This window comes from Mugil cephalus, chromosome 2 (assembly GCF_022458985.1).
Source record: "Mugil cephalus isolate CIBA_MC_2020 chromosome 2, CIBA_Mcephalus_1.1, whole genome shotgun sequence".
NCBI lineage: Eukaryota > Metazoa > Chordata > Actinopteri > Mugiliformes > Mugilidae > Mugil > Mugil cephalus.
In genome coordinates this window covers 34,001,935-34,146,113 of record NC_061771.1, presented here as the reverse complement: position 1 = coordinate 34,146,113, position 144,179 = coordinate 34,001,935, and the positions used below count along the sequence as shown (strand labels likewise).

At 41.5% G+C, this 144,179-nt stretch overlaps 6 protein-coding genes and 3 long non-coding RNA genes across 15 annotated transcripts in view; 2 read left to right on the top strand and 7 right to left on the bottom strand.

Annotated features, from left to right (window-relative positions):
- The window catches only part of LOC125003593, a 2,177-nt gene extending 1,375 nt beyond the window's left edge, over positions 1-802 (bottom strand). The window contains exon 1 of the long non-coding RNA XR_007112239.1: positions 757-802. This is a non-coding gene — a long non-coding RNA (uncharacterized LOC125003593). The remainder of the gene's footprint in view (positions 1-756) is intronic.
- Positions 803-38,346: 37,544 nt separating this feature from the next.
- On the bottom strand, positions 38,347-41,901 carry LOC125003583. The gene is made up of 3 exons (XR_007112232.1): positions 41,834-41,901; positions 38,793-39,304; positions 38,347-38,624 (listed from the first exon to the last, which is right to left on the bottom strand). It is a non-coding gene; the product is annotated as an uncharacterized LOC125003583 (long non-coding RNA).
- Positions 41,902-43,889: 1,988 nt separating this feature from the next.
- tomm20b (translocase of outer mitochondrial membrane 20b) lies at positions 43,890-47,421 on the top strand. Its single transcript, XM_047577587.1, has 5 exons — positions 43,890-44,136; positions 45,620-45,666; positions 45,799-45,880; positions 46,178-46,320; positions 47,004-47,421. The coding sequence occupies exons 1-5, from the start codon at positions 44,013-44,015 to the stop codon at positions 47,046-47,048; spliced, it is 441 nt and encodes a 146-aa protein (XP_047433543.1). The 5' UTR covers positions 43,890-44,012; the 3' UTR covers positions 47,049-47,421.
- Positions 47,422-48,213: 792 nt separating this feature from the next.
- rbm34 (RNA binding motif protein 34) lies at positions 48,214-55,737 on the bottom strand. The gene is made up of 12 exons (XM_047577561.1): positions 55,542-55,737; positions 54,698-54,866; positions 53,807-53,931; positions 53,499-53,718; positions 51,513-51,572; positions 51,387-51,430; positions 51,152-51,235; positions 50,968-51,031; positions 50,835-50,877; positions 50,587-50,705; positions 48,601-48,944; positions 48,214-48,536 (listed from the first exon to the last, which is right to left on the bottom strand). The coding sequence occupies exons 1-11, from the start codon at positions 55,562-55,564 to the stop codon at positions 48,615-48,617; spliced, it is 1,281 nt and encodes a 426-aa protein (XP_047433517.1). The 5' UTR covers positions 55,565-55,737; the 3' UTR covers positions 48,214-48,536; positions 48,601-48,614.
- Positions 55,738-56,599: 862 nt separating this feature from the next.
- Positions 56,600-64,076, top strand: tbce (tubulin folding cofactor E). 2 transcript variants are annotated; one of them, XM_047577547.1, is made up of 16 exons: positions 56,600-56,872; positions 57,924-58,008; positions 58,771-58,935; positions 59,833-59,918; positions 60,104-60,203; positions 60,289-60,391; positions 60,703-60,779; positions 60,928-61,020; positions 61,343-61,407; positions 61,655-61,719; positions 61,891-62,043; positions 62,384-62,522; positions 62,766-62,834; positions 62,918-62,977; positions 63,311-63,402; positions 63,469-64,076. In XM_047577547.1, the coding sequence occupies exons 1-16, from the start codon at positions 56,758-56,760 to the stop codon at positions 63,562-63,564; spliced, it is 1,563 nt and encodes a 520-aa protein (XP_047433503.1). In that variant the 5' UTR covers positions 56,600-56,757; the 3' UTR covers positions 63,565-64,076. The 2 variants fall into 2 exon arrangements, with proteins under 2 accessions (XP_047433503.1, XP_047433504.1); XM_047577548.1 differs by having other exon boundaries at positions 56,742-56,872; positions 57,899-58,008.
- Positions 64,077-67,967: 3,891 nt separating this feature from the next.
- Positions 67,968-96,543, bottom strand: LOC125003529 (nidogen-1-like). The gene is made up of 20 exons (XM_047577511.1): positions 96,266-96,543; positions 85,923-86,225; positions 85,192-85,421; positions 84,313-84,965; positions 84,081-84,221; positions 83,731-83,982; positions 82,780-82,980; positions 82,451-82,690; positions 79,518-79,655; positions 79,065-79,193; positions 78,372-78,515; positions 77,569-77,691; positions 75,229-75,480; positions 74,751-74,926; positions 73,322-73,448; positions 72,815-72,986; positions 71,576-71,733; positions 71,363-71,486; positions 70,248-70,360; positions 67,968-69,773 (listed from the first exon to the last, which is right to left on the bottom strand). Exons 1-20 carry the CDS (start codon positions 96,470-96,472, stop codon positions 69,643-69,645), a joined length of 4,014 nt encoding a protein of 1,337 aa, XP_047433467.1. The 5' UTR covers positions 96,473-96,543; the 3' UTR covers positions 67,968-69,642.
- Positions 96,544-100,111: 3,568 nt separating this feature from the next.
- On the bottom strand, positions 100,112-101,661 carry LOC125003599. The gene is made up of 2 exons (XR_007112247.1): positions 101,601-101,661; positions 100,112-101,438 (listed from the first exon to the last, which is right to left on the bottom strand). It is a non-coding gene; the product is annotated as an uncharacterized LOC125003599 (long non-coding RNA).
- A 3,488-nt stretch (positions 101,662-105,149) lies between these two features.
- LOC125003948 (protein NLRC3-like) lies at positions 105,150-106,930 on the bottom strand. Its single transcript, XM_047578214.1, has 2 exons — positions 105,920-106,930; positions 105,150-105,315 (listed from the first exon to the last, which is right to left on the bottom strand). The coding sequence occupies exons 1-2, from the start codon at positions 106,888-106,890 to the stop codon at positions 105,150-105,152; spliced, it is 1,137 nt and encodes a 378-aa protein (XP_047434170.1). The 5' UTR covers positions 106,891-106,930.
- An 8,451-nt stretch (positions 106,931-115,381) lies between these two features.
- Positions 115,382-141,757, bottom strand: LOC125003536 (protein NLRC3-like). 6 transcript variants are annotated; one of them, XM_047577525.1, is made up of 10 exons: positions 141,639-141,757; positions 129,305-129,442; positions 127,649-127,747; positions 126,717-126,910; positions 124,822-126,616; positions 124,123-124,296; positions 122,763-122,936; positions 116,521-116,694; positions 116,085-116,258; positions 115,382-115,923 (listed from the first exon to the last, which is right to left on the bottom strand). In XM_047577525.1, the coding sequence occupies exons 1-10, from the start codon at positions 141,755-141,757 to the stop codon at positions 115,917-115,919; spliced, it is 3,048 nt and encodes a 1,015-aa protein (XP_047433481.1). In that variant the 3' UTR covers positions 115,382-115,916. The 6 variants fall into 6 exon arrangements, 2 of the variants coding, with proteins under 2 accessions (XP_047433481.1, XP_047433480.1); XR_007112221.1 differs by lacking the exons at positions 115,382-115,923; positions 116,085-116,258; positions 141,639-141,757 and adding exons at positions 119,648-120,145; positions 121,445-122,639; positions 130,510-130,816 and having other exon boundaries at positions 116,633-116,694; XR_007112222.1 differs by lacking the exons at positions 115,382-115,923; positions 116,085-116,258; positions 141,639-141,757 and adding exons at positions 119,648-120,054; positions 121,445-122,639; positions 130,510-130,816 and having other exon boundaries at positions 116,633-116,694.
- Between the last annotated feature and the right edge of the window lie 2,422 nt (positions 141,758-144,179).

Here is a 144,179-nt window from a genome sequence, read left to right as displayed (position 1 = left end):
TTGAGCTTGTATCATTATTAATATATCATTATGATGAACTTGTTGCTGGTTAAAGATCAGAGTGAACCTGGACTCTGATCTGAACATCTGCTGCTCAATTATTCTGCTCTGATTCAGTTGGAATAAAATAAGAAGAATGACCTTTGATTCAGATCAAAATAACATTTAACAGATGTCACTAATAATGACTTCTCTCTTTTAAATCAACAGGAACTAATTAAAGAGGAAACTGGAAAATGTTGTTTTTGTTTCCAGAAGAATTTCCTTAAAAATGTCATTTAAAGAGCAGAAGACATATTAATTATTGATCATTTTCTAACTGGAAACGTTTCTAACCTGATCCCTGAGCTGAGAAGGGTTAAAGTTTCTACTTTCACTTCTTTAACGGACATTAATGTCGTCATGTAATGAAGGGATTAAAGTGACTCAAAGACAGTGACCCCATGTCACTGAACTGTAGAAAGAAGCTGACCTGACAGTACTGGAGTAAAAGTACTTAGTTACTTCTAGAGACAGTTTCAAAAGAAAATAAAATCAGCTGAAATCATTTCTATGAACCAAGACCTCAAACAGACAGGTGATCACAGGTGATCTCTAGAAAATGTGGGATCAGTTTCACACTAGGCCTCATCCAGACTCTAACCTTTCAGCTCTGACTCAGTTTAACGTCAAGTTCAGCAGATTCTGCTGCTTCTGTGGAGCTGAGCTGCTGACAGCTGATGTTCACCAAGAAAACATTCAAAACTGCTTCATTACCTTCAGACGGAGGTTGACACGGAGAGAAAAACATCTGCGCCACGATCCAGGTGAATGTTTAACTAAACTGGAACCAGGAAACTACCTGTCAGGCCAGGGCAGTAGCTAGGAATTCATTTATAGCTACTTTCTTTCCTTTTTTTTTTTTTTTGTTACTTTTATAGTTACATTTTTTTTAAAAAAGGGTTTTTTAAATAGTTTGTAGTTTGTATTTAGCAATAATGGGTCTAGTTTTTGTTGTTTCCACAGTAATGTCAATGACGGGCATTCATTCATTAATTCATTCATTCATTTATTTATTTGTAGGAGAGCATTTCCTCGATCACATGTCTCTATTTTCTGTGTCGTGGTGATTTCCATAAATATAGCATTTGCTCAACATTTATTAGCTTCAGTGTGTAATGTCTGAAACTCAGTGAGAAACTCTATATAGGTGGTCAGTTCCAGACCAACGTATTACATGTAATGAAGGGATTAAAGTGACTGCACAATGTTCTAGAGTCAAATGTGAAATGTGGAGCAGTCTTCAGATCCTGGAGATGTTGAAACTGGATCAGTGGACTAGTGTGAGGCTCAGATTTACAATTATGAACCCAGTGAACATGCTTCAATTCATTCATTCAACTGGCTGCTTCCACACTAACTGGTTAGTTTCACATCTCTAATGAGCTTCTGTCCACACTATTTAGGTCTAAGGTTCATATCTGGACAATTGAATCAATGTCACATCTATAGCAGTTATAGAGCAGAATATGAGACAGAAAGATTTCATTCATTACTCATTCAACATGAGGAAGTAATCCAGAGAGAAAAAACAACAACTCAAATGGAATCAAATCTATATAATATCCAGTTAATATTGTGATGATTTTGATCCATTTAAATTCAGGACTATAAACTAAAATATTCTTCTATCTTCACCACTTCATGTTTAGAACTGAAGTTTAACTGTTAGAATGGTTTTAAGCTGAGTATTTTATTTACAATCTTCTGTTTTTATCTTTCATGCAGAGAAAAGATCCCAATAAACGGACTGAGGCCGTACAGGTGACTTGGAGAGACATTGGCTCAGTTCCAGGTGAAGCTCAGGTCACTGCTGCTTGGATTTACTCGGGAAATACGTAAAGTCAGTGATTCTGATACAAAAATAACTGAAATGACTGGAATCACACAGATATCACATTTATATCACAGACCACTGGACAAATAGAATTTATTCATCATCTTTACTTTACATGATGACAGGTGAGACACTGCCTCACCTGACTCACCTGACCCCATGTCCCTGAACTGTAGAAAGAAGCTGATCCGACAGTACTGAAGTAAAAGTACTTAGTTACTTCTAGAGACAGTTTCAAAAGAAAAGAAAATCAGCTGAAATCATTTCTATGAACCAAGGCCTCAAACAGACAGGTTGATCACAGGTGATACTCATGAAAATGTGGATCAGTTTTCATACTAAGCCTCATCCAGAATCTTAAACCTCTAACCAGCTCTGACTCAGTTTTAACGTCAGTTCAGCAGATTTCTGCTGCTTCTGTTGGAGCTGAGCTGCTGACAGCTGATGTTCACCAAGAAAACATTCAAAACTGCTTCATTACCTTCAGCAGGAGGTTGATCACGGACAGAAAAACATCTGCGACACGATCCTGGGGAAAGTGAAACTAAATTAAAACAGGAAAACTACCTAGGCCAGGCCTCGTAGCTGGGAATTCTGGGGCCTGTGAGAGAAATTGTGGGCGTGGGCCCCCCCAGCGCAGGGATTTTCACATCTATTTTTTTTTTTATTATTATTTTCACAAAATGTGTATTTAAATGTTTATCTAGAGTGGTATTATGTAAATGATAGTAAGTTAGTTTTTTATTCATGTTTCTCTAGTTTTATGTGGGACATTCCACCGAATGGCTGCTAATTTGTTTTATTTTTTTCAACACATGATTATTAAATAACACACATATTTAACTGTTCAGAATGTGTATTGGTCAACCTCAGGCTACGTTATTATTATTATTATTTTTACAAGGTTAGGAAGCCAAAGATGGCTGAATTTTTTATCAGTCCTGTTACCAAAAACTCAAGTGACATCCCGCAAAGCATGTTTAAAAGCACATCAACTAATTCTTTGTCTTTCCTCACAAAACTGTTCATTTTGAAGAAATGATGTTATATGTTAAAATAATTATATTTTGATGGAAAAAATCACTGTGTATGCTCTCAGTTCATTTTTCTAAAAGATGAAAAAGGTATTTTTTACTTTTTCCAAAACCTCAAGTTTATCAAATTTCCTATGATGCAACTTATTAAACAACTGAATTAATGATGGAAAACACATAATTGGAAAACAAATGAATTAACTTATTAAGTTAGTTGTGTGTGTGTGTGTGTGTGTGTGTGTGTGTGTGTGTGTATGTATGTGAAAACAACCCATTTTGGTCATTTAAGAGGCTCTATCTAATGTGAATGGCCATATAGCGACATGTGACTGGCTTTGGGGGTGAGTCACAAATTGTCCTACAGAGGTACCAAAGCACATCTTCCTGTGCTGGTCCACAAAAATCTGTTGAGTCCAGTTTGTGCATGCAGCTAACTCAAAATGTGTTTTCACATATATTTTGTGATGCCCCTGTAGAGGTCCATCCTGTACTTCCACACACACCATTTGCATACGACTTAGGACTTTGCACTGAACTTCTTGGTTGTGGGATGTCGTCTTGTGGATGACGTAACGTCGAATTGCTTTGCATTGAGCACTGATTATTGCTGTATATTCAACAAATTAAAGTAATTTCAAATGTAAAACATGAAAACAATGTGAATAGTATGATATTAATAATATTAACACTAATAAATCATATTAAACTAGGCACTTTACTCAGTCCTGTTACTCTTTGTAAAGTAACAGGACTGAGTTTTTAGCTTATGCTATTACATGGATTTAAAGCCACATGGCGTCATTGCTAATAGCATGACCACACACATGACCACACATTTAAATGATTTACAAATATCTGTATTTTTAAAATAAACAAATATCATCTAAGAAGTAATTTAGGTAACAGGACAGTATGTTGACATTGATCTTATCATTCAAAGTTTAAAAAAATAATCATCAAAAATATAGAAAAGTAAATGAGAGAATAACTTTTGGTCTTCCCATGGCCTTCAGAAGTCACAACTGATGTAACTTCCTGCTGAGCATGTGATTTCTAGCATGTTCCAAATTTGTCAGATGGGGTCATATGTTTGGGTAACAGGACTGAGTCAAAACCCAGGGACACAACTAAAATGTGTATTTTAACTGATATTGTGGATTTCTTATGAAAACATATATTTAAAACATGGATAGGATATGGAGTCATTCAACAGTGCAAAAGAAATACTGTTTCTGAAGGATTTTAATCATAATATTTCATAGTTAAGAATAAAGTTAGAGTACAGGTAATACATGCTATTTTTTAGTGTTTTAGGTAGTTTTTATTAATCCTTACAATTATATATCTTAAATTTGAAATCAGATCAATGTGCAGGACATTCTGTGTAAAAAGGAAATGTATTTTAAAGTACATTTTATGTGCATTTATACATATAATTTTCTAGGGACGGAAATGGCACCGATTCGGTGGAATGGCTCATGTAGTATCCAGTGTTGGGCACGTTACTTTTAAAAAGTAATTAGTTATAGTTACTAGTTACTTCTCTCAAAAAGTAACTGAGTTAGTCACTGTAAAAGTAACTAGTTATCAGGGAAAGTAACTATTGCATTACTCTTTGTCTTTTTTAAGTTTAAATATGTCTAATAATTTGGATTTTTTTTTAGCAGTTTTCAGCCTGTTGCATATAGAATTGTATAGACACGTACTTACACAGAACTTTTAATATTTATTGCACCTCAGACTCCAACTGGTCGACATATAAGGCTTTCACATCGAAAATCCCAGATCCTCCCACTGTGAGGGGTGTGTTTCTGTTTTTTCCTCCCTCATACGTTGTTGTGAGATAACTTAGTTCTTATTAGGCTAACGTAGCCAGCGGGGGACTGGATACGTGATGACGTAATGACGTGTGAACGTGACGGGAAGCCTGACGTCGGACTAACGCTTACTGTTAGCGTAGTGTTGTGTTGTGCTCATGAAGTTACGAGGAACTCGTGTTGGCTTCTTTTCGTGACAGACGTCATCTGCTGGTTGGGTGTGGGTGCGATTTGTGGAGAAACTGCTTCAAGTTAAACTGAAAATATGTAGAAAAGAATCTTTGAATGTCCTGTATCATCAGGTTTTGTTGACTGAGCTGTAAAATGCAAATGGTACCTGTGCAGTTTCCTGATGCCTGTTTCTAAAAGGAGAGAGAGAAAAACCAGAGGACTCAGAAGATACAGCAAGAAAGACTTTATTCATACTTTATTTACAACTTTATAACCCAGTTACACCTGGTCCATCTGAGCAACTCAATACTTTTAGTACATATGTTAGTATTTCTTATTCTACTTTATTTTTGTTACTTGTCTTTTATACCCGACACCCTTTATTCTTGTTAGTTTTCTGTCCTTTTGTTGCTGTTGTCAACTGAAATTTCCCCAGTGTGGGATAAATTGTCAGGACGTTAAGTTTTAACAGAAGGTGATGAGGCCGGGGTTCAAACTAAAAGACAATTTAATGAAAACAAAAGTTAAGAAAAAACACAAGGACACAAGAAACATGGCAGGAGGGCAGAAACATGGACATGGACGTGGAACATGAAGACACAAAGCACAGCATGGAGACAAGGGGACAAAAACAACACAACCAGGAACAAAGGGAAAGGCAGGGCTATATATATGAAGAGACATGAGTGAAACTAATGAGGGTGGAGCCACAAGGACAAAACAATCAGCATTCAAAGGAAGAACACGGGGAGCAACACAAAACAGGAAAGCAAGAAACTTAACAAAAAAAAAACAGAAACTAAAACATGATCCTGAAGAAAAGAATCATGACACAGATGAAGGTTTTCTAATTCTAATTCTAATTCCACTGACTTGTGCTGTGAAGATGTATTTCTTAGACTTAGAGGGAAATTACTTGGTCACAGTAGTTGCACATAAAAGTAACACTCTTAAAAACCTCAGGTAAAAAGAAAGATGAAATAAAATAAGATTTGTTCCATTGTCCGTCCTTCTAGGTTATTATTGTATTTTCACGTGGTGGTGGTGGTGTTAAAGGTAACAGCAGAATATTCAGTGACTTCTGGCTCCTCCATGTTTCTGTGGGGTTGGTTCATTCTGATGTTGGAGTACAGAGAGTCAGGCTCCTTGATGAAGAAGAGGACGTCGGCATATTGAAGGTCATCCTGCTCTGGTTGAGTCTGTAATGACAGGATAACTTTCAGTCTGAAAACGTGAAGGTTTATTTATATCAGAATGAAGGTTTTCACCTGCTCCCTGTCGTCTACTTTCTCATCAGGTGACTTCTTCTCGGGAGGCAACTTCCTTCTGATTAGGAGAATTCAACATGAAGAAATGACTGAATTTATTCATTAATCACAAAAACTCATCAGCAGGTTTAGAAACAGAACAGCTCACTGAGTCCACAGGAAGACAGAGAGGAATATGAGACTGAGGAGGACGACAGCAGTTACTCCTGCAGCTGCAGATGTTCCTGCTCCTGGATGAAGAACGATGAGAATAAAACACAGATTAGAACCACTGCTCCACAAAGAGACAGAAGAACCAGCATGTGTCTAAACTACAAAGAAATCTAGAGTCCAGGTGTGAACACAGACACTTAAAGATGAACAGGTGAGATCAGATCATCCAGGTCTGAACATGGTTTGCTGTGAACGAGCAGCTCAAACCCATCTGACCTCCTCCATGCCAAAACCCATAAAATCTTCCCAGTACTTTAAAAGAATACCTGCTACAACCGTCAGGTGTACGGTGGAGTTATGGCGCCTCTTGTGTTCTGGGCTTCACAGGAATAATTCCCCTGTGTTCAGGTCTGCTGTCGGTGATGGTGAAGATGTGTCCTGAAGCTTTTGGTGAGTCTTCATTCTCCTTGTACCAGGTGTAGTTAGCCTCTGGGTTAGCATCACTGCTACAGCTCAGAGTCACTGAGCTGCCCTCCATTACCTCACCAGAGGGACTCACTGATACCGAGGGAAGCCTTGGAGGATCTGGAGGAGATGGAGGTTAAAGAATGACAATATAACATGTGTTGTGCTGCCTTTTAAAAAGTTGTGTTAACGCTTTATATGGCACTGATTGAATACTGGTAAAATCTAAATCTCAACCCCAGAGTGTTAACGTAGGACATAAGCAGACTCTTTGATTTTCATGGAGAAAAACCAGATTAATGAACTTCCCATATATGAAATATTTAACTTCATTAGTTGATGTGCAGCCTCCTTCTCTCTGGTACCACAAGACGTTTGGTCATGTTGTTACTGTCTGATGTCCAGAGGATCTGGGGACTCATGTATCAAAGTTGCGTACGCCCAGAAATGTGACGTACGCCCACATCAACGTCAACGTTCAGATGCATCAAAGGTGAAACATCATGGCTGGCGTCAATAATGTGACATCAAGTAGTTCTCGGAGGATGTGCACATCAGACACACATTAATCAATTAACACACACGTGTTTGTAACCATTGGTGGATATGAAAACATGCGCAAAGTGATGAATAAAATGGTATTAACAATGGCAGCATTGGCTTTGTTAGACCTCACAAATGGTGACATTAGGCGTGAGAGAGTGTTTAGAGAACACGGAGATCTACTCGCAAATGACGACAAGTGGCTCATGAGTGGTTTTCGTTTACGAGGCCAGTATTACTGGAGCTGTGGGCAGAGCTGCAACCGGCCCTAGAGCGCAACACAGCGCGGAGTCAGGGGTTGTCCTGCCCACACAGGTGCTGACCACTCTGGGGTTCCTGGCAACAGGTGCTTTCCAGCGGGAACTGGCCGACCGGTCAGGAGGTGAGTCGGTCAACCCTGAGCCGAGCCGAGCCAGCTGTGTGGGACGGGATCATCAGAATCATCCAGGTACATCACATCCCCACACAATGCTGCTGAACAGGTCAACATTAAAGCACAGTTTGCACCAAGAGCCGGTTTCCCTGATGTAATCGGAGCTACTGACTGCACACACATAATATCAAAGCGCCATGACAAGATGAATTTGTTTTTGTCAACAGGAAACATTTTCATCCCATAAATGTTTAAATAATATGTGATGCGCAGATGCAGCTCAGTAACATCGTAGCAAGGTGGCCTAGTTCATTCTGACCAGCAGCATGTTGGGAACAGGCTGGAGGCTGATACAGTTGGCGTGATGGGCGGCTCCTCTGTGAATAAATAATTTATCTATTTCTAAAGTTGTTTTGTCCTAAGTGTTCGTTTCCCACTGAAGCACCTAGAATTAGAAGAAAGGTTAGTGCGCTTCATTCAAATCTGAAGCACATCTGACAGTTTCGTCTTGTGATTCCGGCACAGTCTGGGTGAGGACACGACCAGTCGGGTGGAGCAGCTGGCGTGAAATCGCAGGGCACGCGGTGCCGATGAAGGCAGCGCCAAAACTCTCTAGAACTGTCAGAAATAAAAATAAAGAAACATTGAACATGAGTCAAAGTGTTTAATATTCTGGCAGCTTCACGTACGAGCTCTGTGTATTGTGAACAGCCTATTGTACAACCAGTATAATGACAATATTTCTGAGTTTAACACATTCACCTTGGGGATGATCTGTGTCACTGATGGGCTCCCATAACTCCGGCGAGAGCTGTGTCACCCACTATGACGGCCACTCTCTGGTGGGAGGGGGTCCGTTCATACCCTCCTGACCCCCCGCCCGCTGCGATCACGTTTCACAGTGTTCCGAAATCCTCCGCTTCACTTCCACCTTTATGTCAGACCATTTTTTTATTTCCGTGTGCGCGCAGCTCCATGGCATTAACAGCGTCACACACACTCACTTTTCTTTATTTTTGTGTTTATGCCTGACGACAGGCTAACAAATAGAGTATCACTGCGTGAGGGCAGAGCCACAAAGACAAACCAATAAGCATTCAAGGGTAGAAAAACAGGGAGCAACACAAAACCGGAAACCAAGAACCTTAAGAAAATAAAACAGGAGACTAAATAGAAACCCATCAGCATGCAGCAGGATGCAGCCTGACACCCACAACAAAACATGAAGAAGGTGGAGAAGACCCGGCCTCAAAATTCACCAGTTCCCAAACTGGTCAAGTCAATTGAAGTTTTCAGAAAATGAATAATCTCCCTTCCATGATGCTCCATGATCCAGGGTCAGTTTGTGTGTAGCTCACCTGTTTATCACTGTATCTGTTTGCTTTCGTAGTTTTTATTTCTCTTTTTTTCTTATGTGCATTGTTGTGTTGTTATATTGTCAAGGATGTGAATTAGCATCTCTGCTATGATGCGTCATGTTTTAACTTCTGTTTGTTCATTAATGTGCATTGACCCTTTAAAATAAATAAATAAACTCAAACATATCTCACATATTAAAAACAAGCTGTAATGAATGCCGTTAGTTTGGGAAATGTCTCTTAAAATGAAGACTGGGTTGAACATGTTGAACTTATTGGCTGATGATGGTCTCTAGTCCAGTGACTCTGGCTTCAGCTTCCTTCTCTGGCTCAATAAGACGTGTGTTGAATATTGTGACTCTACCTGGCGGCTGGTAGTGAGGAGGTTCCCAGGTCTAGAGGTTTTTCAGGTTCATGAAAGTCAAGGTCCAGTCAAAGCAGAATAAAAGCAAAGCAAGGACCCCTGTGGTGAGAAGCTGCTCCTGAACCGAGCCGACGTGAGCTTCAGAAACTATGCAGCTGCCATTTAGTTTTCATTTTGTTGAGGAGGGCCCAGTCTGGGCGGGTCATCAGTCAGGATAACAGAGATGAGACGAGACAGATTCATGTTTTCATCTCAGAGTGAATCACTTTGGAACTTCTCCCTCCTTCAGAGACACCAGAAACACAGCTGTTATTCAAGCTGTGGCTCTGTTATCACAGCATGTGTTGACCTATTGTGTCTGCAGGCAGGTGTTTGGGTTTCAGAGTGTTTGTTTCTTTATTGTTGAGGAGTGAGGTTTGATCTCTTTCTGCAGCATATGTGCCGGTATCAGGGAACTCTGACCAGAGACGGCATTCGCTTCCATTTCTATACTGTATTGTCTGGAATAGTTGAGCAGCTTTCAACTCACATGGTTTAAGTATAGACACACCTTTTCAAAATACACTTTTCAAATCAGCAAAAGTTTAAAAGAATGATCACAGCTGAAGAAGAACCAAAATTAGTTTTATCTTTTTTTAAATGTTGAAAGAATTTGTAAACGTTTTAATCCACATGAATTATTATTTCATCGTAGAATGTCAGGTTAACTCATCTCAACTCATCTGGTCTGAATACAAACTAACTAATGTGAATTAAACTAGCCTTGGGGCTATACTGTACTGTTCATTGATGTGCATTGTCCCTTTCTTTCCCATTCACCAGTATTTTGTTGAGTCAGGCCCTCGACAAAAAAGCCTTCTGCAAATTAAAATGTGAGTAAAATATAATAATGATAGTAGTAGTAGTAGTAGTAGTAGTAATGGTAGTAGTAGTAATAATAGAGTAATAAAAAAACTATAGCAGCTATACACAATAAAATACAATATATACAATAAAAGCACAAAAAAATTATGTAACTGGTACAATGAGAGAAAAATAGCAGCATTTAAAACAGTGAACAATTGAGTGTAGCTGGACTGAAGAACAAATAAATATGAATATGGGGGTTAGTGCTCAAAAAAAAATATTCTTCTCTATTTCTACTCTTGAATGCTGTCATGGTTTATCTGTCTTTTATTTTGTGAATCATGTTTTGTGTTTCCTGTTTTATTTTGCCAAGTTTCTTTGTTTCCTGTCGGCCATGTTTCCTTGTGTTCCATGTTCTTCCATGTTTTCCACGCGACCAGTATGGACCCAGCAGACTTTATTTTTGATAAGGCAGAGGAAATGAGGCTAGTAATAGCGCATTACAAAGGACGTATGCTCGGGAGCAAGCCCCTGTTTGAGGGGACTCGCCTGACCAGGATGGCCCCAACTGGGAGGCATGGCCCTCTTAGCCACCAGGCAGGCAGACCTGCAGTCAGGCAGCTCCGGACAGGCCGGTCTATAAGCCACCCAAACGCCTCTCCTACCCCTTTCACCGCTGTGAGGGAGATCGCTGCTCCTGCACCTGCCCCCACAGTTTCAGTGCCTGCGCCCCGGACCCGGCTGCCCACGCCTGCATTCCCGATCCTGCCTTACGCAGCGCCTTTTGTTATTTATTAAATACCTTTTGTTTGAATTCCCTGCCTGCCTCATCTATAGTCCTGCACTTGGGTCCTCACCTCTACAACCTCCCCCAACCTTGACAAATGTGTGTACTACTACTGTATATGCGACACCCACTTAAATGTGATCACAACTGTGGTTATTTATAAGTAAATATTTAATGTTTAAATATATTCTATTGGGTAATTCAACAGTTTCCCCGATACCTACAACATTAGGGTAGTTACTTCTGCTTCACAGGAAAACCATCTTTATGGCAGTAGGCGCCGCCTTGCAGCCTTCCTCTTTCTGGCGAGGGAGGCTGAGGAGCGGACACAAAGCTGCCCTGTCTCATTTATTTCTCCTGTTTACAGGAGTATAAATGACTTGACCACGGACTTGTGGTCAAGTTCATGTCTCTGCAGGTTAAGTTCATGTTTGGGCTCCCTGAACATTTCTTTAAAACAGGGTTTGTGTTTAAAGGTGGAAAATTGCATTTCATGCTGCAAGATGTTTATATAAAAGCTGCAAAGAGGGTTAAATTCGTTGAAACCTGTTATTTCATGTACTTTAGAAAGAGGTTAAAAACTATTAGTTGTGTTCAAGAGTGAATAACTCTCACCAGCTAATGTGGGACTCATTTTATATTTTTAATAGTAGTCCAGAGGATCTAGAGTGAATCCAGGGGCTGTTAAACGTGGCCACTAGGGCTTTTACAAGCTAGTGGACTAGTCTCTGATCACATGTCCAACATGGCCGCCTCCATGAAGACAGGTGAGGAGTCCAGTGGGTCGCTGGTTCATCAAGTGTGTGGAAATCCTCCACTAAAGATGAAGCCCATTCTACTGTGGCATGTCAGTCCTAAAAATCAAACAGTTTCAACGTTAAACATAGACACAAAGGGTACAAATAACAACTGAATCTACAAAATCTGTTAAAAACTCAAACCCTGCCACTCGCGGAGCTTAGATATAACGGATTTATCATGGACTTAAATACATTCACAGGTTCTGGAGTTTGAGCTCTGACTCAAGCTTTTGAGTTTGCCCCTTTCAAACATCTGGCATCGATGTGTTCAGGGTTGTGGTGGTTGTTGAAAAATGACTGTACACACCGTTGATACTTCGCCTCAGTTGTGTTGCTCAGTAATGGACGGGCACATTAAACTGTGGCACCAGCAACGTTTCACTGCATAAGTTAAATGTACAAATGTTCTTGGGAACCATGTTTAATGTACTTCTTCACTGGGGCAATAACTGACTCATAAGACACGTATGCTCATCAGCTGTGAGTACAACATTCATGATAAATTGTATTCTTATAAATTACTCCAGAGACCCGTTTATCAAAGTAGGTTTAGTGAAACTCTGAGTTTATTAGCTCTGAAATGAGGGAAACTCTGAGTTGTCCGTATCACAAAGGGAGGTAACTCAAACCAGAGACAGCGGGGTAACTCTCGCCTGTTTCACAGAGAGAGCTAACTTAAGCTCTCGGTTAGTTACCGTAGTAACAGACTCTATGAACCTAACCTGGTCGGATCTGGTTTATCTCAATGAACCTCGAGTTTCTCTCTGTCTCCGCCCTCTTTCATTTGATTTCCTCTTTCTTTCATTCAGTCACAGGCGAGTTTTGGCGTACACTGTAAAAAAAATATGTAATATAACGCAATTTTACTGTTTACTTTTACAGTTTATTTTTGTATTTTAAAAATGCAGAAACAATCTGGACAATCACCGAAAAACACTGCGATTTTACATGTCAAATGTAAAATAACATAAAATGGTCGTAACTGTGAAAATACGTGTGAAAACTTGATATTTTTGTTCAAATGTATCGTAATTTTACAAATATTTGTCTTTTATTTAATGGAATAAACTGTAGAATTCAACAAAACTTAAAACTTAAAAAAATCATTTAAAATTACTGAGAAATTAATAGTAAAATAACTATTTAACGCTGTCAGCTATTGTGTGTATATATATACAACCCAATGTAAATCACAACGTCTTGAATTATTTTTTTTTTATTTTTCATTTTTATTTTTTTTTTGTTCGTCTTGAACAAAACACGTGTAATCAGGAGACATTTTACTGCTGCAACGTCTCCCTGCACAAACACAAACGTGAATGCGACATGTCATTGGAGTGCGTGCTTTGAAAAGTGCGGGTCCCGTTTGGATTGGTCAACAGAAACGGTTGGAGAAGAAGAAGAAGAAGAAGAAGAAGAAGAAGAAGAAGAAGAAGAAGAAGACATGCCATTTGCTGTTGGGACACTGAACATCCGTCTTTGACGTTACGGTTAACAAGGTCAACAACCACCACGCCGCTGTTCCCGTTTGGTCACAGAAACTTGGAGCAAACAGCAGCTAATGTCGAGGCTGGAGGAAGGACGAAGGCAGAAGGCAAGTATCAAACTGAAGCTGAGTAGTATTAGCTTTATTTACCACATGCCTCTGACTTTACTCAGTCGACAAAACCAATCCGCCAGCATGTCGTCAATTGAAATGTTAGCTAACTACGATGACAAAAGTATGGCCGGAGGCGGCGTCTTCACGTGGCGTCTGTCAGTGTTAGTCATAGATATATTTCTGACTGTTAGTAGTCAGCCAGACCAACCACTTTTTATTTTATTTACGCTAACGTTAGCTTATAACAGTGAGTCATTACGTTTACTTTTGTGAACTGACTGACACAGGCGGAGAGAAAGAGGAACAACATTTGTTTAGAGCTGCAACAATGAACAATAATCGATTATTAACCTTCTTCTACATTTTCACTACTTTTTTGGCCATAACTTTTACTGTGTGACATGAAATGGCATGATTTCTAGCTAGGATAGGAAATTGGATTTTATGGAACGTGTCAAAATGTCAAAGTCAGTTACTCTTTCTCAAAACTAATATTTTCATCTTCCTCTTGCCTCTCACAAATATAGGAGGAGCGACCTACTCTGCCTTTTTCAAGGTTTTTCAAATTTTAATTTTGGTGCAACACTAGTCAGTGGTCAACATGAAATTCAAAACAATACTGAAAAATATGTAAAGGATAAGCTAACGATCATCTTATAGTTTATTGAGGGGAGATCTGCTAACACAGTTTAGGTCGACTTTTTCACAACCAATAGCATTTATTTTGATTTTGCCAAATTTCATGATTCATCTTTTTTTTTCTTTTTCTCTGCAGATAAGTGGTGAGAGTTGATTTTATGGCATAAACTGGTGGTTAAGAACTCCACTCCTTTCCGTGCTGAACTGTACAGTGAAGCAGTGCGCTCCGCAGTAGGAGAAACCTCAGCCAAAGAACCCAATGTTGAGCAGCTACCGAGATGCAGTGGAAAGGCACTCAGTACGAAAAGGTACTCTTTCTGTGTTTAAACCAAGGTGAGGCACTTGAATTCAGACAGATTCAGCTCATGCTTGTGATGCAGGACCAGCATGTTACTTTATTGTTACACCTCATGATGTGTCCTATGTGCCAGCATTTGCATTGTATGAAGTGAAACAAGCAAGAAAGAGCATGAAATGTTGGAAGCCTGAGCAGAAACTAGATTATTACCATTTGCATGTGTACAAGCTTTGTGGGACAAGAGTAATTTCACTTAAGCATAGCACTGTTGACTCAGTCATCTGGGGTTTGAAAGATTAAAATCTGACAGTAACAGTATTTTTCATCCCTTCTAGTCCTCCTAGTCATGGATGCAGAGAGTCCGCTTCTGTCTTTCATCAAATCAGTGCCTAAACTGAGAGACCCTGAGCTTTTGCTGGAGCATCTGCAATGTTTAGGAGTTGAGGACCTGAGCTACCTGCAGGAGAGTGACCTCCTTTCTGTCCTCAGACCAGTTGAAGCCAGGAACGTCTGTCACTGCTCAAAAAAGACAAGTATGTGTTTCAGTTTGTACAGAATAAACTTTCATATTAAAAAATATGCATAGTCAAAATCTACTTATTAGGTCCACCTGTACTAATCAATGCAGTCCAATACAGCAGTTCTACTATGAATTATACTTCAAAGAATCTTCTCTACATTTTTGATGTTTTGGAAAAGGTGATGACTATACACTACACCTTGTTCAACATTGATTTCATAGTGGGTCTTAGTGGTGGTGTACTGTATTATATTGAGAAAGGAACAGTTTAAAATATATTAATGGCTACTGAGGATAGAATTATGTTAGGTAATAATATACCCACATTGAGCTATGTGATGTCTGTGTTTAAATATTACTACCATCTGTCCTTTAATAAGGCCAACAACATGTCTTGGACGGTCCTCCAAGCAGCCAGAGCAACCAACAGTTGAGCAGAGCCAGTACCAGTACAAGTCCAGTAACACAGTCTGACCAGATGCCCCTCTCTGGTGAGTACATGCATCTGTTGAACACAATTACTCTTTTGGGTTAGATGGGGTGAAAAATGACATACTCTACCTGTAACTTAGTGTAATATAGTACAATCAGCAGCAGTGAATTGACAGTGTGCTTATAAATCAGTATCATCAGTTGGGTCTATCTTCTCTAGATTCTGATTCGGTAGCAAATGACACACAACTAATGATGGGATGGGATGGGATTATGGGATGAACACAGGATACCTTATCACAATGTACAGAAAAAAATGACTTTTGTATCCAGCAGTAGCAATAGTTCCCCCAACAACAATATGTTGTTCATTTAGTTCCCATGTATAGTCAGCCTGGTGGGTATTTTCTTTGTAGTGTGTTATGTTGAGATCTGGCAAGCTTGTCTGTCCAAAAGCAACGGTGTCATCTATAGTGGGACTCGTGTGACTGCTGTGGTGTTGGAAAAGGCTGGATCTTCTTGCACCTTTATCCTGGTCCTGCCTCTTAAACTGTTATTAGCTGTTATTAATTAATAACAGCTAATAACAGTTTAATAACAGCTAATGTTTTCTGTGTTCTCTTCAGGTGGTTACAGCTCAGAAACAGCAACTTCACTACGATCAACAAGTAGTTCAAGTATGGATACCACACCTCGTCAAATGTATAGAGCAGGGGTCGGCAACCCGCGGCTCTGGAGCTGCATGCGGCTCTTTCTTTCCTCTGTTGCAGCTCTCTGCAGCGAGCGGTGCGGAGCAAGGATGCTGATCAAAGCCGTTCACTTTTTCACGCTAACTAACTGCCTCAGAATAGAGGCAACTAGTCACTCATCAGTGAACGAGCAAGAGTTACACAACAACTGAATGCCACACCACACTCATGGTTGTAACATCAACCAAAAAACACTGAACTCCCACAGTGCATTGCAGCTCATTTACTAGTTGCTTTCGAGTATTTAATTCAAATGTATTTTTATTTTAGTGCATTAGTTTTTTAAATAAAATTCTAAATTTGAATTGATGGTGATCTTTTAACATTAAAATAAAATGTATTTAATTTTTTTGTTGCACAAAATATACGCCACAACTGCCGACGTACGACACTCGCCGGCAGGTCCAGCGCTATTTATTGAACTTTTCGACCCCAGGTAAGCCAACCATGGATAAATCCCTGTATGTATGCATAATGCAATTTCGTTTTCTCTGTAGCAGTTATTTCATTTCATAAATGCAACACACAGTGGGCCTAGCATAGAGGTAAAAACGATATATACAGTGTTATCTTCATTTTTAGTGGGTTTTGTGGTTCCCAGTGTTTTCTTTCCAAATGGCTCTTTGAGTGTTAAGGGTTGCTGACCCCTGGTATAGAGTATGGATTTATTTCCAGTGACGTTTCACCAAGTTTCTAATCAGTGTTGTGGATGTATGGTGACTTGTATGTAAACTGGTAACTCAACTATTTTTTCTTTCATTACCAGTTCAGTTGAATTTTGTTTTGGTTTTGTTTTTGTTTCAGAACCAGTCATTTTAATTGAATAGATTTTTGAATATTGCTGTAATAATGGCTACCTGCTACAGTTGAATAAAAATACGGAGAATGGGAAATTGTAGCTGTTCTTGTTCAGCTTGGTCTAATTTTTTTCTCATGTTCTCATGTTTTGAAAAGATCAAATTATTGTTGTATACTGTTTATATTACATCTAAATCTAATATAGCCTACAGCCCTTTTAAATAAAATAATGCCATTAAAACAACTAATAAGAGCACATTTCTCTAACTTTAAGCATTATTATTCATATTACAATGTTAATTTGCCGTCTTTATGGGTAATTTCATTATTTTAAAATGTAATTATTGTAATTAAACGTTAAAAACAACGGAAAACAATTAAATATCCATTTGATGTTTTCTAAAATGAACAGTAAATTCTTGCAATCTAACCAAATATCTTGTTTTGCAACAGTTTTTTGACGTATTTTGAAAGATTAAACACATAATTTTTGTGTCATATACTGTTGTATTACATCAAAATTATTAATTATAACAATCTCTTCCCATAAAATAATGTCATTAAAACCGATTAATGACAGCACATTTCTGTAAATTTAAGTATTATTGTTCGTAATACAACATTTATTTACCATATTTCTAGGTGATTTAATTGTTTAAATGTGAAAATGTTTATAATAAAACGTTTAAAAACAACCTGAGAATACGGTAAAATCTCGTTAAAATAACAAGTATAAACTGTATTTTAATTATGGAAAATATCTGTATTTTTACGAGAAAGTGATTTCCCGTTATTTTACGGTATTTTTATGGCGCCCCTGCTGCCAGAAATTTACCGTTTTTTTACCTTTATTTTTTGTTTTTACAGTGTAGCCTTGTTCTGCCGTTTGTCAGAAATCATTAAAAAGAAATCATAGTCAGTAGCTCTATCAGAAGTCCATTAGACACAGTAGGAGGCGATTTTTTTCATGAACATGGCATGTCCTTTCGACAACAATCCCGTGGATGAAGGTGCAGCATTGGAATGAGAGAGAATTAAATGAAACAATATTACCTGAGAGGATGTGCTTTCGGTCCCGACTGCACCCAAGTGCTCAAATGACGTTAAAGCACGCCCTCGAGGATAATATTACGATTATTTTACAATTACCAATTACCAACAAAATACAGCGTATCATTAAATATATAGTCCTGTTGATGGATATCATTAATGATGGATATCATTAAATTAAATATATTTTCATGATGATGGACATTTTGTTCTCAAAATTTTAAGTTTTTTGCAAATGTGCTTACCGTTTTCATTGAAATAAATGGGGTCTGACTAATAACTGGAACACAATCAGTCACGTCAGTAGACTCCTATCTATAATGTTTTAGTCCCAGATGAGTGAACTCATCATTAACGTGAACTAAATCAATAATGCATAAATGAGCAAAAAATGCTTACTTTTATTGCCTAAGTTATAACAAAGATACTGATTTTTTCACAGTTGGAAAATCCACGTCTTGCTTTCTTTCTTCTTCTTTTTTTTTAAATTTTTGGTTATTCTAATCCTCCTCCAACCATTCATCGAAACTGAGACCAAATAAATCGAAATGAACAAACCGATCCATTTTGTGGCTTATTTTTCAGCCGTTTCCTGTTCCAGCTCTGACAGTTACAGTGTTGCCATGGAGACAGATACAATGTTGCCACAGACTTGGTAGGAACATGATGATCACTGCCCTCAAGTGGTCACTGTCAGAACTACAGGCCACATGCCATAATACTGATGATCATTGACTGTAGTATTTTGCTATTGTTATAATGCCAATACTAATGAGAATACATTTTTTTAACAGTAACAGAAAGACTAGTTTTTAAGATATTTAAGTGAGGGCCTTTTACATAATGGCAGACGTAATCACATTTATAGGCCCATTAATGGTGGAAATAATACATTTATTACAGCATAGCACATCCGCCCCATAGGGTTTCACACCATAACGTTTTAAAGCATCTTAAAATAAAACTGCCATAAAACTTTAAACCATTTTTATGAATTAGTAATGGATGGTGTTGGTGTTTCCTGGTAACAATCATAAAGACTCAGTGAAGAATTAGTGAGATTCTGTACAACAACAGCACATATGTTGAACAAGCTGTAAAAACATCTGACAAACATGAGAGGAACAAATAAACCATAAAAACATGGAACCAGAAATTAAACTGTAAAAAAAGAGTCATGAGATATGCTGTAAAGACAATAGCCATGAAATAAACTGTACAATAAATTACAATCAGATACAATGTAAAAATAACTAACATGTGATCTGATGCAGATGCAGATCTGATGGAGTCTCTGGTCTGACTGTGAGCTGTTTCTTTGCTGTCGTCTCTAAACTCACCAGTTCCTACAGTTCACCAGCAGCTATAGAAACAGGAAACACTCAACTCCTCATCTGACAAATCCAACCAATAACCAAAGACACATGAAGCAGTTGCTGCTCTGATCCAATAAACGTGTGGATGAAGGAGGAGGAACGTAACGAGGAAGAGACAATATTTGGTTTGTGTCTGAATCATTGATGAGGGACTGGACTTGATTTGTTGGAGCTCTGTGAAGAGTTGAAGTGCAGCTCTGTTGATGGTCTTAAATGGAGACCATGTGGATGAAGCTCTCCTCTCCACCTCCCAGTAACATGGTCCAGTCAGAGTCTGCTTCAACCTCTGGATCATCAGGACACAGCTCATCCTCCTGTTTATCACCTCCACCTGTAGAGAGGAGGAGAAAGAAGAGAGGAGCTGAAGGAGTGTTTCCCTTCATCATCACATCCAGTAGAAAGAGCAGCAGGGACTTGAGTCCTGTTCAGAGCAGCAGTGGAGCAGCTGTGGAGCTCAGCCAGCTTCCTTTCAGCTTCATGTTAACGTGTTGGAGTGAACCACACAGACCTGCAGAGACTTTTAGCATCAAGTCTGTTTCCTCTGCAGATTTCACTAAGAAACTGCTGAGAGTCCTGATCGCTTCATTACTGCACCAACACTTTAGTGATGGATTTACTGCTTGCTCCATGGAAACAAAGATCAGCTGACTAAGAAACTCATGGTTACTAAATGTAATGCTGCTTCTGTGATGTGCAGGCTTCAGTCAGACTGATCTCAGAGCTGTGATCAGTTGTTGATCAGATGTGATGAATGACCACCGCTGTCTCTATACATCTTGGAAGGCTGTCAGCTGGAATCCAGCTTTATTTCCTGGACACATCAACACAACAACAACAGTCGTCTTCACATCAACTCAAACACATGATCACAACAAGCTTCTGGCTCATCTGATTGGCTGACTGTTGTCTCTCTCTCTCTGTCTTTCTGTCCAACCCTGAAGCCTGTCTCCATTCTCCTCTCACAGCTTCACTGAGAAGCTGCAGGTTTACAGGAAACACTGGATCTTTGATACTAACTGTGTTTAGGACGATGCTGATGAAAGCAGCATGGACTGACTGGAACCCTCTACTCACCACAGAGTCTCCAGTTTATAGTCTGGACTCTTCACAAGATCAAGAAGCTGCTTCACATCTGAATCCTTCAGGTTGTTGTTACTCAGGTCCAGATGTTTCAGATGGGAGGGGTTGGACTTCAGAGCTGAGACCAGAGAGTCACAGCTGATCTTTGACAAACTGCATCTCTCCAACCTGAATAAAGAATAAAAGATGTGAGTTTACAAAGTTTCTGTTGAAATCATCCAGAGTTTCATCATGTGTTCAGAGCTGAAGGTTCAGAATGAACAAGTTTAAAACCTGGAAACTCCAAACAGGTGAATCCAACAGGAAGCAGCTTCAAACAGTCAAATAGAAGAAGAGAAGAAGAAATCTCATTAATATTAATGACAACATGCTGCTGCTTCAATGAAGACGTGGCTCCATCTCTACAAGCACAACTAAAAACCCTCAGACATTTATTTCACTTTCTACTCAAAGTTCAGAGAAATGTTGACTAATGATGGTCCAGACTCTAAGAGAAGTTCAGGTGATGATGGAGACATTTAAATGAGGACTAAACATGACGCTTCATTTCATTATTGATCTTTACTTTTAATTAGTTGTCAAACCTGACTGGAACATTTTCATTACTGTCCATGGACATAGTTCAACAAGCTGCTGCCATATTGACTATTACTGCTGATAAGATATCGCACTGATAATAGACTGAAGTGGATTTTATATATTACATTTATTCTATTTGTTTCTAGTGACTATTTTATATCTATGTTTAAGGTGAGAGAGAAACAGCTTTTTGATTCTACTCTATGACAATATAGAGAAGTGACAATAAAAACCTTTGAAATGTAAAACTCTTGAATCCTGACTAAAATCAAATATAGTAGTAGTAGAGTCACAGTTTTCAGAGGACAAGGTGACGTGTTCAATCCAAAGAGATTCAGTTTAAAATGAGAGAAACCAGAAAAGAAGAAAGTCATTAGAAAGTGGAAGCAGCAGATGTTTGCTACTGCTCCCTGATCAATGACTCCAACAACCAATCAGCTGATTGATCAGCTCCATCTTTCATCAGCAGCAAAATGAAATATTGAATATTTCAGCTTCTAGACCATCACATGGTTCATCCAAGTGTTGGAGCAAACAGAGACTGAATATTAGTTACTGCCTCATAAATGAAAGAAAAACTGATTGAATCAGAGCTGACTGACCTCAGAGTCTCCAGTCTACAGTCTGGACTCTCCAGAAAACCACACAGCTGCTTCACTCCTGAATCCTTCAGGTCGTTGATACTCAGGTACAGGTGTTTCAGATGGGAGGGGTTGGACTTCAGAGCTGAGACCAGAGAATCACAGCTGATCTCTGACAAACTGCAGCTCCTCAACCTGAATAAAGAATAAAAGATGAAATGATTGATGATCAGTCAGATGTGTTGAGGTCTGAAATGTGTCCTGATCAATGAGCTGTTCTCTAAAATGAGTAGAGTGACTTTGTCCTTGTGTTACTGTGGATCTTCATCATGTCAGCCTTCTACAGACATCATCCAAACGTCAGCACAACATTCAGACGACTATTGATGTCAACACAGATCAATAAGATGCTGCTGACCTCATTACAAGATCAATATCAATGATCAACATTATCAGTCAAGTCACTTTGAAATAAACACAAAGCAAAGAAATCTTTGGACTTGATCAAGAAAACTGTCAGTTGAAACAAATGTGAGTTGAGAGGATCTTCTGGATCCAGATGTGACTCTTCAGCTCTAATCACAAACATTCATTGACTTCAACAACTAACAGTGGACGTTTTCTACACGTTCTGCTACAAACACTTTGATACAAGGAAACAGAAAAGATGAACTAAAGGACATTTACAGATTGATGGAGGAACATGAATTAGATTCAGTTGGTGATAAAACATATCAGATCTACAACAGTAACAGACAGTGAACTGACCTCAGATCCTCCAGTCTACAGTCTGGACTCTCCAGAAAACCACACAGCTGCTTCACTCCTGAATCCTTCAGGTTGTTGTGACTCAGGTCCAGATGTTTCAGATGGGAGGGGTTGGACTTCAGAGCTGGTCCCAGAGAATCACAGCTGATCTCTGACAACCTGCAGCTCCACAATCTGAATAAAGAATAAAAGATGTGAGTTTACAAAGTTCCTGTTGAAATCATCCAGAGTTTCATCATGTGTTCAGAGCTGAAGGTTCAGAATGAACAAGTTTAAAACCTGGAAAATCCAAACAGGTGAATCCAGCAGGAAGCAGCTTCAAACAGTCAAATAGAAGAAGAGAAGAAGAACTCTCATTAATATTAATGACAACATGCTGCTGCTTCAATGAAGACGTGGCTCCATCTCTACAAGCACAACTAAAAACCCTCAGACATTTATTTCACTTTCTACTCAAAGTTCAGAGAAATGTTGACTAATGATGGTCCAGACTCTAAGAGAAGTTCAGGTGATGATGGAGACATTTAAATGAGGACTAAACATGACGCTTCATTTCATTATTCATCTACATTTAATTAGGTGTAAACCTGACTGGACCATTTTCATTACTATCCATGGACATAGTTCAACAAGCTGCTGCCATATTGACTATTACTGCTGATAATATATCGCACTGATAATAGACTGAAGTGGATTTTATATATTACATTTATTCTATTTGTTTCTAGTGTCTATTTTATATCTATGTTTAAGGTGAGAGAGAAACAGCTTTTTGATTCTACTCTATGACAATATAGAGAAGTGACAATAAAAACCTTTGAAATCTAAAACTCTTGAATACTGACTAAAATCAAATATAGTTTTAGTAGAGTCACAGTTTTCAGAGGACAAGGTGACGTCTTCAATCCAAAGATTCAGTTTAAAATGAGAGAAACCAGAGAAAAGAAGAAAGTCATTAGAAAGTGGAAGCAGCACATGTTTGCTACTGCTCCCTGATCAATGACTCAACAACCAATCAGCTGATTGATCAGCTCCATCTTTCATCAGCAGCAAAATGAAACATTGAATATTTCAGCTTCTAGACCCATCACATGGTTCATCCAAGTTTTTGGAGCCAAACAGAGACTGAATATTAGTTACTGCCTCATAAATAAAAGAAAACTGATTGAATCAGAGCTGACTGACCTCAGAGTGTCCAGTCTACAGTCTGGACTCTCCAGAAAACCACACAGCTGCTTCACTCCTGAATCCTTCAGGTTGTTCTTACTCAGGTCCAGATGTTTCAGATGGGAGGGGTTGGACTTCAGAGCTGGTCCCAGAGAATCACAGCTGATCTCTGACAAACTGCAGCTCCATAAACTGAATAAAGAATAAAAGATGAAATGATTGATGATCAGTCAGATGTGTTGAGGTCTGAAATGTGTCCTGATCAATGAGCTGTTCTCTAAAATGAGTAGAGTGACTTTGTCCTTGTGGATCTTCATCATGTCAGCCTTCTACAGACATCATCCAAACGTCAGCACAACATTCAGACAACTACTGATGTCAACACAGATCAATAAGATGCTGCTGACCTCATTACAGATCAATATCAATGATCAGACTTATCAGTCAAGTCACTTTGAAATAAACACAAAGCAAAGAAATCTTTGGACTTGATCAAGAAAACTTTGTCAGTTGAAATAAATGTGAGTTGAGAGGATCTTCTGGATCCAGATGTGACTCTTCAGCTCTAATCACAAACATTCATTGACTTCAACAACTAACTGGACGTTTTCTACACGTTCTGCTACAAACACTTGGAGACAAGGAAACAGAAAATATGAACTAGGACAGGACATTTACAGATTGATGGAGGAACATGAATTAGATTCAGTTGGTGATAAAACATATCAGATCTACAACAGTAACAGACAGTGAACTGACCTCAGAGTCTCCAGTCTACAGTCTGGACTCTCCAGAAGATCAAGAAGCTGCTTCACTCCTGAATCCTTCAGGTTGTTGATACTCAGGTCCAGATGTTTCAGATGGGAGGGGTTGGACTTCAGAGCTGGTCCCAGAGAATCACAGCTGATCTCTGACAAACTGCAGCTCCACAATCTGAATAAAGAATAAAAGATGTGAGTTTACAAAGTTCCTGTTGAAATCATCCAGAGTTTCATCATGTGTTCAGAGCTGAAGGTTCAGAATGAACAAGTTTAAAACCTGGAAACTCCAAACAGGTGAATCCAGCAGGATTTTCTCTTCTTGGGACCATTCTCTGTAAACCCTAGAGATGGTTTTGTTAGTTCAAATCCCAATAGGTCATAGTTTCTGAAATACTCAGACCAGCCTGTCTTGCTCCAACAACCAGACCACGTTCAAAGTCTCTTAAAATCCTCTTTCTTCCTCATTCTGATGCTCGTTTGAACTTCAACAAGTTGTCTTGATCAACTCTAACATGAATAAATGCATTGATAAGCAGTCGTGTGATTGGCTGATTAGCTATTTGTTTTAACAAGCCATTGAACAGGTTGTACCTAATAAAGAGGCCAGTGAGTGATATCACACTGATAATAGACTGAAGTGGATTTTATATATTACATTTATTCTATTTGTTTCTAGTGTCTATTTTATATCTATGTTTAAGGTGAGAGAGAAACAGCTTTTTGATTCTACTCTATGACAATATAGAGAAGTGACAATAAAAACCTTTGAAATCTAAAACTCTTGAATCCTGACTAAAATCAAATATAGTAGTATTAGAGTCACAGTTTTCAGAGGACAAGGTGACGTCTTCAATCCAAAGATTCAGTTTAAAATGAGAGAAACCAGAGAAAAGAAGAAAGTCATTAGAAAGTGGAAGCAGCACATGTTTGCTACTGCTCCCTGATCAATGACTCCAACAACCAATCAGCTGATTGATCAGCTCCATCTTTCATCAGCAGCAAAATGAAATTTTGAATATTTCAGCTTCTAGACCATCACATGGTTCATCCAAGTGTTGGAGCAAACAGAGACTGAATATTAGTTACTGCTTCATAAATAAAAGAAAACTGATTGAATCAGAGTTGACTGACCTCAGAGTCTCCAGTCTACAGTCTGGACTCTCCAGAAAAACACACAGCTGCTTCACTCCTGAATCCTTCAGGTTGTTGTTAGTCAGGTCCAGATGTTTCAGATGGGAGGGGTTGGACTTCAGAGCTGAGACCAAGAAAATCACAGCTGATCTCTGACAACCTGCAGCTCATCAACCTGAATAAAGAATAAAAGTATATGAGTTTAATACTGTGTTGCTGCCACACTAGACCAGGTCTCCTCTGTAAAATAGATCTCTGATGTCAATGAGACAAACCTGGTTAAATAAAAAATAAAAACCACGAAGTTCATTGTTCTCTATCAGTGACACTTTAGAGACTAAACTATTTCAATACATGACCACTTCATCGATATCATCAAAGAAAGGCCAGTAACTGATGTGAGTTTTATTTTAAAATTGTCCAAAGTTTAGAGTCACCACAACTTTAACCATCATATTCATCTCAGCACACAAGAAAACATTGAGTCTGACCTCAGAGTCTCCAGTCTACAGTCTGCACTCTCCAGAAACCACACAGCTGCTTCACTCCTGAATCCTTCAGGTTGTTGTTACTCAGTCCAGATGTTTCAGATGGGAGGGGTTGGACTTCAGAGCTGGTCCCAGAGAATCACAGCTGATCTCTGACAAACTGCAGCTCATCAACCTGAATAAAAAATAAAAGATGTGAGTTTACAAAGTTCCTGTTGAAATCATCCAGAGTTTCATCATGTGTTCAGAGCTGAAGGTTCAGAATGAACAAGTTTAAAACCTGGAAAATCCAAACAGGTGAATCCAACAGGAAGCAGCTTCAAACAGTCAAATAGAAGAAGAGAAGAAGAACTCTCATTAATATTAATGACAACATGCTGCTGCTTCAATGAAGACGTGGCTCCATCTCTACAAGCACAACTAAAAACCCTCAGACATTTATTTCACTTTCTACTCAAAGTTCAGAGAAGCTCAGATGAAAACGGGACATTTCAAATTTAAAATCTGATTTTAAATGATTGAAGCCTCTGTTTGGATAAAGTAGATTTTTCATATATAATCAACATGTAAATCCAATCCCTGATCAAGAAAACTTCGTCAGTTGAAACAAATGTGAGTTCAGAGGATCTTCTGGGTCCCACTGATAATCAGATGTTTTCAGGTTTTAAAGTGCAGCAGTAGAGTCATGATACTGAGTTTAGGACTTTTCTGTTATTAGTTTTTCCTGGGGACCCTTCTCTCTTCCACCATAATAAAAATAAAAACCATCATCAGCTAGTACAGAACATCCAGGCCAGTCCTCCTTGAATCTCTGGAGTCTCCTTGTGGAAACCCTCCAGGAGGAGATGCCAGTGTTGAGCCTCACCTCTGCTGTCCTGCCTCCTGTTGATAGCCTCACTGTCAGGCCTTTAAAGAACTAATCCCTCTCCTTACATCATTCTTTAACTGGATTCTTAAAGATGAGGAAGAAGATCAGCCATCCTCATAGAAAGAGAATAATCATTTATCCCCAAAAAGGGAATGTTTTCAGAAAACCGTAGCGATGTCAGGCCCATACCTATTCTCTATGTAGACTACAAGATACACATCTATTATAGCAAAGAGATATGAGACATTTATGACAGACCAGACTGGTTTTATTGTAGGACTCTAAACACAAGACAATATTAAGAGGACTCTGTAAATAATCAGCTCCATCCAAACAACAGACCAGAGCTATTTTGACGAGTCTTGATGTTTTTGATAGAATACATTGGAGCTTCTTGTATCTCAGACTGAATTTTAAATCCATTCAAACTATTTATTCAAAGCCTCCCAACTAGAATAAGAATCAATGGCATTCATGTCTTCTGCCTCCTGATCTGGAGGCTCCTTCTCTTTTCTTTGTTTCTGGTGTTTAATTACAGGAGTGGAGTCAGGTGAGAGGAGTAGTTCACCAGCTGTTAGTGACTCAATCAACTCCACTATTTCTTCCAGGCTTCCCTCCATCTCATCACCACATCAGTAGACATGTTCAGACATCAGTGTTTTGTGAATTTCAGTCCTAATCATTTCTTTATCTTGTAGTAGTTAGAACCTGTTCTTCTCATCCTGCTCTGTAGATACTTTCTGTCTGTTTTACCTCTGCCTGGTTTTAGACCTGAAAGAAGAACTTTGTGTTCAGCATCTTTTAAAAGAACAATCACCAGCTGAATCCTTTGAATAAAGGCAACTGGACTTGTAGAAATTTCTTGAAGACATTTTTCCACTCATCCAAGTAGCTTCTTCAGTTTTGATAGACTAGTGGGAAATTTATGGAGTAAGATAGATATCAAAAAGATGTGTGCATGATTCTAACCATTAGTATTCGTAATGTTAAACATTTGTATGTCAATAAAGTTGTTGTACACAAAAATGATTCTGTCATATGCGTGAGTCTGAGAAAGTGTTGGGATTGTTTTTATGCGAGTATGAATCTAAAAGCTGTGAGTGGGAACTCAATTTCCTGGACTTGAACTCCATATGGTTCCTCATGCACAGCATCAAACATCTCCCAGTCAGTTCCAAAGAGCTCCATGTTCAACATTATGTCTCAAATTAATTATTTTATATTTTGCAAGTCTGTGATAATTAACTAGCACAAGCCAACTTCTAATGCTAATACTAGCACTAACTTAGCGTCACCGGCATGTTGTTCGCTTTCAAGCTAAAGCAGGAAATCTGCAAGTCCATGAACTGTATATTATTTAAAACAGTACAATTAAATAAATATTGTTTATACACGTTATTGACTTTACCTGTGATGCTTCACCTGAGCCGGAAGCTCCACCCGGGTCCACCGCGACAAGCCGTCTTTGGCTTCGCGCATGCGTGTTTTGGAGGAATCGCGGTTCGATTATTTTCCCCTGTGACCTGCCTGTGACCTACGTGACGTCATTTCAACACTTTTCTAATCGTACCCACAAACTTGAATTCTTGTTCACAGTGAAGACTTCGTAGTCGTAGAAATTAGAGTTGTATTCACAAGACTTTTCACTCACAGCTTTTAGATTCATACGCACATAAAAACAATCCTAAGCCAAACAATTTCTCAGACTTACGCATATGACAGCAGAATTTTGTGTACAACAACTTTATAGACATACAAATGTTTAACATTACGAATAGGAATGGTTAGAATCGTGCACACACATCTTTTTGATAGCTGTCTTACTCCATAGAATTGAGGTTTAAATCTATCCTCGTTAGAGCTCCATTCATAGGGTAAGTAGCCCAGGCACACAGTTCCCCCTTACAACGATAGGTAACTACCAGCCATTATGGAAATGATGACCCTAGTTTCTTGTCTAACAAGTTTCTGATGGGTGTACCCACAGAGTTTTTTCCTATTTAAACCTCAATTTCCCACTAGTCTGTCAGAACTGAAGAAGGTACTTGGATGAAGAAATTTCCACAAGTCCAGTCGACCTTTTTCAACACCTTTTGGATGTTTAGCGAATGAGCTGTAACTCTGGTAAAGACTCTTTGGTTATATATCCCATAACTCTCTTAAATTCTCGTCACTTTGAGGAAGTTGGACTTCAAATGAACTGGTTGCATGACCTCCTGCATCATCTCCAGGGAAACAACAAAAAAGTGTTTCCACTGCACTTTCATATCGATACATCTGAAAAAGCACCTCATGAGAGCGTAAAAAGGTTTTAGCTTTAGATAACTGGGAGGATTTTATAAATGAAAGGTGTTTCCCATCACCAGGTTTTATTGTGATATTTGGGTATCACACATTTCTAGGGATAATGGACTCTACTCATCTGTTCATACACATTCACACCAGCACCAACCACTGGGAACAACTCAGGGTTCAGTGTCTTGCTCAAGGACACTTGGGCATGTGGTCCATGTATCAGGGATGAACCACTAACCCTGTCACGGCCGCCCTGAGGCTATATGACAGAATGAGGAAATTAACGGCATTAATAAAACCTGCTAATTTGCTGATGAAATCATATTATTGGAGAGTCCCAATACAAAGCTTTACCCATTTAACACCTTCACCTTAAATGTGAATGAAACACAGATTTAAATTCAATTCTATCAAGAAATCCAGAGAATGTAAAACTGAAATGGGTTTTTCAAACTAACCATTTATTTTAAAAGTTGTGGCAAAAACTATGGAGCAAAGTGGAAACATATTGAGATGACTGTAGCAGACATGCCAGTCCAAAATTGGTAACATTAAACTATTAAATCCATCATAAGATCCAACAGACCCAATAATATCCTACATGCTTAATATTTGTCTTGATCTAATGAACCTGTACTAATTACAGAGGGAATGATGAACTGGTTTGATTATGACCATAAAATTTAACTAGCAAACGTTCAGAAGTTGGAATCTATAGAAATGTTAAAGGACAAGTTGACATGTTCAAGTGTGTCTTCCAACAACAGTCACATGTCATATGGACTGATCCCAGAGTTGTTGAGATTCCTGCTGTCCACACTGACTGTGAAGTGGTCTCTTCCGAACACAACTCCACTGTTGAGCTGACACTAATATGAAGCTTCAGCAGTCTGACTGACACTAATCAAAGTTCCTCTTTGAGTTCCTGTCCCTCCACTGCAGCTCAGCAGGAAACACTGGAAACACAAACTGATACTGACTGGATGTGCTGAAGAACAAGATGAGTTGAAGATCAACACAACACAACAACACTGTGGATGTTGTCCTCCATCTGGTCTGATTGGAGTCAGACTATAAGGGGATTTGTCCACAGACAGTATGGACAGAAAGAATGATTAGTGACACCAAGAACTCTGTTAATGTCAACACATGTGAAGACTGGACTTGATGTGGTTTGTGACCAGACCCACTACTGATGACTGAGGAGATACCTGCTGATGTTCAGGAACATGATGCTCCTTCATTTCAAATCTTTGTGCTCCTTTTCTATCTGACAGTCCTGACAAGAGAACTCATCTAAACTGGATCTCCATTCTTCAGAAGCCTGAGAAGAAAAGAAATGAAAACTGACCTCAGAGTCTCCAGTTCACAGTTTGGACCCTCCAGTCCAGCAGACAGATGCTTCACTCCTGAATTCTTCAGGTTGTTTCTAACTCAGGTCCAGATGTTTCAGATTAGAGGACTGGGAGCTGAGAACTGAAGACAGAGCTTCACAGCTTCTCTCTGAGAGGTTACAGTCACTCAGTCTGAAGAGACAATGACAGAAAACCCTTTAACTTTGTGACCAGTTGACAGGTTGATGTGTATTTATTGATGATGAACTTACAGAGCTTTGTTGGAGGCTTTGACCACTGGCAGCAGCTTCAGAAGAGCCTCCTCTGAAGCAGAGTATTTCTTCAGGGCAAACTCATCCAGATCTTTTCCTGATGACAGTAAGATGAAGACCACAGCTGACCACTGAGCAGAAGACAGTTTATCTGTGGAGAGACGTCCTGATCTCAGGGACTGTTGGACCTCCTCCACTAGAGAACCATCATTTAGTTCATTCAGACAGTGGAACAGATTGATTCTTCTCTCTGCAGACACATTCTCACTGATCTTCTCCTTGATGTACTGGACTGTTCCCAGATTGGTCTGTGATCTACTTCCTGTCTGAGTCAGCAGGCCTCGTAGGAGAGTCTGATTGGTCTGCAGTGAAAGACCCAGGAGGAAGCGGAGGAACAAGTCCAGGTATCCATTTGGACTCTGTAATGCCTTGTCCACAGCACACTGATGGAGATGTGTTAGATTTTTAAGTAGTTTAGACCACAGAGATGTAGTTTGTTGTTCTTCCATCAGGTTGACACCAGAGTTGATGAAGGTCAGATGGACATGAAGAGCAGCCAGAAACTCCTGAACGCTCAGATGGACGAAGCAGAACACCTTGTCCTGGTACAGGCCTCTCTCCTCTTTAAAGATCTGTGTGAACACTCCTGAGTACACTGAGGCTGCTCTGATATCGATGCCACACTCTGTCAGGTCTGATTCATAGAAGATCAGTTTCCTTTCAGCAGCTGATCAAAAGCCAGTTTTCCCAGAGACTCAATCATCTTCCTGCTCTCTGGACTCCAGTGTGGATCTGTCTCAGCTCCTCCATCATACTTGACCTTCTTGACTTTGGCCTGAACCACCAGGAAGTGGATGTACATCTCAGTCAGGGTCTTGGGCAGCTCTCCTCCCTCTCTGGTTTCCAACACATCCTCCAGAACTGTAGCAGTGATCCAGCAGAAGACTGGGATGTGACACATGATGTGGAGGCTTCGTGATGTCTTGATGTGGGAGATGATGCTGCTGGCCTGCTCCTCATCTCTGAACCTCCTCCTGAAGTACTCCTCCTTCTGGGGGTCAGTGAAGCCTCTGACCTCTGTCACCATGTCAACACACACTCAGGAGGGATCTGATTGGCTGCTGCAGGTCGTGTGGTTATCCAGAGGCGAGCAGAGGGAAGCAGTTTCCCCCTGATGAGGTTTGTCAGCAGCACATCCACTGAGGTGGACTCTGTAACATCAGTCAGGATCTCAGTGCTGTGAAAGTCCAGAGGAGGTCGACACTCATCCAGACCGTCAAAGATGAACACAACCTGGAAGTCTTCAAAGCTGCAGATTCCTGCTTCTTTGGTTTCAGTGAAGAAGTGATGAACAAGTTCCACCAAGCTGAACTTTCTCCTTTTCACCACATTCAGCTCTCTGAAAGTCAATGGAAATATGAAGAGGATGTCCTGGTTGGCTTTGTCTTCAGCCCAGTCCAGAGTGAACTTCTGTGTTAAGACTGTTTTCCCCCAAAGCCAGCCACTCCCTTTGTCATCACTCTTCTGATTGGTCCATGTCTTCCAGGTTTAGGCTTTAAAGAGGTTTTTTCTTGTCTGATGCATGTTTCTGGTCTGTGTGGTTTCCTGGATGCTGTTTCAATCTGTCTGACCTCATGTTTCATCATTGACCTCTGCAGCCCCTCCCTCTGTGATGTAGAGCTCTGTGTAGATCTCATTCAGAAGGGTTGAGTTTCCCAGCTTTAGCAATCCCCTCAAACACACACTGGAACTTCTCCTTCAGACCAGATTTAACTTTACGTCCACAAACTGAAGATTCACGAGCTGCAAGTCCTGAATGAACAAACAACAAATAAGATGAAAAAATAAACTCTCCAGTAAATATTCCAACATGTCATTGCTCTAAAGATTGAGTGTGTGAATATATCTTGGTTCATCTCTTGAGACATTAGTAAATGTCTCATTTCTCCAGCAGCTTCAAATTTTAGAGAAATCCTCTTACTGCTCTGCAGACAGTCAGCCAGCTCCTCCTGCTTCATTCTCCTCAGGAAGTTCACTGTTATCTTCACTAATAAATCTCTGCTGCTCCTCCTCTGCTCTTCATCCTCACCCTCCAACACCTCCTCATCCTCCCTCTGACTCTCTGAGCATTCTGGGTAATCTGGACTCACAACCTTCTGGATCTTCTTCAGCTCGTTTCTTATAAAAGTGATGATGTTGTCCCCCCAGCAGCTGGGAAAAGAAGACAATATGAATGACACAAGTAGACTGAAACCATGGAGACAAACATCAGATCCATGTTGGACACACTGACAATCCACTGGTCTACAAAGAGCAGCATGGACATGATGGAAAGTAGTTGTTGTACATGTACAGACCAGAAAGATGGAGTCCAGCTGTGTCTGATGCTGCTGGGTAGACTGACCACTGAGAACCTCTGAGCTCTGCTGGTGGACTCTGTGGACCAATCATCAACAATTAGCTCTCATCATGTCTGTCCACACAGAGACAAACACATTCACACAGTCACAGACACAGTTTGTCTTGCTTTTGGTTTACTGGATTATCCTGCCACACTCTGCAGCTCTTTTTGTTTCCTTCGTCCTTAATAAACTATGACTTAGTTTATCATCAAGTCCTTTGGTTTCTTGTGTGTGTGTCTGGTTTGAGTTCTGTCTTCTGGATACATGTTGTGACACAAAGTTTCTCCCAGTAGCACTGTAGACATAGGTAATGAAGAAAATGTCAAATAGTTCACACCTATCATCACTTGAAATGACTCTGATCAACTCCTATGAAAAACCCTGTTTGTCATCACGTAATCCTATTGGAAAAGATTTGGGGAAAAATATTCTACTGCAACTACATGCCAGAGAAAAGTTGTTTTTCATAGTATTTATTTAAGCACCATTTAAATCATAACTTGATAAACTTTCAACTACTTGTCAAGACTCAACCAACTGGTTCTTTTAAATACAGTCTATGGTTGACGTAAACTTTTAATTCTGATCAATTTGAAATTTCAGTTTAGGATTTATTTTGTAGTTGGGACATTTGGAATAAAAATAGAAATATTTGAAATAGTAATTGGTGTTGTAAGAACTTCAGTAACCTGTTGTCAAAGTGACATAGGATAATATGTTAAATTGTAGCTGTGTGCAGCAATGTGGGTGTCCAAGCACACCGGCCATCAGCCATAAGCCTTGACGAGAAGTTTGGAGTGAATTGGCCACGGACTGGCAGAAATACGAGCTGACTTCCTGGTTGGTGGCTTCACTGGCAATTTTGATTGGCTGTGGTGGCAAACGGATTGGACAATGAAAATGCCACTCAGTAACTTTTTTGCGGCTCGGTCTAAAGATAGTCTGTGCCAATTTTCGTGAGAAATCGGACAAAATTTGTGACCCGTGAAACTTGTTAAAGGTTTTTGACAAAATCCAAAATGGCGGACAAATTCTTGCAAATTTTGCCGGATCCTGAAAGGCGACACTCCACAGTATCAGCAGACATGAAAATTTACTCTGAAATCTTAAAACGTCGAAAGAAAAGAGCAACAACACAATTTGTTAATTACAGCGCCCCTGGTGGCCGAATGACACCAAATTTTTGTTGGGGCCATTTCGGAGGGGGTCCCAAAGAGTCCGACCAAGTTTGGTCTTCAAAAGTCAAAGCGTCGCTGAGATACGAGCAAACTTCCTGTTTGGCGCCGCCACCGATGACAACGATTGGCTAACATGAAAAGTTGGCATGAACTATCAATGGGGCACCCCACAGTACCTGTGGATGTCACCATGTCATTTCAAATATAAACCCATCAAGAGATATGAGCAAATTACAGCGATTACAGCGCCTCCTAGAGGCCAAACGACACCAAATTCATGGTGTCCACTTGGGACCGGGTCAGGACCTATATTGCCAAATGTGATGTCAATATGTCAGACCGTTGCCCAGATATGAGCTCACATCAAAAACGGTGCCTTCGCCGCCACTTTTGATTGGCTGTGGCGGTCGTACAAATGTGAAACTGAGAACGACAATTGGTAATTTCTGTGTGGCTTGCTCTGAAGATAGTCTGTGCCGATTTTCATGGGAATCGGACAAAATTTGCGACCCGTGAAAACTTTTAAAGGTTTTTGTCAAAATCCAAGATGGCGGAAAATCTATCACGACGCATAATGACGTCATAGGGTAGGCTGAACTCAGCACGATCCAAGGATTACAAGGATACCTTGTTTGTAAATTTCGGTTCAAAAGTTACGTACACAAATGTAGGTAAATATAGATTCAAGCAGCAATGAGGGTCCAAGCAGTTATGGACTCCATACAGCAGACCTGGGTATTTTACGGCCCGCGAGCCACATTCGGCCCTTTGGGCATTCCCGTCTGGCCCGCGGTACGTCAGTCATAAGCACAGATGAAGATGAGTATTTATGCTGTGCATGCAATACGACTGTGTTGCTTTTATTTTGAGCCATGATGTATTATTTACGTCATTGCACTGTTAGATCGTTAATTCTTTAAAAAAGTAAGATTGAAACAGCTTCTTGCATCTATTAACCCTCAAAAGCCTGAACAGATCGCTGGCATCCGTCAAAGCGGCCGATTTTGAATTACCGTAAGTCACAGTGGTTTGCGCTATTGATAATATTCATTGTGACTGAACACTGGTTAGTTGTGCTTTTGCCTGGAAGACCTTCGTGACATCTCAAGGGTATAACTAACTTTGTTTTTACAAACAAATTGCAGCAACCTTGCGTCATCATTACCGTAATGGCAGCGTTTTTTCTAGAAGGCGCAACTTGAATATTGTCCATCGGGGAGTTACGGTAATTCAAATACAGCAAGTTTCTCTTTGTGGGCAGACGAACATTCAGGTCTTAAAGAGTTAAACATTTATTGAGCTTTATTGAGATACAGAAAATAATTAATGTAGCTACATGGTCCCTCCTTGATCCACTGAAGTTTTCCAAAGAGAACAAAACATTCCAATGCGTTTTATCCAAAACTACAGATCGATTGTGTTTCATTTTCCTCTTAAACCTACAGCAAAACCCATAAATATAAATAAATATTTACAGAGGATTTTCATGTTTCCGAATAGCGAGTAGCAGCTTATTAACAAATATAATTTACTGCTTTTTGCAATGGGGGAACATTAGTATTGAGCAGAATTACGTTCAAGTTATTGTTTGGTTTGGCCTCCAACACAGTTCAGATTTTTCAAGTGGCCCTCGCAGAAATTAATTGATAATTTCTGCGAGGATAACGCCATGGGGAGATGCAAAAAACCCGGCCGTCAGCGGTTCATATGAAAAGAAATTAGAAAACAGCCGAAATGTGCGGCCTTTGAGTTCCCCCTGTGGGAGAGATGTAAAAAAAATGGGCCAGCAGTGGTTCGTATGAAGAGACAGTTGCAAATATGTGGTCTTTGAGCTCCCCCTAGTGGGGACCCGTTAGTGGCGCTAGTACGTATTGACTGACAACATGTAACTCAGGCAAATTAAATATACAACTGTCTTTGAGCTAGGTGCAAAATTTTACAACTTTTTACCATACGGTTCTATGGGCTGCCATAGACTCCAATGTCCAAAGACGGAAGAATAATAATAACTAGAAAACTCCCTCTGGGAAATTTTGAAGGGGCTACGGGAGCTAATGTCGGGTACCGCCTCTGTCAACATGGGAGTTAGCACACTTTGCCAACATTTCGCACAATTAGCTTATGGTTAGCACAGTTAGCTTACAGTGAGTACAGTTAACCTGCAGTTAGCACAGTTAACTCACATCTAGCACAGTTAGCTTACGGTTAGCATAATTAGCCTACATTTAGCACAGTTAGTGTAGTAGTAGTAGTGTAGTAGTATTTAGTTCAGTCAACCCACATGTCGCACACTTGACCCACAGTGTCACTTAACCCACATTTAGCACGGTTAGCCTTTGGTTAGCACAGTTAGCTTACGGTTAGCACAGTTAGCCTGTGTGTGAGAGAGTAATGCACGCTTTCGTGCGCATTATTGTGCATCCTACTACTCTTCCTGTGTGTATATGTAGCTCTAATAACATAAAGTTACCTGTGTGTTTATGTTCAAGCGCGCTTGCGCGCGCGTGTATGTCACTGTAATCACAAAATTACCAGTGTAGTGAATGTGTGTTGTTGTAAGTTAGCACAGTTAGCCTACATTTAGCACAGTTAGCTTACGGTTAGCACAGTTAGCTGTGTGTGAGAGATTAATGTGTGCTTTCGCGCGCATGTTTGTGTATCCTACTACTCTTCCTGTGTGTATTTGTAACTAATAACATAAAGGTACCTGTGTGTTTGTGTTGGTGTGTGTTGTTGTAACATTAATGTGTGGGACACAGGGATCAGCTGTATTAACAGCAGAGACATCTGATGAATGAACTGGTCTCAGCTGTGGCCCAGAGCTGTGGCTCAGCTGTTGCCGTGGCAACTCACAGTGGTCGTCATGACGACGGAAGGCGCAGAGCCGGGACACAGAAAAGAGATAGATTTCCCTCCTTTTCACTGGTCTCACATATTGGCTTACTGTGATAAAACAGTAGCTCCTATCAGAAAAACAAACAGACCGTGGGCGTCGTAAGACCTTCCTGAAGACTTTGATATGTGTTTTGTCCTTGTAAATATTTTGGACACATTCACGAGTTAAAAACAAACGTCTCTTCTCCTTCTCTCAGAAAATCTTTGCACTGGAGTGAATGGAGAGCAGACAGGTACTTTACCACAAACAGAGGCTCCCAGTTTAAATTGTGGACATCTCACTGCTTTGCTGAGCACATTGTGAGAGACACAACAAGTTTGTCTACGACTGTGGAAAAAATCATGTGTGTAAATTGTGGCCAGGACGAGCGTGGAAAGAGAAAAATTTCAGGCGATTTCACACAAATTCTCTAACTCTAGGTCCCCTATTGTTATCCTGTAATAAAGAACGTAGAATAACACACTTCGCTGCTTGGACCCCAATAATAACACTAACAAAAACAATGGAGTTCCTGCAGCGTTGCTGCTTGGACCCCAATAACCAACAGGCAGTGTCCTCATAGCTACTGCAGCCATGGATTAGGGTTGGGCGGTATCTGAATTTTGATACCTTCATACCGTCTCCACGTTTTACCGCGGTATACGGCATTACCGTGACTAATTAAAAATGACGAAGCACGCGTCAGTTTACACAGACCACCTCGAGTGGGCGTAAGCCAGACACAGTAAAAAGAAAGAGAATCTGGAGGATTTTCAAAATAAATCACCCGTGCAAACTGCCGGTCGTAAAAACAGACAAGAGCGAAACTTATTAACTACGTAGCATATAGCAACACGACACTCACGCAACGCGCCGCGGACGGGCCCAGCAGCATCATCAGGCTGTTGGCTTGTGCCTACACCTTTCAGAAACTGAATACCAAACACTACTGATGAAACAATAACAACATATGTGCACAATATTATCACTTTTATCAGCTTAAGAAGTGCAAATCAACAGTCAAACAGTTAAATTTACCTGACGATCCAGAACAGTTTCTGTGCAGATGTGCGCCCACTACGACAGTGGACATAAAATCATTTTAGGCATTGAATTAATTATATCTTATATTTAATCCTTATCTCCCATATAGTACACTGCAATTTTTTTGATGAGTGTAATGATGATTTGAAACTGATACCGTTGCTTTTGAAGACACCGCGGTATACTTATACCGTATACCGCCCAACCCTACCATGGATATGGCTTCTTCACTCCACCCACACACATGTTCTACCTGTCAGTTACCATTCAAACCAGTGTCCTATGATCCAAAGCCTGCTTCTCAAATCAACCTCCACAGGTTAAAGTGGAAACTGTAGAAAGGAGCTAGTCTCCTCTGACTCATGGATGAAGCTGGACACTGGTTTACCTCTTAGGAGCAGAGGGTTGATGTCCTTTAAATTCAATGATGCGATGATGTGACTGATCACTGTTGAGGGAAACACAGCTGGGGTCTGGACTGATCCTGTTAGAGAAGAAGAATCAGTTCAAGTCTGGTTAGACTGGACAGCTTCCAGATGTAACACATTTACATGAGATTAATGATACTGAAGAGAAATAAACTGGTTAATAAAACTTCTCTGGATCAATAACAGTTTAAACATGAATCAGAAACATGGAGGAAACATTTTACCTCTCAGGAGCAGAGGGTTGATGTCCTTTAAAATCAATGGCACGATCAAGTGAGTGATCACTCTTTAAGGACACAAAGCTGGGGTCAGATTCTGAGTCTGATTCTGAATGACAACTGAAACCAGTCAACCCGTCCTGCAGATGTCTGACTCCCTCCTCTTTGTCCTCCCTCTGGTCCATGCTGCTGAATCCACATCAACTTTCTACCTTCATGTGCAGAGGAAACACAAATCATTCATCTGAACATTCACTGGAATCATTTGTGCTGTAAAAACATCAGCTGATCCTCCACTGATTGGCTCTGATTCTGTCAGTTAAAGCTGCTGTGATCCAAACTCTGTAGTGAACATCTTCTCCAAACATGACAGACAGAAACAGTTAGTGAACCCTGACCCTAAGACAAACCAGACTCAGCGTTTATTCAAAGAGCTGAAGAAGAAGAAGAGTCTCCACTCCACACCTGGACACTAGAGACTCAGGTGAGATACTTCCTGGAACCAGTCAGGGCTGCACCTGTGATGGAGGAGGACAGGAAGGAGGGAGGAGGCAGATTTTCACAATAAGAGCACGTTTTACAGGATCCAGTAGATTTGAGCTTGTATCATTATTAATAGGGATGTGTATCATTATGATTGTATCGATACAGATACCAATATCGATACTCCTTGTCGATACCGATATTTATCGATACTCATACTGATACTACAACGTAATTTAGACAATTAGAGTTGAGTATCCGGTACAAATCGAGCACTTCTGCCGAGTACGAGTATTATAGGAGTAATACTGGTCAAAATCTGTGCTCGGATTGCATGAAAATCCTTATTGGTTATCTGACGTTTAGAGTTTCTTCAGCTTCAGGTTTGTCTTTATTCTGGTTTGTACTTACTTATCAACCAGTGGAGTTCTGGTAAACGTGGGTTCGTTCAGACGTGGTGCAGATTAATGCGACTCGCGTTGCGTCTCTCCCTGTTGGAGATTTTTTTCTTTTTCTTTTTTTACTTGATAAGTGCAACAGCATGTGTTGTATTCATTGTTGCAAAACTTGTTCTGTAACTAGTTCGTTTGCTATCGTGATCAAAACCACAGTTTCTGATCAACCCATATCAATTGCCTGCTTATAATAACGTAACCGGTGAAAGCCCCGCCCTTTTCAACAAAACCCGACCCACTTTCTGGTCAAATCCCGCCCATTTCCTGTTCAGGCCACTCTGAGTGCAGAAAAATCAAATCAAATCAAACTTTATTTATAAAGCAACTTTCATGCATACAGAAATGCAACACAAAGTGCTTTACACACATAAACCAAAAACAATTACCTCCACCCCCACACCGTGCACACACACACGTACAATTTCCTCCCAGCAAAGGTCTAATGTCACTCGAAATAGTTTACCTTAATGTAAATAAAAACAACGTATGCACATTTCTATATCATTTATTGTCAAATTCCAAGTGTTTTCAAAGTAATAGCCTACACTTTAAACATACCAGTATAGAACTACAATCGATTTGATTGTCTTGGCCACTGATGATGCTCCTTAAGCATGGACAAGATTAGCAGCGCATGCACGAATGATTTATCTTTTTATTAACCATTTAAACCGTGAAGGATCCGTCAAAGCGGCCGATTTCGAATTACCGTATCTCACAGTTGTTTGCGTTATAAACAATATTCAAAGTGTGGCTGAACACTGGGAAGCTGTGCTTTTGTCTGGAAGACCTTTATGAATCTCAAGGGTTTAACTAACTTGTTCTAAGTTTTTACCAACAAATTCCTCCAGACAAATCTCTCTTCCTGGAGCTCCGCGATCGTGCGTCGCTCCTCAACCTGGAGCTGACAGCAGCGGTGCGTCATTATTACTCTAATGGCCGCTTTTTTTCAGATCAACCACACTTTTAATTCCATCGGTGAGGTACAGTAATTCATAGAACGCAAGCTTCTTTGCGCACTCCGATTAAAATCGGAGTTCTCATTATCCGATTGAGACACCCAGATAACGCGATTGGAATCGGAGTTTTCATCGGATAATGCGTTTGCATTTGCAAGAGAGAGAGAGAGAGAGAGAGAGAGAGAGAGAGAGAGAGAGAGAGCGCTACTTCGGTTTGACAACAAATGATCATGGTGAGGCAATTAACGCTGACACACCAATGTGCAAACGGTGTTTTAAAACGCGCCTGGCTAAGGGTGGAAACACCTCCAACTTAGCCAAGCACTTAAAGGACAAGCACCCAGACCTGACACTGAGTTCAGGGAACAACAAGTAATAAATATACCCATGAAAAAAAGCCACATTCAATGTTAAAAGCAAGTAACGCCACCGACCTTCAATCTCCACAAAAGTAGCTCTGGAAGAAAGCAAATCAGAGCTGCATTGCAATTACTACTAAACTCTGGTTTAAATAACCTTTTATATTATATTATATTATATTATATTATATTATATTATATTATATTATATTATATTATATTATATTATAACAGTGTTTTGTTTAAAACCGTTTGCCATACATGTAGACATGGCGAAGAATGACCTTTGATTCAATTCAAACTAACATTTAACAGATGTCACTAATAATGACTTCTCTCTTTTAAATCAACAGGAATCAATTTACGAGGAACCTGGAAAATGTTGTTTTGTCTCCAGAAGAATTTCCTTAAAACTTAGCTGAGAAGGGTTAAAGTTTCCACTTTCACTCCTTTAATGGATCTTAATGTAGTCATGTAATGAAGGGATTAAAGTGACGCGCAATGGCGACTCAAAGCTCAGTTTTACCCATTAGTTACTTCCAGAGACAGTTTGAAAAGAAAAGAAAATCCGCTAAAATCATTTCTATGAACCAAGGCCTCAAACAGACAGGTGATCACAGGTGATCTCTAGAAAATGGCGGATCAGTTTCATACTAGTCCTCATGCAGACTCTAACCTTTCAGCTTTGACTCAGTTTAACGTCAAGTTCAGCAGATTTCTGCTGCTTCTGTTGGAGCTGAGCTGCTGACAGCTGATGTTCACCAAGAAAACATTCAAAACGGCTTCATTACCTTCAGACGGAGGTTGACACGGAGAGAAAAATACCTGCGACACGATCCTGGTGGAAGTGAAACTAAACTGAAACCAGGGAACTAGGGATGTGAGTATCGATCAAAGAAATATCGATACTTCCGACCTAGACACGTGTCTTTTAGCATCGATTTTCACATCAAAATATCGATACCAAGTCAAATTTCACTCTGGCCCAGCCATCAGTCATGCTGTTATTTATTTATTTAGTTTTACAAATGGTACTAGCATCAATAATGATTGTATTAAGAAATATTCTGTGTTGCTGTACTGTTTTTCAGGATCCCATCATACATTGTCCATCATTTGTCCAGGAAGTTCCTCTAATTAAATACTGTATAGAATATGTGATGCAACTACTTTCCCACATTTTTCTAGTGTACAGATGCAGAGGAGTCAGGGACTGCACAAGTGTCACTAGCATGGCTAACATATGTAATGTAACATACCGGTTACTAATTCACATTTCATTGATTCAAAGCATAATGAATGGAGATGACTTCCTGGCTGATGTGAAATTCAGGACTTCCAGAGTTCAGGTCATTCAACCAGGAGTAGTTTAAGGAGAAAACAGGGGGCTCATAAAAAGGCGCTAATGAGTCTAATTTATTTTTAATATAAACGGAATTGATAATGTAGTTTAAATAATGTTTGAATTATAATGGAATTTGTGTAACTGGAGATACGTGTGAGGTATCCACCTGTCTGAAATGTTTGCTGAAATGTTTGTCTGTGGTATATTGTGTGTGTTATCGTATCAATAGCGCCACCAAATGGCAGCATTCAAGATCTCACTATATCAAAGTCTCAACATCAAAACAATAATATACAATATACAAAGTAAATATATGTCACTATTATTTTACATTTTCAGGTGAATGATTAATATTAGATCACTTACTAACATGAACTGTGGTTTCCTCTTAGGTAACAAACCATCAGCATCGTTTAGACATGGAAGACTCAAAATGTAACAGCAGATGCCACCGTGGACGTCCAGCGCTACCTTTCAGAGCCAAATATAAGCAGACTGGAAACCCCTCTGGAATACTGGGAGGGCCAAAGATTACTATACTGTAATTTATATAATCTTGCTCTAGCACTTTTATGCACATCAGCATCTTCTGTACCAAAGAATGTTTTCAAAGGCCTGAGAGAAACTGTTATTTCTGAACAAAAATGAATAACATGCTGTTCTGTACATCATTGTCCAAGTTACACAAGCATATTCCCTGTCCTCTGCCTCCCTAAGTCCATGCCATTTCCTAAAGTGACAGAAAACCTTTATCGCACAACCTGCCATATCAAGTGATAATACAATTTTGGGAAACTTTATTTATTTATACTCACACAGAATACATTCAATCTTATTTTATTACACACATATGTGATAATTTATGTAGAGAGATTATTTGGTCATGCATGTTTTGTAATCCATAGTCATTCCGAAGAGTCACAAGAGACACAAAACAAACATGTGGTTAAGATACAGCTGACTGTGATTGTACACCTGGCCAGTAGGGGGTTTCCTGTGCGCACGCGAAGCTTTTATTTATTTATTTTTTTAATGCTCGTTCAATACCAAACAGGCATCAGCCTCATGTCAATCGAAACAATTTCAAACATCCAGAACAAATTAGAGAGAATAAATAAATCTAAAACAAATAAATGAATCAATTTTAAATGTATAACTTAAAAGGGTTAGATTTAAGGCATTGATATTCTCGAATTCATTTAATATATATATATATATATATATATATATATATATATTCTTTTTAAAACAATAATTTTTGTAGCATATTCCAGAAAAAATCATTTATGTATATAAAATTTGCCAATTATCACTACACTGTTACACACAAATTCGTCTCATGAAGTTTCGAGCGATGAACCCTTTCTTGAACTAATTGCGGTTTGTTCATTTGCAGCTGTAATAACTGAGAAAACGCTTTTAATTATTATTATTATTATTATTATTATTTCCAATCAGGCGCCTTCCTACGGCTCCTATCCGCCAGGCGGAAGTGGGGTCCTAAGAGGTCCTTCTTGTCCTGAGTCGCTCCTCCAGCCGTTAGACAGACCCCGACCACCGGGTGAAGGAAAAAAACACGCAGATTAACAGTAAAATCTGCGGAAGAGCCGCGTGAGTCCGGAGCTATGATGAGCGGAAGGAGCAGCGCGTTAGCGGCGGGTCTGTGCGGAGCTCTGCTCCTCGGTTACTGCGTCTACTTCGACAGGAAGAGACGGAGTGACCCCAACTTCAAGAACAGGCTGCGAGAACGTGAGCGCTGACCTCTTCATCATCATCTTCACCTTCATCCTCTTCATCTTCCTCCTCTTTACATTCATCCTCTTCCTCTTTTTCCTCTTCTTCGCCTTCCTCCTCTTCCTTTTTCCTCCTCTACACCTTCCTCCTCTTCATCTTCCTCCTCTTCACATTCATCCCTTTCCTCACCTTCCTCCTCTTCATCTTCCTCCTCTTCACATTCATCCCTTTCCTCACCTTCCTCCTCTTCATCTTCCTCCTCTTCACATTCATCCCTTTCCTCACCTTCCTCCTCTTCATCTTCCTCCTCTTTACATTCATCCTCTTCCTCTTTTTCCTCCTCTTCGCCTTCCTCCTCTTCCTTTTTCCTCCTCTTCATCTTCCTCCTCTTCATCTTCCTCCTCTTCCTCTTTTTCCTCTTCATCCTTTTCCTCCTCTTCATCTTCCTCCTCTTCCTGTCTTGGAGCTCAGATAAAATCTGTTTATAGTTGATCAACCATTTAACACCGAAGCCTGGATTCATTCATTCATTCATTTATTGGTGTGTTTATTTTGCTTATATTGACCATTAAAAGGTCAGAAAATGTGAGTAGGACCTTTATCTCCATTCATCCATTTATGAATAATACACTCACTGGCCACTTTATTAGGTACACCTGTTCAATTGCTTGTTAACACAAATAACTAACTGATCTACCGTGACTTTAATTTGGTTAACGCACAACCATCTCTAGGGTTTAACAGAGAACGGTCTGAAAAAGAGAAAACATCCAGTGAGTTGTTGATGTGAGAGGTCAGAGGAGAATGGGCGACTGGTTGGAGATGATAGAAAGGCAACAGGAACTCAAATAACCACTGGCTCCAACCATGAATGCAGAATACCATCTCTAAACGCACAACACGTCCAACCTTGAAGAAGATGGGCTACAGCAGCAGAAGACCACACCGGTTCAGGCTGGTGGTGGTGTCATGGTGGTGGTGGGGGGGTCATGGTTTAAATGCCACAGCCTACCTGAGTGTTGTTGCTGACCATGTCCATCCCTTTATGACCACAGTGGACCATCTTCTGACGGCTACTTCCAGCAGGATAATGCACCATGTCACAAAGCTCATATCATCTGGAACATGACGATGAGTTCACTGTTCTCCAACAGCCTCCACAGTCACCAGATCTCAGTCCAACAGAGGAACCTTTGGGATGTGGAGGAACGGGAGATTCTCATCATAGATGTGATCAGATATCAACTGTGTGATGTTATCATGTCAATATGGACCAAAATTCTCTGAGGAATGTTTCCAACACCTTGTTGAATGTATACCACGAAGAATTAAGGCAGTTCTGAAGGAAAAAGGAGGTCCAGCCTTTTACTAGCAAGGTGTACCTAATAAAGTGGCCGCTGAGTGTATTTTGTGTCTGGAAGGTTGCGTTGTCGTGGCGTATATTTTCTACGAGGAGAAACTTTAGAGAGATTGTTAAAACCATGTGTTTGTGTGACAGGGAGGAGGAAGCAGCGGGTGGCGAAGGAGAGGGCAGGGATGGCCAAGGTGAGCGTGGTCACTGTGTTCATTGTTTCACTGAAAGTTTTCCGTGCGTTACAACACTGTGAGACTCAAACGTGGAGGCCGTCGCTCTTCACATCAGCTGCTTTCATCTGAGACGTTTTGGTGGTTTTGCAGCTTCCGGACCTGAAGGACGCTGAGGCTGTTCAGAAGTTCTTCCTGGAGGAGATCCAGCTCGGGGAGGAGCTGCTGGCTCAAGGTACATTTCCTCTCAGAAATAACAGTATAAAGACAAACAACCCGTTTATTGCCACTTTTGGAATTGTTCAGATTATACAAAAATATTCAGTTCAATGAATTTATTTGATTTAGTTTTAAGTTTGTTGTTGTTGTTGTTCTCTAGTTCTCTGTGAATCTATACTGCAGTTTAATGGTCGGTTATTTTTGCCAACAAAACTATTTTATAAAAAAATAAGAAACCGTGAGTCCGTTTCCGTGGAGTTTCTTCTTCTATCGATGATGCGTTCATCTGTAACTACGGTGTGTGCGTCTGCAGGAGACTACGAGAAAGGCGTGGACCACCTGACCAACGCCATCGCGGTGTGTGGTCAACCTCAGCAGCTGCTGCAGGTCCTGCAGCAGACCCTGCCCCCCCCCGTCTTCCAGATGTTGCTCACCAAACTACCCAGCATCAGTCAGGTTGGGACCTTCACATTACATTAGTCACATTTAAGGCACCTTTCTGACACTCGAGGTCACCACACAGCAATAAAAACAACAAACATAACAATGTCATCATTTATAGAGAAACTGTTGAAACCAAAACATGTATTATAATTAGTTGTTCAACATCAAACATCCTAGATGTGTAATAATGTGTAGACTTTGATAACTTGTCATTGTTTTCTGTGGGATTCATATCCACTAGAAGGAAGATTATTATCAATAACATGCACCAGTAGAGACGATGTAGATCCATCCGACCCGTGAACTCAACCAGAAATGAAGAAAGTGTCATAAAAGGAAGAAACTGCTCCGTCTGTTGAACCCAGACCAGACGCTATGATCTGGGCTCGAATCCCTTCCTTTATAACACACCAGTGTCAAACTCATCCAGGACAACGTGTCCACTCAGGCTACAGTCCCTAGTCACGTTTTCCTTTTTAACCCCAACTCTCCTTCAGTGGATTGTTGTTGTTCCCACCGTCCACAGACACAGAGACACGTTCGTTAGGGTCATTAATAGATGAATGAATGAGACGAGGACTTTCTGAGGCTGCAGCCCCGTCTGATCTGTGGCAGTTATTCGTTCTTGTATTAAACGTGTTTGTTCATGTTTTATTAATCTGAAGTGACTTGTGTTTGTGTGTTTCATCCTGCAGCGTATCGTGAGCGCACAGAGTCTGAGCGAAGACGATATAGAGTAAAGACGAGGTGAAGACGAAGCAAACCTCCTCCTCCTCCTCCTCCTCCACCAAGGCGTCCTAAATTTATTCTCCTCTTTAATTCCTGGGTTAATTTTGCATCAGTTTGTCTGTTTGTTGTCTTTTTTAACTTGTGTTACCCGTTCTTCACGTGTTGGAATCCGAAGCGTCTTGTTGGTTGAAGCTGCATCAGATTCTGGGTTTACACACTCTCCACGTCTTCATATCAGTAGAAACGCTTCATGGAGTATTTATTGTTTTCTTATCAGTCTAGACTTGGAAAACACTTTTATTGAAAAGTGATTCTCGATTATTTTTTGTTCATTTTAAAGAGGATGAACCCTCTTGAGATAAATAAATAAAAGTGAACCCATCACGCCGTCCCCTGAGTTTGATTTTAAGAATGTGATACTGAGGAAACCCGCCATCATTCCTCTGGGTACGTTGTTGTTTAACCGTGTTCCAGCTTTGATTCCTCCAGAACAATAAAACCACTCGGAGAAATTCTGACTTTTCTGATAGAAACTTCAGAGTCTCGTCTTTAAAAAGAGACTAAGACCATGAATGAGCTCCAACAACATTCAGTTCCTTTGACTACGTCCAAAGTAGAAGAGGCTGGAATGATAATGTTCTTCAATGGCCATGCACTTATTAAAAACATGTGAATGTAAAACCAGCAGCAGGCGAATGAATCTGCAGCAAAAAGCTGAATGAGGTAGAAAAGTGAGCCTTTAATAAAAATGATCCGTGTGTAATTACGTTCGTCCAGGTTCATCTGATCCAGTCAAATAAAGTGTAAAAGTACTTGAATTAATCCATTAATCTTACGCTCTGCTCTACCTCCAGCTACACGGACACGTTGGATTATACGCTGAACCTGCCACTAAGGAAAGTTTTTACATCTCTCACCTCTAGGCGTCGCGGTTGGCATGGCAACTGGCCATGATGTCACACCCTGTGTCTATAGCGTCGAATAACAAACCAAAACTAAACTTATACAAAATAATCAACATTATATTAACTACCGAAGCCCCGCCCACTAACATGGAGGGGGTGAAGCCTCCAGCCACCAGGGGGAGCTCTACCAGCTTTGGCCTTAAACTCATGACGGTTCCAGGGACTCGACAGGTGAAAAGAGACTGTTTGGTGAACGGAATAAAGACACGTCGGGATTTATCTGGGTCTTTATTTAGAGGTGATTCATTTCAAGAAGGAATTATTGTGTAATTACTGCGTTAAAGCCAATGTCCAGTTCGTCTAATGTCAACACAATGAAAGAATGAAATCTAAAACCACCCTTTGAACCTGTTGAGACGCCCTTTAACCTTTAAACCACAGACTCAGAGTCACGTCGTCCACCGAGTCATTCTGCAGATTCTGAAGGTGAATCTGTGTTTTAACAAACGACAAGATCAACCTGAACACAACTCGACAATAAGACAACGTGTTAACGTCCGGGGACTAAACTTCTGGTTTCAGAGTCCCGTCCTCACGACCTCCTGTCCCACCGTCCCCCCGTCCCCCCGTCCTCCCGTCCTCCTGTCCCACTGTCCCCCCGTCCTCCCGTCCTCAGATGTGAATGGATTTACTCGGCTTCGGTTTCTTCTTCTTCTTCTTCAGTCCTTTCTTTTTATCCTTTGTGTTTGGATCGACCATCTCTCCTCGGAACGAGCCGGAGCTTCCTGTGAACTTCTTCTGGGATTTGAACCCCCCCGGGCCGGCCCCCCTCTCCCGGCCCGGACCCCCCTTAGCCGGGCTCCTTCCCGTCCTCCCCGTTGGTCCTTTACCGTTACTTTTCTTCTTCTCCGTCTCCTTCTTCACCGACCTCTTCACCCGGACCGAGCGGCCCTCCAGCTTAGAGCCGTCCAGCTCCAGGGCCAGCTGCACCGAGTCAGCGCTCTGCAGGGGGTTCATGATGGTTAAATTAGAAAAGAGGAAAATAAAAACATATTGTCTTATAATAAGTCAGTAACTAAATCACTAAGTCAGTGAATTAAATCTGATCATTTTCAGAAGAATGAAAATACTCGACAGTCGTTTCACTCGTCTGTTCGTCTGAAACCTTCACGAGTCTCCTGGTTTTTATTTTAAGCATCAACTCAACTAAGAAACAGGAAGAAAATCGAAACAATGAGTTGGAATTAAGATCATTTAAGATCATTTAGGAGCAAAACACTGACAGTGAATCGAATGCTCTAACACAAGAATTATCTTCTAAGTTGAAAACAAATCTGAATTGAAGATGATTCACGTTGGTTCGATTAGTTTCTGCAGCTCACAGCATTTCTTTTGGAAATTATGTTTGATTTCATTATTTATTTATTCATTTTATTTTTCCTTTCTGTTTAGACGTGTGTGTTTCTCTTTTAAATCTAAGAGTTTGTAAATTAAACTACAAATGGTTTGAATATGTATTTTGCATGTTCCTTATTATTTGCTATAACTGTGTTAATAATAGTCTTATTTAAATGTTCTTTAAATGGTATTGCCTTATTTACATATTAGCAATAAACCTCTCATTCATGCATTCAGGTCTTATCATTATTATTATTATTAATATTATTATTATTATTTGAATTCACGTTAAAGAAAAGAAAGAAAATTAACTCTAATATCAACTTTCTCATTTTTGGTTTAGACTAGAGAATAAAAGAAAGGTTTCAATTTTCTTTTAATTCATAAATAACAGGCACTTTTAAAAACTTTTTTTAACAGTTTTTTTGGTTTCAGTCTCTTTAGCCCCAGTGGTGACCCTGGATAACGACCCCTGGTAACGACCCCTGGTAACGACCCTTGGTAACGACCCCTGGTGACCCCTGGTAACGACCCCTGGTAACGACCCCTGGTGACCCCTGGTAACGACCCCTGGTGACCCCTGGTAACGACCCCTGGTAACGACCCCTGGTAACCCTTGGTAACGACCCCTGGTAACCCCTGGTAACGACCCCTGGTGACCCCTGGTAATGACCCCTGGTAACGACCCCTGGTAACCCTTGGTAACGACCCCTGGTGACCCCTGGTAACGACCCCTGGTAACGACCCCTGGTGACCCCTGGTAACGACCCCTGGTGACCCCTGGTAACGACCCCTGGTAACGACCCCTGGTAACGACCCCTGGTAACGACCCCTGGTAACCCCTGGTAACGACCCCTGGTAACCCCTGGTAACGACCCCTGGTGACCCCTGGTGACCCCTGGTAATGACCCCTGGTAACGACCCCTGGTAACCCCTGGTAACCCCTGGTAACAACCCCTGGTAACCCCTGGTGACCCCTGGTAATGACCCCTGGTGACCCCTGGTAATGACCCCTGGTAACCCCTGGTGACGACCCCTGGTGACGACCCCTGGTGACGACCCCTGGTGACACATGGTAACGACCCCTGGTAACCCCTGGTAACGACCCCTGGTAACCTCTGGTAACGACCCCTGGTAACCCCTGGTAACGACCCCTGGTGACGACCCCTGGTGACCCCTGGTGAACCCTGGTGAACCCTGGTAACCCCTGGTAACGACCCCTGGTGACCCCTTGTTGTCCGCATACCTCAAACAGGACGTAGCCGAATCCTTTCCCCAGCCCAGAGTTCTTGTCCCGGATCAGTCGAACCGCCTCCACCTTCCCACACTCCTGGAAGTGATCCCTGAAGACGTGTTCGTTGATCTCTGCAGACACACACACACACAGACACACACACACACACACACACACACACACACACTCAGCTTCAAACCTTCTTACAGCCTCTCGTCTGTTTTGATCTAATTATTGATGGAGCGTCTGTAGAAACTCACCAAACGACAGATTCCCCACGAACACTGAGCGCTTGTGATCGTGCTGGAAAAGCAGAGGATTCCTCATCAGAAACAGGCAGACGACTGGTTTAACAGCTTCATTCATGTGTTTATTAAATGTGGAGAAACTCACAGATGAGCCGTCGGTCACTCTGTCCACGCGGATGTGAAAGTCCTTCTCGATCTCCATCCCGTTCCTGTCGCGACCAACCGAAGAAAAGAAGGTCAAATGAACTGAAGAAGAACAAGAAAATAAAACACGAATGAAAAGAACCACATCGTCCCCGTCCCCGTCCTCGTCCTCGTCCTCGTCCTACCTCTCCAGGGCTCTGTCCACTCCCTCCTCCTCTTTAAAAACCACGTACGCGTTCAAGCTTTGCCTCTTGGGATGAACTGTACGTCTGTGAAGTCAAAACAAAATGTTTTTAATCAGAGGCTTCGATGTAACAGAGAGGAATTAAAATGAAATAAAAAACGTTTAAGTCTCTGTCGACGCCTCAAAATCACTTTATTCATTTACTGTGAAGTAAAATCATTTGTGAGCGGACGCACTTTATAGCTGCGACTTTGCGAGACACCGAGGAATCTTCTCTGACCTGAGGAGATGAAACAGAGCGAATTAAAGAAAATTAAAAGCCGTCGGAGGCCGAGAGCTGCAGCTGTAGTTTGTTTTCTCACCACCGAGCGAAACCGGATCGATTCGATGGATCCTTTGTCCCTGAAGAGGCTGCGAAGGGTCTGAGGAGAACAGAGGAAATACGTCCTATATTTATATATATTTATATTGTTATGTCTTATTTTATCAATGTTCACTGCTTTGTCTCAGCTGTTGTTTAAATAAAGTTGAGTTAATGCAGACACAAATTTAAATCAACATCCTCAATAAAAGCTCAGTGAATCAACAGTTTTCTGGCGCTTTAGACACTTTACACATTCTGAATTAATAATATCTTATATATTTTAAAACTTCACTGTTTAAAGCAGACGAACACATGGGTTCATCCTGGTCTGAATGGGTGAATGAGTCTCTGCTCTCTAACATCTGTCCACACTTTGACTCATTAAACGTCTTCAGGACGAGACAAGAGACAAGAGACAGAGAGTCTGGTTCTCTGTGGACCAGGTCTATCTCAGGACCTCGTGGAACCAGGACCAGGGTTCAGCTCTTTTATGGAGGAACAATATTCCAGAGGTTAAACAAATCTCACGTTAGAATTTATTTCTAATTATTTCATCTCTGTTAAACTGTGAATATTTGTTTTTCACGCATCTTATTTCTTATTCTATTTGTATCTGACTATTTCCTGGAAGGATCAGTGGAGTCGTCTGACTCTGGTGGATCTCTGGTGGATCTCTATTGGATCTCCGGTGGATCTCTGGTGGATCTCTATTGGATCTCTATTGGATCTCTATTGGACCTATGGTGGATCTCTGGTGGATCTCTATTGGATCTCTGGTGGATCTCTATTGGATCTCTGGTGGATCTTTATTGGATCTCTATTGGATCTCTATTGGATCTCTGGTGGATCTCTGGTGGATCTCTGGTGGATCTCTATTGGATCTCTGGTGGATCTCTATTGGATCTCTATTGGATCTCTATTGGATATCTGGTGGATCTCTTTTGGATCTCTATTGGATCTCTATTAGATCTCTGGTGGATCTCTGGTGGATCTCTGGTGGATCTCTGGTGGATCTCTATTGGATCTCTGGTGGATCTCTGGTGGATCTCTGGTGGATCTCTATCGGATCTCTATCAGATCTCTGGTGGATCTCTATTAGATCTCTATTAGATCTCTATTAGATCTCTATTAGATCTCTATCGGATCTCTATCAGATCTCTATCAGATCTCTATCAGATCTCTATCAGATCTCTATCAGATCTCTATCAGATCTCTATCAGATCTCTGGTGGATTTCTATTGGATCTCTGGTGGATCTCCTTTGTGGATCTCTGGTGGATCTCTATTGGATCTCTGGTGGATCTCTATTAGATCTCTGGTGGATCTCCTTTGTGGATCCTTGGTGGATCTCTATTAGATCTCTGGTGGATCTCTAGTGGATCTCTGGTGGATCTCTGGTGGATCTCTGGTGGATCTCTGGTGGATCTCTATTGGATCTCTATTGGATCTCTATTGGATCTCTGGTGGATCTCTGGTGGATCTCGGGTGGATCTCGGGTGGATCTCGGGTGGATCTCGGGTGGATCTCGGGTGGATCTCGGGTGGATCTCGGGTGGATCTCGGGTGGATTTCTATTGGATTTCTATTGGATCTCTGGTGGATCTCTGGTGGATCTCTATTGGATCTCGGGTGGATCTCGGGTGGATCTCTGGTGGATCTCTGGTGGATCTCTATTGGATCTCTATTGGATCTCTATTGGATCTCTATTGGATCTCTGGTGGATCTCTGGTGGATCTCTATTGGATCTCTGGTGGATCTCTGGTGGATCTCTATTGGATCTCTATTGGATCTCTATTGGATCTCTGGTGGATGTGTATTGGATCTCTGGTGGATCTCTGGTGGATCTCTGGTGGATCTCTGGTGGATCTCTGGTGGATCTCTATTGGATCTCTATTGGATCTCTATTGGATCTCTGGTGGATCTCTGGTGGATCTCTGACTGTTTCCTGTGGTGCTGCTGGATGTGAAGATGCGGTTAAATGAAAACCTTCTTGGTGCAGCTGGAGGGCAGGTTGCCCACGAACACGGTCCTCCTCCTCTTCTGGGCCTCCTCCTCTCGGCCGGCCTTCCTCCGCTGCCTCTTCATCACCCAGTGCTCTGTGTCGTGGTCTCGGCCCAGCTCCGACGCCTTCCTCTTCCTCTTCTTGTCCGCGGCGGACGTCTGGTGGCCTCGCTCGTCCTCGTCGGCCTCCTGCAAAGCGCTCTCCCTGATACAGACACAGACACAGAGGAGACCAGGCTGAATAGAATCAGACCAACGCACGTGGAGGAAAATCAAAGTGGCCCCGTCTGAACCTGTTCTCCAGCTTCTGGTCGGCGGCTGATTTATTCTTGGTCGGTTTCTTCTTCTTCTTCTCCTCACCTCCAGCAGCAGGTCGACCTTTGACCTGTGGACTTTCCTTCTGAGCCTCAGGTTTCCTCTGAACAACAACAACAACAACATTTTAGTTAAAGGTGACGGTGACGTTTTCCTTTTCATCGTCCAGTTGATTTGAGCTGAATTAATGAGCGGGAGCTTTAACTTTGAGATTTTCTAAGACACAAACGTTGCAGTGAGAAGAATTATCCCATAAATAGAAACAAACCTGGGTTTAAGAAGAGTTTTACAGTCCACATCATTCCTTTTAAAAGGGGACGTTAATACGCGTCTGACAGTCTTTTGTTTAGTTTGTTTTTGACTTTTATTCTTATTTATTATTTAAAGTCACGTTAAAGAAAAGAAGAACTCTAACATCAGCTTTCTCTTTTTTGTTTTACACAGAATAAAAAAAGAGGTTTCCATTTATTTTTTTGGTTTTAATTCATAAAGTTGTGTTTCACGCCCACTGAGCTGCATCAGGAAAAAAGAAAAGGAACTCTGATATCTTCTCTATTATTATCATTATTTATTTCATCTATGATTGAAACTGTGCAAAACAAATCATAAAAGTTATATATAAAATCTTCTGGAGTTATTCTGGATTTAAAAGCCTCCAACGATGAACAGATTTCAACTAGATTTTGCTTCTGAAAACTAAATTCCTAACATGTTGATATATTAGTCTTGGTATGAATTCTCTGTTAGTATCTGCTGTCATGTGGTGACACTATGGTGAGATCACGGCTCGTTACTAGTGAGGATGAAACTCTGCACCAGCTGCTTTTGACTTAAAATCAGATTAAAAAAGAGCTGAAGGCTGGATTTACCTGGGGCGGAGGCTGGAAGAGGAGCGGTGCTGCCGGGGCCGTGACGCTGAATAAAGCCGACAGAGACCCGGACGAGGACGAGGACGATGCAGATTTCTCCTGGAACAAACTTCCACACACCTGACCCACCACGTAGTCGGCTGAGCGCCCCCCCACAGGTGCTTCTCCACTGGGAACGCACAAATAAAACGTTTACAGCATCAGAAATAAACTAAAGTTAGTTTGAAGACGGAGGAACTCTGTGCAGGGACCAGAAATAACTACAGGCCATTTTATTCTAAGTTTATTTTAAAGGAGACGAAAAAAATGTATTTACACAATATTTACAAGAATAATAAAATGACTGAATATTTAAAAAAAATAACTGGTTGTAACTTAATTTAATTTCATTGCAATTTAAAAAAAAAAATCTTCAATCATTTAATTATCCTTCTAAATATTGTGTAAATAGATTTTTTTGTTTTTTTCATTATTTATTTTAGGTGTTTCTTATACATTACGTATAAGACGCTGTGCATTGCTTATCTATCTGTCTGTCTGTCTGTCTGTCTGTCTATCTATCTATCTATCTATCTATCTATCTGTCTATCTATCTGTCATGTTGATTTTGAGTAAAGAGCTGAAACAACTGATACTGGAGGACTAAAGATGAACCAGCTAAGAAATGTTTCTGTTCACATCATTGATGTTATTTTTAAAGAATGTCTTCGAGTTTATTTAGAGTCTGAAACAGAATCTGGTTCTGGACCAACTTTACTTAAATATAACAGGTTCCAGCTCTGGTCTCATCAAGATAAATCCTTAATTTAAGAAATTTTAGAAATGATAAAGCGTGTAAACAAACCTCTGTTTAACTTTCTTCTTCATGGTTCCTGCTGGATTATCGCGGCCTCTCCCGGAGCGGAGCGGCCTTAAATTAACTAAAACTAATTAATTTGTGAGGAATTACTGCGGCGTGTAGATATATCCCCACGATTTAAACTCCAAATACCATGTTAGTTAGAGGAAAATCCACACGTTTCTCTCCAGCCCTTCAGTCATATAAGTCCGACAGGGAACAAGGCCCCAGCGGCGCAAACGTTCCTACACGTCGCACTTTTTTTTGCGCGTCTGCCTGTGTATTTACGGTATAGAAACAAATTAACATTAAATAAATGATCAAAAATCCGTTTTCATTCATAGGTTTGCTAAACTTTAGTCTTGATTCTTGTTCACGGTGATCCTGACTGCTAATGTACAACTTAATTAATAATTCGTTATTATTAATTATTAATATATTTGGTATTATTTATTATTTATCATCTACCATTTCTGGCTTATTTATTAGTATTCTAATCACGTTACTGATAACACTTGATTTCAAATATTAGCATTGTTATTTTACAATAATGGTATTTGCAATACACACACACATACACACACACACACACACACACACACACACACACACACACACACACACACACACACAAACACAAACTTTTAGTAAACCTACGAATGAAAGGATTTTAGGACGATCTGAATATAAGGATTTCAGGTTGGGTCATTTTTTCACTGGTTTTCTTCAAAATTATACAATAAAATGACTTGAACCACTATAGTGTGGTTTTGTTGTTGTTTGTTTTTTGTTGTTGTTGTTTTTTATCTGTGCCGTAAGCACACAAGTAGACGTGCAATAGTAATCCAACCACATGTTCGCAGTTTCTGGGTTTTTAAGAAAAAGAGATAAACAATAAATAAAATAAAGTAAAATAAAATAAAATAAAATAAAATAAAATAAAATAAAATAAAATAAAATAAAATAGAATATGTAAATTATACTTTATATATCCACTAAACTAATTTGAGTTGTTTTGTTTTACTTAGAACGGAAGTTGTAGGCGAACGGGGTGCGGCGTTTAAATGTGTCACTTCCGGGCACCAGACAGGAAGAGACAACGTAAAGTGGGACATGACTTTACTTTAATTTGTCATTTTATCACATGATGCGCGTTAAAGGAAAATAAATACCCGCTTTTTAATCAGCTTAACGCTCTTTTCTCCGTCGCCTCTTTTCTCCGATGGGGACCGACCAGATGGAGCCGCAGAAGCCGGAGGAGGTGATGGGGAGGCGGGTGTCCTGCAACGGGGACCGGGCCACGGTGCGGTACCTCGGCCCGGTCCCACCGACTGCAGGTAAGACCCGGACAATGCGTCAGAAAACAGAAAGTTCATCCAGAGATGAGTCTAAACCGAGTCGGTAGATTGTGGTTCCACCACTAAACACATTATTATTAACGTGAGGCAGCTGCTGCTTAGGAGCCTTATTTATTTAATGCTCATTTTATTTCCCCGCTGCACAAAAACCAGGACATGTTGATCAACCTGGACGAACTGATCCTCGGTCTGGTCGCACAAAAGCGGGATATGTTCTGACATGAGTTACCATGGAGATTTATCCCGTGGAGTTATCCTGCTCCAGACCAGGAGAAGGTCCAGGATCTGTTTAATCTCAGGCACCACAAATGCCATAGAAATACAAATACACGTCAAACAGTAACGTGATGTTTCTTTATTGAATAAGAATAAATCAAAGCCAGTAAACTGAAGTCCCACAGAGACAGACGGACAGAAAGAACAGAATCACAGCATATTATACAACACACACATAAATACAGGACAGATCAGTATTTAAATGAACAGACACATGTGAGGCCTGTACACAGAATAAAGCACAATAGGCTCAATAATATAAAATAATACATTAATTAATTAATAATAATTAATTTACCATTACAGGCTCCATTCACCTTAAATGTGCAGAACGTTTTTTAACTGAAATAATTCAAGATGGAGACACTGGAAGTGTCCCTTCAGGAGGACAGAGATCGTCTCCATATGATCTGTCTGAATATGGTGTGAGGCTAAAAGGCTGGGGGGCGTCCCCTCTGTCCCCTCTGTCCCCCCAGCAGGACACCAGAGAACTCACCTGTCATCATCACAACCTTTATAAGCAGAGTTCAGCAGAGACATTCTGGACACGGCCGTGACGTTAGAGATCAAACAGCCCAGATCCAACTCCTCTCAGACTGAATCAATTTAAAGCAATAATGGTCGAGTTTGTCCAGCCTGAGTTCAGTGAGTTCATGTTCCCCAGGATGCAGCTTCATTTGAGGTCATTTCTTTCCTCTCCCAGTGAACAGACGATGATATGATGCGTAGAACATGTGTCCGTATGTGTCCTCAGGCCTGTGGCTCGGTGTGGAGTGGGACGACCCAGAGAGAGGAAAACACGACGGCAGCCACGAAGGAGTGAAGTACTTCACCTGCAGGTAATCCTGCCAGATTACCGTAACGCTTTCTGTTGCCCTTTACAGCCGATCATTACGGTAAATTATTAGCATCTTATAACATGCGGTAAATTGTAAATGACGTCTACGCTTACTCACTTTTTCATTTTCTGATCTTTTTTAAAAAAAAATAAAATAAAATAAATACATTTGAGCCATTAAAGAGTTCAGGAAGTAGATTTTTATATTAATCCATTTTTACTTATATTTTATTCTCAGTTTAAACCCATTTTGAGCGGAGTTCAGGAAGAAAGTGAACTAACGCGATTAGAGGAGCATCATAGAGTTGAATGCCCCTGTTATCATGCTCTCCGTTACATTTACCTCTAGAATACTCGTATAATGTCCCAGACTGTCCGTAAATCAAACCATAGACTATGTATCAGTCCAGTCGTCCTTCGTATCGCACTCAAACCACCAGGGACAGAAACAGGAAAACCTGAGATACCAGGTGAGTGGGTACGGCACTAGTTTTAGTATCATGTGCAGAGGAACGCAGATCTGGAATGAGCTTTATGAGAAATTAAAAGTGTTTCGTCATCAAAAGTAAGACTGCATTTTCAACATTTGCACATTTTGTTTATATTTTTTGTTTAGCTGTCGTTTCAGTCCTGCCTGTGTGTTGAATGATGAGTTGACTTTTATAAGCTGTGATATATTGAGTCAGTTAGAGCTGGAGCTCTGAAGCTCCACCTATAAACGCTGGTGTGACTCAGTAGGAATAATAAACGCTGCGTCTCTCAGGCATCCTAAGGGAGGTTCTTTCATCCGTCCAGCGAAGGCGAGCTTCGGGGTCGACTACGTGACGGCCGTGCGACAGGTTTACAGGACGGATGCGGAGGAGGTGCTGAGTGAGGAGGTCTCCATCTTCTCTAAGAAGCTGGAGTGGTGGGCGGTGGAGGAGCGAAGGTACGACGCCCGTCGGCTGTTCGCTCGGTTCAGGGAGCGTGGAGGTCACTTTGTAGGCCGCTGTCCGTGGTCTCCATGGCGACCACTGGTCCAGGAAGTGGTCTCCGTGGCGACCACTGGTCCAAGTTCTGTCTCTAGAGTTGTGCTTATATTTTATTTGTATTTTATTTTACTAGATTTTTACCTATTTTTTATTTAATTTTTGTATTAGTACATTTTTACATTTATTTTATTTTATTTTATTTTATTTTACAATATTTTTTCTAGTATTTGATTTTTTTTTTTTTACACTTTAACCTATATTTGATTTTTATTTTACTTATATTTTAGTTTTCATTTTATATTTATTTTATTTTACTACATTATTACTTACATTTTATTTTATTTTACTATATTTTTACTTATATTTGACTTTTATTTTACTTATATTTTAGTTTTCATTTTATATTTATTTTACTACATTATTACTTACATTTTATTTTATTTTACTATATTTTTACTTATATTTGACTTTTATTTTACTTATATTTTAGTTTTCATTTTATATTTATTTTATTTTACTACATTATTACTTACATTTGATTTTATTTTATTTTACTATATTTTTACTTATATTTGACTTTTATTTTACTTATATTTTAGTTTTCATTTTATATTTATTTTATTTTACTATATTATTACTTACATTTTATTTTATTTCATTTTATTTTATTTTACTATATTTTTTCTTATATTTGATTTTTATTTTACTTATATTTGATTTTTATTTTACTTATATTTTAGTTTTCATTTTATATTTATTTTATTTTACTACATTTTTCTTTATATTTTATCTTCCTGTATTTCTGCTCTGTCCGAGCACTAATCCTGGACCACGTTGTGTCCGTGTCTCTGCAGCTTTGAGACTCTTCCTTCGGTGCTGTTGAACCTGAGTGAGGTGAACGGTCCAGGAGCTGAAGGAGAAATCAGGAAAACAACGCCCAGTATCTTTGTACAGACTTTACACGAGGCCTTAATCAGCCTTTCATTCCTCGGAGGCTCTTGTCAGGGAGGAACTCCGCCTCCAGTTTGCAGCAAAGACGTTTTAACTTGTAGGTTTCTGTATAAAATGCCTGAGACCGTGAGGCTCATTGAAATGAAACGTTGAGACCTGAACAGCTGCGGTCAGACGTTCAGTGGTTGGACCTGAGTGGGACTCTCGTGTCCTCGTGGGAGGATGTAGCCGCCATCACCGAGCAGCTGGACAAACTGGAGGGACTCCAGCTCAGGTGACGCTTCGTCTGCAGCTCCTTTAACCTTTAACCTTTAACCTTTAACCTTTACGTCCAGTAAACCTTTCTTTTTCATTTCTAGCAACAACAGACTGAGTTTAGCTCCGGAGCCGTGGAGACACCGACACGCCTTCACCAGCCTCAAAGTCCTCGTCCTCAACTGCTGCCAGCTCACCTGGACACAGGTACACAGAGCTGCAGCTCTGCAAACACTGTCACATCCGACTCTATTCATCCCAACATCAGCAGTAACTTTATCAGCTTAAAACCAGCATCACAGACACTCAGGCAACCACACAGATCCAGTAAATTCATAGTCTGTGTTTAAAAGCTGAATAGCAGAAGGAACAAAACCTTTACAAATCACGTTACAGCAACGACTGGAGAGAAGCTCTTTATCAGGAGACGTGAGATTAGATATAACATAATTTAAGACATTTTTAATGTTTTTATTTTCCTCTACATCTGTTCACCCTGTTCTCGGTCGTCTGCTCAGGTCCTGGAGAGCGCCCCCATGTGGCCACAGGTGGAAGATCTGCGTCTAGAAGGAAACAACATCTCAGAGCTGCAGAGGTGATGGTGATGTCCTCAGTCTGTCCTCAGTCTGTCCTCAGTCTGTCCTCCTCTTCACCTCTTTTAGTCCATTTCAGTTTAATTCTCTTATGTCTCTGATGTTCCTGTGTTTTTATTTTATTTATTTATCTTATTATTTTGTTTTCAGGCCGGAGGACGTCCTGCAGTCTCTGAGGTGTCTCGACCTGTCCAGTAATCCTTTAGTGCAGGACAGCGTCCTCAGTCTGTCCACTCTGTCCAGGTACAGCTCCTGAATGATTCTAACATTTAATTAACGTTTAATGCACTAATGCTCTCACTTTACAATGACTTCAGCTGTTTAAAAACAGGAAAATGTTATTATAGTAAATTATGATCAGATTAATCTCAGAGTTGCTGTGGATTCATTTAGATTAATCTCGATTAAATAGCATTAATTATTAATCTTATTAATCACATTTCATTTCACATAAAGACGTTTGGATTAATCCAGTTAAATGTTTTCAGATCAGAAGCATTAATTAACTTTTATAGTTAACACATTAATGACATGAAGACTTTAAGTGTTTGTTGTTTTATTTCAGCCTCGAGCAGCTGAACTTGTCCAGGACGGGACTTTCTGAGATCCGGTTCCACGACGCTGCTCCTGGTAAAATCACATCTGCAGTTATAACTCTGGTTTATGACAAACCACCTCACAGTCTAATCATCGTATCATATTATAAATTATACTCCTGCTCCACATGCAGAATGTCTTGATGTCTCTATTTTCCATTTACATTCTTGTTTAAGTCCTTGCTGCTGTCAGAAGGAAACTTTCCGTACGTGGGATAAATAAACAGCGAAATTAAGTCTTATTTTTAAAGCGTTTTAAGTTCAGACACTTTTCTTTGTAGGTTCTCAAACCGTCATGTTTCCAGCTCTGAAGAATCTCAACCTGGATCACAACAACATCACTGAGGTCAGCGTTAAACTATAAACTGCTTTTATCGGATTTTACTCCCATTTATTTCTATTTATTTCTGTCTTACATTAATTGTGAGGACTGTAGAATAATAAAGCTTCCCATACCTGTATGAACTGGCTAGCTGGGGCTAATGCTAATAATAGCACCTCTCCCTCTCTCTCTCAGTGGAGTGTGGTGGACGAACTGGCCAAACTTCCCAGTCTGGTTCAGTTTTCGTGTCGTGGCAACAGACTGGTGAGCAGTGACGGGAATCCCAAAACAGCCAATCAGATGCTGGTGGCTAAACTGGGGCAGCTGGTCGTCCTGAACAACTGTGAGGTGAGACATGAACATGGAACAGCTCCTCTAAAGGGAAGCTAGTAGAGCTCCCCCTGGTGGCTGGAGGCTGCAGTACAGGTCAGAAGCTCTGTCGTTTTATGTCCAAATTACTGATTTTTCTTAAGAAGTGAAAGTTTTTAAAGGATATTTATGTAAACATTGACCTGATGCTGTTGCTCGGTCTGCGTCGGCCTCCAGTTATTGACCAAACTAAACCAGAAACAAATCTGAAGTAGAATCAACTAATTAAAGTGTTGAGCTACGTTTTTACTCCTCAGTTGGTTCCAGGGCTCAGATCTTAGTGCAGGTTTCTCTAAATTAACTCCTTGGTCTCCTTCAGATCCAGCCTGAGGAAAGAAGGGGGGCGGAGCTAGACTACATCAAGATGTTTGGGGAGGAGTGGCTAAAGGCCGGTGGGCGGAGTCAAGCCAGTGACGAGTTCACCTGCCAACACCCTCGTTACCAGAAGCTCATCGACAGTGAGTCACTCAGCTCTGAAGAAAATGTGGCGCCTCCACTTTGTTTCAACTTTCTATGAAGCTCAGCATTTTTCTTCACTCGTTGACTCTGTTATTTAACAGCTGATGTGATTAACTCTGGGTTTAGCTGCTGCACACTGTCATCTCCACCGAGTAGAGGACAGTTTCATTACTGTAGTTCTGTGTAAATGATCATGGGCTTTAAACTGATGATGTCAGTGAAGTGGTATTTGTGTTCTCCAGAGTACGGGGCTCCAGAGGAAGGTGAGCTGAGGAAGCAGGAGCCGTTTGCCCTGAAGAATCAGCTGTTGAGTGAGTCCCACTCCGTCCTCCTGCTCTGACCGAAACTCTGATCTACTGTGAGATTTAACTTGTGACCTTTTTCTCCTCTCCAGAGGTTTCCTTTGTGTTTCCTGATGATTCTTCCCGGAAACTGATTGAGAAAAAACTCCCAGGTAAAAACTCCAGAGCTCCAGGAGTTTGAGTTTGAAAGAGACGATTGTTCCGCCCTCGTAAAAAACTGTGATTCAGTTTTAGTTTAGAGTTTTAATTACAACATTCAGTCAAACTGACACTAAAGACGTTAATGTCGTCTTCAGATGAAATAAAAATCAGAGTTTCTGAGATTTTAAAGAGAAACGAGGAAGGATTCATTCCAGGAAATACATTTATGAAGAACTTAGATGAACGAGTTTGGTTTTTTTGGACCAAACTTCTCACGTGTTTCCAGGGTAGAAGTGAACTGATGATGTGTACCTGGTTTGTTTGTGTCTGTGTCTGTTGTGCAGCCACCATGGAGATCCAGAAGGTGAAGGGGCTCCTCTACAGACTCCTGAAGGTCCCGGCTACAGATCTGAGGCTCAGCTACACCAGCCACAAGGTAACACAACTCACTCCTGGTACAGACAGGCTTTAAGTTCTTATGGGTTCTTTGTTCTCGTCGTAGATGGAGGGGATGGAGTTCACCATCGACAGTGACCTGAAGACGCTGCAGTTTTACTCCATAGAGGACGGAGACCAGGTGCTGGTCCGCTGGTCCTGATCCAGACCAGAACCTGGAGGACTCAGTCTGTGGATCAGCTGCTCTTCTTTAGGATTAGTCTTCTGTCCAACACTAGTGCACATCTTAAACCACCGTCTGAAGGAGATGATTTTACAGTTCCGCAGAAGAAGAAAAAGAAGAAGAAGCAAAATAAATAAAATAAAAAGCTACAGACGAAAGTAAAAAGGAAACCTGAGGATGACGATGAATCATGTCGTTGTCAGATCTGATGCTCTGTGTGCATCATTCTTGGGTTTAACTGATGTATGATATTTAAATGAGGAGAGTTTGACGTCAGAGTCCAGTGAAGGTTGTCTGGACATTCATGTTGTGTTATGTTACATTTCTGTCTCATCACTTTATTATGTGTTTATGTCGACATGTTTTCCTCTGAAACATTTTCCTCCTCCTCTACATTCACAGTTCAGAGCTGATGGTGGAAAGCAGGAATTCACTTTAATGAATTATTTAAAATGTTAAAGGAATAAAATAAAAGTTCTCATGACACTTCACTGGGTTGTGAATTCTGTTTGGTTTTTATTTGCTGGATTATTGGGTCTAGTCTGAGAGCAGCTGCCTTATCCTCATTTTTCTGATGTGAATAAAAGGTCCTTTACTTTAATAGTTTAAATATATGCATATATATATATATATATATATATGCATGCATGCATGCATATAATGTTAACCACTGGATGGCAGCAGGAGATCAGTTTTCAGTCTGTGCTGCATTATGGATCTTTGTATTTTCTATTTTAATTCATCTCTCCACAACCTCACACCTAAAGATGATAGTGACCTGCACCGTATGCAATGACTGGAATTAGGGTTATAAAAATTAAATAATATACGGAAACAGCTTGAAGAAAAATTACCTAAAATGTCAGCAGATTTTCATGTATTTAGTCTCAAACGTTGATAAAGAGAACTATGAATCAGGGATTTGTCTCATGTTTGTGTTGAAGTGTGTGATGACAACGGACAAAGGAGCTTTGTGAGGAGCTCAGAAAAAGAGTTGTTGTTGCTCATCAGGCTGGAAAAAGTTCCACAACCATCTGTAAAGAGTTTGGAAGCCACAAATAATCCACAGAGAGTCAGACAGATTGAAGACGACTGTTCCCCTCCACAGGAGTGGTCCACCAACAAACATCACTCCATCATAGTGGGAGAGGAACCAGAGGAACCCAGGGGAACTTCTAAGCAGCTAAAGGCCTCTCTCACATTGGCTGATGTTCATGTTGATGAATCCACTCAACAACCAAAGACACTGCTCTCTGTCCACAAAGAACATGTGGGACAATGTTTAGTGGACAGATGAGACCAGAGTAGAATAGTTTGGTTTAAATGTTTGGAGATGAACCAACGCTGCATTCCAGCATCAGAACCTCATCCCTCCATGACACATGGGGGCGCTAATGTCCTGGTTTGGGCCTGTTCTGCTGCATCTGCTCATCACTGATGGACCAATGAACTGTGAATTCTACCAGTGAACTCTGAAAGAAAATGTCAGGACATGAGTCCATGAGCTGAATGTGAAGAGAAACTGGGTCATGGAGGAAGACAAGGAGCCCAAGAACACCAGTGGTTCTCCAGAAGAACCAGATCAATGTTTAGGAACAAGTCAAAGTCCTGACCTTCATCCAGTAGAAATGTTGGAGCATCAGCTGATGAGAGGAAACCACCAACATCTCACAACTCAACTGGTTCTGTTCTGATTAATGGGATCAAACTCCTTCAACTGATCAGATGTTACCACAACCATTTAGGACTCACAGACTCACACACTGGACACAAGGACTCAACATGATCAAATGAGTAAATAAACACAAACATTAATGTTTCTGTCTGGGTCCTATCTTTGTCTTCTTTGAGGATTTCTGTTGATGTTTTCAGTCATTTTTAGGCAGAATATATTTTGGCTACCAACTGATATGAGAATAGTTTTGGTTTTAAATGTTTGAGGGTTCATATCAGCATTATGCTTGTGCCTTTGCAAATAAAGGAATGATGTTGTGTGTGTTAATCCAGGTCCAGTCTCCCTCCTGGTTACTAATCACCAAACACATTTAGTTTATTATTAAGCTAATACATGCGTAGCAGGAATGTGTTCCAGGGAGGAAAGAAACGCCGACTACAAGTTAAACGCTTCAGTGTCACTGTAACTTTTATTCTCCTGTTTTATCTGTTTGGTCTTATGAGCTTTTTAATCTGATCTCTAATGTTTTGTTTAAATTGTTGCTTTCTTTCTTTTTATCTTGTTTTTAACGTAAAGCACTTTGAGTTGCGTTGTGTCTGAAATGTGCGTCAGAAATAAACTTGCCTCAGGTACACGCCAAATTTAAAAAGAGAGAAGGGAAGTGAGAATGTGTTAAGAGATGAAGTAGCAGTATTTGGGTTGTTTAAAGATCTAGAATAACATTTCAGAAGCCAAATAATAGCAATGAGTGTATCCACGGTTTCTGGAGAAGTTCCCCCACCTCCATTATTCCAGCTGCTCTGAGCTCTTTCAGACTCGATGGCGACCAGTGGACAAACAACTTTAAAAACTCTTCTTCTCGTCTTTGCACAAAGTTTCTTTGGATTCTTTAACAGAAACATCACACGTTTGATTCCACAGAAATCCTCATTAACCCTAGTTAACATTCCTCTGGCTGGTTTATGGGACAGCAGCATCTTATTGAACCAATCAGAGCTCTGGACACTGAGCTGTGTTTGTTTAAATGCTGCATGATGCAATATGTCATTTTCTTCTAGTTTCATTGCTAAAAGTCATTATTAGATTCAACCAACACATTTTGACAAAACAAAAGAAAAAATCAAGTGGACCCAATAACTTATTTTACAGTGGAGTGTTTGCATTGGGGCCAGCCCCTCAGAAGATGGGGAGGATTATTACTTAGACTAACTTTATTGTCATTTTGTATGCACAGGGTGTATACAGAACGAAATTTCGTTGCATACAGCTCTGGACAATGTAATAAAATTACAAATAAAAATAAGATAAAAACACAATATAAAGTGCAGCAGCGATGTAGATGGATACGGTGACATGTATCGTAGTACAGAAAATGTTAAACAGTGCAAAATATCGATGTAGATAATGACAGTATAAAAAAGTATGTACAGTTATGTACAGAATTACAGCAGTTTGGAGGAGGGTCCAGTTAAGAGTTCAACCATTTAAAAGTGTAGAAAGTCCAGTTAAGACGTATTGAGTTCAACAGTCTGCTGGCTAGGGGGGAAAAGCTTTTGCAGAATCTGGAGGACCTGCACCGGATGCTGCCGAACCTCTTTCCAGAGGGCAGCAGGGAGAACAGTCCATGGCTATACTCTTCCTGTCGAAGTTAATAATAAATTCAAATCTGTCCCCAATGAAATGCAGCAGCCAGGGATTGCACAGGTCTCTCTAGCTCGGCTTAAGTATGTAAGGTAACATACCAGTAACTAATTCATGTTTCATTCATTCATTGCATGATGGATGGAGCTGTCTACCTGGCTAGGTTCAGATTTAGGACCACTGGAGCAGAAGTTGGAGATAAAAGGTCAGTGAGCACATCGACTGTTTCTCAAGAGGGAAAAGACAAAACTAGGTCATTCAACCAGGAGTAGTTTAAGGAGAAAACTTGTTAACAGAGAGCTCATAAAAAGGAGCTGGTGAGTCTAATTTATTTTAATATAAATGGAATTGATAATGTAGTTTAAAGCTGTCCACCTGTCTGTGGTGCTGGAATGGCTGTTTGTCTGTGGTATATTGTTTGTGGTAACTTTGTATATAGATGGCTGTGTACTGGGTGTGCGTCGTTCATGCCATGAGCAATGCATTGTGTTTATTGTTGTCACGTTATTGTTTGATGTTGAGTGTTTGATATAGTGGGATCTTGAAAGCTGCCATTGGGTGGTGCTGTTGATATGATAATGTAGGTCGTCAGCTTGGCATTGTTGGTGTGGTGGTGTTATTCAGCTGCAGTTTTGTTTTCAGGTGCAGTTTTGCACTCCACCCCACTGGGAAGGTCCAAACTCCAAAGACAGAGCTCTGGTGAAGGTCCCATGTAAGAAAGCTTATCATTGCCATTATGCTTAAAGTGTGCAGATTTTTTTTTTCTCTAGCTTCTTTTTGTGGCGGCAGGATGGAAAAGTCCTGAAATGGAAGGTCTGCATTAACTCTGATAAGGATGGAATAATTAAAAAGGAGAGAAGGGAAGTCAGAAAGTGTTCAGAGACGAACTAGCAGTATTTTGGGGGATTTGGATCCAAACATGAGATTTGTTAGAAGACGTAGAATAACTTTTTAGAAGCCAGTAAATAGCAATGAGTGTATCCACAGTGTCTGGTTTGAAGATGCTTAAAGACTGAGAGGGATCAGGTTTAATGCGTTAAATAAAGGACGTGCGGCAGAAGACTGGTACATTAAAAATGTTTTATTTCAGGCTTTAACGTCCCCTCTTTGGCCGATGCAGACACAGACTCATCCTGAGGAACATAAAAACCCGACAACAACAACACTAAACACAGTTTTACTAGTCGGTGCCACTGCAGTCACATCTGACACACAGTTTTCTCTAAATACTTTTATACTGTACCAGTGAAGATTGGATCACTTCAAGGCTTTTATCACAAACTGTTGTTAGAAATGTTAAGTAGTAATTAAACCCCGCTGGATGTTCTTCCCTGACCAGGTTTGAGTTACTACAAAACAAAAATATATATATATATAAAACCTGAGGTGAGTTCCTCAAAGCGACAGTATGTACTCACTGAAATAATTCTGTCCACGAAGAGAATTATGACAAATACCTGCCAATAAATTCACACATATCAAATATTTTTGTGAATATATTCACTTTACTGTTGTCTCACAAGGAAGTGACACAATTTGACTCAACTCAACTCACGGTTTCACTACAGAAGTTAATTCTGCTGCTGCAAGAACATTCAGTCCTGTTTAAGTCTGAAGACACTGATTAGCTTAGCTTAGCTTAGCTGCTCACAATTACTTTAAAATTGTCCATAGGATGCCAAATAATCCCATTTTCTTTCACCTAAAACAAGCTACAGTTTGATTTCTTTGCAGCAGCAAGTTGGAAAAGTCTGAATATTAAAATGATATGAAAATAATCTGGTGTTCAGGTTTAATGCTACAATAAAACCTTCCGTCCACCAGCCTCGGGAACATATTCGTTAATAATCCTTGAGTTGAGTTTTAAAGAGAACCACTTCATTTTTCATACGTAGCTTTGAGGATCGAAGACGTTGCCGTCACAGTTGTTTCTTTACTTTGGTTCATTGAACAAACCTGAGCTTCACAGTAATCATCGTCATCTCAGGCTAACATCAGCACCGTTTAAAAAAAAAAGATGTCTAGACATTAGATATTTACACGTACATACAAAAAATAGACAGTGGGTTTTAGAGCAAACGTTAGAATAAGTTTTAACTGAAGTCTCAAATTGGTGTGTAAATAAAATGAAAAGTTGAGTTTGCTATTGAGTTTTATTAACTGCTCTGACAAATGAAACGCCTCTGATTCTCTAACAGGGTCATAGTTATTATTATTATTAGATGAAGCAGAATCACCTCCTTTTAATTTGACCTGATTCGTCAAATTCATTTAAAACTTCACAGAACTCAAGAACCAAAGACGTTTTCATCTGAAATGATAAAAGCAACAAACCTTTAAGGTATTTCTCAAAATGTCAAACATTTTCCAGACCACTGGGAACTTTGTTCAGGGCACAGATTGTTCCTCGCACAAATCTTTCAGACCTCAACTAGTAGAAAAGCAACAAAACACTATAAATACAACGTGAAGATTACCGTTCAGTACCTTTTCTAATATTTATCAGTGTTTTAGGTTAACTGTTTTTTTTTTTGTTTGTTTTTTTTTTGCACAGGAATCAGATCATGAAGCGAATCTGAGCGAACTCATTTCAGCTGAAGTAAAGTACAGACCGTAAAAAACAACACGAGACTCTAAAATCATGGCGGAAACGTTCAAGTAAGAAAAGTAGAAAACACAAAATATAGTAAAGTGTGTTTGTGTTTTGTTTGGTTGGTCCCAGCGTCGGCCGCTCTGCAGACTCACGGGTTCCTCTCCACGCAGCCGTTGATGGCGTTGGCGTCGTTGGCGTCTGGGCAGCGACAGGTGAATCCTCCGAGCCGAGGGAGACACAGGTGAGAACAGCCGCCGTTGTTTGAGCAGTAGTTAAAGGCTGGACCGGGACAGAGGCACAAGAAGACACAACGTCAGGACATGGACGCCCTTCAGTCCTCTTTGTGTAGCAGAGACGGTTTAATATGAATACATGAATGTTGTTATGTGTAATATGTGTTTAGATATAAACATATGGTCATGTCTCTTTCTCTTTTAATTCTCTTGTCATTGTGACTTCATCCTCCTCCAAACATGGTCCATCAGATATCATGATGCACAGATATCATGGTGCACAGAAATCATGGTGTACAGATATCATGATGCACAGATATCATGGTCCATCAGATATGGAACTCTGTATTAAATTCATGGTGTTTAACATAGTTTGACTGAATGGTCAAGTACGTTTTTTTGCCTCTTATATATTACATAAATGAGGTTAGCTTAGCTTTCCTTTGGTTTTGGTTATTGTTTTTTTTTCTCCTTCTGATTTATGGTTTGTTTGATCGCGTGACTGGTTAATGAGTCGTACCTTGCTGACACTGCGTCGGTGTGGTGGTGATGCCGTACAGCCGAGAGCGTTTCTGAGGCACAAACTCTTCCATCTCTTTCTCCGAATGAAGGTCCAGAGCCAACACGGCCTCCCTGCAGGACAACCACGTAAACATCTCAGAGGGGCCACACACTCAGTTTTGATGGATGCCAAATTAAACAGCCATCAAACACGCTGGAGTGTCAACAACACACTGGACTCTAGACAGCTCCAGCTCAGCCGTGTGATTCTGTTCACGACTCAACTGGAAACAAATTGTTCTGAAAAGCTGCAAATTATTAAGACTGTTTATCGCTGTTTGTGTGAGAAGAGGAATGGGATCCTCATTAAACTGGTGCTGTGAGCAAAGTAAACAACAAGGAACGTCTCACTAGAAATGTTCACTGTAGAAAACATCCATGCAGCAGCTTCTCAGACTCAAGTTCAAGAGAAACTTGATCAAACTTGGTTTGATTTGGACTAAAGACAGTTTGCTCCACTATTAGAGTGGACTCAGTAGATCCAGCATCATTGGATCCGTTAAAACCTGAGGGACATTACACTTGATCCAAAACTATCAGATCTATGTTACTGACCCTGGTCTCTGTTGACTCTGGTCTCTATGGACCCTGGTCTCTGTGGGTCAGACTTCAGTACCACTGTGTCTGATTAATTAGTAATAAACTAAAATATTTCTAGATCAGAGACTAGAAACCACCCTGATAATAATGACATCATTCTGAACTCATCCATCAACCCCTGGGCCAGACCTGTACTAGACTTTGACTAAACCTGGACCCAGAGTTTCTAGAAACACCACAGAGCTCACATGTTCTCCAAAGGTTCTAGTAAAACAGAACCAGGTCCACTCACCATCTGGATATTAGGATCAAACCAACGAACCCAAAGTTCCTCCACGTTGGGTTTTTACCTCTTAAAGTGAATCTGGCTCCAAAATGCTACTGATTCACTACAGGAGGCAACGTACACACAATTCAACCTTTGACATTTTATTTCTCCTGGACATCATGACATTCTACCACTGAGCTCATTATACGATCCAGAAGCAGATGGATGTTTCCTCCATGTGTCTGTAGTGTAGTCACAGTGTGTACCTCCTCCAGTCTGTGTAGTAGAGCCTCCTTCCAGAGGAGACCAGAGCGAAGGGGTACTGGATGCCTTCAGAGATCTGCCTCCTCAGCCTCCGGTGAGGGTCCATACATTCCACCCTGCGAGTGCCTGCTCACCAATGAATGACCAACCATTAGATGAATGAATGAATGAATGAATGAATGAATAAATGACTGGAGCGGGTCTGAAGGTCTCACCTGCGTCGGCCCAACACAGCTGCTGGTTTTCAGAGTCAAAGGTCAAACCATTGGGAAGCCCCAGGTCGTCTTTTACCAGGACGACCCGCTCGGTCCCATCCATGTTGGACATCTCAATCTTGGGTCCGTCTCTGTTCCAGTCTGCCCAGTAAAGACGCCTGGAACCAACACCATGAAACCACTTAGAAGAAGAAGCTGCCGCTTGTTTTCATTTCTCTTCTACATCTTCCAGGAACTAATTCTACTATTGATCTAACTGCTGCTGTGGTCCGATCAGACCGTCCTGGGGAATCTGATCACACGTTTCCATCATAGAGTACCGACAGGAACAAACCCAAGTTTAAAACTTAGACAGACTTTAACTGCTTGGTCACAGTAGCTTAGTTGTTCCTGGTATAGATTAGGGTATAAAAGAAGTTCCTTAGCGTTCCCTAACTTATTACCTGAGGTTTGACTCCAAGATAAAAATAACTAATGTCATGGCAAAGATAAATAAATAATAATGTCAAGTCGTGATGCACACACAGTGTTCATGGTTCTGAAACATGTTGGTGTTTATTTACATACAAACTGATCTGAACTGGACCTGGAGAGTGAGCTTCAGGGAACAGACACCGAGTCATCAAATACAGAACTAATCGACTTAAAACCAAGTTCTATCCTCAAGCTGTCAAATCCCTCTCACCTTCAGCTTCAGATTAATATTTATCCCCAGCCCACCTACTCTCATTAGTAATTGTTCACTGTTTTAAATGCTGCTATCTTTTCTCTCATCACACCGGTTCCAATCATTACTGGTGCCTTAGATTTTTGTCTTTATGCTGCTATAGTTTCTATTTTGGTGTTTTTCACCAGACAATAAAAACTTCTTCTTCTTTCTACCAGCATCGCTGAGAAACTCAAATGAATATTCTAATACTGAGGGATCTTAACACTGTTGTACTTCTATAGCCAAACATCCAAAAGTGTTTTCTGTAAGTTTCCTTAAACAGTTTGAAAGTGGGACAAACTTTGGGAGCTTATCAACACCAGACGCTAGTAGACGTTAAAACCCTTAAATCCTTTGACATCATCATGTTGGCACCTTTATTTATTCCCCCTGTCCCTGTTCTGCACTACGTGCCACTAAGTCTGAACCTTTCACAACAAAACAAAGTCATGTTCAAACTTGGGTTCAACAAACACAGACGTTGGATTAGATTGTGTAGTACTGAAGTACTTAGATTTTCCCAGTCTTACCCGTACGCTGGGTTGGTGACGATGGGTCGGGGGTTGACCAGGTCCGTGTCGAACAGGACTCGGCGTTGGCTCCCGTCCAGCTTGGAGACCTCTATTGTGTCCCGCACCGAGTCGGTCCAGAAGAGGAGGCGAGTGACGTGGTCGATGGCGATGCCTTCAGGGCTCTGCAGCTCTGGGGAGGAATTCATCATTATTTAGTTAAACGCGTTGGATTGACTTCTCTTTGTTGATGTTCTGAGCCATTTTTAGGAAAAATGATGAAAAATTGCAAAAACTGCAGAAATTATAGAAATCTGCTACAATCCGATGTCTAATTCGATGCATATATTAAAACACATCCACCACAAACACACACAGGCCTTTACATCCACCGTTTAGTTAAGTCTGTTTGGAAATAGCTTTTGTGTTCTGTGGCGTAACATGTTGTAGAAGCAGTTCATCTTGAACTGATGGAGGGACTTCCAGGGACAGTGGGTGGAGATGATGGGAATAGGACATCCGTTGTACCTTTGGTGATGACTGGGATGACGTCTCCTCCGCTCAGACTGGCCTTACTGATGGCCGGCCCCGTGATGTCCGTCCAGTACACCATCTTCTCCACACAGTCGTAGGTCAAGCCGATCACCACTCGGTCCTGGGCGAGAAAATAAAGAAAAAACAGAGTTTCATAAAGATAAAATGCGCCGTGCTTTTATTAGCCCCCCCCCTACAGGAACTCAGTTGAAACAGCAGCTGAGAAGAACGTTGACATGAAGAAAGAAAGATGTGAATGAATAAGAAGGGTTTGATCTGGAGATGTTTTCCAGTGACGGAGTCTTTGTGTCCGGCTGCATTCCTTCAAAGCCACTCACAGACTTTATGATGGACAAGAAAAGAGTTCCTATTCTGCATTAAGCTTGAGAACAATAGGAGGAGTGTTAGAGCAGGCAGAGGAATGCACCGAAGTCCACTAATCCTACACATTTATGCATTTATTTGACATCTGCAAACACATGACGATCAAACGTCTTTACCACAAAAATGATCCACTGATTTTTACTGCTGGTCACTTTCACAATGAGGAGGAGATTTTAGCTTTTAAGCCAACAGCATCAGTAAAAAATTAGTTTAGAGACCAAAGGAAACCGCAGCAACTGAGATCATGACCCAACAACAACAATAAAACCTAAACCATCCAGGAAGCAAAGTAGGAGAAGTTTTTCTGACAATCACAGTAGTCGTAGTAGTAGTAGTAGTAGTAGTAGTAGTTTGCTTCCAGCTGCCTGAATGAATCCTTGAGCAGATCTTAAATTATTCCCTAAAGACAAACTGAGACAAGAGCAACTGGACCTGTAGATAATCCAACCAAATGCATCTTGTCCATGATCTAAAAGCCTCTTCAGATTTCTTTCTTTCTTTATTTCTTTTTTTTTTTTATCAGAAATCAAACAAATCAGAAGAGCTGGACTTGTGGAGTTCCTCAAAGACTTTTTTTCACCACCTTATTTCAAGCAGTTTCTTCAACTGAAACATCTTCGAGAAAACTCGGAGCATCTTTATTCATACACCAACACTTCCACCTTCCTGTGGAGAGCTGCAGGGATTTCTTTCAACAAACCAACTCATGAAGTTTGCATTACGTAAAGTCACTTCATGTGTTGCCTCTGTATATACAGGATATACTTTATATTTTATACATACGTCTTTATCCTCCTTCTTTAATCTCAACGTTTGTTTTTTGTGTAGTTGTTTAGTTGTTGCACCGTAGCCTTTGAGGAAGGGAATTTCACTCCTGTGTCAATAGAATTGACAATAAAGTTGACTTTGAAGTCATGCTAGAATATAAATAGGGCTAATTAACATTTGTAAATGATTATTGACAGTAATGAGAAGCTGTTCCACCTCGTTTCTTATGTGCCGTTAATGAAGCAGTAGAAGAAGAAGTGGCTGTTCTTACAGGGATGTGCAGCAGAGGTTTGGCCTCCTCCTTCTTCATGCTGCTCCCGTCCAGCGGCATCTGCTCGATCCTCCCGCTCATGGCGAACAGCAGGTGTGTCCCGGCAGCGACGGGGTGGACGTCGGGCCGCGGGGTCGGACCCACCGGAGGAGGGGGGGTCACCGTGTGGTCGATGCCTGCAGACGACAGTTACAGACACAGACTTAGAGACAGAGGTGTCTTTTTGTTGCAGCAAAGTTCTCTAGTGGAAACATGGAGGAGTTTTAACTTTGTATTAACATTTTCATTCATTTTCATTATGTTTAAAGGTTTTAAAGGTTAAACTCTTCTTTGCATTAAAACAAATGGAAACAAACTTGGAGTTGTTGTTATTTAAGGTTTATTATTCTGTTGCGTTACTGTCCCGGTAAGTTGGACTGATCTGCTTTATAGAAATGACATCTGACTGATGTGACTGTTACTGGGACCTGGTACTCACAGAGAGGGACGCTCCCAGGTCCGGTGCGGGTGTTGGGAATCTCGTTGCCGTTGGCGTTGACACACCAGCACTGTCCGATGCTGCTGTGGCACTGGGTGGGCTTGTAGGCCCCCGCCTCGTCGCACTGGGGGACGTACTGGCCCACGGCCGGCCGGGGTCGGAAGAAGGAGAGGATGCTGGAGCCGGAGGAGGAGGAGGAGGAGGCGTCCTGGGCGCTCTCTCGTTGGCGTTCACACTGGGTCTTCTCACGCTCTGAGAACACAGGAAAAAAAACAGGTTTACAAGGTTTACTGCTGCCAAAACATCATTATGTTCCCACTAAATGAAAGATTCTTCATTCTTGAAAGTGGAGTCGAGCTGAACAGGAAGAAGAATCTAAGGAAGGACGACTATTTAGCGACTCTCTAGACAAATAACCATTGTTTTGTCATGTCAGGCTTTCAGAACAGAATCCCATAACAAGTAAACAACAGCTCCATATGTTAACATTTGGTTCATTAACTCAGTGTTCAACAGAGGAGAACAGGAAGGAGGTCTCTAGTTTGAATTTAAGTTTTTATGCTCTTTGTGTTTTGGACTCATTAAAAGCATGTTTGACTAAACCAGTTAGTTAGTCTCTCCTCAGTCTGGTTCACTCCAACCAAACACTAGGTGGCGCTGTGTCTTTTTTACCAGTCAGGTACAATTCTACATTTTTACTTCCTGCTTCACTTTCAACAGTGAAAAATTCACTGAACTTTAGTTGAACAAATGTGTGTATCCAAACCTCCTCAGTCAACCTGAACCATTCTTTATTTAATTGACAATCAAGCTACCAAGAGGACCAATCACAGCTCTGGTTACATTTATACACTAAAGAGGACCAATCACAGCTCTGGTTGCATTTAAACACTAACGAGGACCAATCACAGCTCTAGTTACATTTAAATATTAAAGAGGACCAATCACAGCTCTGGTTGCATTTAAACACTAACGAGGACCAATCACAGCTCTAGTTACATTTAAATATTAAAGAGGACCAATCACAGCTCTGGTTACATTTAAACACTAACGAGGACCAATCACAGCTCTGGTTAGATTTAAACATTAAAAAAGGACCACATTGTTGTTTTTGGCTTCAATCCTCAAACACATCATCCAAACGAGGCTCACTTCCTGTGATTTAACATCTCTGATGCTAACCCTCATGGGACTCCTGTGATATGTTGATAACACCGGACTATTAACTGGTTATTCAAAAATACAATTACAAACTGTCTGCAGAGGGAAAAGTACACCATTTGTGCACTGTAGAAATGACATGTAAAGTAGTAAAAAGAAACTCATCGTCTGTCTGGAATATCATCAAAATCTGATGGAGAGTTTCTGTTTCTTATTGTCCCATCGTATTCCTGTATTTTTTATTTAATATTATCTGAAGCATTCTTGCAGACTGCTAGAAGAGCAGATTAAAGACAAGCAGGCGTTTGTTCATCTCATCCAGAGAGGTGGGTGAGTCTGAGCTCTGTTCACACTCTTATCCTCAAAGGTATTTATCTACGAGCCACAACAGTCTGCAGATAGCAGGGCGCCCTCAGAGAGCCACGTCTGCTCCCAGCGATCACACGGAAAGAAAGAAACTCTGCGGGAGAGAGAGGCCAGGATCAAAGAACGACTGTCCAGACAAAGGGAAACTTGAGTAAATGAGGGCTTTCAGAGGCACGTTGTAAAAGGAAAGAATGAAAATATGACAAAACTTTGCAGTAGAAGAGTGAAGCTGTGATTAGCTCCAAGCCCCTGACACCTGGAAGCTCCAACAACAAACCAGACGGAGGAAAGAACTGTCAAACAATCAGGTATCTGGACGCTGAATATGTCACATGAACAAAACAAGAGAATTAACATGTTGCAGCTGCAATATAGTTTCTATTAATACCATTATAAAAACCATTATTAACTACAATTGGTACCATTGATCAAAGGTTTATACACGTCTCCTCCATAGACCATATATAAATATGGACTAAACACGTCTCCTCCATAGACCATATATAAATATGGACTAAACACGTCTCCTCCATAGACTGTATATAAATATGGACTAAACACATCTCCTCCATAGACCGTATATAAATATGGACTAAACACGTCTCCTCCATAGACTGTATATAAATATGGACTAAACACGTCTCCTCCATAGACTGTATATAAATATGGACTAAACATGTCTCCTCTTCCTCTCATTACTCGCAACTGACGCTAGTCTAATCAGTAAGGTCCAAGGGTGGACCCTCCTTTGAAGACAACAACATCATAATTTCGTCCAGAGAAGACAGATGGAAGACTCCTACTCTCTCCTACCTGAGGGGCTGCACTGGAAGCCGTCTCCGTGGAAACCGCGATGACACTGACAGGTGTATGAGCCGTGTGTGTTGGAGCAGGAGGCGTCGCGGTGGCATCGCTCCTGTTGACACTCGTCTACGTCTGAACAGGAAGGAAAAGACAAAAAACAGCATTATAGTAACCCTCCTATTATTTATCTTCAGTGTTTAACTGCTCTAAATATATGAGGAACATCATTTCTATCCATCTCGATCATTCTTGTGTATATAACGTAGACTTTTCCATCTCTGTTCCTTGTACATTTATTCATATGGTAATTCTGTACATTTTTTGCTTATTTATCTGTGGTTATTAAGAGTGTTTTTGTGTGTGTGTGTGTGTGTGTTTATTTATTGAATTTGTGCATCATGTCTGCTGATGTGTGCAGCTGAACTCAGATCATGTTGCAATAAAAAGAAAAAGATGAAAGTTTTTCTCGGTGTTTGTTTTGCAGGTGTCATCGAACCCCCATCGAACATTTTGTTCAATGTCACACAATCTACCTGCACTGGCTTCACACTGGATGTACTGGACTCCCCTGAGCCAGAACCTTCCTGCTGGAAGGCATCAGTGCTCATTAATCTAATTAAATCTAAAGGTAGTAATTATGCCCAAAGTTTTGTGAATGCAGTGCGCATGGTTCTTGTTGTTTAATTTTATGTAATTGTTCAGTAACAGAATTAACCCAAAGTCTCCAAACAACGAGCCACAACAACGAGTTCAGCCCCGGGTCTCTGGGCTCCGACAATGAGCAGCTGATCAAACAAATTGTGTGAACTCACCACGACACACCCGGCCGTCGCCTGTGAACCCCGGCAGGCAGGAGCAGACGAAGGCCGAACCTCCGGTGTAGCTGCACAGAGCTCTGCCCGGATCATCACAGTCATGACTTCCTCTCTGGCAGTGGTCCACCGGACGGTTCTCCTCTACCAGGAACACAAAGACAACATGACATTACACCGAGGTCAGGTCACCATTCAGATTCAGGAAAGAAGTTTTGAATTAACAGTGGGTTACAACTCTAAAGAACATTTAAACATCAGATTTGTATTAGGCTTCAGCCAAGAATCATCTTTAGTAATTATTTATTTTAGGACTAACACATATCTAGCAATTTGACTCCAGGCAATAGAAGACAAAGAAGACAAGGAAAGACTTTAGGAAGCTACAGGGACGACTCGATGATAATCAATATTAAATCCTTACTGAAAAGTTGCACAAATCATTTATGAAAGAAAATCACAAATTTATGTTTCCTTTACAAATTGGATTTAGATTAAAAATAATTAAATGTTTGCTATTAATATTACAAGCCCATTGTAAAGCTGCTCTATACGGTCTATTATACAGTTGCTCTGGAACAAGTCCCATTCACCGTCTGACAGAACGTTTGCTGTTCGTGTGTTTGCGACCCTCAGAACATCTACGAATGAAACAAGCGACTCTTTAAAGTCAGGTCAAACACACACACACACCGATGCAGGCCTTTCCATCGCTGGCGAACACGAAGCCGACGCGACATTCACAGCGGAAAGCTCCAGGCTGATTGGTGCAGAAAGCGTTGGGTCCACACACCTGAGGAGTCTCCCGGCACTCGTCGATATCTGACAGTGACAACAGATTAGTGATACATATATATACACTACTATACTGAGCTAATACTGACCTCCAGAAGTGAGCACTGAGTGTAAAGCTAAGGGATCTTGCCAGCAGCACACTTTGGATTACAGTGTGTGTTATCATACTGCGGGACACAGACGTAGTAACCTACATATGTAGCCTACTCCAGTGTGAGTCATTTCTACTTGTAGCCAACAGAGCAACTTCCAGGGACAAACACATTGAGAGGAAGTTCTTCTGGTTTCCAGAATAACTGCGGCTCAGGAAGGCTGTAAACTAAGACCTAACAATGCTGGAGGTTGTGTTACCGTGGCAGTAGCGTCCATCTCCAGAAAAACCGGCCGTGCATTCACAGCTGAACTGGAGGCCTTCGCCGGGTCTGCACACTGCACTGACGTCGCAACCATGTCGGCCCGTGAAACACGGATTCTGCTCTGGAAGACCGCCTGTCATAGAGAACAACACTGCAGGTTATAATGACTGTAGTCAGAAACAGCTCCTCTGCAGAGAAATGAAGACGTATGCACCTTTCACCACAATTCTAATTATACAGCATGCATCACTTGTTCAGATTGTCCCAAGAAGCTTCACAGAACCCAGAGCCTGAACCCCGACATAGCCGCAGAGAACTTCTTATTTCATCATTATTCATTTAAAAGACAGAACAGGCCTGAACCAGAACTTCTGAAACTATTTAAGATGTTTGCCAGGCAGCTGAAAATGATTAGACACCCAGCCCTAACTAAGGCTGGCACAGACAGGTTAACTAGCCTCTGATCACATGACCGTACCAACATGGCCGCCTCCATGAAGACAGGTGAGGAGTCCAGTGGGTCGTTGGTTCATCAAGTGTGTGGAAATCCTCCACTAAAGATGAAGCCCATTCTACTGTGACATGTCAGTCCTGAAATACAACTAAAGTCCTACTGGAGCTACAAAGACATGCTAAGGCTAATGCTAACAGAGGAACGGACCAGGTCCTCTGGACATCAGGTACAACATCCTGTGGTACCAGAGAAGGAGGCTGCACATCAACTATGTGATAAAGTTATTAAAGAAATACCTGCTCCACCATCCATCTACCACCAGGCTGTGGAGGACGAGGACATGCAGCCTGGTTTTATACAGACTATACATATCTGCAGCTCTCAGTGTGGAGCACATGAGGGGTCTGTCCTCAGGTCAGTGATAGACATTCATTACTCTCTACTGGGTTTTATTAGAGACATCATCAGAGACTAGATGTGTCCACTTGATTTTCATTACAAAATTTTCAATGTGCCAATGACGCTGCTGCTGCCGACATATGTTGTTGTAAGTCCCATTACAATTACGTGCAGTCTGCTCTCCACCTTTATTCTCTTTTGAAAGGAATGGCTTCTATACAGCCTCTTCATTGGGTTTTAATTGGTGTTGCATGCTTTTATTTTGAAGGGGTAGTTTTGTAGTTTTATTTTGAAAGATCCAACATACCCATTGATTTTGGTTAATTATGGAAAATCCTAGCTCCATAAAAGCCTTCAGCTCTTTTGCACATTGGAAATTGTATCTTTGTTGTTTTGTTTTATTTTTAAATTAAAAGCATGTATGTAGCTGGAGGTGCGAGTGCACCAACATGAGCGCATTCAGAATTTCATGCGTTTCCGTCATTATTTACTGGCATCCCTCGTTAACTATTTTTTGTAGTATTCTTGTATCCATCAAGAAGCTGAGATCTACTTATTTGAAGTTTGCTCCTCAAAGGAAACACGGCCCAGATGTTCCATTTTTTACCAATAAAACTCAAGCTGAGTGATGTTTGCTTGTGTAACTCAGAGACCCCTGCATGTTTACCTTTAACCCCTCTTCATTTAAAGAAAATCCTCGTGATGCCCTTCCTCCTGAACTCCCCCTGCCCAGCTGTGGCCTGAAGGTTGGTATCTGGCTGACCTCAGCCACCGACCTTCACCCCCTGCCAACGCTCCGGGTGCAGCTGAGGAAATAGCGCCTGTTTCAGATTGCTGTTTATCTTCCTCTGATGTTCTACTGCAAACACCACCAGGCACTAAAGTGTCGGAGGCGTGTTTCGGTGCATTCCTCCGGGTAATAACACACATCGCTTTTAGTCTGGCAGAGCGGGAGAGATGGACCTGAACATGTTGAGTCTGTCAACCTGAATAATCTGCGCCGTGCTCAGCTGTCGCGACACAAAGAGCCTGTGCAGTGTATCAGTGAAACGATGGGTCATATGGGACCGCAGCATAGCTGTTTACATTACGTTTTCCTTTTTTAAGCTGAAGACAGATCAGAAATGTGTGGAAGGACATTTCTGCCAAGGAACACAAACTTTGGAGAAACTGACCCCAAACATCCAGATTGTGTACAACACGAATACACACACCATCATTTAAATTTTAGTCAACAGTCATTAAAACAAAGTCATTAAATATGAAGCAAAACAAATTATATCAATCCTATATTTAGAGACGTCCCTTACATCATGGGTGTCAAAGATATGGTCCACGGACAAAAAGTGTCCGTCCAGAGGGTCCAATCTGGTCCAATCTGGTCCACAGGATGAGTTTGCAAAGGGACAAAATTACATAGACGACATTAACTGTAATTTTTAAATTACTGCTATTCTTAATTTGTCCACTAGTTTTAGTTGCACTGTTGTGGCAACAATGCGCCAACATTTAGAGTTATTCATAAAATGTTTTGTAAAAGGATAATTTACTAAATGGAACAATTTTCATTTTCTACTTGTTCTACTTTGCTGTAAAATGAAGGGAAACATTTGGAGTTGTTGTTATTTATAGGTTTTTATGTTATTATGTTACTGGTTCTGCCCCGTTGAGATCAAATTGTGTTGAATGAGGCTCACAAATCAAAATACGCTTGACCTCCCCCTCAATTCATCATCAATTAAATAATCTAGAAATATAAATAATAAGGAGGAAACTGACAAGCTGAAGTTTAGTTACCAGCATTTTTCTCATGTTTAAACTGACTGTGCAGACATTTTAAGTCATATAGTTTAGATCCACCAGTTTTTTTGTTCTCTTTTACGAAGCCTAACCTTTTTGGTCATGACTTTCATGGTTCACTTTCACTATTTGAGGATACGTTATCATTTAGGAGCGGCACTTGTTTTCTGCTAACCAATCAAGTAGTTACTACTAACTTATAACCATGTTATATTTGACACGATCTTCTGGGAGATTTTATCATTTGTGGCGTCTCAGAAGGTGAAAGAACTCACTGTTAATGGAGCCAATCCTGTTACTCATGGCGTAACGGATGAGACTGTTGTCAGCATCGAACATCACAAAGATCTGGTCCACGCTGAGCTGCTGGGGCTGGGTGAACAGTGCCGGCCCCGTGGCGTCGTGGTGGGGGCAGCTCTGGAAGGTGATGGTCTGACGCCACTTGTAGCTTCTGGTCTGGACGACGCCATCAGGAGAGGTGATGGTGTAGTCACGGTTGGAGGAGGAAACGATCACTGGGAGGCGGAGAAGAAAGTTTCATCACACAAAAGTCGACTATGAAAGAGCTGAGCTAGTGCGTCTGAGTGGCGTTTGAGCTGCTTACGGTTTCTGTCGTACTGGTAGATCTCCTTGTACGGGTTGATCTGGACAGAGGATCCCAGCGGGACGGCAGGCAGACGTCCATCCAGCTCGGTGCTCACCACCAGGTGGTCGTGTTCGTCAATTCCTTTAAACTGCTGCTTAATGTTCAGACGCTCATTACCAGGGTAGAAAATCACCTCAGCCTGACGCAAAAATACTCCACCTGCAAGAATGTAAGTAAGTGAATATGAGCGCCTGGACATATCTGTGAATGTTCAATCATCCAGGTCAGAGTATATCCAAAAAAAAAAAAAAAACTCAACAGGTCCTTGTTCCACCTTTTTTTATATGAACATGAACATGTTCAGTTTTGTGCTCCTACAGCTCCTATCTGATGTCGAGTTAGTGTCTCACAAACAGCTAAAATCATCTGTCAGCATCAATCAGCAACACCTCAGTCAATTAAGTAAAGTGGTTCATTAACTCGTTTAAAAACTGAAACCACGCCTCAGAGAAAGAGGTTTTGGCAGCGGCACATAAAAGACCAATGGCAAAATAGTCTGTGGAGTTTCCCAGTCATCAAAGTTAAGCTAAAACAAAGGACTTTCATAACTTTAAAGACATTTCACCACTCATCAAGTACTTTCTTCAGGCCTAAATGACACTAAAGGAGTTTAGATTTTTATTAGGACCATCTGTGGGTGACTAGGGGCTGCTAACAAGTTAATACTCACCTCCCAATTGAAGCCATCTGTATAAAACTGGACAGAATAGGTGGACTTAAACATCAATCATCACCCTCTAACGACACAATCTCAACATCTGCCCCCAACAAATACATTCCCACAAATTCCTCTAACAACAAGATTCTTTGTTTTAGCTTCTTTTTTCAAACTTTAATAATTAAATATCCACCATCACCAGCACTCCATTGGCCTTTACACAGCAAATCAACAACAACATGTCCCCTCACCAATGAGTCTGAAGCCGTTGTGGTGGCCGGGCTGCTCCAAGGCGAAGGCCCAACCGATGACTCCCCCCAGGGACGACAGCAGCTGCAGGGAGGGGCCCACGCTCTCTGGGATGTTGCTGATGGCAACATATGCTCGACCATCATTTGCAACCACGTAGGAGTGCAGATCGTTGTTACTGAGCTCCACCGGTGAAGGAGAGTCCCCCACGAACACTCGACCGTTCACCTTTCCATTCATCCTCTGGGGTTTACCTGGAAAACATTGTTTGGTTGGATTAAAGAAAGCTGTAGCTCCACTTCAGAGTCAGAGGTTAAGAAGCTCTCCAGTAAGCTTTTGTAAAGTTCCTCACCTTCAGCAACACAGTCCTTCCCGTTACCATAGAAACCAGGCCTACAGTGGCAGCAGTACCCGTTGCTATAATCCCGGCAGTCAGCGAATGCCGAGCATTTTTGCCTATTGTGGACACACGTCTCCAAATTGTATGAAAACACTGTGAAAAACAAACAAACAAACAAACAACTAATTTCACAGAGGGTTTTGAAAAGAAAAAAAACACAAAGTTCAACACGTTAGTGATTTACCGTTGACATTCAGCTCGTCCTCATCCACCACAACAACCTGGGGCTGGTGGGTACGTGAATGCGGTGGCACCGGCTGGACAGGCTCGGGGTTGGTGTACCGCGGTTCGACTGGAACAGCGTCAGGGTTCCTCGACTCGTCTGGAAAGTATCTCGGCTCACTGGGTTCGGGAACGGTGTATCTTGGTGATGGGGTCTCACGGTATGTTGGTTCAGGCGGATCCAGGATTCCTGCCTCAGTAGGATCCGGATATATTTGTTGAACCCTTTCAGTGCTGGTGAAAGTTGGTGTGGTGGTCTCTGATTCAGGGTATTCTTCCTCAACTTCTTGGGCGGGTTCTTTATAAAATGGCTCTGCAGTGGTGAAGGTCTCGGCCTCTATGTAACTGGGCTCAGTTGGACTCGCAGTTGCAAAGTCCTCATTTTCCGATGGACTTGGAACTGCTTCAGTAGCTCCTGTCATCTGGGTTTCAGAGGGTGAGAAGTCCACTGCCCAAGGCTCATCAGGCTGCCTAGGCAGCATGGTCACAGGAGGTTTGGCCATGGCGTCCTCATCCTCAGGAGAAATACTGACCATCCCTGGGGTGATGGCAACGAAGAACGGAGAGGAACCAATCTCATACACCCAAACTCCATTTCGTCCTGAGTTTGTCTTTCTGGTTGGACATTAGAAGGATTACACATCAGTGACAGAAAAGGTATATGATCCACCAGTGGTTCTATAATGACCATTAAAGAACTAATAGTCATTATAAGATTAAAAAAACTTGAGTGGAAAAGGCAATCAGTCAAAATAAGAAACAGAATAAAGAAGTTGGAATAACTTTGGCAATGGTTTTCATAAAAAAACGTCATTTTTTTGTTCAATATCAAGATTCATACTTCATAAGTTTCTGGATGGAATCCTCTTCATCGGTGGTGGTGCGCAAGTACGTCCCCTGTTTGGTATTCCAGAACCAGCCTGACACGATGCCTTCATTGAAGCCAGCCTCCAGCATCTTACTCTCTCCAGCTATGGATGTGGACAGGAACTGCAGGCCGTCTCTGGGGTATAGGAGGATGGCAGTGGAGGACGACTCCATGAAGGCTATAACCAGCTGGAAAGTGTTCCTCTGCAATCACAGATGAGGTGAAGGTCATTACATGTTTTATTGTACAGACATTGCACGGTCGGACGGAGGGTTTTTCAGATGAAACGTTCTTGTTGTGATGCAGCAAAAGTCATAAAACAGATTTGATTCCAGGTTTTTATATTCACTGGGTGCGTGAATACTGAGGCTTTCTGCATGACTTTAAGTGTTATAAGAATCAAGCAAAACTGTAAAAAGTAAAAGTCTTGGATAAACATGTTGTGTAGTTTTAAAGGTTTTGTGTTTCTTTTGGAGCGAATATCTGATCCAGAACCATGAATCCAGCTTCGGTGAGTACACCGGTTAGATCCAGTTACCACAGAGAGATGAGAAATGCTTTCTTATCGTTAACAAAAGTGTAATATACAGTGTACATACTGTGTGTTGGTAAAACCGATTACACAAATGTATCAGCCGTGCAGAAGCAAAACCACAAACCTGAGATATAAAAGAAAAAGAAAAAGAAGCCAAAGAGTCCCTTACCTTGACATCCAGTTCATCGCCTCGTCGAGACGTCATGTGGGCAGCCATGTTCTCCCAGGTGACGATGAGGGTGTTGGTGGGCTTCACGCCCTCGTCCCTGGGGAAAGCTTGCCTGATGTGATCTGCAGCTCGACTCAATATGTCTGGACTGTTGTCCTGCCTAAAGTAGACTCTCCCCTGTCCGTCGCTGTTGTCCAGGTTCCCCAGGAGCGCTGCAATCATTTTGAAATTGCTGGGCATGTTTCCCAGATACTCGTCCTCTGAGGGAGGTGCAGCAACAGCTACAAATCCATTGGTGTTAATCTGGAACAAGAGATTGATCGGGTTAGTTTATTAGTTACATTCAGAATTTTCTACATTTCTGCATAAACAAACTCAAAACGTCAGATTTTCAAACAAATCCCTTGATTTGTGGCTTCCAGACTCTTTAGAGATGGTTGTGGAACCTTTTCCAGCCTGATGAGCAACAACAACTCTTTTTCTGAGCTCCTCACAAAGCTCCTTTGATCTAAACCAGATGAACTAAACCAGGACCTGAGTCTCATCACACTGATGGAAACACTTCTGGACACATGGACTCTGATTTGACTTGGAAATTAATTTGTAATCCTTGAGATGAGACCTCTCTGATATGTAATATTGGCTCAATTTTCCCCAAAAACAAATACAAGAAATACAAGTAATCCATGTGACTTTTTCCTTCATGAAAAACTATCAAACATTCATATTTAGGAATTAGTACGAACACGTTAAATGAATATGACGTAGAATTTAAGTGTGATAAAATTATAAGGTCTCGTCTAAGATATAATACTTCATATTTATGTTGTGTATATTATGTATATTTACGGTTATTACTTCCACTGATCCTGTTGATCCATTCTGACAATTCATTATCTCATAAATCAGAAAAAAACATAGCTTTACTATATATTTCAAAGGAAACCATGCTACATTTTTTTGTATAATTATGGGAAACTAAATTCTAATTGTGAATTATTACTGTGGAGGCTGTGTGCCTTGTGAGTGAGGGCAGACATATGTGAACTTGGCTGGAGTACAGAAAGACCTCCAGTAAAAATTAAAATATCTCCCAACAACTCGGCTCACAACTCATATTGTCAGCCCACAGGAATCCAACCCACTTCAGAAGAAAAGGATCTCTGTACCCTCATAAACTCACATCCTCCGTACACTGACTGCATGGTTACTGTCTGAGGCCAGAACAGTGTGTCCTTGACATATGTACTCTCATTTCAAGGCAAAGGCAGCAGATTTAGCCAAAACAGCTCAAATGATGATATGTGTTAACTGGAGAAAGCCTTGTTTGCTTGAAACTGGAAGTATTGTATTTGTACAGTCAGATTTTTTTCAGTTAATGTGATAAAATATTTATTTATTTATTTATTTATTTATTTATATTTCCAGTATCATCAGTGCTGGTCGCAAGTCTTAACAAACTCACCTTGGTCCAGAGGAATTCTCCTAATCTTTCCTACACCCTTGACCTTGACACAAATACAGTTGATAAAGGGCTGAAGAAACTTTTAGTACCTCGACATGTTGCTTGCTCTTGCACCAGGGTGAGGCTTTATAGTGTTTTGACTTACACCAACAGCAAAGGCCAGAAATGGTCAACAGTGTTTCACCCAGCTCTGCTATTTTTCCTCTGGTGTACCCCAAGGCTCCATGTGGGGCCCAGTTTTATTTTACTGTAAGTTGAGTTTAAAGCTGAATGAAAAAAAAATGCTCACTGTCCTTAAACACAAACAAAAGAAGAAAATGGGCATTTTCCACCATCAAGTTATTTTTACAACATTCATATTTATGTTGGAGAGATATTTGTAGGTGAACTCAACTCCAGAACCAGCTCCAACTCAAAACTGATTTCAATTTTAAAGACTCAGAAAATCTTCACACCAACTAAGAAGACGTCTTCCAAGACTGTTTTCACACAAAACATTAACTCACACATGAACTAATGTTCATGTGTGAGAAGGATCCGAAACATGAAGCGTTAATGCAGAGATCGGGACAGAGAAGAAACACGAGAAAGATGAGAAAATAGAGGATATAGTTTTGAAACCTGAAATATTTCTAAATTAACCGAAAATGAATGATATCTAGTAAAATCTATTTGGGAAAGAAATAGCAATACCCAGCGTAGGTATGACTCACCTTAAAACTTCTCACCAAAAATCAGTCTCAACTTTTCAGCAAATATTCATTTAAATGAAACAAGACATTTTCAAGATAAACTCCATTAAGAACCATTTTTATACTTTAGGTAGAAAGTTCAAACTGCTGTGTCACTCAGCCCAACATGGGCCTTGAATGCATTAGCAGCTCAAGACATAAACTGTATATGTAACAGTCCTCCACCTTGCCTCATCGTGTACATCCTGCTGTCAACCAGGCGGAAAGAAAACACAGCTGCTACGTACAGAAACACCTCTTCACACTCCTGAAACCACCCCAAACAAAGCATAACTCTGGCTCTGGCTAGAAACACTGGGAAATATGTTTTAGACACAGTTTAGTTCACGCTAGGTACTAAATGGAAGCCCAAACCAGCGCAAAGGGATCAGAAAGAAGACTCCTCCATGACTGCACAAAATTATTATCTGTTATGTTTCCCCCTTAGTCCTGAGCCCTAAAAACATCTGGTGCAACCAAGTAATTTCTCACATGTAGCTACTAACTCTCCTTCATTTGTTCATATGCAGCAAAACCTTCAACTTTACAGAAACTGACTGGATTCTGCTCGACTTTATTTAAGCGGATTAGAACATGTCGGGACTGGTCAGTACGTCTCCACGACTAAATTTAAACACAATGAAAAATCTAAACCCTTTCAGAGTTTGCATTAACATCCATCCTGGGCAATCTGATTGGTGACCAGCTCCAACTGTGGCCTGAAAGGCATCTGACCTCATTCCTGTGGTGAACACACCATGAGTCCTGGGTCACATTAAATACTTTTACCTCATTCATTCAGTTAACACATAGCAGCTAGTGGAAGTTATTAACGCACCGTTAACGGATGTCTGTTCAATACTAAAGAAATGAATCTAAATAATAAAAACCTTTAAACAAGAACTAACTCATGAAATTATTTTATGATATGAGTTTTTCTCTAGTCTTTAACGTGGTGGAGATGAATGAATAGACGTCCTGTTCCAGAGAATGCATCACCCCCTTAAAATCACGACACACACACAACCAACAGCTGTTCATGGTTCAAACTCATGAGAGACAGCAGCTGTTATAATATCATATGCAGCGTTCGTGTATATTTGTGTACAGAGCATGAAACTGAGATCAGATCTCCAGTGTTGGCTGAGGACGCATGTGGAGACACATCTGAATTAACGGCAGGTGTGAACATGGGAACCTAAAGCTGGTCTGAATGCTCGGCACAGATGTTGATACGAGGTCTGAACGGTCTCTGAATACAGCAGCGCTAAGTTCTGCCTAAGGCCACGTTGAACCAGAATATGTTCTCAAAGGCAAATTGAGGGTTTGTGAGCAACAACAAACCCTCACTTTGTGTGACAAAGACCGGCACAATGGAGTACATAATTATCCAGGACAAATGTCTCAACCTGAGCAGGAGAGGAGCAGGTACATCATCATCATCATCAATCTTTACAAGGAGCCAGCAGCCGAAGGTTCAAAGCTCAGAGCCTCTGAAAACATGAAAGAAAGGAATTATCTTCAAGTTCGAGAAGATGCGAGAGCTAAAGAAACATGAGACAAAGAGGAAGCTGCTCCGCTTGGGTGCCTTTGTAAAGCCTGGAGTGTCTCAGCAGAGACATGTCTTCAGGGGAGGTTTTGACCCCCGTTATCCTCCCCCTACCCGTACCACCACCACCACCACCAGCACCACCACCGCTCTGCTCCTGCCTCCTCAAACACATGAATAATGGCAGCATGTGGGTAAAAGGCCAGGGCCTCCCAGCAGGTATCTGACTTTAGAGACGTCGCCTGCACAGCTGAAGACGCTCGAGCTCCAACGCAGAGAACACAACCAAGCTTTTACCCGAGCACAAGTTCACAGATAAACTTTCACAAACCTCCAGAAAGGTTAAGAGGCCGAACAGAAAGAGCTACGTCCCTGAAAACTGAAACAAACCTACATCAGCGCACAACGTAACCAGGCAGATTTAATATACAGTGCATCAACAATGCGTGACTAGGACTCTTTAAAATAATACAACACTACAGAGCGCCTTCATAACAAAATGGTGACGTATTTAAAACAGACTGAATGTAAACTTTGAAAAGGAACTAAAACCAACGAGGATCATAAACAAAACCCTGCGTGTAATAAATGTTTAGTCCTGCAGAGCGGTTTACAGGATCCACTCAAGGTAAGAGGAGGAGTCAACTATCTGTTATCCACCGCACGACAACAAAAGACACAATATGTAGCTGGAGGGATAATACAGACATACGCCAACATAAACTCCCTTATCCCGTCTCCAGGAAACGTTTCTCTTCTTCTAAACGTTGCAGCGCTCAGTGTTTGTCTGCAGCCTTTGACCTGGGTGACTCCATGCATTCTGTTCAGATCATTTCCTACAAACATCCACATGCTACTCCAGCTACTGACCAACACCTCCATCACTGCATGGTCACACACAGGTTCTTCTTCTACTCTGATTTTCGGCAGCTTTGATGTAGCCAACCACCAGTAAAACAGAAGAAGTTCTGACTGTACAGATGCTGGAATCCATGAGTGAGTCAGACTGGAGAAAAGTCGACTGGAACAAGATGATGATGTCGGTCAAATGCAGTGTAGGTTTTGTGTTAGGCTGCATTTTTTTTTTTTTTTTGCTGCTCCCAGCTGTTAATGGCCTCAACATGTAATAATGCCCTTAGTGTCTGAGGACCTGCAGCAGTGGGACCCTGCGTAGTCCTCGGGGGAAATGTCACTGACATCACATGTCCGACCCCTGAGATCATCATTATCAGTGTGAGAACGGCAGCGGGAGGAAACCCTGAGCGCTGCCAGCTGGTTTTGGAGGGCAGATGTCTCGTGTCTATACGTTCCAGATGTAGCAGCTCCACGAGGACGCTGCGTTTTTCTTCCTGCCGGCATCGAACACACAACTGGAAAACCTCCGGAGCATCAACAGCCTGGACCTGAGCCAAGACGTCGTGTTTTTACTGTCGACTCCATGATTTCACTTTGAATCAAAAAAAAAAAGAAAAGAAGGCTTGAGGAGTGTCAGCGTAGCACTGCTAATTATTGGGGAAGCACACAGCAACAGGATGTCACTCATTCTGGGAGGCTTAAGGGGGGGAGGACACTTAAAAGACACTTTTATGGACTGCAGGCTCGGAGCGACCACTTTTTGCCTCACACTGCGGGAAGATGCACCACAGGAGGTGGACTGATAATCACTGGCAGCTGCCAGTCAGATGCTTTTACTCCAGAAATCTCTTGTTTAACTCAACATTAATCAAAGCCACATGACTCCACAGTCTAGAGGGGATTCCACAGATCCCACCGACGTTTGTGGCTGAACAAAAACAGCATAAAACGACGCAGCCAATAAACTTCAGACAGATCCAGTCACGTTTAGGACGAAGCCAACGACACTGACGGCAAAGTTAAACCTGGTCCTTAACGCAAATACAACCAACACATGTTCAGGTTTAGCAGCAAAACAAGAAGTTGGTTTCTTTCACCACGAGAAAGCAGCTAAACTTGAAGGTCACTGTGAATTCTAACGCATACTAAGGAAACTAAAAGTTTACTTTTAGTTCAGGAAGTTTAGTTTCTGAAATGACTGAGCAAGAAAGAAGCTGCACCTCCACAGCACACAAGGCTTCATTTCCATAAACACAACACAGACGCCGTGAAGAAGGACAGTTCAGCCAAATAAGTTAGAAACATGCACAGAAACATCTTCCAGTCAATGTTTCACAGAACTCTCCTAACTCAAAAGACATTTGCTGAGTGAAAGGTCAGAGTCGAACCTAATTTTACCAAACTGTATTTTATTTGAATGAAGTTCTCATGAAGCTGCTTGTGTTTGGCTTTAAAATGGGAGGACTTGGCCTTTACAGGTTTACTGGTCTGTGATGAATATCAGCCTCAGACACTGACAACAAGGCTTTTCCACCATGTTTAGTCTTGGGTTGATGTTTACAGCCGCTACCAAACTGAATGACCAAGTGTTATCTGTGCATGTGGGGGTAAAACCAACGACACCCAGACACACAACATCTATACATTTCCTGTCCTCTATGAGAGCGCGAGGGTAAGAACAACATTTAAAAGATTAATCCTCAGAAAAACAACTAGTGTGACTCTGCTCTGCATCAGCGTCTGAAACAACACGGACATGAAGGCGACTGGAGGGGGACGGGTGGAGGTCTGTGTGGTCTGAGCCGCTTTGTTTTAACAGGACAACGCGAAACAAATGGTGAAGTGGAAAGAAAACACTTGGATGCATCAGTGCGGCGTTTCTGATCAGATTGGAGCTACTGCAGCAGCTAAACATGTCTTATTCAAACTTTCCAAGCCATTTCAGACAAACATCTTCCTCAAATACGGCTTTTTAAAACATTAATTAAAACTTTGCCCCTGGTTTTTTCAGCCTCTTGGGAACAACACAAACATTTGAAACATTTCTAACTTTTATGCTAATTAGTCACCAGAATCCTGGTAATTATTTAGATTATTTATTTTGTGGCTCCCTGATGAATTAAAGCCCAGTAAACACACTCTTTATTCTCCACCAGCTCCTGCTCATTTCCTGCTGAACGCTTCTCTATATTCACCAGCTGATCTTTCAACGACACACGATTCTCTGCGAGTTCATCCTCAGACACGTGTCGTGTATTTTTACTAAAGTATGATTCACGCCCATAATTAAAAACACATGGAGCCGACTGACGATCTTTTATAGTCAGTTCTTTTAGACTTTAAAAAAAAGGCGACGCCATGACCACTTCTCAAACCTGAAGCCAAAGCTAGTAGAGCTCCCCCTGATGGCTGGAGGCTGCAGTATAGATCATAAGCTCCACCCCCTTGATGTTAGTGGGCGGGACTTGGACCAAGATTTCAGTAATTTTGTGTAGTTACATTCAATCCTGTTTGGATCTCCGTCGGTTGTCATGCAAACCCAGTCTGTCAAGATGCAGGAAAATACATGACTGATCTGAGGATTTTATCAATTTCAAATTAAGCTCAATTTGAATCTGAAAACCTTTTTTTTGTTTGTTTTTTTAATCCAGCCCTGGTCCCTACAGTTTAGAAGTCCTGCAGCTGTAGTTTTTCTGTGGTGCAGAGGAGGTATTTAACTTCTTCTACACTGCTGGAATAAAAGTAGAAGAAGAGTCTGGGCCTTTCAGATCAACATATATTCTCTATGACAAACATGAGAGAGAACTGAAGCAGAGGCTTGACCAGATTAACCTAGTAGGGGTCCCATGGAAAATCCTGACTATTTGCAGCTACAATGACCCCCCCCCCCCCCCCCCCCCCCCCAGACTCTCTTATGCTCCATTAACTGCAGGTGCACAGAGACCAACTAGTCCAGCTGAAACTTTGTCACTTTGTCTCAGTGCTGTTGAATCAGTCCTGCAGACGTCAACGCTCAGCTCAACTAACAGAATATCTGTCATTTTTTTGTGATGTAAAAAAATCAGAACAAAATCTATCATTTCAGAACTCTTTCCACCTTTAATAGGTGAGGTATATATATATATAATATAATAATATATGAGGTATATATGCAACTCAAATCCAACTTGAGCTTTTTGGTTGAAAAGAACAAACAAAAAGACAAAAGGAAACGGGAGTTAATGTGTTTCACGCTGAGTGTAGACGGTCCAATCTGGATTAGCTGTCACATGACCTGAGGAATGCATTCTTCAGCCCCTCCCTCTGTCTTTGTGTTTGTCGGCTGATGAGAGGCTTATCTGTGTCGGCTTTTAATTGACTCACATTCCAGCCTCTGTTCACATGTTTACATCTAACACCTCCATCCCTCCATCCCTCCATCCCTCCATCCGTCCGTCCGTCCGTCCGTCTAAAACAAAAACTCCACACACACAAACCACGACCGTTCACACATCAACAAAAAAAACCCAATCAAACCGAGCCAGAAACCAGCAGGACACACAATCAGAGGCTACGGCTGCAGACGCTCTGACAGGACGTCTATTTTGGAAACAAAGAATTCAAATGTGATTTGGGGCCAATAGAAAAGCTTATCAGGTGTCAACAAACACACAAACAGGGCGACGCCTCACACTGAAAAGACAGGACTGTTCTCTTATCAATCAGCTCAATCAAGCCGCTGGAAACCTGCAGCTAAACACAAAACACTTAGAGAGAGAATGAAGTGGGTTTAAACAGGGACAAGGTGAAGAGCCACGAGTCCATGTAGACATCAGGCTTTAATCTAAATGTTTGTCCTTTATGTGTGTGTCATTTAAGCCTCCGCTAAGTCTCATTATGTTCTCGTGATGACAATAAAGACTCTTGATTCTCCATAGATATAATATGTGAACCTGTGAGTGGAGGAAGCTGAAGCGGCTTTAACTGCAGAGACAACGTCAGCAGGAGCAGAGGAACATTCCTCCAAACCCTCTAATGAGCACATGCACTGAAAGGTGTCGTCCCAAAACCCAGAGAGGAATCTGCTCCTGCAAACAGCTGGAGGCCGAAAGAGACGGAGCAAGAGCAGCTTCAGCTCATCACAAACAAACACCAGCGAACAGGAGAGGAATCTCATCTCAGCAGATACACCTCTAACTTCAGTAACTTTCCCTTTTCCATTAGTTTTAGTGAAAAGCAGAACAAGGAAAAATGTTTGTATTTAACCCTCTAACATTCAGAAGCAGAATCTGTTTGAACCAATCAGAGCTCTGGACTCCAGCTGTGTTCAAATAAACGCTGTTTTCTTCTGGTTTCACTGATAAAAGTCATTATAGGATTCAACCAACATATTTTTACAAAACAAAAAATAAATCAGTTGAACCCCAAACATGTTTTTTTCTGTTTGATTCGTCCAGAGCTAAACCCCTGAGAGTGATTCTGACCTTTGTGATAGAAACGTCAGAGTCTTGATCATGACTGAGCTCCAACGTGTTCGTCAACAGGGTTCAGTTACTTTGGCTTCGTCCTAAATACGCATTCTTTTTTCTTTTTTCTGAGAGATTAATAAACTATCCTAAATGACCTAAGTAAAAATAAGCCTCTGCTGTTTAGTCTTGGGTCTCAGCTCAGTCCACTTCTCTTTCTTTTCATTAAAAATTCCAGTCTTCTATGAAATGTGTAAAAATGAAATCTGTTTAACCCCTGTGAATTAAAATGTGTCTCCATTAATTCGTCCCCAGCCAGAACTTGAGATCTGATCTCAGTTTATGTGTGTCAATCAGCAGCAGTGCCACCATGTGGTCAGTAGAATATTGTATCAGCTGCTGTCTCTGATGGATCTCTACCTACCACTGGACCAGAACGGGGGACACATGGAGACATGATCCAGATTTAGGAACCAGATGGAAACTCCTCTTTATCACTAATTGGAAGCTAGGTTTATTATTTATTCATTAATAAGTTGAATATCGGGGGTTCACTGCTGGACTGTTTGAAGCAGGAATAAAACGTCTCTGGTGAACACAAGTAAAGACGGAAATCCGTAACTTCGCTCCACATCCATGTGATCACATCCGTCCATGTGTTGATTCTAGTTCAGATTAGCTTCTAGTTTAGTTTGGTTTTCATCTCCAGGTCCAGAATCTGTGAAAAAGGCTCATTACTGATGAACAGACGTCATTTATTCAACCAGTGGATGAATGAACGAGTTCACCTCCTCTTCTGGTCAGTAGTTGGTTCTTTAATGGGACCAGGACTCATTAACGTGGGTTCACACCTGGACTCCAGGGACCAGATCTTACAAAACGGATGTTAATTTAAACTCTGAATGTAGACAGACATCACTCGATCAGCCTCAGAGTCAATAAAGATGAAATATGACATGAACCATTAACAGTAGTGAAATGAAATGAAATGAATAAATAAAGGTTATTATCAAATTAAAAACGTTAAGTCTCCTTTTCCTCCGTGAACCGAGTACAAGGTGAGTTTGAGATTCGATCCGCAGACTGAGATAACGTTTAAAAATCATTTTTAGCCTAATTTTAGTTTTGTGATTTATTTCAGAAAGTCTAAAATGCTTATTTAGTTTATTTCAGGCTCTAAATGATTTCAGTGCAGTTTCTGAGTTTAGGCTTTGCATGAAAACAAACACATATTTGTTGTGATTTTTCTTTCTTTCATGCATGGAATTAAACGTGAATTAAACTTGTTTTTAACTCACATAAACTTGGTCGAAAGTTTCTCCGAAGAACATGAGGCTCTGGTTGAGAGGGAGCTCCGCGGTGGAGTCGGACCCGGACACCAGCTGCAGGTCTCCGGCATCTTCCCCGAATTCAAAGAGCTCCTCCGGCTCCAGGGCCCAGGACAGGACGCCCAGGCTCAGCAAGCAGGACCAGACCCGCAGGAGACTCCAGGACCCGGGACTCATGGTTCAGCCTCAGCGGTCACCCCAGTGAATGAAGCCGGGAGGAGGTGAAGCGATGCAGCGGTGCACAGCGGAGGTCTGGAGGGGAGGAGGCTGGAGGGGGTGTGGGTGGGGGGAGGAACCTGGAGGCTGGAGGGGGTGGGGGTTCGTTTAGGATCTAGAGAAATAATGGGAAAATACAGTTTAATGGCTGTAGGAATAGTGGGAAAGTCCAGTCTGTGGTTAGTTCTGTGTCTGAAAAAATCGTAGGACATTCGAATTGTTACTTAAATGTCTGTAGAAATACTGGAGCTGTCCTGCTGCTCTATCTTCACTGGTAAAATATATTTTAAATTTCCAGTTCTCTTGTAAATAATAACTTTGCACTATTTTGTATAAACTTTGTGTCCGCACTGAAAATTAGAAGCTGTCCAATCTCTGTACGATGACAATAAATGGCGCTCTATTCTATTCTATTCTATTCTATTCTATTCTATTCTATTCTATTCTATTCTATTCAAAGCTTTTCTTAGTTTGTTCACTGACTGACTGACAGCGCCGTCCTGTGGCCTTCAGAGGAACTGCAGCTGATATCCTCAACTTTATCTGAGTCCATTCAGAGAATGAGTGGGAAGCTTCCAGGAAATAGACGGATCCAACGAGTATCTGATTGTCACATTAAAGTCATGGAGCCGGTTCAGGAGTTTTCATATAAACAAACTAAACACAAATACACAGATCCTGGAAGGTACCACAGACACGGTGGTTAGTTCAATGTCTTTAAGAACAATGGTCTGGGAGAATAGTCGATGAGACCAGTCTGTGGTTAATTCATTGTCTGTAAAAAAAAAATAAATAGAAAATGGAAAATCTAGGGTCTGTGGTTAGTTCAGACTCTGCAATGAAGGGATTTCCAGAGTGGGTGAGGAAACAGCGCCGTCTTGTGGTCTTTATATGAACCTCATCATCATCATCTCTATCAGTGGGAAGCTACCAGGAAATAGATGGGTCCCCTGAGTAATTACCACATTACATCCATGGATCTGTGCTCAAGAGATTTAATAACAACAGCTCCTCAAAGCTGAGAGATCAGCTGGAGGAACTAGACGAGGTAAGTCTGTGGTAACTAGGTAACTAGTCTATGGTAACTAGGATGCATATGAATTAAAAAAAAAAAAGATCAAGATTAAAAAGGTAAAATATACAGAACAACAATGATGCATTTTAAAATGTTGTGTGTGAATAACTATTTACATCTCCTGGTTTAAAGTGAACTGGATGAGGTCTTTGTAGACATGATGGTGCAGGACTACTTGAACTTGACCAACGTTTGTCCAGCCCATAAGACTAGTATTGAGAGCCATGGTGGAAATATAAACACGGAGACAAACAACCATTCACACTCACACCCAGGGTCAATTTAGAGTCACCAATCAGCCTAACGAGCATGTCTTCGGAGGGGGGAGGAAGCCGGAGTACCTGGAGAAAACAAAGCAGACACAAGGAGAACATGCTCAAACCTGGACCTTCTCGCAGGGCATCAGCGCTAACCACTGAGCCACTGTGCCACCCATTAGATTTTATATTAGATTCATATTCTGATACTGTCTTTACAGCCCTGTCTGTAACTGCTGTTTTCACCAGAATAAGAACTGAATTAATGTCGATGTTAATTTACTGTAGTTTTTCTTTTCTGTCTGCAGTACTCATTGCCTCTCTGTCTTCTTCAACAGGATTATGTTTCTCTGTTGTTTCTCAATATTTAGCTTACATTGTCCGACCTGACTCAGAATAGTAAGGTTACATACACTCATGGACAATAGGTCCTGCCCTCGATACGGTTACAGAGACGGTGTTATTGGAGATTAACTGGACTGGGTACATCTGTGCCTTATCTGTGGGGTATTTATTTAAGATAAAGATAAAAATAAGGTATTTATTTAAGATTCAAGATCAGTTTATTGATCCCTCCAGGGAAAGTATTTTAAGAAAGAGAAAAAACAGACATGAACAAGACATAGACATATGAATAAAATAAAGTAAAATAAAATAAAATAAGGTAGATGTAAATGTACATATCCAGAGACTTCCAGTCTGGCGGAGAAGTGAATGGCAGAATAATTTGTAAGCTCCCAGGTGGTTTTATTTCCCCATCAACAATTACATGACTTTTGGATAAACTAGAACCAATTGGAAAACTACAGGAAACGTCGATGGGTGATTTTTCAGAGTAAAAGTGTGGGGTCCAACAGCGAAGATAGCGAAGTAAGTGCGCACATGGAGGCTATCCAAGCTAACATCACTGCCAAAATACAGGCGGTCCGGCAGTGATGTGATGAAAGAGCCGAAAACGTAGGACAAGTGAAAAATGAGCTAGCCGCTTTTAGAGGAGACGTTAGCCTGAAGCTAAACACCATTGTCACCGACTTAAAGGACATAATGGGCCGAGCTCAGCAGGCGGAGCAGAGTTGAGCTGATGTGGAAGAGTGGAGCACCGACACTAAAAAGTTGCTTATCCACTCCTTGGAACTTCAAGACCAACTGCAGAAGAAACTGAGGGACTTAGAGGCACATTTGCGAAGGAATAACATACAACATCCGCCGAAAATATTCAAGACTTTGTCACAAATGTTTTGAAAACCAAATTGCACCTCTTTCAACATTCAGCACTGCCATCGGTCCCTCAGAGTCAAACCCCATCCAGGATCTAGTCCCAGGTCGATCCTCATCTATTTTTTGGAATATAAAACTAAAGAGCTGATGCTCTGTGGTGCTTGGAAAAAAATTTAATGGGTTACAAAATCCTATAAAAAGAACTAAGACAATAGCTAAAATTAAATGAAAAAAGCATGATATTAACACACCTAAGTTAGGGTGCAAACAGTTTGAAAAATTAGAGTTTATAAACATATACTATTCATTGTTTGAAAAAGAGAGGAGTAATTGCAATTCTCATACAATTCGAGTAAATTTTCTATTCACATCTCAAATAGTAGATAAAGAGGGACAGTACCTATTGGTTAAACATGCGGTGGATCACAAACAGATGACAGGTTGTGGTTAGAGTTAGGGTTACGGTTAAGATTCGAGTCCTAATCTGTGGAGGCGACTGGAATGTCTGCTTTAACCTTCCTTGATGCAGCCTGAAGCATTATACACCAGAGAACTGTTAAAGGAAATAGGAATGACTGACATATGGAGAGAGGTACATCCACACAAAAAGTGTTATACTTTTTACTCATTCCCACACAGGGTTTATTCGAGAATAAATCATTTTTTATGTTTAATGTAGAATCACAAAATGTGGCATTGGAGTAATAGATATAAAAGATATATCTGATCATACTGGGGTGCAGTTGACACTTGACTTAAATAACAGACCAAAAGAGACTCTATGGAGACTGAACACAGGTTGTCTTAATGACACCAGCTTTCAAATCATTACAGAAAATGGACATGTGTCTCCTAGCACCCTGTGGGACACTGCAAAGTCCATCTTTAAAGGCAAGATTATGTGGTCAGCTCAGACGAAAAGGGAAAAGGAGACAATAATAATAATAATAATGACTGAAAGGCTTAAATCTTTAGAGAGGAAAATGACTTTGTCAACGTAGCTTTGTTGCACATAAAAGTAAACACATAAAAACCACAAGAAAGATCAAATGAGTTTTAAGTTTTATCTAGTAAAATAAAATAAACTGTGTATTCACAAAATTTACAGAATCATCATTATGAACAAATATACAAAAGTAGTTGGCAAAAACAGTGTCCAAGGTGATGTGGTTGCATAGCAACCCATAGAGTCCCAAAGCCGGGCACAGAGGCACTGTGGTCTATGAACCAGGTCTCCAAGCACTTCTCATGACACAGTCCCTCTGGGTCCCACCAAGTCCACACAGTCCATCCATCCTGCTTCCAGAGATCTCACGTTCCCCAATGAGGACAGACGGCACCTCCGACTCAACCTCCTCCTCTGCCCCTCCACCTCCACCTCCAGCCTGGCATCCCCAGCACTTCTTCTGAAGTTCAGAGGGAATCTCAGGCCTCGGTCCGGGCAGCTCAGGGGACACAGACAGCGCTAACAGCTGATCCCTGAAAGACACCAACAGACACAACGGCCACTCCGCCGAACTCCACAGCCAATGACCAACAACACAGCCAAAAACTAAATAAAAACAGCACAAAATGACAAAAACGTCCAAAAACCATTTTGACTGGTTCAAGGCACAGAAACAACAACAACAAGTCAGATAAAAACAACCATTAACACACTGAGATTAACCTAAAAAAAGGATCACAGAGCTACTGGCGACATGCAGCTACTCTTTCAGACGCATTTATAAAAATTCAATTGAAAACAACCTACTGAAAATATGAATCAATCTTTAGACAGATATGTTGAGTCTGGAGAGGTTGTCATTAATAAATCATTAGAGAACCACTGATCAGTAAAAGAAGCCACCACCAGGTTCTTCTGAACCACATCCTCTAATCACAGGTCAGTATCTGGATACTAACAGACACTGGTTATAGTTTCAGGTGAGCACTCGTAACTCTCCACCTTAAACCTGAAGGCGACACTTTTTCATCTTAAATCTCTGTCTTTTAACACCATGAATACACCAGTAATATCAGTATAAATGTAAAAAACAGCCTTCACCTTTAATCAGGATGACATCCAGAGTTAGCTCTATTCTATTCCAGCATCCAGCATCTACACATGGACTGGAACTGAACAGAAGCTCCAACAGTGTCAGGAAATATCAGAGAAACCCCATAAATCAAACAGCAGAAACAGAAACACATATGCTCAGTGAGTGAAACTGAACACTGAACACTGGGAGGTTAATGTGTGTGTTTTAGTTCATGTTTCCGTTGAAGAGTCAGAGTCTCTCGACACACAAACTGCTGCTGCTTCAACCTCTGGATCATCGGGACACAGCTCATCTTCTCAGCTCACACTCTTTTTCACAAAGATCCTCGCTTCCATCTGTAGAGAGAAGAAGGAACAAGACAGCAGATAAATGAATGTTTCCTTCATCAGCTGTCAGTGACTGATACAGCTCATCCAGTGTGTCTGGACTTGCTTCTACTGTGTGTTTAGGACAATAATGATGAATATAGCATGGACTGACTGGAACCCTCTACTGACCTCAAAGTCTCCAGTTTATAGTCTGGACTATTCTTAAGATAAAGAAGCTGCTTCACTCCTGATTCCTTCACACTGTTGAAACTCAGCTCCAGATGTTTCAGATGGGAGGGGTTGAACTTCAGAGCAGAGACCAGAGAATCACAGCTGATCTCCGACAAACTGTAGTTCCACAAACTGAATAAAGAATAAAAGACGTAGAAAAAATCATTACTGTGTCCTAACAGCGTCTAAGCTTCATTGACTTTAGCAACTAACAGTGGACATTTTCTACAGTTTCTGCTACAAACACTCAGATTGATGGAGGAACATGAATTAGATTCAGTTGGTGATTAAACATATCAGATCTACAACAGTAACAGACAGTAAACTGACCTCAGAGTCTCCAGTCTACAGTCTGGACTCTCCAGAAAACCACACAGCTGCTTCACTCCTGAATCCTTCAGGTTGTTGTGACTCAGGTCCAGATATTTCAGATGGGAGGGGTTGGACTTCAGAGCTGGTCCCAGAGAATCACAGCTGATCTCTGACAACCTGCAGCTCTTCAACCTGAATAAAGAATAAAAGATGTAGGTTAAATCTACCGAGACATGTTTCACTGACGTTGTCCTTCTGTTATTGTGGATCTACTGACTGAAACCCTGAAACATGTAACACCTGTTGTAGCATCCCTTCACTGCTTCTCTGTGTATTTTAGAACAGATGTTAAAGTTTCAATGATGACTTTCAGTCTGGTGTGATGTTGGTCCCTGTTAACCCTCCAGTAGAGCTCTGTTACTAATTCCTGGGTCCAGGCTAAAAACCTTGAAGAGTCTGAGTCTTTGTGGTCAGAGACCCTCAACACTGGAAATGAGCTCAACCTTCTTTCTGCAGTCAGTCCAACAGAGTCCTGTCTCTTCTCCAGCTTCTGTTTGAAATCATCACACTGAGCATGAATCCTGCTTTGTTAGGATGTTTGGGCCTGTGTTAGGCTGCTGTTTAGGACTCTGCTTTAACACACACCTCACCACAGCAGCTGTGTGGCTTGTCTCTGTAGCAGCCATGTCAGCTTTTCATCACAGCTCCTAACTTCACCTTCATCCAGTTTTTCATTCATGTCTTTCTATTCTTTCTCTGTGCTGTCTCTCTCTCAGACTCTCTGAAATCAGATCTTGCCTCAAGGGGCGTGGCCAAGTTCAACCTGAAGAATTAACTTGGACCCGCCTTCCTGTGGACCCACCTTCTGCAGGAGACAGCATTGGGGTTGGGTGCAATGTCATTTTGACGGCAGGCAGAGATGAGGACCCGGGAAAGCAGCTGGCCCTGACAACATACCAGGAAAGGTGCTCAAGGAATGTGTTGACCAACTGACTGGGGTTCTCACAAACATTTTCTACACCTCGCTACCCCAGGCTGTGGTACCACCCTGCTTCAAGACTGCCACAAGTTTACCGGTATCCAAAAACAACACCACCTCCTCCCTCAATAATTACCGCCGAGTAGCACCCACCCCCATCATGATGAAGTGCTCCCGCACCCTTTTACAGTGCAACTACAAGCTGAGGTTAGGAGAGGGGAAGGTTCCCGAGCTATGGAAGGCATTCTAGTCCCAAAGAATTCACACCCGGAGGAGCTGAACCACTTCAGCCTGGTCACCCTGACATCGCAAGTGATGGAGACCTTGGTACGACTGCTTCTGACCCGAGGCCACTGGCCCGCCACGCTCTTGATCCTCTGCAGTTTGCAAACCGGGAGAAAGTGGGAGTGGAGGATGCCATCCTCTTCTTCTTACCCTCTCTCACCTGGACAGAGGCGGTGGTGCCTCTGGACTTCCCCAGCGCCTTCAACACCATCCAGTCTCTGGTCCTCAAAGACAAACTGACAGAGATGGGAGTTGAATCACACCTGGTGGCTTGGATCACAGACTACCTGACAGGCAGAGCACCGCTATTGTCGGTTGTATCAAGGGTGAACTGGCGTACAGACAACTGGTCGAGGACTTTGTCACATTGTGTGATCCCAACCACCTGCTCCTCAACTCCACAAAGACCAAAGAGATGGTCGTGGACTTCAGAAGAACCAGGCCACACCCCAAGCCTGTCCTCATCAAAGGAGACTGTGGGGAGGTGGTTCACACTTATAAACCTGAGAGTGCAGGTAGATGATAAACTGGACTGGACTGTCAACACAGATGCTCTGTGCAGGAAAGGACAGAGCCATCTGTACTTCCTCCAAAGGCTGCCATCCTTCAGCAGTTCCTATTAGTTAAGGCGATAAAAATGACCCCAGACACTGGACCCAATGCATACTCAACTATGCTTCTTGTGTCGCAAATTCACCTTATCACGCACACATACACACAGCTTTTGTATTCTTTGTATTTTTTCTATTTCAATATTCTCATCTCATCTTCCATACCGCTTAATCCTCAGTAGGGTTGCGGAGGTTGCTGGAGCCTATCCCAGCTAAACAGGTCACCAGCGTATCGCAGGGCTAACACCGAGACAAACAACCATTCGCAGTCACACACACACACACCTATGGTCAATTTAGGGTCACCAATTAGAGTTACGAGCATGTCTTTAGAGAATCGGAGAACCCGGAGAACCCAGAGAAAACCCACGCGGACACATGCAAACTCCACCCAGAAAGGCCCACGCTGAACCCGGACCTGAATTTCACATTTTTCACATTTACAGCAGGTAAAATAAGAATTCAACACGTAATTACTAAAGGTCCTATTGACATGAAATGTTCACCAGGTGTTGGTAACAACCCAAGTGATCCATACATAGAAAGATACCAAAACAGATAAGTTATCTGTAATAATGTGAAATAACAGAGGAAAAAGTGTACAGATACAAAAAAAGTAAAACTGTGATGTGTCCAATACTTATTTTACCCGCTGTGTGTTAGCCTTGCTGCTGTAACAAAAAAAAAAAACAAAACAAAAAACAAAAACAAAACATTGAAAAAAACAAAAGTATTTGTAAACCAAAAACAAAAAATCCATCTCATCTTCCATACCACTTAATCCTGCACTAGGGTCGCAGGTGGGAGGAAGCCAGAGTACCCAGAGAACCCACACTACAACAGGGAGAACATGCAAACTCCATCTGGAAAGACCTGAGCTGGACTTGAACCCAGTGCTTCTCGCTGAGAGGCATCAGTGCTAACTACCGAGTCATTTCTTATCGTTGAGTTCTATTTTTTAGTTTTTGTGGTTGGTGCACAGTTTCAGCCCCAATGCTGAAACTGTCCATCCATCCATCCATCCATCCATCCATCCATCCATCCATCCATCCATCCATCCATCCATCCATCCATCCATCCATCAACTGAAAGAATGGCGTCACGATTTCAAACAGTTGAAATGTGGTTCCTCCAAAGGGTAGCTGGGCACAGCCTTTGAGATGAGTAGCTCAGACAAGAAGCTCGAATGAGAGCCACTACTTCTTCACATTGAAAACCAGCTGAGGTGATTCAGGTATCTTGTTTTAATGCCCTCTGGGGCCAATGATTTTAATTGTATAAATAAAGAAAACCTACATCGCTCCCATCAATGAACTGACCTTAGAGTTTCCAGTCTACAGTTTTCAGTCCAGCAGACAGATGCTTCACTCCTGAATCCTTTAGGTCATTGTCACTCAGGTCCAGATATGTCAGATAGGAGGGGTTTGACTTCAGAGCTGAGGACACAACTTCACAGTGAGTCTCTGAGAGTCCACATCCAGTAAGTCTGTGATTAGAAAACATACAAAATCATTCAATCAGATCATTTGCATTCTAGATACAGACTGAATGAGTACACCAACTCTACATTTGCTAGATCCTAGTGCTGCAGTTAGTCCATGTCAGAAATAGTCCTTCCACTCATACAAAATTTATTTCTGGAGTTCTACAAGGTCTGCCTAGAACCTACACCTAATATGTTTAGGAGTAGTACTGTGATACATTTTGGGGAAATATCTGAATGTGACATTACTTATTAGCCTTATCTATCAGAACCATCTCCTGAGACACCAGCTCCCAGTTTGGATTGAGGGCACGGCCTCTCCCTTTAAGGTTAGGCATAAGACATTCCTCATTGGGAAAGCCTATAGTTGGGGCTGACTCAGGTGATCCTGAACCATCGTTATTTATGCTGCTTCAGGTCTAGACTGATGCACTGAACACCGCTCCTCTATTTTCTTCCCTAGATGATGATCTATCATCTATCATCTACTTCCTCCTTTATTCCTATCCGTAAATTCATGTGCTATTACTGTTTAGTATGTAGATGTGAACTGAAGAACTAAACTACTCATCTCCTCTGATTGATTCTGTTAATGATCAAGACTCACCGAGCCTTTCTGCAGTTCCTCACAGCTGGGATCAGTCTCCATCGTCCCTTCTTTGATGTTCTGTACTGATTCAGGTCCAACTCATCCAGAACCTCCTCTGACATCTGCAGCATGTAGGCCAGAGCTGAGCAGTGGATCTCAGAGAGTTCCTTCTTTGATCTGTTCTTTGACTTCAGGAACTCTTGGATCTCCTGATGAACTGAGAGGTCGTTCATCTCCATCAGACAGTGGAAGATGTTGATGCTTCTGTCAGGAGAGATTTCACCAGTATTCATCTCCTTCAGCCTGCTGATGGCTCTCTGGATGATTTCTGGACTGTTCTCTGTCTGACCCAGCAGACCTCCTAAGAGTCTCTGGTTGGACTCCAGAGAGAGGCCATGAAGAAAGCGAACAAACAGGTCCAGGTGACCATTTTTACTGAGCAGGGATTTCCTCATGACTCCATATAGAAACTCACGCAGAGATGAGACACAGCTGGGCTCCTTTCCAAAATGTTGAGGAATATTCTTAAGAAAAGACAAGTTTGATTTCTTCTCTTGGTATTTGTTCCTCAGGAAGTTCTCCACCACTTCTGTCTTCTTGTTGGTGTAACAGTGGAACATGTAGACTGCAGCCAGAAACTCCTGAACGCTCAGATGAACAAAGCAGCAGACTGAGTTCTGGAAGATTACACTCTCGTTTTTGAAGATCTCTGTACAAACTCCTGAGTACACTGAGGCCTCTGTCACATCCAGACCACAGCGCTCCAGGTCTTCTTGGTAGAACATGATGTTTCCTTCCTCCAGATGTTCAAACGCCAGCCTGCCCAGCTTCAGAAGAACTTCCCTGTCAGCCTCCAACAGCTCCTGTGGACTTGTCTCATGTCCCTCATGGTATTTGTTCTTCTTCCTCTTTGTCTGAACCATCACAAAGTGTGAGTACATGTCAGTCAGGGTCTTGGGCAGCTCTCCTCTCTGCTCTGTAGTCAACATGTGCTCAAGAACTGTAGCAGTGATCCAGCAGAAGATTGGGACTCCACACAGGATGTGGAGGCTCCTGGAGGTCTTGATGTGGGAGATGATTCTGCTGGACAGCTCTTCATCACTGAACCTCCTCCTGAAGTACTCCTCCTTCTGGGTGTCAGTGAAGCCTCGTACTTCTGTTGCCCTGTCAACACATGTAGGAGGGATCTGATTGGCTGCTGCAGGTCTGGAAGTGATCCAGACCAGAGCAGGGAAGCACGTTCCCCTTGATGAGGTTTGTCAGCAGCACATTGACTGATGCCTTCTGTGTCACATCGGACACAACCTCACTGTTGTTGAAGTCCAATGAAAGTCTGCTTTCATCCAGGCCGTCAAAGATGAACAAAAGTTTCCAGACAGTCAGCTGCTCTGCAGTGACCTTCTATAATGTTGGATGGAAAACATGGCCCAGCCTGAGAAGACTGTACTGCTCATCTTTTATAAAGTTCAGCTCCCTGAACGAAAGCACAATCACCACACTGACATCTTGGTTTTCCAAACCCTCTGCCCAGTCCAGAGTAAACTTCTGCACTGAGAAGGTTTTTCCAACGCCAGCGACGCCATAGGTCAGAACCACTCTGATGTGTCTCTGTTGGTCAGGTAAGGCTTTAAAGATGTCCTGGCACCTGATTGGAGTGTCATGGAGGGCCTTCATCTTGGAAGCTATCTCAAGCTGCTGCACCTCAAGTTGGGTATTAACCTCTTCACTGTGTCCCTCTGTGATGTAGAGCTCAGTGTAGATCCTGTTGAGGAGGGTTCCTCTTCCTGTTACATCAGCTCCTTCAGTCACATGTTCACATCTCCTCCTCAGACTGATCTTATGTTTATCTAAAACAGCTGAAAATAAGAACAAATATGAGACAGAATGAAAACCTGCATCCCCATCTCAAGCAACAAAGAACAGAAAATTGACTTTAAATTATTTTTTTCTTCTTACAATGAAACATTTTTGGAGGAAACATTAGCAGCTCGTCTGCAGCTCTTCATCTAACAGCTCACTGTTGTTGTTCCTTTCTTGTTGTAATACTTTAAACTTAGCTTCCAATAAAACAATGCCCCATATATCCCTCTCTTGGCTTCGATAGCACCACAAACCAAATGCTGCTAATCAGATGACAAATACACTGCATTTCCTCTGGCTGTTTAACAATAAAAGCCCCCCACTGGCTTGGCTCAGCGGTAATTAACAAAACTCAGTTATGAATGAAGAAATCGGTGGATATGTAAAATGAAACTAGATGATGTTACACTAATATAATACAATATATGTCAAGTTTTGAAGCCAAAGTTCAAAAGTGCTGCTTTTCTACAGGTGCTTCACTGTCTACTGATACAAACTCATTATAGCAAAGCAGTTTTCCTCCATGGATGATGCTGTTGTGACTGTCTATAATACGCATCATTCATTCCTCTCTATCCTGCTCTTATTACTCTGGACTAGAAACAAAGTGGTGACATTTCATTGGAAGTTCATTCACAATGATATTATGATGATCTTAAATCCCCATGATGCAGAACACAACAATGTGTCTGGATGGAATCAACAGGTTTCCAGTTATGAGTCTATCAGCAGACAGATGTACAGTCTTACTTGATCTGGGTCTTTGTCCACACTGGGGACAGGAGGAGTGTCCTGATGAAGCAGACTGGTCCCAGTAGGAGGTGATGCACTGTCTGCAGAACCAGTGTCCACAGCTGCTAGAGACTGGATCCTTTAGGACGTCCTGACACAAAGCACAGCAGGACGGCTGCTCCTCCACACTAAAATCATTTACACATTGTTGGTGAAAAATATCAACTTGTCACTGTCCAGAAGCAGAGACTTGACAGTAAAAGACTTCCATCAAAGAGTGCTGGTTCTGTCCTTCACTGTTTCATCTTAAGTTAGTTCAGTCTGAACTGAGCTTAGAAGAGTCTAACAAATGTTACTGATAGTGAACTGGACTGATAGGGAGGACTGATCAGATAAAGATCACACTCTAACTACACTGACTATGGGAGGAGGAGAAAACTGTAGTTCAGTCCATCCACTTGAAGCCAGTTGGAAATCTGTACACACTTCAACATTAGGACAAATATATCTGAATATTGATGAGTGGACGTTCTGAAATGGAGGTTCTCAGGTGTTTTACTACAGAAATACCATCAGTACTTCCTGGTTCTAAAAGCCAGACTAGGATCTTACCTACCTGCACTAAATCATCTGCATCATTTCTACTTCATCCTAAAATCATCATCTTCCATCAGGTCAGTTTACAGTAGAAACAGTCTCTTACTTTGTGTCTGAGGGTCCAGGTTCTTCTTTGAAACGTGGAGGAAGATTTTTGGGCCTGTTACTCTTCATAGATAGACATCTGAATACTCTAGACTCTGCTCCATCCTCCTGTTCCTCCATCTTCTGGACTTCATTCGGTCTGAGAGTTAAACCAGTAACACTCAGTGAGTTTACATCAACTTCAGTTACACTCAGTAATCTACCAGTCAGATGATTTCTTCATTAAACCGATACTTTTAAACCTTTTTAAACCACTAGCTCCCATAATATTGTGTTTATTAGCACTTCTGATTAGTTGTTATTGCCCTAAAGCGGTCATATAGAAAATATTTTTCCACATACATACGTTGAAATGCTGTTATGGTGTAATTGAAGATTTTCATATGTTATATGGGAACTATATGCCCATGTTGCGCTAACATCGACTAAAAACAATGGTATAACCAAAACAGAGCCAAAGATCACGCCCATTTTTTACAGATAGTGATGGCTTTCTTTGTCTGGCGTTCAGTACCAATTATTAAAACCTTTGTTTTGTCCTGGTTGAGCTGCAGGAAGTTCTCTGCCATCCATGACTTAATACCTAAAATGCAGTTAAAAGGGCATCAATAGGCAATGTGTCATCAGGAGACACAGTGGTGTATAGATGTGTATCATCAGCATAACTATGGAAGCTGATGCCATGTCTCCTGATGATGTCCCCAAGGAAGCATGTAGAGGTTAAAAAGAGTTGGGCCTAGAGTTGACCCCTGGGGACCCCCACACTTAAGGCAATCTGGAATTATGTGTGTGGGCTGAAATTGTGGTTTGTCAGGTGATATTCCAAGATTGACTGCGTAAATGACAGTGGGTGCAAACAGCTGTATTTAAATGAGGGTTTTATGTGTGCTATTGGTGTTCACTGTTAAGAGAAGAGTGACTGTAAGAACAAAATGATATTTGGTTACATGGAAGATGTCAGCTGAAGAGGCAAATAAACATATTACAGCGTTACAGCAAAAAACATCTGAATATAATTAGAAGACAAAACGCAGTGACAAACTGACAAATTAAAGACACCCACACAATGTTGACAGAGGCCAAATTTAACTCAGAAAATGCGCTGATGACCAAAAAAATAAAAATAAAATAATATAAAATAGAAAAAGGAGAAATATACCATATTGTTAACCTGACGTTTTGTTTATTGTTTGTGATTGCGCAGCAGCCATGTGTGTGCAATTACACATAGGATAAACCATTTGCATGTCCTTTTGAGGTGTGTTAAATATAGTTGCACTTTATGTGAGAATTGATTTAAGGTTTGATAAATCACTTTGTGTGTGTTAAATTAATATATTTACATTTTCACCTCCCAGTGCATGAAAGATTTTGTGTAAACACCTCATAATGCATATTCATTGAACGTACTAATTGGATGCCAGTGTGCTTTTTTGCACCTTTAAAAGTGCAACCCTTAGTGTCAGTTTGCATATGTTTTTATTCACACAGCCCATTAGTAGATCTGACCCTCATCATCATGGATCATGGATCATGTGGGGCCTGGAAGGAAGACTGAGGACAGAACCTGACTGACCCCTACCCACTGGACTTGACACATTCAGAGGATTCTTAACTAGGTCTGCACATTATCCTTTTAATTACAAGAAATAAAGTCATTTAACGGTAGTGTAGGAGGGTTATGAAATATTTTAATTGTTGTTCTCTTTTCCAGGTCCAGATCCAGACTGTTGCTTTGCCTGGATGAGTTTGCAGATTTTGGACTCACAGGGACTTCCATAGTGATGCTGCCTCAACATTTGTTCCTTGTGGCCACGTTGCTCATATACCCACTAATTCTTTTAAGTGTCTTCTCACTGTCATCTGACCAGAACCATCTGATTGTATTGGTTTTTATTTACAGGTAAAGGGAGCAGCTTACAGGATCCACATTGTGGAGAGACTTGTAGGTGTTTGTAGTCTTTTAGTGGACATGAGCTGGGCATGTAGTGTTACTGTAAACAGGTGTCACAGACCACAAACCCTACAAATGGAGCTCCAATGAGGCTATTGTCAGTGGGAGCCTCCAGGCTCAAGGTGTGAATGTTGTTGAAACTTCTTGGGGTCAAAACTGAATTATAAATAGATGGTAAATTAAATCTCAGTCCACCTCCTCTGTTTGTAGAAGGTTTTTTCCACTGCATTCCTTTACTCCTCTCTCAAACCACCTGTCCTCTCTGGCCAGGACTTTGACGTTGGTATCTTAAAAGGAGTGTCCTTTGTCCTTCAGGTGGAGGTGGACTGCTGAGTCGTTTCCTGATGAGCTGGCTCTCCTGTGTTGGGCCATGCGCTTGTGGATGGGTTGTTTTGTTTCCCCAATGTACAAGTCTGTACATTCCTCACTACGCTGAACAGCGTACACTACATTACTCTGTTTCTGTCTGGGTGTGTTGCTGGGTTTGAAATGCGGTGTTTTTTGACAATTCTCCTCAGTTTCTCTGATACACCAGCTATGTAGGGGATGGTGATGTTCTTCCTTCTGCTGTTCTCCTCTTCCCTGTCCTTCCTGGGATATCTTTTTGAGCCTTTGACAAAGGCCCAGTTGGGATACCCACATGTTTTGAGGGTTTGTTTAATGTGTTGTCCCTCCTTGTCCTTGCCCTCCTGTCTAGTGGGTACAGTCTGTGCTCGGTGCTGGAGGTTTCTGATGACTCCGTGTTTGTGTTCCAGAGGGTGGTGTGAATCAAATAACATGTGTTGATCTGTGTGGGTGGGTTTTCTATATACTTCAACGTTGAGGCATCGGTCCCAAAAGGCCAGACAGTCCCCACTAATGTCCTCCCTGGTGAACTTGATGTTGCTGTCCACTGCATAGTGAAGGATTCCACCTCCTCTGTCTTGATTTGAAGGATGGTGATGGAGCAGCTACTTGGCACCACTAACCGCCTAATCCCTGATTCCTCCTCCTGACAAAGCAATTTCATCATCAAGAACATACTGTAATAAATATTGGGGTCCAAACAAAATGGTGAAGGTCACCAGGTCACAGCCTCAAAAATTACCCAGAGTATGAATGCACAAAATACAATGATCTTTATTTTGGTACAAAAGACAGTTCATAAAACAGGGGGATTCTTCACTGCAGGGGTCTGGAAAACTCCTACTATTACCCACAAGAGAAAAAACAGCAAACTTATGGCACACCAGACACACGGCATGCTATCACCCTCTACCTCTGGTGACACTGCACCAGAGGCACCAGAGGTGCAGTGTCACCGGCTATGGCTCAGTAGGTAGAGCGGATTGTCCAGGAACCGAATGGTTAGCGGTTCAATCCCCCGAGTGTGCCATATGCCGAAGTGTCCTTGCAACTGACTATTCTACAGGAGGCGTCCAGCCTCCCCTCCTGGCGAAGGAACAGCCAACCCCCTGCTCTTGCTGTCTACGTCGCTGGAGGCCCTAAACAGTCACAAACCCCACTCCCTCTCGAGAGTGCCAAGCCGCCAGATGTGATCTCCAACCAGCCACAACAGAGAGAGTGACCCTTGCATCCCAAACTCATAAGTTCTTTGGAACTTCCCACTTAACATCTGCTGTGACATTATCAGAAATTCCACAGCTCACTGGGGTACCAAGTCTAAATATCAAGTCTTTTGGGGCCCTTTGGTTCACAAGTCCGGTAGAGGCTCTAAAGAGGCTCCAAAGATTTGACTTTGCTTTGGGACTATTTCATCGCAAAGCAAGAAACATGATTTTGACCTTTTCCCCCAGCTAAGAGGTCATACAGTACAGACAAATCATATCCCAAACGCATATCTACTTGTAGCCCATGGGATTTGGATACACACACAGGACACAATAACTGGGGTTTTGTAACTTTAATTTTGCTTAAATAGTTCAGTCGGCCTTTCAATAACCCAAAAATCTGAGAGCTGCTCTCAGTTTTGATATTGGAAAAGAAATTTAAAAAATAACATAAAAAGATAAAACACAAAATGTCCCAAAATGCGGCAGCTGCCGAGGAACTAATCACACAGAAAAACACGACACAATGTCAGTTCTGTAACCATTCACTGTTTTAAATGTACAGTGTACCAAAACAGACACTTCACTAATCGTTGTTCCACATGTTCCAAGTTTTCCTCACTTAGCACTGAAGTTAGCTGCTAACTGTGGTTGACGCCTATTCAGTGCTCAGTGCTGCCACCTTATGACCTAAAATTTCTGTGTTTTAAGATTACAAAGATTACACACACACACACACACACACACACACACACTGCAGTGTACATTAACATCTGGGTTTATTTACCACCTGGTTACATTCCGGTAACTTCTCTATTGCCCAAACACTCAACAGATATTTTTGTCCATCTACCTCAACTGTAAGTTCCACTTTTGGTTCTGATTTACAGTCCACATGTGCACATACAACCTTGTTTCTTTCTTTTTTTCTTTTTTACACTTCTGTCATTATAATCAATTGCACAGGGAATGCAACTCTTTCTCATGACATATCAGAGTCAAGGAGAGCAGTGATGGACTCACCATTAACCTTTGCACAAACAAATCATGACTTCCCCCTCCCATTGCTGATAATGATGGCATACCATTGTCTTTCTGCCTGACTGAACTGTTTGTCCCCAGTTATTTGTCCCCTTATTACCTTCAATGGTCCTTGGAAAGCTGTCTTTTTGGCGACTGTCGTTTCTAATCTCAAACCAAGTTGCTCTAGGCGTTGTCTCTCTCTCCTGGCATTCAGGAACTGCATGCCCAGTTTCAACACCAGATCTTGCAGAGATCCATATGAGACACAGAAAATTAGTTTTTCTTCAGATTTCTTCAGATCGAAACCAGATTGATGGAACATTAGCACTTGGAAACCAAACCAATGCACAGAAGGCAGCTGTAAGAGTCACAGCAGAATGTGCAGGACTGAGGAGATCAGAACATGTTACACCCTCAACATCACAGGTAATAGCTTTCTTTTGGTTTTATCATTGCTTGTATAATGAGGCTCTATCAATGAACTGTATATGTATCCATTTCCATTTTTTTCACAGTCCACAATGGAGACTGACTCTGACAACCTGTGGGAAGTTACGGACCGCCAAGATGGTTGGTTGCATTATAAAAACCTTCTTTGAGACAAAACCAAATGCAATAGATTTCACCTTCTCTTCTGGTTCAAGAGTCCAAACATGCTGTGGTAGAAGAAACAGTGACAGTTCAGTCTGATCCCTACCTGTTTAAGACCCTTTAAAATACTGGCATTCAAGGGGATTTTTCCAAATCTTTACAAGATCGCCAAACAATACTTAAATAAGTCTGCAACTTCTGTGAAAGGGTCTTCTCTGACGCTGGAGAGGTCATAACCAAGAAGAGATACAGACTAAAGAACTCAGCCGAAATGATCTTGTTTTTAAATAAAAATCTTTGAGCCACTCAAATCTCCTTCACAGTTTAACAAGCATTTTGTACAATTACTGTCACCACAACCTCTAGTTGCACAAACATTTCACTTTTTTATTTTGTAAATATATTTGTATTTGCATACATTTGTTGGAGCTACATGACACATATTAAATATATAAATATATATAAGTTTGTCACACATGTCATGGGGCTGTGGTCAGGTAGTAGCAGAATGATTGGTGTTGCAACACGGGCAGTAATCTTGCCTGCTTATTTTCTTTGTACTTTTTGGGTTCCCTCCATTGGAGTGTTTTTTCTTTGTAGAACTTTTACTGCAAAATTTTGGGCTTTCTTTTGCCTGTTGGCTTTCCTCCGTGTGGAGTGATTTTTGTTTGTTAAATAAAGTTAGCTTTGGTTGTACCTCACTCTGCATCTGAGGTCTGTGTTCCGGTCTGACAATGGGGAGGGTTTACTTGTTCTCCTGGATGGCGAATGAGGAGAGAGTGAGTAGGGAGGATGTATTTTTTGTTGAGTACTCTTATTCCACCTGTATCACTTAGCTTTGCGTGCTTTGAATATCAGAAGTTTAAAATTAATTGTTGAAATAAATCTCCGGATGTAAAGCATAGGAACTGGCCTTGTCGTATGTGTAGTGTGATGTAGTAACATCAGAAACTTGTTCTGTTTGTGTGACCCCAATGACCAACCAACATGGACAGATACAGTATTAAAGAGTACTTATGTGGGGAAGTTCCAGTTTAGACACAATAAAAGACAAATTCAACTCAATAGAAACCTGTAATAAGTTGATTTAATGATGCATACATCAAAAACAAAGATTCTGAAGTCAAAACTCCTTTGAAAGCAATCTTTCAAAAATATAAATCAGTGTGTAGAGATGATTCTGAGACGGATCCTCAGGTTAGGAAGATGCATGAGTCTGGATTGATGTTGGCATTAATGAGTCATTAGAGAACCACTGATCAGTGAAAGAAGCCACCACCAGGTTAATCTGAACCACATCCTCTAATCACAGGTCAGTATCTGGATACTAACAGACACTAGTTATAGTTTCAGGTGAGCACTCGTAACTCTCCCCCTTAAACCTGAAGATGACACTTTTTCATCTTAAATCTTTATCTTTTACCACAATTAATACACATATGTAAACACATCTATATGCTGAGGGACTGAAAGGGAATAATGGGTGTCTGTCTGTGAGTATTTATCTGAGTCTCTACACACAAACTATTGTTGCATCCTCAACCTCTGGATCATCAGGACACAGCTCATCCTCTCAGCTCACATATCGTCCTCTTCAGGAAGATCACCACCTCAATTTGTAGAGAGAAGAATGAAGAAGAGATAAATTAATGTTTCCTTCATCAGCTGTCAGTCAGTGATGCAGCTCATACAGTATGTCTTGACTTTGGTAATAACTGTGTTTAGGACAATAATGTTGAATGTAGCACGGACTGACTACAACTCTACTCACCCCAGAGTCTCCAGTCTACAGTCTGGACTCTCCAGAAAACCACACAGCTGCTTCACTCCTGAATCCTCCAGGTTGTTGTTACTCAGGTCCAGATGTTTCAGATGGGAGGGATTGGACTTCAGAGCTAAGATCAGAGAATAACAGCTGATCTCTGACAAACTGCATCTCCACAATCTGAATAAAGAATAAAAGATGTAGATTAAATCATGAATTATTTAATCACATGGGTTCAGGTTTTAAATGTTCAGCTCAACATTACTGTCTCCTAACAGCCTTATGCTTCACTGATTTTAAAAAACTGTAGTTTTGTATAGCAACTGCTACAAACACACATCTTGAACTAAAGGACATTAACAGATTGATGGAGGAACATGAACTAGATTCAGTTGGTGATTAAACATATCAGATCTACAACAGTAACAGACAGTGAACTCACTCCAGAGTCTCCAGTCTACAGTCTGGACTCTCCAGAAAACCACACAGCTGATTCACTCCTGAATCCTTCAGGTTGTTGTTACTCAGGTCCAGATGTTTCAGATGGGAGGGGTTGGACTTCAGAGCTGAGACCAGAGAATCACAGCTGATCTCTGACAAACTGCAGCTCCTCAACCTGAATAAAGAATAAAAGATGTAGATTAAATCTCCTCAGAAATGTTAGTGAGTGACTTTGTCCTTGTGTTATTGTGGATCTTCATGTCTTCTACAGACTAATAACACCTAGGCAAAAACAGAGTAATGTATTGTACGCTGTTCAGTGTAGTGAGGAATGTACAGACTTGTACATTGGGGAAACAAAACAACCCATCCACAAACGCATGGCCCAACACAGGAGAGCCAGCTCATCAGGAAACGACTCAGCAGTCTACCTCCACATGAAGGACAAAGGACACTCCTTTTAAGATACCAAAGTCAAAGTCCTGGCCAGAGAGGACAGGTGGTTTGAGAGAGGAGTAAAGGAAGCCATCTATGCCAAAGTGGAAAAACCTTCTCTAAACAGAGGAGGTGGACTGAGATTTGATCTGCCATCTAATTACAATTCAGTCTTCACTTCTGTCCCAAAGAAGTTTCAACACCATTTTCGCCTGGAGACTGGAGGCTCCCACTGACAATAGCTTCATAAGAGCTATATTCATAGGGTTCCCCCCATTCAAGCACAGGTAAGTACCAGCCATTATGGAAATAGTGGCACCAGTTTCTGGTCTTGCAAGTTTCTGATGGTTTTACCCACAGAGTTTTATATTTAAACCTCAACTTCCCACTAGTCTCTCAGAACTGAAGATGCTACTCGGATGAAACGTCTTCTGGTAAATTCTTTGCTGGTGTTGCTCTGGGCTGAATCTCTGCCTGCATGTTAGGGTTCTCCCGGGTAAACTGCATTTTCCCACGTCCTCGCTGAGGAGCATCCACCGTACACCAGCTGGTACAGGCCCGTCATGTTCAAGCTGCAAAGAGCTGAGCCAAACCACAGAATGACAAGGAACTACCTGATCTCTTAACAAACTGAACCAAATACGTGTCTGGTAGTTTATTTTTCATTTGTGAAAGTTGTAAGTGCTGCTCATTTTTGTTGTCAGCCGTCCACTGTGATCAGCTAATTAGACAATATCACTGGATCAAGGGCCAAAACCCGACGAGTCAAACTCCGGTTCACTGGCTCGGCTATTGTGTAGTGATATTGTAATTATCAGCTGTAGTGCTTCTTTTAAAGTAAGTAGATTGGAAGTTTTCTGTCTACTTTTAATTTTTTTCCACTATGACTCACATTACACTGAGCACTTTAAGCATAAACGGGCCAAGAGAAACAGAGAAAAGGTCTACTTTATATGAACTGATGGAATTTAAAAGGTCTGATGTTATGTTTGTTCACGAGACTCACAGTGATGTTTCCAACGAGTCCGACTGGAACAGGGAATGGGAGGGGGAGGTGGTACAGAGCCATAAGACCTCCACCAGTAGGGGGGTGGCCATTCTATTTTCTAAGGGGGAAGGAGATTTTAACTGTACAGAGAATCATCTGTTAGACAGAAACCACCTAGAACCACACACTGCATCACAGCTTGTTTTTAAAGCATGCACTGAAATCGCATGATGTGGTGGATGTGTAGAGAAAAATGAATGGAGACAGAAGACAATATACCTGGGCCCACTCTAGAGATGATGTTATTTCTTTAGCTAGGTTGGATCAGTTTTCTTGTTTCAAACATAATTTTTATGTTTTTAAAGACTGCAGAATGCTGCCGGGTGGTTTTACTGATAATTTGTAGTCATTAGTAATGTTTTAATTTCTAACTTGAAGTCCAAGACCGCTTACTGGCATTGTAACACTGTTTTTTTAGATGACTTCCATTTTAAAGATGTTTTTAGATTTTTTTGGAGATGTTTTAAGCAGAGGAAATCAGACTTTAAATCTATGAGGCAGAGGTGGGATTACGGAAAAATAGAAATAAAGCAGCTCTGTCAACAGTACACTGTTATGTCAAGAGATAAAGAACTGGTGTCCCATCTTTCTCCTTTGTTCAGATTATACATTTCTGTCCAAAGCACTGGCCAATAGACTGAAAGAGGTGATGGATCTTATCTTAGTCCAGAGTGATCAGACGTACTGTGTGCCTGGTAGGTCTATGATAGGTAATGTTTCTCTAATTCAGGGTCTTTTGGACATCTCTGGGTCTTTGGGCATTAACACTGGTCTTATTTTGTTGGACCTGGTAAAGGCCTTTGACTGGGTTGAGCACCATCTTACCTCTGGAAGATCTTGGAGAGGTTGGGCCTCAGTTCTGGTCGCCACAATCAAAGTGTTGCACCAAGACATAGAAAGTGTACTGAAGATTAATGGAGACTTAAGTGTCCCCTTCAGAGTGGGTAGGGGGTAGAGACAGTGCTGCTTTCTGTCGGGAATGCTGTATACATTGTCTATCAAGCCTTTGCTGTGTAAAATAAGAGCCACAATGGAAGTGGTGTTTTTACAAGGTTTTAGTGTGAGACATCTGCTTAGGCTGATGATCTTATTATTGATCTTATTATTTTTATTCAGAACCAGGAAGAGGTCAGTAAACTGGAAAGCATAATTCAAGATTTTGGTGTGATATCTGCTTCAAAAGTTAATTGGGAGAAAAGTGAAGCACTGGCATTAAGGAACAGGAAGCGGGGGTTACCCAGACTACCAGGAAGAATTAAGTGGAAAAAAGACAGTTTTAAATGTCTTGAAGTATATCTGGGGGACGATAACACTGTACAGCAAAATTGGGAAGGTGTAATAGAAAAGATAAAAGCCAAATTAAATAAATGGAATTGGTTGAAGCTCAAACTTTCTTATAGAGCGAATGTTGGTTATTAATCAGCATCGGCACACGTTAGCCTGTTTAGAACTCCTAAAGGTCTAACAGCAAAGCTACAAACTGTGCTAAATGCAAGGGGGGACATGGCCTGGTACATATCCTGAGTAGATTATCAACATTCAGACTGCAGTTTTTACAGACACACCTTTTAGGTCCAAAAGATCTGATGTGGAGGGACGTGGCAAGATGTATTTTAAGAAGGACAGAAGGACTGGGACTAGATACCTTGGTTTTATCGAGGAAGAGACTTGACCCAACCAGCTCTCTTCACTGGCTCTTAGAGGAGCCTCTCATCAAAGAAGCCAGACTGGACATAGAGGACAACTCAACACCAGGTCTCTCCAAGATGCTGAGCTCCTGTGGACTCTTCACGCTGTGGGTATTGGTAGATGTAGCTGTACATGGTCTGGGAGACGCATCAGCGGTGGCTCTACATCTGAGGCAGAAGTTGGTTCGACAGACCAGGAACTTCTTGAGACTGTGGATAAAGAGGCTGACAGAGGAGGAACTAGAGATGCTACAGGAGTATAAAGATGGGCCGGAAACTCCAGATGAGGATGACCCCTTTCCTGAGCTGGTCTTCACAACTAATATGAACGACTCTTCAACCTCAGATGCGGTGGATTTATGTGCTGCCAAAAGGAAAAGTGGTGTATAATTCCTTGGTGAAAGCCTTAAACAGAGGCAAACTGGTCAGTCGAGAGGACACTGTGGAGGTCTGAGCTGCAGCAGAGGAGTGAGGCCGGAGTGGAAGATTTTTTAATGATAATAATAAAAATAATGATGCATTGGTTTTATATTGCCCCTTTTCCATTTATAGATGCTCAAAGCACTTGCAATTGTACGCATTTCAAAAGGTGTTAAATAAAGGCAACTGGACTTGTAGAATTTCTTGAAGACGTTTCGCCACTCTTCTGAGTAGCTTCTTCATTTCTGATAGACTAGTGGGAAGTTGAGGTTTAAATAGGAAAAACTCTGTGGGTACACCCATCAGAGAGTGGGAGACTGGAGGCTCTCACCAACAATAGCCTCGTTAGAGCTCCATTCATAGGGTAAGGACCCCAGGCACACAGTTCTTCCCTTTCAACGATAGGTAAGTACCAGCCATTATGGAAATAGTGACCCCAGTTTTTGGTCTAGCAAGTTTCTGGTGGCAGTACAGGTGAAGTCCAGTTGCCTTTATTCAATGACTTTTGGATCATCATGACCTGGATGACTGAGAACCTTTACAGACAACTGTATGCATTATTCATTCGCTCACACAGTCACACCCTGGTGGTGGTAAACTACCCCAGTAGTCACAGCTGCCCTGGGGCAGGCTGACGGATACGTGGATGCCAGTTTGCGCATACAGCCTCCGACCACCACCAAACATCACTCACTTGCAATCATACACCAGTGAGCACACCCCTGGGAGGAGGTGGGTTAAGGGTCTTGCCCAAGGACACAACAGACAGACTAGGGATAGGGCGGAATTGAACCGCCAATAACCTTTCAGTTATTGGATGACCGCTCTACCTCCTGAGCTACTACTGCCTTTATAAACCACCAATTAACAAAAGATCTGCAGATTTACATTGGAGGATTCTATGCGGAGCTGTTGCAGTTAACGCTTTTATCTCCACTATAAACCCGACAGTATCCAGCAACTGTCCTTTTTGTGGGCAAACAGAGACTGCCTTTCACTGCTTTTATGACTGCAACAGACTCAGGACATTTTTTATATTTTAGAAATAGTTTTTAATTGTTTTAATGTGACATGGTAACGTCACCTTGGTTAGTGGTAAAAAGGCCAAAGCCCCTAAGTGGGACCTTTTAAAGTTTTTACTCAGAGTTGCTTAAATGTTCATTTACTGTAGTAGGAGAAACACAGTGGACAGAGTGGGACAGAAGGCAGTTCCTATTTTTATTTCATCAGTGAAAACCAGAGTGTGGATTGATTTTAGGTTTTTTAAGGTAGTGAGTGACATGGCTGATTTTATCCAGAGGTGGTGCTAGATGTGTGTCTAGAGACATTCTCACCTTTAAAAATCTCTCTCTTTCTCTCTCTCTCCCCACCTCTTTCACACTCATGTGCATCCTCCACACGCACGACTCTGCATCTGCCGTAGATTTGGCTCTTAACGAGACGCCATCTTGGCTCAGCAGAAGCAACGCAGTCCACATCACGTCATCGTCGTCTTGGCCACGTGACTCGGTTGCCATCTTGCTCACGTCACTCCCGTGACATCACCATTCTCTCTCTGTCTCCATCCCCTTTTCATACACATACATACACACACATGCACAGACACACATCACTTATGTCATTCCTATTATTGCCAGTTGTAGTAACTTCATTTTTAGCATTAATAATTAAATTATTATTGTATGTAATGTTATTGTATAATTGTATATTGTATATTGGATAACTGTTGCTTGTAAAAATCCTGTTATAATTTAATCTGGCATTGTGTTGTTTGTTGTAATTATACACAGTAATATTTGTTGGATTCATGACAGCTAGAGCTCAAACTCACACTTCAAAACCTTTTTGAGACTGTATTTGTTTGGTTCCCTGAAGTTTACTATTTGTAGTAACTGATTAACGATTATTTCCTTTAATTATTATAATTGCCAAGAACCAGATTATGCCCCGTACTGGAGCCCAGGGAGGAGGTCTTGCCTCAAGTGGAGCAGTTAAAGTATCTTGGGATCTTGTTCACGAGTGAGGGTAGGATAGAGCGGGAGATCGACAGATGGAACGGTGCAGCATCTGCAGTGATGCGGCGCTAAACCGGTTTGTCATGGTGAAGAGAGAGCCAAAGACAAAAGGCAAGGCTCTGAATTGACTGGTCAGTCTACGTTTCAACCCTCACCTATGGTCATGAACTCTGGGTAATGACCAAAAGAACAAGATTGCGGATACAAGCGGCTGAATTGACTTTCCTTCACAGGGTAGCTGGGTTCAGCCTTAGAGACAGGGTTAGGAGGTAGGACACTCGGAAGGAGCTACTGCTCCTTCATGTTGAGAGGAGTCAGTTGGGGTGGTTTGGGCATCTGGTGAGGATGCATCCCAGATGCCTCTCATTAGAGATGTTTCAGGCATGTCCTACCGGAGGGAGGCCTCGGAGTCGCCCAGGACACAATGGGAGGATTATATCTCCAGTCTGGCCTGGGTGAACCTGAGGACTCCTCTGGAGGCCAGAGAGCCTTCTGGACTTCCCTGCTGAGGCTGCTGCTCCCATGACCCCAACCCAGAAAAGTGGTAGACGATGATGACGCCAATGAAGAAAATGAATTAGATTCAGATGGTGATTAAACATATCAGATCTACAACAGTAACAGACAGTGAACTGACCTCAGAGTCTCCAGTCTACAGTCTGGACTCTCCAGAAAACCACACAGCTGCTTTAATCCTGAATCCTTCAGGTTGTTGATACTCAGGTCCAGATGTTTCAGATGGGAGGGGTTGGACTTCACAGCTGGTCCCAGAGAATCACAGCTGATCTCTGACAAACTGCAGCAACTCAACCTGAATAAAGAATAAAAGATGTAGGTTAAATCTAGTGCGTCATGTTGAACTGACTGATTCTGTGAATCTTCATCATGTCTTCTACAGACATCATCGCTTTCTGACTAAACCCAGTAACATGTAACACCAGTTGTAGCATCCCTTCACTGCTTCTATGTGTATTTTAGAACAGATGTTAAAGTTTCCATGATGACTTTCAGTCTGGTGTGATGTTGGTCCCTGGTTGTATCTCTGACATGTTAACCCTCCAGTAGAGCTCTGTTACTAATTCCTGGGTCCAGGCTAAAAACCAGAAGAGTCTGAGTCTTTGTGGTCAGAGACCCTTGACTCTAGAAATGAGCTGAACCTTTTGTCCGGTTCAAATGAAGAAGCTGCTGCAGTTTAAACTTCACTGATCAGAGATCTCTTCATACACTCCATGTTTAACCTGTGAGAGATAAAATAGTTGATAGTTCTGAAACAGAGTGGGAATCATTCAGCAATAGAAACTCTGTTCTGGCTCTAAACCACCAACACTAGGACAGGTCTCACCTGCCTTCTTTCTGCAGTCATTCCAACAGAGTCCTGTCTCTTCTCCAGCTTCTGTTTGAAATCCTCACACTGAGCCTGAATCCTGCTTTGTTGGGATGTTTGGGCCTGTGTTAGGCTGCTGTTTAGGACTCTGCTTTAACACACACCTCACCACAGCAGCTGTGTGGCTTGTCTCTGTAGCAGCCATGTCAGCTTCTGATCCATCAACATCATCACAGCTCCTAACTTCACCTTCATCCAGTTTTCCATTCATGTCTTTCTCTTCTTTCTCTGACCTGTCTCTCTCTCAGACTTTTATCTGTTATCATCAGATCTTCAACAGCCTCATTCACATCCTCACACACTCTACAGCCTCATCAGTCCTGACTTCATCTTCACTGACTGATGGAGCACAACATGAACCTGTGGAGGCTCACATCATCTCCCCGTCATGACTCCACTTCTGTCCCCTTTAAATGAACCCTGCTCAAGTCTTTCACTTCTATTCGGAGCCACAAGGAAAAACTATTGTTCAGACATTTGGGGAAAACGTCTTCAGATCTGGAAATACTGAACATTTATCAACATTTGACACATTTGACACATTAGTCATCGATATGAATTGAGTAAATGAATGAGTCAATAAACCTCCAACAGATCCAGTCGGTGTACTGACCTCAGAGTGTCCAGTCTGCAGTTTGGACTCTCCAGTCCAGCAGACAGATACTTCACTCCTGAATCCTTCAGGTCATTGTCACTCAGGTCCAGCTCTGTCAGATAGGAGGGGTTGGACTTCAGAGCTGAGGACACAACTTCACAGTGAGTCTGTGAGAGTCCACATCCAGCAAGTCTGTGATTATAAAACATATATAATTTCTTGTGAAATCGCATCATTTCCATTCTAGATCCAAACTGAATGAGTATGAAACAGAGTGAGGTGATCATCTCATCTTACTGTGTCCACACTTTGTCAGTGTGATTCAACAGAGGCAGAATGAAGACATCTGGTTGATGAAAACATTTCTTCAGTTTGACTCCAGAACATTTAGAATGAGTTGAAGTCAGTGAACAGTTCTAGTTGGAGAGATGATCTCTCTGTATTACCTAATACAATCCTGCACAACCTTCAGCTATGAGGACAATCTCCTGACGAACCAGCTCCGAATTTGGGTTAACACCCTCTCTACATTTGAGATTATCCTGAAGACTTTCCATTTTGATAAACCCTATAGTTAGAGTTGTCTCAGATGATCCTGTATTATCCTTTACTTATAATACTTCAAGTTTAGACTGATACACTGAGCACCTCTTCTCTACTTTATGTTCTCTGGTCTGGTTTGTGATTGTTCCTGTTAATGGTCACATCAGGACTCACCGAGCCTTTCTGCAGTTCCTCACAGCTGGGATCAGTCTCCGTCGTCCCTCCTCTGATGTGTTGTACTTCTCCATGTTCAACTCATCCAGAACCTCCTCTGACATCTGCAGCATGTAGGCCAGAGCTGAACAGTGGATCTCAGAGATTTCCTTCTCTGATCTGTTCTCTGACTTCAGGAACTCTTGGATCTCCTGGTGAACTGAGAGGTCGTTAATCTCCATCAGACAGTGGAAGATGTTGATGTTTCTGTCAGGAGAGATTTTATAAGTGTTCATCTCCTTCAACTGTTTGATAATTCTATTGATGATTTCTGGACTGTTCTCTGTCTGACCCAGCAGACCTCCTAAGAGTCTCTGGTTGGACTCCAGAGAGAGGCCATGAAGGAAGCGAACAAACAGGTCCAGGTGGCCATTTTTACTGAGCAGGGACTTCTCAATAATTCCAAACAGGAAGTCATCCAAACATTTAGTATTATACTGGTGATCTTTACCCAGGAAGTTCTCCACCACCTCTGTCTTCTTGTTGGTGGAACAGTGGAACATGTAGACTGCAGCCAGAAACTCCTGAACGCTCAGATGAACAAAGCAATAGACTAATTTCTGGAAGATCACACTCTCTCTTTTGAAGATCTCTGTACAAACTCCTGAGTACACTGAGGCCTCTGTCACATCCAGATCACAGCGCTCCAGGTCTTCTTGGTAGAACATGATGTTTCCTTCCTCCAGATGTTCAAATGCCAGCCTCCCCAGCTTCAGAAGAACTTCCCTGTCAGCCTCCATCAGCTCATGTGGACTTGTCTCATGTCCCTCATGGTACTTGTTCTTTTTCCTCTTTGTCTGAACCATCACAAAGTGTGAGTACATGTCAGTCAGAGTCTTGGGCAGCTCTCCTCTCCGCTCTGTAGTCAACATGTGCTCCAGAACTGTAGCAGTGATCCAGCAGAAGACTGGGACTGCACACAGGATGTGGAGGCTCCTGGAGGTCTTGATGTGGGAGATGATTCTGCTGGACAGCTCTTCATCACTGAACCTCCTCCTGAAGTACTCCTCCTTCTGGGCGTCAGTGAAGCCCCGTACTTCTGTTACCCTGTCAACACATGTAGGAGGGATCTGATTGGCTGCTGCAGGTCTGGAAGTGATCCAGACCAGAGCCGAGGGAAGCAGGTTCCCCTTGATGAGGTTTGTCAGCAGCACGTTGACTGATGCCTTCTGTGTCACATCAGACACAACCTCACTGTTGTTGAAGTCCAATGAAAGTCTGCTTTCATCCAGGCCGTCAAAGATGAACAAAGGTTTCCAGACAGCCAGCTCCTCTGCTGTGACCTTCTGTAATGTTGGATGGAAAACATGGAGCAGCCTGAGAAGACTGTACTGCACATCTTTGATCAAGTTCAGCTCCCTGAACGAAAGCACAATCACCACACTGACTTCTTGGTTTTCCAACCCCTCTGCCCAGTCCAGACTGAACTTCTGCACTGAGAAGGTTTTTCCAATGCCAGCGACGCCGTAGGTCAGAACCACTCTGATGTGTCTCTGTTGGTCAGGTAAGTCTTTAAAGATGTCCTGGCACCTGATTGGAGTGTCGTGGAGGGCCTTCATCTTGGAAGCTGTCTCAAGCTGCTTCACCTCATGTTGGGTATTAACCTCTTCACTGCGTCCCTCTGTGATGTAGAGTTCAGTGTAGATCCTGTTGAGGAGGGTTCCTCTTCCTCTCACATCAGTTCCTTCAGTCACATGTTCACTTCTCCTCCTCAAACTGATCTTATGTTCATCTAAAACTTTCTGCAGACCATCTGCTGAAAAAAGAACAAACACGAGACAGGAAAAAAACAGTCATCCCTGTTTGAAGCCACAAATAAAAGAAGAGTCCATCAGCAGACAGATGGACAGTCTCACTTGTTCTGCGTCTTTGTCCACACTGGGGACAGGAGGAGTGTCCTGATGAAGCAGACTGGTCCCAGTATGAGGTGATGCACTGTCTGCAGAACCAGTGTCCACAGCTGGTAGAGACTGGATCCTTCAGGACGTCCTGACACAAAGCACAGGAGGATGGCTGCTCCTCCACAGAAACAGGACTCCTCTTCCTCTCTCTGTCAACACATTTCTTCATCACTAACATCATTTACACATTGTTGGTGAAACATATCAACATTTGACATCAGAAGCTCAGACGCTCACAGAGAACAGGAACAGTTTGAATTGACCCCCTTAGGTTTCAAGTCTCCTGTTTTCATCAACATTAATGAACTGCTTTTCCCATCTGTCTGTCTTATTAAACACTGAGTGATCTACCTGCTGTTTGCTGTTAATACAAACTCAACATTTCCTGCAGAGACTTCACAGAAAAGCCATCAAAGAGAGCTGGTTCTGTCCTTCACTGTTTGAGCTTGAGTTAGTTCAGTCTGAACTGAGCTTAGAAGAGTCTAACAAGTGTTACTGATAGTGAACTGGACTGATAGGGAGGACTGATCAGATGAAGATCACACTCTAACTATACTGGCTAGTTGCTACACATTGACTATGGGAGGAGGAGAAAACTGTAGTTCAGTCCATCCACTAGTAGCCCAGCTGGAAATCTGTACACACTTCAACATTAGGACAAATATATATGAATATTGATGAGTGGATGTTCTGAAATGGAGCTTCTCAGGTGTTTTACTACAGAAATACCATCAGTACTTCCTGGTTCTAAAAGCCAGACTAGGATCTTACCTGCCTGCACTAAAACATCTGCATCATGACTATAAATCTTTCAGTAGAGCATTTCTGCTTCATCCTAAAATCATCATCTTCCATCAGGTCAGTTTATATTAGAAACAATCTCTTACTTTGTGTCTGAGGGTCCAGGTTCTTTACAGATGTCTGGAGGTTCATCTTTGGATCTTCTGGATACTGTAGACTCTGCTCTCTGTCTGTGGTACTGACCTCTATGAAATCATATATGTTTTATTCTCATCAATCACTTATAAACTCTGAGATAAAAGTAAATTTCAGAAGCAGTAAACACACATTGTACTGCCCTCATGATGCAAGGCTAGACAGTCAGTTAACGATTTGTTGAGGTCCTTCAATAATCACAAGGCTTGTCTTTTCTTGTCTTTTTAATGAAGTCTTCTTGTTACTGTAAAACTGAAAATTGTTACAGACAAAAACACATATCTGTAGTAAATAAACATTGTTACAGGTACATTTCAATCAGTGTTCAATGAAGCTAGCATCTGCTGTAATTAGCCAAGCACATTTTTCCAAGAATTTGTCATAACACCCTTTACAAAACATACAAGTATGTAACGAATATCCACAAAAAATGCTTACAGATAAATATCTTCCGAGGCAAAAGCTTTGAAACAACTACAGCAATGTGAATTCATCAGTCTGCTTAGCTTGTCTGTGCTCTACATGCAACAGAAAAAAATCTAACTGTATAATATAGCTTGAAACTAAGGAACAGAGCACTCACTCCAACGTCGTTTTTCTAAACCAAAGAACAGAGCGCTCACTCTGATGGAGTTTTTCACAACCAAGAACATCAACTTTTTTAAACACTTTTATCTACTCAGTTATTAACTTATGAACTTATTTAACTTAAGATGTTTACCTTTTAAGAGCAGCACACACACACTCCAGCTACTGCAGAATAATTACATGTTTCATGTTTGTAACAGTCCTCTGAGATTAGATTACGTCATGTCCGTTTTGGGCGATGCTGTCATTTAGCACTATATGTCAAGCAAGCCATCTAAATATGGCAGATAGATATTAGCAACATGAGATTTTATCCACGTTTGCACATTTTCAGGTTACTTGCACCCACTTTTGTCAGAGGAAGACACCATGATGGACTGATTTTGTTAGTGGTTGTGTGTTTTTTCTGTTATCAGGCAAAGAAATATCTGATAGAGCAGTTAACATGTTATTGTTCTTATGTTATTGTTGTAGTTAGTTGTTGATTAATGTATAAAGACATTGATTTTGGAATATTGTGAAAATGTCAAGTGTAGCTTTGAAATAATTTTACTTGTACATAATTAAAATAGTCATGGTTGCTTTTGACTGGAAACACAACAGGTGTTACTTTTTGTGATTGTATGAAAAAATTAAAATGTTTCAAGCAAATTTCCATGATAACTTTGACCCAAAATACTTTGCAATAAACAGTGTAACATGTCATTTGATTTATTTATTTTTTTTAAATCCAAAATGATGTTTAGAACTTGCTTTCAAGTCTATAAGATCAGATGAATGAACACACAGGCCACTAAAACCACAGATAAGCTCAAAACTTGCTCAAAACGTAATGTTCACAAGAACTTCATTAAAAAAATATCTAACACAACAATCAGGAATAATATGTATTAATACAGCTTTTTATGTTGAGTCTCAGTGGAATGGCCATTCGTGACTAGCAACACAAAATTGTTTATCACCAAACTCAACATGAGGGTTAAGATGAGTGATAAATTAATTAGTAACAGTTCTCTTACTTCGTGTCTGAGGGTCCAGGTTCTATACTGATGTCTGGAGGTTCATCTTTGGACCAGTCACTCTTCATAGACAGACAGCTGGATACTGTAGACTCTGCTCCGTCCTTCTCTTCCTCCATCTTCTGGACTTTAGTCAGTCTGAGAAGTAAACCACTAACACTCAGTGAGTTTATAGTTACAGTCAGTTTTCTCCAACCAGCTGATTTCTTAACTTTCATCCGATCAGACTGAGGTCAAACATAGTTTCACTGAAGACACTGTTCTCACAGAATTTATTTTAGCTTAACACTTAACACTAACACGACAAGGCAACTCAGTCAGATCCATATTTTTTTGTTTTCCTATAGCTACATGTGTTCTAATGTCAGCTACCATAGCTAAGAGCTGGCTGAGCTATATTCTCCAAGAAACAATAAAAGAAGCTAACATAAAGACATACTTTCACTCCAAGCAACAAAGTGCCATCAGATTTAAAATCCAACACCAGACATCCTCCATGTTCTTTAATGCAAGTTATTAGTGTTAGTTTGACCACATCACACTCATCACTCACCCTGTGTCTACAGTTCACTGAAGGACAAGAACAACTTGTTTAGTTTAACTCATGTTGAATGATTCAGTTTATCTACTTCTACCCACACAACCTATGTTTTATGGTTTTATGAAGGGTGTGACTGAGAGAGAGGGACAGCAGAGATGCCTGAGAGACCTAGAGAGTGAATGGAGGCCTCTTTCTCTCTCTGAGCTGTTACTGATTAGAGCAGAAACAGAAACCAACCAAAGGTTGGAGTTCAGAGACAAGTGAACACAGACAATAAGGAAATAAAGACAGAGTCTCTGCAGATAAACATACTGTAATCATCTCAACTGATCAATGATTCATTTGATACCACTCTTTTACAGCTTTTGTTCTTTTCTTTTTATAACTCGACCAAAGCATCTTGCACCACTGAATGAGACCTGGTTGGATTCTAAATATAAAATTACCTTCATTACAATGACAAACACTGCAACATCAAACTCATTCTCTCCTGATCTGTAGTGTAGAAATGATCAAACTTCATATACAGATGTCCTGTGTCAGTATCAGCGAGAGAAGAAAACTAAGAACAGTTCATGATCTTGGTTCATGTCTTACAAAGAGAGAGAGAGAGACATCATGTAATAGAACTATTCTACAACGCATCCTTTTGTCTTTCATTTACCTGATGTGACAGTAGAAACAGGAAGCTGCAGGTCCTCAACACTAAACACAGTTCCAGACGTTTGTAGCAGTTATCTTGTGTCTGAGGATCCAGATTCATCACTGAAGTCTGGAGGATGAAGTTTGGACTCTTCATAGACAGTCATCTAGATCCTGGAGAATCTGCCCTGCTCTGCCAACTTCTTCACTGTCAGAAGTTCATCGTGAATCTCCTTCCCTCCACAGTCAATAAGGGGAAAACTGACTCAAACGATAACGTAATGTTTTGTTAACACTCACCTAGTCGTTCTCTTCCTGTTTTCATCAAACTCGATCACCTCTATTCAGGTGAGCTCCTCCCCTCTCCATTTACAGGAAATCATCCGAGTTTATCTGTGTGGATCAGACTCACTACATGATGTGTTTATGAGCACCACTCTCAGCTTGAACTAAAGCCATGTCCAAATGTACGATTACGATCCAGTTTTCCTTGGCACTGTGTCGAGTATTTCTTTGTAAATATTGATTGATCCGAATCTAGTTGTAGAAAGGCCGCAGTACCCAGGCCTATGCGTGATGCTGTTTCTGCTAGAGACCTCAGCCAAAAAAGGAAGAAGAGGCAGAGCATGCATGTCAACCTTGCGTGCCCTATACAAACATACAGCCCGGATTAGAGTCCGTAATCCTTTTTAGCTCATCCTAGTGGCAAAGTAGCATTATATATTGGACTCAGCCACCCAACAATGGTCAGTATCTGATGCAGCACCACTGATGTTGTTATGCACGTTTGCATGTCTGCATTCAACAAGCTTTCATCTCAGCCTCTGACCCTCACCTCAGAAGCCCCAAGGACCGAGTCCTGTCACCCTGACACCAACACATTCATATCCCATCACAGTTCACTCACCATCCTTAAATCCACTGATGACACCATCATAGATCTCATATCTAGCACCAAGCAGCACAGTCAGTGGGAGCAGGAAGTCCAAGCAGTCACTTCACGACACCACAACAACCTCCTGCCCCAGCCAACACTACATCCCACATCCATATCTCAGAGAACCATCAGCACATTCATTTATATGTCATCACACACTTAACACCATCAATTTTCTATTTATATTCTCTTCATGTTCCAGAAAATTATAAAGAAACAACCAGTGTCTTTATTTAAGAAAAGCCCACACCAACAATCCAACACGTTCACCGTTAAACCTCCGGACCCATTTGACTTCAAGAACCCCCAGGAGTGGGAGAAGTGGATAAAAAGATTTGAACTGAAACATTTTAACTGAAATAATTCAAGACGTATTGGTTTCTGACCAGCTGACCAGTGTCGTCATCCAGGAAGAAGGATTGTTCCAGTCCACCGTCTGATGGCATTCTGGGGGCCATCTCCTTCCTCAGGCAGGCCGCAGAGTGGAGGACAGCACAGGCCATAGTAACGACACATGTCCTGTCTGGGCTGAGCTTAGATCACCTGGTTGTGGGTTATGCAGCCGTCCCTCAGCACTCTGTGGGACAGCTGTCTTCAGTTGATGTCTGATATCTGAAAGAGATTACATTAGAGAGAGACAATATTTCAACATTGCATCTTCGCACAAAGTGGTTTCAATTGGAGGGCCCGGGGGACCCACTCCAGTGTTGGGTGGAGATGCAAAGAAAATTTCAAAAGGTGATAGGTTAGCTCATGTGTGCACTCTCATCAGAACCAGGGCCAGGCATCTTGGCCACAACAAACCTGTCTCGTGGCAACATTTGGTTAATTTGGCTTTTAGCGTCCCATTCTCATGCTTCACTGCACCTCTCAATTGCGGGTGGTAGGAGCAGTGTGTTTTAAGGTCAAAATAAAGTTGTTCAGACAGCTGTGTTAGGACCGTGTTCACAAAATTGTTTCCATTGTCTGAGGAAAGTTATTCTGGTATACTCCATCGGGGAATAAAACAATACATCATACAACACATAAAACAATAATCTGCTGCGAAAGATGTGAAGCCTTTTAATAAACCAGTATTTTTGTAATGATGTAGACATAACCTTCTTTTGACACATGGTCTAACCCATGCGTCAATTAGCAAAAGCAGGATAGAGAGTATTAGGCAGCAGGGTTTGTGATCAGGGCCATACCAAATGCCGTCAAGATAGGAACAGCCACTCGTGGACCAGAGTGATTGTTTAGCAAGGGTAGAAAGGGAAGAGAGATCAGAGAGGGAAGCAGGAGGAGAAGTGAGAGACAGAGCAGGAGGGAGGGTTGCAAGAATAGAGTAAGTGGGTTGTAATGCAGCTGCTTTTGAGACAGTGTCTGCTTGTGTGTTCCAACTCTGTTTTTGCTGAGTGTGTTAGCCACACATTTGCATTCAAAGTGTGTTCAAATTTGTGTTCAAAGTTATGCACTTCTGAACTTTCACATGGGGAAGTCCCAGGAGGACAGTGTGACAGTGCAACCAAGAGAAATATGCCTTTGGACGGAGTCTGTCACCGTGTTTCTGTAAAAGAACAGAGGTCATGTTACCATTTCTTTCATCGACAAACTGAGTGAAAGCTTTGCTAGAATCTGGAATCCCCAAGGTGGGCTGGGATTGTAAAGAAAGTTTAAGATCACAGAATGTTTGTCCTGCAGCAGGTGTCGATGTGACACAAAACACCACTTGCTGGGCTGCCCTTCTGGACTAATCTTTTTGACAGGACAAAAGGGAGTTTGAACGGGTGAGTCATTACACGGATGATGACTCTGGCTGACAGTAGGGATTTGAAAACAGGTGTGATCCCCTCTGTAGCATCCTTTCTAAGCGGATATTGGTGTTGTTGTGGTCTGTAGCCTGATTTTGGTACTATTTGGACTGGAGGACAGTCTTTAATGAGGCCTATGTCATGTTAACTGGTAGACCACAAAGTAAGAGCAACTTTGGATAAGAGCGGGGAAAGGTATTCAGGGGTGAGGGCAGCAAAATAGTGACAACGCAAGTACGTGTTAGTTGATTTAGAATGGAGGAGCTCCCTGTCCCTTCCCTGTCCTCCCCGGGATCCCTTCCAACACAGGCCTGTCTCTGTTCAATTCTAAGGCTCTGCTTATTCGGTCTAGGCTTCCAAACTGATACTAATATTTGGCTCCATGCCTGACTTCAATAGACTCTAACAATAAGATCAAACATTCAGACTGTTTCTATCAACTGGAGCTGAAAACAGAAATCCTCACTGAGACCAAGCAACCAGTTTGACATCTGAGAGACTTGGACCAGATCACGTCCTGTTTCTGTGGAGAAATATGGTGTGACTTTCTTTTCTTTCTTTTTTTTCCCTTTGTGTGTCTGTGTGTGTGTGTGTGTGTGTGTGTGTGTGTGTGTGTGTGTGTGTGTGCGTAATGCAGTGTTTATTGAATTTTGAAAACATGGGAAAATGTGCAGAGCCTTGTTATACAACAATAAATCTACAACCTTTAGGCCAGAAAGAGAAAATGTCCAGACAGCTCCACAAAGAATGCAAAAAAAATCCCCATATTACCAAATGGCCAAAAAGTAACTAACCCCATCAAATGCCACTTATGTGGAGTCAGATAGGTGCGATAACATATATTGAAGTGAATAAACCGATGATTGGGAGTTTTTGACAAGCCTGTAACATTGTCCCATGAAATATGGTGACTTTCTATTCATTTCTTTTGTGTAGCATGGGGGGTTAGGGTTAACCCTGACCTAACTATGTGAATTCATCTGAATCTGTACAGTATTTACATTTACACTGTGTCCTGGGTACATTTTTAGGTATAAAGTAGGTAGACACGAAGAAGAGCACTTTTTTGTGAGATATTATATATTAAAATTTGTACATAGTAACATATTATTAGAGACAACAGATTGCACAAAGCTGCCAGACATTGTTTTGGCTTCTCTGTCTTGTGTTATGAGCATGTGGTGGTGTGTAAACTACAAAATTAAATTTTCCTATAAGGGGGTAATAAAGTTGTTCTGAATTTGAATTTGAAATCCAATTAAGAATAACCCTAATCCTAATCCTAACCCTAACCCGAATGTGTAAGGACAATGGACCCACTGGGCTTCTGTGGTTAATATGACTTAGCTGTAACAGTATGACTGGAGTGTTTGGGATGCCAGTTAGGTCAGTGACTAACAATTCTGTGTGAGTGTGAGTCACAAAGAGTCTTCACAAAGACGATCAACAACTGTAGAGTTGGGGACGAACAGAGGAGATAAATGTGTGTTTCCAGAGACTCCCTTCATCAGCTGTCAGCCAGTGATGCAGCTCATCCAGTCTTGACTATGACACTAACAGGACAATACTGCTGAATGTAGCATGGGCTCACTACTACTCTCTACTGACCTTAGATGGTGCAGAAGTGGGTTCGACTCATTGTCCAGGATGGTTTTCACCTTGTGAAGCATTCTCCTGTCTGACACCACTCTCAGAGGGTCCAGTTTCACTCCCACTACGTCACCGGCCTTGTGTATCCGTCTGTTCAACCTGTTGGCGTCCGCTACCCTCAGCCTGCTTCCCCAGGACACAACACTGGCCCCCACAGACTCATAGAACATCCTGATCATAGTCCTGCAGATGTTAAAAGACCTCAACCGCCTCAGTAAATAGAGGCGACTCTGGCTCTATCTGTACAGGGCGTCAGTGTTGTTTCCCCAGTCCAGACTATTATCAGTGTGAACCCCCAGATACTTATAATCCTCCACTATGTCCACACTGACCCCCTGGATGGAAACAGGGGTCACCGGCGCCTTGGTCATCCTCAGGTCCACCACCAGCTCCTTCGTCTTTGTCACATTGAGCTGTAGATGGTTCTCCTCACACCATGTGACAAAGTTGTCCACAACAGCCCTGTACTCCACCTCGTCTCCCTCTGATACATTCAACCACTGCAGAGTCATCAGAAAACTTCTGGAGATGACAGGTCTCTGTGTAGTGGTTGAAGTCCGTGGTGTAGAGGGTGAAGAGAAAGGGAGAGAGGACAGTCCCCTGTGGGGCCCCAGTATTGCTAACCGGCCTGTCTGACACACAGCGTTGCAGGCACACATACTGTCGTCTGCCAGTCAGGTAGTCAACAATCCACGACACCAGGGGGGAATCCACCTGCATTGCCATCATCTTCTCACCCAGAAGAGCTGGACGGATGGTGTTGCAAGCACTGGAGAAGTCAAAGAACATGACTCTCACAGTACATCGCCGTCTTGTCCAGATGGGCATAGACACGGTTGAGTAGGAAGATGATGGCATCCTCAACTCTGAGTTGGGGCTGGTAGGCGAACTGGAGGGGGTCCAAAAGTGGCTTGACCACGGGCAGGAGTTGCTCCAAGATGAGTCTCTAAAGGGCATGATGTGGGAGGTCAGCGCCACCAGTCTGTAGTCCTTTAAGCCACCGGGTTGCGGCGTCTTTGGCACAGGAACTAGGCAGGACGTCTTTCACATCACAGGGACCCTCTGCAGACTCAGGCTCATTGAAGACATGCTGAAGAACTCCACAGATCATGTGATCATGGCTTGAATCTGGAAATGAGCTGAACCTTTTGTCAGGTTCAAATGAGCAGAAGAAGCTGTTGTAGTTCAAGCTTCACTGATCAGAGATCTCTTCATACACTCCATGTTTAACCTCTGAGAGATAAAATAGTTGATGGTTCTGAAACAGAGTGGGAATCATTCAGGAACAGAAACTCTATGCTGGCTCTAAACCACCAACACTATGAATGGTCTCACCTGCCTTCTTTCTGCAGTCATTCCAACAGAGTCCCGTCTCTTCTCCAGCTTCTCTGTGTATTTTAGAACAGATGTTAAAGTTTCAATGATGACTTTCAGTCTGGTGTGATGTTGGTCCCTGTTAACCCTCCAGTAGAGCTCTGTTACTAATTCCTGGGTCCAGGCTAAAAACCTTGAAGAGTCTGAGTCTTTGTGGTCAGAGACCCTCAACACTGGAAATGAGCTCAACCTTCTTTCTGCAGTCAGTCCAACAGAGTCCTGTCTCTTCTCCAGCTTCTGTTTGAAATAATCACACTGAGCCTGAATCCTGCTTTGTTGGGATGTTTGGGCCTGTGTTAGGCTGCTGTTTAGGACTCTGCTTTAACACACACCTCACCACAGCAGCTGTGTGGCTTGTTTCTGTAGCAGCCATGTCAGCTTCTGATCCATCAACGTCATCACAGCTCCTAACTTCACCTTCATCCAGTTTTCCATTCATGTCTTTCTCTTCTTTCTCTGACCTGTCTCTCTCTCAGACTCTCTGTAGCCTGTTTTTATCTGCTATCATCAGATATTTAACAGCCTCATTCACATCCTCACACACTCTACAGCCTCATCAGCACTGACTGATGGAGCACAACATGAACCTGTGGAGGCTCACATCATCTCCCCGTCATGACTCCACTTCTGTCCCCTTTAAATGAACCCTGCTCAAGTCTTTCACTTCTATTTGGAGCCACAAGGAAAAACTATTGTTCAGTCATTTGGGAAAAATTCTTCAGATCTGGAAATACTGAACATTTATCAACTAAAGAACATTCAACACATTAGTCATCGATATGAATTGAATAAATAAATGAAACCTACAACAGCTCCAGTCAGTGAACTGACCTCAGAGTCTCCAGTTTACAGTTTGGACTCTCCAGTCCAGCAGACAGATGCTTCACTAATGAATCCTTCAGGTCATTGTCACTCAGGTCCAGATGTTTCAGATAGGAAGGGTTGGACTTCAGAGCTGAGGCCACAACTTCACAGTGAGTCTCTGAGAGTCCACATCTACTAAGTCTGTGATCATGAAACATACGAAAACATTTAAGGAAAAAGAAGAAACTTCTCCTGACGTTTATAAACCAGAGAACATTCGACACATCAGACAATTAATTGAATAAATAAATAAAACCTACAACAGCTCCATTCAGTGAACTGACCTCAGAGTCTACGCTCTGCAGTTTGGACTCTCCAGTCCAGTGGACAGATGCGGATCCTGAATCCGTCAGGTCAATCATAACTCATATCCAGTTCTGTCAGATAGGAAGGGTTGGACTTCAGAGCTCAGGCCACAACTTCACAGTGAGTCTCTGAGACTCCACATCTATTAAGTCTGCATTTAGAAAACATATAAAATATGTTGTAAAATCAGATAATTTGCATCCTAGATCCGGACTGAATGAGTATGACACCTCCATATTTCTCCAACTAGATAACTAGATCTTAGTGCTGCAGTTTGTCCATGTTAGCGATAGTTCTTCCACTCATATTAAAGTTAGTCCCGGAGTTTCACAACTGTGCTAGGACCTTCACTTAATATATTTAGGAAAAACTGAATAACATCCCGTGGTTATGCAGATAACAGGGTAACGCACAGTTGTGGTCTGGGGTGAGTTTGGTTCTATCAGTCAAGATGTCACCCTCGCATTCTTTCCCGTACTACATTTTTTGGCTTCTCCGATGAGAATTCATATAAACGGTGAGGTTACGTCACACGATGGTTTCATCTAGACTCAGTGTAAGGTCCCTTCCTTGTGTATTTTGTGGATTCTATAAAGACAGGGTTGTCTCCCTTTGCCCAACTGGTAGTAGCTACACTTGAAGAAGTACACCCACAAAACCAAAATCAAAAACTTTATATAGTATATACCATATAACAATTGGACAAGGGGAAGGCAATTGACAGACTCCCCCACTCCCTGCTCCAATACAAAGTTGTCCATAGAGCCCATATATCTAAACTGAGACCATCCAAGATGTTCCCAGATATCAGTGGCAATTGTGAGAAATGTCAAATCCCACAAAATGTGCTGCAGTGGTGGCAGGATGGCAAAAAACAAAAACACAAGACTGGAATGGAACACGCTTGGGGACAAAACCATGGCCTGAATATAACAACGACGCAATGGAGAACAAAGGGAAAGGCAGGAATACATAAACACCCAGGGGCAGAGGGACGACGAGCCACAGGTAAGACAAATCAGAAAAAGGGAGAAGCCAATAATCACTCAAAGTAAAACACAAGGGGGCACAACAGACAGGTAACCAAGAAAATTAACAAAATAAAACAGGAAACTCAAAACATGATACAGTCAGACATAATCATGACAACTGTTGAGTGAAATGAAGAACCACATTCATCTTCACTGACTGATTCTGTTAATGATTACATCAAGACTCACTGAGCCTTTCTGCAGTTCTTCACAGCTGTGATCAGTCTTTGATGTGTTGTACTTCTTCAGATCCAAATTCACAGCACACGGTGACATCTGCAGCATGTAGGCCAGAGCTGAGCAGTGGATCTCAGAGAGTTCCTTCTTTGATCAGTTCTTTGACTTCAGGAACTCTTGGATCTCCTGGTGAACTGAGAGGTCGTTCATCTCCATCAGACAGTGGAAGATGTTGATACTTCTGTCAGGAGATCAGTGTTGATCTTCTTCAGGTTGTTGATGGTTCTCTGGATGATTTCTGGACTGTTCTCTGTCTGACCCAGCAGACCTCCTAAGAGTCTCTGGTTGGACTCCAGAGAGAGGCCATGAAGGAAGCGAACAAACAGGTCCAGGTGACCATTTTTACTCAGCAGGGATTTCTTCATGACTCCAAACAGGAAGTCATCCAGAGATTTAGTGGAATACCAGAGGTCCTTCCTCTGTGGCACCTTTGTCTTGTTGGTGGAACAGTGGAACATGTAGACTGCAGCCAGAAACTCCTGAACGCTCAGATGAACAAAGCAGTAGACTGATTTTTTGGAAGATCACACTCTCTCTTTTGAAGATCTCTGTACAAACTCCTGAGTACACTGAGGCCTCTGTCACATCCAGATCACAGCGCTCCAGGTCCTCTTGGTAGAACATGATGTTTCCTTCCTCCAGATGTTCAAACGCCAGCCTCCCCAGCTTCAGAAGAACTTCCCTGTCAGCCTCCATCATCTCCTGTGGACTTGTCTCATGTCCCTCATGGTACTTGTTCTTCTTCCTCTTTGTCTGAACCATCACAAAGTGTGAGTACATGTCAGTCAGGGTCTTGGGCAGCTCTCCTCTCTGCTCTGTAGTCAACATGTGCTCCAGAACTGTAGCAGTGATCCAGCAGAAGACTGGGACTCCACACAGGATGTGGAGGCTCCTGGAGGTCTTGATGTGGGAGATGATTCTGCTGGACAACGCTTCATCACTGAACCTCCTCCTGAAGTACTCCTCCTTCTGGGCATCAGTGAAGCCCATCTTGCTCATCTTTGATCAAGTTCAGCTCCCTGAACAAAAGCGCAATCACCACACTAACATCTTGGTTTTCCAAACCCTTTGCCCAGTCCATAGCTAACTTCTGCACTGAGATGGTTTTTCCAACGCCAGCAACACCGTAGGTCAGAACCACTCTGATGTGTCTCTGTTGGTCAGGTAAGGTTTAAAGATGTCCTGGCACCTGATTGGAGTGTCATGGAGGGCCTCCATCTTGAAAGCTGTCTCAAGCTGCTGCACCTCATGTTGGGTATTAACCTCTTCACTCTGTCCCTCTGTGATGTAGAGCTCAGTGTAGATCCTGTTGAGGGGGGTTCCTCTTCCTCTCACAGTTCCTTCAGTTCCTTCAGTCACATGTTCACATCTCCTCTTCAGACTGATCTTATGTTCATCTAAAACAGCTGAAAATAAGAACAAATATGAGACAGAATGAAAACCCGCATCCCCATGTCAAGCCACAAAGAACAGAAAATTGACTTTAAATTACTTTTTTCTTCTTACAATGAAACAATTTTTGAGGAAACTTTAGTAGCTCGTCTGCAGCTCTTCATCTAACAGCTCACTGTTGTTGTTCCTTTCTTGTTGTAATACTTTAAACTTAGCTTCCAATAAAACAATGCCCCATATATCCCTCTCTTGGCTTCGATAGCACCACAAACCAAATGCTGCTAATCAGATGACACATACACTGCATTTCCTCTGGCTGTTTAACAATAAAAGCCCCCCACTGGCTCGTCTCAACGGTAATTAACAAACCTCAGTTATGAATGAAGAAATCTGTGGATATGTAAGAAAAAAATGAAACTAGATGATGATACACTAATATATGTCAAGTTTAAAGTTTCAAGTTTCAAGTTAAGAGCTACATACAAACTCATCATAACAAAGCAGTTTAAGGAAGGAAATTATGATTTGTATTGTTAATCTTGTCCGTCCTCCCTTACACAGATCGACTCTGATAGGCTGGTTTGAACTGGAGAAGAGGCCTATCAGGGTATATATAGGTTGAGAATGTTGTTTGTGTGTGTGGGTTGTTTTTTTTTTTTTTTTTCTTTGTCTGTATGCTATGGGAAGAGCAGCACCCCATTTTTCTTTGTTAGAAGACGACTCTTGATGGACAATAAAAGTCACTCTTTACTATATATTTATAATGATCTTAAATCCCAATGATGCAGAACACAACAATGTGTCTGGATGGAATCAACAGGTTTCCAGTTATGAGTCCATCAGCAGACAGATGTACAGTCTTACTTGATCTGGGTCTTTGTCCACACTGGGGACCGGAGGAGTGTCCTGATGAAGGAGACTGGTCCCAGTATGAGGTGATGCACTGTCTGCAGAACCAGTGTCCACAGCTGCTAGAGACTGGATCCTTCAGGATGTCCTGACACAAAGCACAGGAGGATGGCTGCTCCTCCACACTAAAATCATTTACACATTGTTGGTGAAAAATATCAACTTGTCACTGTCCAGAAGTAGAGACTTGGCAGTAAAAGACTTCCATCAAAGAGAGCTGTTTCTGTCCTTCACTGTTTGAGTTTGAGTTAGTTCAGTCTGAACTGAGCTTAGAAGAGTCTAACAAGTGTTACTGATAGTGAACTGGATTGATAGGGAGAACTGATCAGATAAATATCACACTGTAACTATACTGGCTAGTTGCTTCACACTGAATATAGGAGGAGGAGAAAACTGTAGTTCAGTCCATCCACTAGTAGCCAGTTGGAAATCTGTACACACTTCAACATTAGGACAAATATATCTGAATATTGATAAGTGGACGTTCTGAAATGGAGGTTCTCAGGTGTTTTACTACAGAAATACCATCAGTACTTCCTGGTTCTAAAAGCCAGACTAGGATCTTACCTACCTGCACTAAATCATCTGCATTATTTCTACTTCATCCTAAAATCATCATCTTCCATCAGGTCAGTTTACAGTAGAAACAGTCTCTTACTTTGTGTCTGAGGGTCCAGGTTCTTCTTTGAAACGTGGAGGAAGATTTTTGGGCCTGTTACTCTTCATAGATAGACATCTGGATACTCTAGACTCTGCTCCATCCTCCTGTTCCTCCATCTTCTGGACTTCATTCGGTCTGAGAGTTAAACCAGTAACACTCAGTGAGTTTACATCAACTTCAGTTACACTCAGTAATCTACCAGTCAGATGATTTCTTCATTAAACCGATACTTTTAAAACCTTTTTTGAACCACTCTGATGAATTTTAAAAGCTCATATACACATCTTGGCCAAAAAAAGGTTTCACCAGCCTGGTCACCAGATCTCGTGTTGATGATGGGTCTTGGTGCGTTCCATTTATACTCAGATATTGGAGTTTCCGGTTGAAATTTTCAACTGGAATGTTCCCTTCAGTTGGATTTCCTCAATACGCCCGAGATGAGTTACCAAGATTACTGCCCAGTACATAAACAGTAATTAGTAGCTCCCATAATATTGTGTTTATTAGCACTTCGGATTAGTTGCTGTTGCCCTAAAGCGGTCATATAGAAAATATTTTTCCACATACATACGTTGAAATGCTGTTATATTGTGATTGAAGTTTTTTATATGTTATATGGGAACTATATGCCCATGTTGCGCTAACAGCGACTAAAAACAATGGTATAACCAAAACAGAGCCAAACACTATTGTGCCAAATTGTAATTAATAGTGATTTTTTTTCTACAATTAAAACTTTTGAATATTTTTTACATTTCTGCCTCGTGTGGTCTTCTGGATTTCATCACTGCAAAACATTTGAGTAAAAATTTATTTAGTAAAAAAAAAAAAAAAGACTGTACAACTCCACTCCACTTTGATATGTTTTTAATATGTGGAATAAAAGTAAGCTCAGAGTCAAAGATCACGCCCATTTTTTACAAATAGTGATGGCTTAAAATCCTGTAGTTTGGGTAAAAGTTTCTTTCTCTGGTGTTCAGAAACCATTATTAAAACCTCTGTTTTGTCCTGGTTGAGCTGCAGGAAGTTCTCTGCCATCCATGACTTAATATCTAAAATGCAGTTAAAAAGGTGTGTCATCAGGAGACACGGTGGTGTATAGCTGTGTATCAGCAGAAAAAAAAATCAGCAAAACTATGGAAGCTGATGCCATGTCTCCTGATGACGTCCCCCAGGAAGCATGTAGAGGTTAAAAAGAGTTGGGCCTAGAATTGACCCACACTTAAGGCAATCTGGAATTTTGTGTGTGGGCTGAAATTGGGGTTTGGTAAATGGTCTTGCTCTTATATAGCGCTTTTCTACCTACTCAAAGGTACTCAAAGCGCTTTTACAGTCAGAGACACATCCACCCATTCGCTCACAAGCACCCACACATTCACACACCAGTGTCAGTTGCACTGGGAGCAACTGGGGGTTCAGTGTCTTGCTCAAGGACACTTCGGGGGCACACGTGGGGGATTGAACTGCTCTACCTACTGAGCCCGTGTGCACGTGTGCTGACGAAGACCAGAAAGAGAGAGCATATTACATCTGTTTTAAGATGCTGCATTGGCTCCCCGTGTGTTTGAGGATCCATTTTAAGGTTCTTTTATTGGTTTATAAATGGTTTTAGCCAATCTTATATGTCTATTTCAGCTTTATTTTAGCTAGATTTATATATACGCTGGACTAACTAGTGGGAGGTTTCTGTGGGCTGGTTTTATATATGTTTGTTCGATGTGTAAAGCACCTTGGGTTGCAATACATTTGTATGAAAGGTGCTATATAAATAAAGTTGATTTGATTTGATTTGATTTTATTTTTGAGGAAAAGGTGTTCAGACTCACAAAGAAGCTTTGATCAGAGAGATATGAAATGAACCAATTAAGAACAGAACCAGAGAGTCTGACCATGTGCCTTAGTCTGTGTATTAAAATGCGATGGTCTACTGTATCGAAGGCGGCGGTTGGATCCAGCAGAACCAAGACTGTGAGTTTATGGTTTTCTAAATGACACCTGGGTCATCTGCATTCTGTTTGTTTGTTTGTTTTTTTCTCAACCAAGTATCCAACCAGGGAAAAACTCTCCAGTGTTTTTCAGGTTAAATCAAAGCATCGACATTTAAAATCTGTTGAGTTCAAAGACTTGGGATGGGCAAACATCAAATAGATTTTGTTCTAATTATTTCTTCAGTGCTGTTGTCTGCACTGTAGGCCCAGCTTTCATCAACCATGGCAGATTCCTTCATTAAACCAAGAACCAGGTTACAGGAATACAACGATAACATTGGGGTTGATGTTGAACGAAAAAGTTGACTCCACTACTGTACCATGACTCTTTAAGCATCATGTGGACTTGTCACTGACCACGTGATAATAGTAACATGGATGCCTCCATGAAAACAGGTGAAGAGTCCAATGGGACATTAGTTCATCAAGTGTCTATACTTGTGTAAATGCTACAGTAAAGATGAAGCCCATATTACTGTAACACGTCAGTCCTGAAATCCAACTAAAACACTACTGCACAAACGACATGCTAAGGCTAAAGCTAGGGTTA

Coding starts and splice junctions, on each gene's coding strand:
- LOC125003948 (XM_047578214.1), bottom strand. CDS start 106,890: ATGTTGACTACAGAGCAGAGAGGAGAGCTGCCCAAGACCCTGACTGAC. Junction 105,316..105,919: donor AGGAACTGCAGAAAGGCTCG/GTGAGTCTTGAT, acceptor TTCTAATCACAG/ACTTACTGGATGTGGACTCT.
- tomm20b (XM_047577587.1), top strand. CDS start 44,013: ATGATGAGCGGAAGGAGCAGCGCGTTAGCGGCGGGTCTGTGCGGAGCT. Junction 44,137..45,619: donor CAAGAACAGGCTGCGAGAAC/GTGAGCGCTGAC, acceptor TTTGTGTGACAG/GGAGGAGGAAGCAGCGGGTG. Junction 45,667..45,798: donor AGAGGGCAGGGATGGCCAAG/GTGAGCGTGGTC, acceptor GTGGTTTTGCAG/CTTCCGGACCTGAAGGACGC.
- LOC125003536 (XM_047577525.1), bottom strand. CDS start 141,757: ATGGAGGAACAGGAGGATGGAGCAGAGTCTAGAGTATCCAGATGTCTA. Junction 129,443..141,638: donor CCTGGACCCTCAGACACAAA/GTAAGAGACTGT, acceptor TTTACTTCTCAG/ACTGACTAAAGTCCAGAAGA. Junction 127,748..129,304: donor CCTGGACCCTCAGACACGAA/GTAAGAGAACTG, acceptor ATGATTTCATAG/AGGTCAGTACCACAGACAGA.
- LOC125003529 (XM_047577511.1), bottom strand. CDS start 96,472: ATGAGTCCCGGGTCCTGGAGTCTCCTGCGGGTCTGGTCCTGCTTGCTG. Junction 82,691..82,779: donor CTACCAGTACGACAGAAACC/GTAAGCAGCTCA, acceptor TCCGCCTCCCAG/TGATCGTTTCCTCCTCCAAC. Junction 79,656..82,450: donor CAGGATTGGCTCCATTAACA/GTGAGTTCTTTC, acceptor TCTCTATGACAG/GCGGTCTTCCAGAGCAGAAT.
- tbce (XM_047577547.1), top strand. CDS start 56,758: ATGGGGACCGACCAGATGGAGCCGCAGAAGCCGGAGGAGGTGATGGGG. Junction 61,408..61,654: donor GTTCCACGACGCTGCTCCTG/GTAAAATCACAT, acceptor TTTTCTTTGTAG/GTTCTCAAACCGTCATGTTT. Junction 62,044..62,383: donor TCGTCCTGAACAACTGTGAG/GTGAGACATGAA, acceptor GGTCTCCTTCAG/ATCCAGCCTGAGGAAAGAAG.
- rbm34 (XM_047577561.1), bottom strand. CDS start 55,564: ATGAAGAAGAAAGTTAAACAGAG. Junction 53,932..54,697: donor TCTTCCAGCCTCCGCCCCAG/GTAAATCCAGCC, acceptor GTTGTTGTTCAG/AGGAAACCTGAGGCTCAGAA. Junction 51,573..53,498: donor CCTCCAGCTGCACCAAGAAG/GTTTTCATTTAA, acceptor TGTTCTCCTCAG/ACCCTTCGCAGCCTCTTCAG.